Below are 144,179 nucleotides of genomic sequence, written 5' to 3' on the forward strand. Positions count from 1 at the left end.
CTACATGTCTAACTGGACGACAGGACATAGCTTCTCTTTCCTGCTTTGCATTGTGATCATGAAAGGACTTTCCTTGTTCACAGGACAGCCTAAGTAGAACCAATAATGCATCTGTGAGATTGTGACTTGAGGTTCAGCCATGTGCTGGGGACCAAGATGTCCCCAGTTTTCCTGATGATGGGATTTCCTAGGTCATGTGCAGTGTCAAGAAAATGCAGCTTCACAATGTTTTTAAAGTCACTTCAGGCCAGCAGCAGCCTTGGTGCCTTCATACAAGGTTGAGACTGGGCTGGTACCTCCAGTCTGAAAGCTTTGGGGTTACAACACAGAGATGAATAATATGGATCAGCAGGAATCTGTGCATCTGCAGAAGCTGAAACGCTTTCTTTATGTTCACTTATCCACTCAACTTTAACCTCAATGCCTCAGATAGAGGGCACTTGTCTGTAGATGAAGCATCCCTAATACCTCTGTTAATGGTGGACATATAAGCACACCGAAAGGACTCCTAGGCCTTGTGGATCTTCAGATGATGTAACACTGGGTTTTGCCTGTATTTCTTTGTGACTTCTCAGTCAAACGAACATATCAATTTTTCATCTGTCAGGTTTCCAATATTTTTCATTGATATGAAAAGTATATATGTACAGGGCATACATGAAATCTCTGACTAAGCTTTGTCAAAGCATAACAAAAGAAACAAACTGTGTTGAAAAATATCAGTCTGAGTGAGACTGACTGTTTAGTGAGAACATACTTCTCTTTACACTTCATAGGGAAGAAAGGAACAAAGCATTTTGCTTCCTTACTTTACAGATTTTTTGATTGGACTTGATTACTTTTGTACTTTTTTACAAAAAATTATACATTTGAAAGGCAATTCAGTCTTACAATACTAGTCTGTCATTAAATCATGATATTTAGGCTTTTAGTTCTGTTCCAGCTTAGCAGTGGAAGAAACTATTTGACTTCTCTTTCTTGCTTGGCAAAACGATCGTGAAAGGAGCTCCTTTGTTCTCAGGACAGTGTAAGTAGAACTAAAAATGCATCACCTGTGAGACTTTGGGATTAACCAAAGGACAGAAATTTTGAGGTATGACAAGCAGCACTGCTTACCAGGCCTGCATTTCACATGTACTGAGTGCTCTGATTTCTTCCCATAAGTTCCTTACTGTGTGGCTTCTACAGGATGAATTCCATCACTTTGTGGTTTACTCTTATGTTGGTCATTCTCAACCATGAATGCATTTGTGAACCTCCCTGTTGTTTTATTAGCATGACTGGATCCACATGAACCCAAATCTCTGGCCTTTCCCATAATTTGCTACAAGGCCACCCTGTAAGGGCTTTCTGATTCAGCTCATGTGCAGGGAACCGACACAAGAACCATTACACAACATGTAAGGTGTATATGTATTTTTTCATGCTACTCTCCACCCATCCCAGGCATTAACCAGATATTAGGTGTGACAGAAGACATCTTGTCAGACATGGGTAAATGCGATAGACCATTCATCTTCCTTGTTGTTGCTGTAACATCTATAGCTTTCTTCTTTTTTCAGCAGTAAATGGGAGAATTTAAGTCTTAGAAACTGATTGTGTTCCTTACAGATTTCAAAAATAAACAAAGTCATGAACAACACAGCTAACATCTTTTTTTGTGTTGAAATTTAAAGAAAAAAAAAGAAAAGGAAAAAAAAAGAAAAAGAAACAAATAAAAAAAAGATAAAAAGAAAAAAATCCACTTATATCGTAGTCCGTGCCAAAAAATGTTGGCAAAAAGGCAAAAAGTCAAGAAGTCAGTACCAGAACACATCCCTGCTGGATGATGACAAGAACTAATTCAGTGCAGCAGCATCTCCATTAGCTGAAAGGACTGAGACTGTGGGTGCCATGACAGAGACCTTGAGGTTTACCCCATGTTCATCTCAGTCCCATTTCTGAGATTTTGTGGCATGGCAGCGAGTCGGACATAAACAGAGAGAATAAAAACAACCATCACCTAAGGACAAAAGTTTATTAAATAAGAGGTTAAAACCAACCTGTTTATCTGGTTGATTTTTCAGAAATATTTAAAGCTAATTGTATCATTATGAATAGAATGGTAATGTTTTTATTTGGTAATTTTTCTGGATTGCTTTTCAACTGGATGATAGGTGTATATTAAATTCAGCTTCAGTCTCAGCCCCTCCTTCCCTCCCTCCCCCCCCCAGCAAACTATCACCCTTACTTTACACGGCTTCGTGGCCTCTTGTGGTATAGCTCCCCTAACTGAGGTGACAGACCTATCTGTCCTTGCAATCTTCACCAGGCAGTCTGCTTCCATCAGTTCTCTTTCATGTATATAAATATATATGGTATGAGCCATTGATTGTGTTTTAGTCCTCATGAAGAGGCCAAATGACAGCACTCAGATCTTTTAAAATTGCATATTTTTCAGTCAACTGTGTTCAGGGCTGACAGTTAGAGGGACTTGAAATTCCAGCTTTCCTCAAAGAGATCTGCTCTCTGCTTCCCAGCCTTGGACCAGGAGCTCATTCCATCAACTAACCTTCAAGATCAAAAAGGTTCTGGTATTGAGTCTTACTGGAACTGGAAGGAGCAAGTGAAAGGCTGTGTATTGCAGGAATCCAAACTATTCAGTATGTCAACACTGTTTGAAGAGCCACGTGTGCGTCATATTCTTGTTTGCAAGCTAATTAGATTGCTTGTTTTGAAAGATGGATTAATGAATTAATCACAGGGTGTGGTAGATTTTTTTTTGGTATTCTGAGACTGATTTAATATGAAGGGGTTTATTTTTTTCCACGTATGATTCATTTCAGAACTGGAAAACACATAAAGTAGAAGTCAAAATGATAACTATGTTAAAAAATGGAAATCATAATCACTGCCATCTTTGGCACAGCAAGCTTTCTTTTATGTTATCTAAAGCTGTAGATAGTACAAGCAACCATGGAAAGAGGGAATGATATGGAAGCTTTCTAGTTAATAAATCAAAGCTGAATGGAAAAGGGTGTGGTTTTGATTACACAAAATGCCAGACAGATTTCTGGTTTGCAAATCTGAAAACAGGAGTGGTTCACATCTTGATATTTTCTCATACTGCACCATTTATGGAATTTATACTATTTTTTTCTTTATTCAAATTAATTAATTTTTGGGCAACCCCCAACGTTACAAAATTCCCTGCCCCAAATTTACAGATTCAAAGGCAGAAGGTAGCAGAGAATGGGATCTGGCCCAGCCTCTGCTCAGTCTCTGCTAGATTCTGCATAGATGGAGACACTCATTTCTGTCCAGTTCTCCAAGCTGGGTATTTATATGTGCATTTTTTGCTTATTTTCCTCTTTTTCAGCTTTCCCATTGTAGACAGCTGCCCACGTAATAGGCAGAATTCTTCACATCCTTTTCTTGGTGGCCTAACCTGCTGAGCACTGCATGGTGAGATCCTGGCACTTGGCACACAAAAAGGGAAAGAGTCCTAATGTTAGGCAATGCCAAATTGTGTGATTCTGAGCAGGACATTTTGCATGAACTGTAAACCATCTGGTCTTCAATCGCTTTGAAAATGAGAGGTGAAACCAGATTTTCAAAGATATTTACCTTAATAAATAAAGATAGATAGAAATGTCCAAGAACAGAGATAAGGCACCCTAGACACTTTCTAAAAGTTCCTGGGAAATTCCCACTTTATCAATAGGAGTTAGGCAGCTGGGCACTTATTAAAATCCCACAAATCAAACACCTTCATAAATGCAGTCTTTGTTTCTTGATCCCTTCTGTTTTCACCTTTGCTGTACAAACACTCTCTGTACAGATACAGTATTGTGCAGTTCTTTATCCAGCAAGCTGCTTTTGGTTCTTCTTCATTACTAAAGCTGAAGAAATATCAGAGACCAAAGTACAGACTTCAAACTCTCCATTACTAGTAAAGGGGACATTGTACAGGCCAAACATATGCATTAAGGCAGTGCACTGAGTCAAGGCAGAGTTTCACACCTGCTGATTAGGAAAATAAGCATTTTTCTTGAACGTTAACTAACTTTTAAATGGAAACTTTGCAGAAAAAACCCACACAGTAAGACAGTCCTAATTATATTTTGGACCACGACTATGCAAACGTCTGAAAGAGACATTATCAAACCTACTCCTAATGGAATAGATTTTATCAAACCTACTCCTCATGGAATAAGTTTCATCATAGTGAATGAATAATCTATACCACTGCTAGGTATGGATTTATTGCCATTTCTTTTCCCATTTACTTAGTTTGAAAGCAGTAACATAGGGAAAGAGCGGTCACAGTCATTCAGCAGTTGCAAAAATATCACTTATGCTTTAGTGGGCTTTATGGAGCATTCAGTGCTGCTGAGATTTATTGCATCAACTGGAAAACAAAATTGTTATTATTTTATGTTTTCAGGTGTCTGAAGGTGAAAAACACTACCTTTTAGACTTGTTGACCAGTAGAGTGATGCATTTCAAAACTCTATTAATGCTCCCATGTGAAAGTGCAGATAGCTGAATTTTTGATTTCTTTTGCTTTTTGTATGTTGGCTGGTGTATGATAGTGCTGTAATATGACCATGTGGCCAACAAGTTTATCATGTAGTCCTCAAAGAATGTAAATCAATATTGTTCCTTGAAATAAAATATGCTGCTTTTATCACAGAGCATACTGTACAGAATAGACAGTGGGATGGATTTGCTGAAAGGGACAGGGAAGGAGGGCTCTGTCACTGTCCTCAGCATCACAGCAGGCCAGGTCATATGGTGGGAGCCCCTCTGCTCACTCCTACTCTCCCTCTCCCTCCAGCCACTTCCCCACCCCCATTCAGAGTGACACCCCCAGCCCTGTGTCCCTGCCCAGGCCCTGCTCCTCTTGCTCTGTACCCTCAACCCATGTCTCTAGCAGTGAGCTGCCTGTAGCTCTGCACAACACTGAGACAGATGTCCTCCTCAAATCAATGTTCCCAGCACAGGCTGTGACTTGCACTGGGAATAGGGATTTCCCCAGGCAATGGCAACGGGAAGTGCCCTGTGTACCCAGAAGGATGGACTCTCCTGTATCCTTAGTTTTTCTGTGATGTCCTCAGAAAACTTATTTGCATTTTCAGCATTACTTCAGCTAAGACAGTCATTCATACTCATAGCAAAATTTGGGCTGAAAGGAGTTTGGAGTTCACCTGGCTAATAAGCACTGAGAACACGGTCGGGTCTGGCAGTTCCTTGTTTTTTCATGAACACGGTGCAGGACGAGGCTGTTCAAGTGGGCAAAGCAGGAGGAAGTGCAATGAGTCAAAGAATGCTCTCCCCTCCTCCTTCCAGCCTTATCAGCGGAGAGGCTCGGACAGACTTGCACACGAATCAATATGATTGGCAAAAATGTCCCCTTTATTAGAGGAAAGGCAGCTTATATGCTGCCCGTGGCACAGAGACATGTGACTCTTCCCCAGGCCACATTGGATACATAAGGAAAACATACTGTGGTGTACAGTACTAATTGGAGAACAGTAGGTGTCCATAAAACTTGTTTTCCTGACAGAACAACTCCTCCTTCACCTTGGCACAAGGCCTGCAGCCATACCAGTGGTGCAGTATCTTTTTACTGTCTGCACCCAGCCATGCCAAGGTGAAGGTCTCAGAAATGCAATAGAAATTGTTCACACAATTTCTGTCCTCCGACACAGTCTAGGATTCCCTAGACAGGGAATGAACATTGCTACACCACTAGCAAAAATAGCTCTTGTGATCAGGAGGGACAGTGTAAGAGCTGAGACTATCTTATTTTCCTCTGATTTACCTTTCTCAAGTGCTTAAGGTATGACCCATCTCTTTTCTCTCCACAAAGCCATCTGAGCTGTTTCTCAGTGGCTTCTTCACAGAGCTGAGGGTTTCAGCAATAAATAGTTCAAGGGCATTTTGAGGCTCTGAGGTCTGGAGCCTCACCCTCTGCAGCTGACACTCAGCACACTCCTCCCTAACACTTTATGGGCTGAAATCAGAAAGCAATTTTTAGGAAATCAGATTTCTCAAAACTGAGAAAAAAAAGAAAACTTCAATATTAAATGCTACTGAATGCTCACTGTTGTATTCAAAGGCATTCATGTCTGTTCGGGATAGAAAAACTGCAGGTGTCTCTTCAAAAAATGAGGCAATAAAGAGTTGGATGACTCTCAGTCAGCTCTATCACAATAGGTTCAGAAAGAGCTTCTTTATTGTATATCTGGAGATCGAGAACAGTTTTCCATCAGCATAACCGCAGAGTCTGTAATCTTTTTTGAGTCCCAGATTAAAGAAGAAAATATAAAATTAGAAAACAGAATAAGGTGAGATCTACTTCAGTGACACATTTATTTTTTTAGTCTTTCTGGCTTTAAAAAGTTTTATGATAATTAGAATCTATGTGATTCATACTTTACTGTTTTATTTTAGTACTGCTTAAGTTAATTCACACTAGAAGAATGCAAAATAGCTATTATGAGACCAGTTAAGGAACCCATTTTAATTGCCAGTACAAAAGTTACACTTAGGTGTCTACTAATGTATAATATATCAGAAGGAAGAATATCCAAGCCATCTGATGAAATTAAACCATACTAGGGAGATTTTAAATTTCCTCCTTCAATATAAACTGATCTCTAATTATCTGAACATTGATTTAGATTTAAAAAGAAGACTCTTAACAGAATTGGAAGCAACAAACCCTGATAAAACCTAATCAAGGAAATGCCTTTAATATTAAAAGACATATTTTCTAGTGTTTTATAGAATAGGCTTCATAGCAGTTTTAGTTCTAATCCTATTTGAAGACATACTGGAGTAAAGTAGTGAGTTAGTTGCCCCACTAGAGCATGTAATCCTTCACATCATACATCCAGCAACTCTGCAGGCACTAAAATAAAGGTCGAAAATTTTTTGTTTAGCCTTTGTTTATTTGCTTGCACCCACTGATGAGCACTGGCAAAGCAGAGCTCAGGTAATGCAGATACATGTGCTGCTGCAAGGGAATGCTGCTCTGTGCCAGATCATGTTTCTGCACTTAAAAGAGGTTACTGAAGTTTTTGGACTCACTTCAGCTCTTGTTGAAATCGTGGTAGGATCCCTTTGGCTGGCGCAGGGGGAATTTTACAGGTTCCTTGTCCTCCAGTGCAGCAGCCTGGATCCATGAGAGAGAGTAAATACCATTCGTCATAACTGTTTTTCTCATGAGACTTCCCTCCCCCTTTCAGGGAGAAAGAGGAAAAAAGCCTTGCTAGTTGTGCTGTTTTCTACTGGAGGTATTTTTATAAAATATTCTTCTTTAACATCAGTAAAACTCAAGATTCCTCCTTGTTGAAAATTACTGTGATGATGGAAAGCTCTTTTCTGCTTTGGTAATGCCAGTAAATGCCTTTACTCTCTCGCCTCTTTAAATAGCTTTTATTAGTATAATCTATCCTCTTCATCTTGCTTCCTACATACAAAAAAAAATATCCCATAGACAATAGTGTTCATAAGCATTTATTACATACTAGGAGTTTTAGTACTGCATTTCACACTAAGCTTTTAAAAACGTAAACAGGCATTGCCATCTTAGAAAAGATGCTGCAAACTTCCTGAGTACTACACTCCCTCCAAGAAAGCTCACTGAGCAAAACCATTGTAATTCAGATGGCAGACATATTAAAGAATTTAACTTACAGTTAATATATTAAGGTGCTTAATGAGGATTTGGCCTGAGAAAACAATAAGGCTCAATAATACTGTATGCTCACCAGCTTGAAGTTCAGCCCCACCAAATCAGACAATGTGATGTGCTGTGAGCTGAAACTGCATTCAAAAGCCTCTGAACACAAGCAGTTAGGCACCTAATCCTATTTGTCTGGAAGACATCAGTTTTGCCCATATTCATCTGAAATTATGGTCAGCGCTGCCAGTACAAAGTGAACCTTCGTTAAAAGTGACTTGTTTTATTCCCACATAATAGATACAATGTTTTACATTTCATAAATTAGTCTTTAACTTGCCTGAACTATCTCTCTTTTATAAATAGTTCAGTTCCCAGTATGAGCTGGGAATGCTCATTTCCAAATAATTTGGAAATTATAACTCATGGGCACATCAGAGGCTAATACCTCAAACAGCATGCTTTTATGCATCTTGTTTACATAGATTACTTTTTAAATATCATTGCCGTTCATTAGGCTGTATATACTATGATTAACACCCTTCTCCTCAGCAATTAAGCAATTTATCAGATGACAGACATTACTGTACAGGACCACCATAGACTGAAAAATGAGAGAAGCAAGTATCTCTGCACTAATTATTGCCAGTGATAGTCTTTCTTTCTAGAAAGATAATGAGGCAGATTTTGCTTTCAATAACACTAATGTAAATGCATAATAATTCTGGCACACACATAATGTGGTTCTTCCAGATTCACATAGTCACAGCTGGACTGCATTCATCCAGTAGAACAGATTTATTATCCGTATCTGGATCAGAACAGCTGCCCTCAGCAGTATAGCTGACTTCAAGCTTAGGGATAAAACCTCTCATCTGTGATCTGAAACACAAGTTTAGGAATTTTTTTAATTTTTTTTTCATGGCACATTATTTCTAATAGATTATTTTTTTCTAAAATAAAGTTCTATGTTTTTCACCTCCTCAGCTGATGAGAAGTGGCAAAGAAACAAGGATGCTTCTGGCAATCAGAAATCTGACTCCAGGGATAAAAGCTGAACTCATCGCCAGTTTGCTCCTAAAGTATGGAACTGCAAGAAAGCCATTTACTGGGCCAAATCACTGTTAAAATGAGATGGGCTAAATTCTGCTCACCATCATTTAGTTTATCAATAAAAATATTACCACAGGGATTCCACAATATTCCCCATGGATTTTTTTCCTTTTCTCTTTTTGACACTTAAAATTCCACTGAAATAAAAAGATGAAGCCACTCTCCTACTCTGGAAATACTTTACAAAGCAATTCCTTGTCACAGATCTATGATGAAAAATCAGTGCAGTTTTTCATTTTTATGGAGCTTTTTATGTAGTTCTTTGCAAGTTATCACTAAGAAATGAACTGGAATTATGGGTCATAATGAAAATTAAAGAGCAGCGATGTTGCAATGCAGTTTATTAAAATCTGCTTATTCCAGCAACTACTTTTCAGTGGCAGGTATGACTGCCCCATGCAAATCACTAGTCATGAGTTTCAGTGGCAGTTTGCCTATGCAAGACAAGATGAACCCAAGTGATTATAATCCCTGCTTCCGTCCTCTGCAGTAGAAATTTGCACTGTGACACACAAGACCAGATGCTGGACACTGGCTACTATAATAAAAGCTAATTTGCAGGATGGTATGGGCTGCATTAATTTTAAACGTGGCAAAACACTAACAGTTGGCCCAAGCTTGGGCCAGTGTTGTTTCATCAGCAAACTGAAAAGGGAATTAAGTCATGAGTCATACAGAAGGCTGTAGATGATAATTATTTAGATTAGTCAAAGTCACAGCCGTCTGAAGGAATATTAGAGTAACCTAAGAATGTGAAGTAAAGCAGCACGGTGACACCTGAAATTCTTTGTAGCTTAAAAAAAAAGAAGAAGAAAGAAGAGAATAAGACATTTACCTGAGAATATGGTACAACCTATGGAATAGCTTCAATAAGGAACTGAAAAAACTTCCATGGCCTCCCTCTTTCCTCTTCCCCTGCCCCCTCATCCTCCTCCAGAATACTCAAGAGTCTGCTCACTAGGAAACCTTGTAAAAATTATGGATTGCTTACATTAAATTTCTGCGTGATATGAGGTAGATAAGGGATTAAACCCCAAGCTGCTGAAATTACACTGAGTAGCAGTAAGCCCTCAGACTGTAAATTATGTTTTTCCTTAGAATTTAAATTATGTTTTTATTCAAGGAAAGAAAACACCTGTGGAGCAGCCACATTACAAAGGGCTGCAGTGGCCACTGCAGCATCCTGGGTGCAGCCTAGGCCATCAAGACAGCTCTCACTGAGCCCCTGATGGGGCCCGAGCAAAAGAATAAACTCTTGGATCCTTTCCAGGACACTAGCTGGGTATTGCATTGCTCAGGACATGTAATGATGTGGGACAAGGCACCAAATTACAAGACCAAAAAGTCTCCAGTGAGCTGGAGCTGCTCTCTGGTTTTGGCCTCCCTTTAAATCTCAGGTCCACTTCCATTTTTGCATCCCTACTCCTGTAAAAGTCAAAGACCCAGAGAGATAAGGAATAATACTAATTTCTCAAACATGTTACCAGAGACTATACTCCGTGGTGATGTTGTTAAAAGACAGTCATCCCCTACAGTTAAAAACAGTGTCTAAATTGAACTTTAACTTCTGAAACAGGCTTGTGTTTCTATAAGCCATGGTCAGAAATCTGCAACAAGTGCAGTTGCGGTGCCCCAAATACTAGTGTCAGACATGAAAAAATATTCAGAGGACACTCTGAGCTGCTGCTCTAAACAGTGCAGAGGAAGTGACACAGGCAGTGCCATGGCTCCCTCAGGGAGTTTAGACAAGCCCCTTTCTGTTTGAAGGCTGGTTACCAAAGAAGAGGTTTGGCATGGGACAAACACTTAAAACTGTCACTGGTTACCTGCAATTTTCTATCACGGAGTTTCCTCATTCATCTGCAATAAGCAATAGATTAATTGAAATAAGAAAGGTTTTTGAGACCAAGAACCAGAAATAGAGTGGTAGAAAACTATGGCAAGCACAGACAACTGCTCTAATTAAAAATCCAGCAACGAGAGAAACATCTGTAAGAAAACAAATCTTGACTAGTTTGCCCATCATGTTGCCTCTCAGAAATGGGTATAAAGTACACATTTGAATTTTTCTATCTGAGAGCCATGTAGTTTCAAGCAAGCAAATAAGGTGTTACCCAGATAGTGCAACATTCAACTGAAGACCCAGCAGCAAACAATCAGCGTAACTAAACACCCCTTTGAGAGCAGCTCTTTAGAGAGCCAGCTGAGCCACAAAAACTGCTGACATCTATGCAATTTATTGGCTTTCTTCAAATGAAGACCTCTGTATAAGGAAACGATTCAAGAGACAACTAAACTCTGCTGGAGTCATAATTAGCAAATAATAAGTTCCATTACACATACTGGTGTATATAACTCATATAATGACAGAACAAGCTCTCTTTTTCTCAAAAAACATTTTATTAACGTTACTTACAAATTTATATTTAGAAAATATTTAGGTGAAATAAATTGAAATTCAGACGTTACTGAAATACAAAACAAACAAGAATGTGCAATATCACCATAGGCATAATCTACCATAAGAAATAAAACAGTGCCTTCAAAAGAGGGATTACACTTTTGCAGAAGCTTCTGCTGTTCTGCTCTAACAGCCACTGCATTAACACAGATATCAAGATCCGCTGCAGATGTAATCAGCATAAAATCAGTACAAATATGCTGATTTATGTCATACAAGAATCTGGAGTGTAACTTCACAGAAATTTCAAATGTCATGAAAGGTAATGGCTACATTGTTATTTCAATACCCAACTAGCTTATTCATTGCCTTTGTCAGAGTGTTTATCAATGTATCCCTATTCCCAATTCTCTCTTGTCCGATGAACTGGATTCAAATTTATACTTTTTTTACCGTTATGAAGACTTCTGAAAGCTTTGACTATGAATCTTAACTGTAAAAGACAGTCTATTTAAATGATAGTGCCAAAGCGTGTAAAATGCCAGGGCAATAAACCTCTGAACATACTTTTGAAATGTTCCTTTTCTTTAGCAAGCAGAGGGCACCAAAAAAAAAAAAAAAAAAAATCCGTGGTAGATTTTAACTGTTGTTCTCTTCTTAGTTATTCTAAGAGACAATTGACTTTTCAAATTTTAATTGATTTGCAACAACTGAAATATTCTCCTAAGGCAGTAGTAACATTCCCCCATAAAAACATGGAAATCTAAACACCTGTCTTTGCCAAAGTATTATTGCAAAGACAAGAGAGCAGAAGAACCAAACTTAGGTTCATTCCTCTATTAAATGCAGTTCTTTATAAAACACTAAGTTGGATAAAAATGAGTTCTGAAAGACAGAACCATGTCAGTATAAAACTGTGTGGAAACTACCTTACAAAAGAAGAAAGTGGAATCAACAGAAGGTGTTTCAAACATCCAAGTGCACACCAGCTTTAAGACTTCTGGTTATACATCTGAGGTTTTTTAATCAGTTTTCTCATTATTTTTCTGCGAGATACACTCATTGGCTTGTTGATTCTCGGTTTCTGAGTCCCTGCTAACAAAACAAAGGAGGGATTTAAGGAAACAGCATGACAAACTCTTTATTGTTTGCAGGGGTTTTTTTCATGTTATGCTGTTCTAACAGTTGTCCAATAATAACAAATAAATCAGAAACTGTAAAATGTGTTTTGCACACCTTATTCTCACACTGTAAGATCTCCAAGGTGTTCACCTTTGGTACTGGAATCCTACTTTGCTGCTCTTTTCCTGAGCAGGCATCAAAGTCTTATCTAGCTGTCCTTATCCAGTGAAGGATAAGGAATGCAGAATGAAACTAAATACACTGCTCTCCCTAAAAAAACCCAAAAAACCCCAACCCAACAACCAAATCAAAAACCATATACAAGCAAAAAAACCCAAACTATCATTACATTTCTCTGAACAGAGGGGGAAAGACTAAAATATAACCAGTGCTTATGGCAGATCAAGAGATGAAATGTGGGTTCTGCACAAAACTCAGAGAAGCTGTAGAGTGGCCTAAGGCAGAGTTAATTCCAGAAATGCTTACAAAGGCTGCATGAAATGTTTGAGTGCAGTTCAGAAAACACTTTGGATAGAAAATCTTTGTCTTTTTGCTACTTATATACTAGCAGCAGTTCTCAATCCTTTTGCTGTCACCCCAATGCATTTGTTTTCTTTTCCAATAGAAACTTTTTTAAATTAATCAGAAACCTTTTCACTTAAAACACTATAGATGAATTTAGTGAGCAGTTGTATATTTGCACAGGGAAGGTCAACTGAACTCAACGTGAGACTCCAGAAGGTAACAAGAAAGATGCTGAGGAGGAAATTTTGGGAGTAGGACACGAGTGGCTTAAGTTGCCTGAATTATTTGCTTAATATTGCCACGCACTCCCAAGCTATAGAGATGAATATGTACAGCAGTACATTAATTAGCACTAATTATGCCCTTAACTTTGGTCTTTGGCTGTATCAACCCTTACTGAATTGTGACATTCAAAAGTTGGTGAAAAAGCTTAAAACTGATACTTGATGTTTGGCTATCCTGGTGCTCCAGTTACCAGACAGACAGCATTTCCCTATTCTTTCTTCCACAAAAAAAAAAGTGAGGAAGAAAAAACATGCAGGTGGATCTGGCTGTGCATGGGCAGGGACAGAGCATGGAGGTCAGACGCTGAAGAGGCAGTTTCCTTCCTCCTCTCTCCCTGCATGCTCCAGACTGGAGCCTGGCCCTACCACTTCACAGGTACTAATAGATGCAAATTAGATAATCACAAGCATCTCAGATAAACTTAGCATGCTATTAAAGACTCTCTTATAATACTACAATAGCAGAGACACACTCAGACTTGTCATCCACAGAAATATTATTGTCATGACTAACTGGCAAGCAATATTTTTATTTCTGAGGACAGTGCTTGGGGTGCAATCCTTGCCTCAGCCCTTGATTTCCAGAAGAATTGTCTTTCAACTTAAGCCTTCTGATTACATACCTTCAATACTAAAGTACTCCACCCTCATGTATTTCATGTTTAAAACAAAGCTACTTCTAAAGTTTTTCTTTTTTCCTTTTTTCCAAAGGCAATGTACATGCTAGATACAGTCTTAAATTCTTTTCCCATTAGTATCAATTTTTAAAATACTGTGCTGTGTCTGCTTCCTGAATCTTCCAAGGAACAACACACAATTATGCTTTTCTCTCTCTCACTTATTTTCATATTAAATGAGTTAAAGTAGAGTATTAAAACTTTCAATAGCTGGTATGAACATATGACTGCAAGTAAAAGCATAACTGTTTTGATTTACAAGCACAGCCAGCAGCTGGTTTAAATAAAACCATTAGGAAAAATCTATTATCATTCCAAGCCTTCCCCCCAAGGCCACAGAAACAGTTTACTCAGCACAATTAATGAGGCAGAAATCTTTAGTAATGGGAATAGGAAATGGAAGCTAACAGCAGGGAATCGAGGTAGGATGGTAACTTCTGAAAATACTAAGGGAAAAGGTAAATTGATTTCACAACTCACTTTAATCTTATTTTAAAAATATGCAGAATAAAAGGATATATTAATTAGTTCATGCAGGTACTGAACAGTTTAAAGACTGATTCCTTGTGGGCTCCAGTGAGTAAGTGAGCTCAGTCTTTTTGTGTGGCCTTCTCTACACTTCATTAATATATGGTGTAACCACCTCCATCGCACTGATCTTGCCAGAAGGATTTAGCATTGCATTTCAATTTTCCCTGAATGTGAAAACATCAAGTCCAAAATGCAAAAAGCATACCCTTGTAGCAAGCCAAGGCAAGTAAAAGAACACCGTGAATACTGGTTGCTGTATGTGGATTGTTTTACCTGCTTATGATTGACAAAATACAAAAAAATCTTACCTTTTCTACAGACATTGTAGCAATCCATTTCAGTAACAAAGTTATTGGCATTTCCACCACAGCCAGTGTATTTGAACTCCTTACACGATTTAGTCTTGGCATCATAGTAATAGCGAGGCACAGAAGAGGAACACAATCCTTCATCCTTAGGGCTATAGCATAGCAAGGGACCAGCTTGGGGAAAAAAAAAAAAGACAAAGAAAAACAAAAGAGAGAGGAAGAAAAATTATATAAATACAATCTCTGTGCGTGGCTTCTTAAAATGTATCCTGCAATAAATTTTGTGTCTAAACTGCTTTTTTTCCCAGTGAATTGACACGACTATTACTGAAGACTTCAGAGACTTACTACATCTAATTCCTGTGAGTTGTGAATTTGAGAAAGCAACAGATCAGCCCAGAAAACAGGATTATTGTCCCACAACTGAAATTCATCAGCTTTGCCCATTTGTGGTGCCATGCATATGATGGTTGAGATATTTACATAGTCTTATTCCATGTATATAGAAATATAACAAAAATTTCAGTGGAACAACCTCTGTAGAGAAAATAAAGGCACTATTTTGCTATGATTTTGCCAGCAAATTCTGTATGCTTTCAGTAAAAAATACAAATTCCACCGCTTTTCTCAAAAGAATCATGTTTCATTTTGCCTCAACAAAATTTTACTTTTCCTGCTGTAAATCTTTTATCAGCTCACTGGATGTGTAACAGAGAAATTAAAAATAATTCACCATTCACCTAAGAAAATGCTGACAGTCTGTCATCAGTCACAAATAACTGTCATCAAGCACTAATAAATGTTAAGCAGTGACAGCTTTGATACATTCTGGTAGATCTCTCTTCTTCCAAGATCCTATCTTGCACTGGACATTAACCTTGTGGTCATGACAATGCTTAGCTATAGTCACCTGCTCATAGTTACAACCTTTCTTATTTTAAGCTCCTATGGCGAGATAGTGAAGAATCACATCAGGCAAAACCTCTATCAGAATCTGAGCTGATGAGTGCCAAAAACCCAAGCCTCCTAATACCATCTCTCAGGCCTGAATTTTAGAAAGGCACTTCTGCTTTATACTACAGTATCAGTGCCCTGAATATGACTGCCACAATGTCTGACACATCTCCCTCAACACAGATCTCCAACCCTGTTATTTCCCTTCAGCTACACCTGTACCTTGACTCTAGAAGTCAAGAAATCAGTTGCATGTAGCCGTGGAAGTATTTAGGCCACAGCATTTTTGCTCTTTCAGTAACAGCTGAGACAAGTAACACATTAAAATTAATGTGGACAATATAAACTTTGCTTCACAGAAGTCTTCAAAATTACCACTGTATGGGTATCCAGAGGAAAATATCAAATAAAGTATCATCTTCATATCACTTTTAAATCATCTATTTTATTAAAAATTTGGAACAACCATTACTTCTTTCTGGTAGACAGTGGTCCACACAAGACTGCAGATCTCTGAAGTTGTTGCCATTTCCATAACAGCCACCGTAGATGAATTCCTCACACCTCATTGAGCTCAAGTTAAAGGCATATCTTCTTAGATAACTCCTGCAAGGTCCTCCATCAGCCTCCAACCGGCATAATTTGGGGACTTCTGCAATAAAAATAATTTCATCCTCTGTAAAATCAACCCGTCATTCTTCACAGATAGAACAACGTGGTAGTGTAGGCAAAACATTATTACACCAGCTGTAAGCAAGTCCCAGCTTGTCCCACCTGCATTCTTTAATGAAGTGGGATAAAATTTACAGGAGGAATCTGATGCATTGATTAGCCAGTAGGTGCCATATTAAATTCCAGTAATAGATAAATTCCACATGTCATTTCTGAGACAACTCATTCTGGTTTTTCTGCCTAAAATTGACATCAGCAAGAAGCAGAAACAAGCAAGAGGGACATCACTTGGACTCGATGATCTTAAAGGTCTTTTCTAACCTTAACAATTCTATGACTCTGTGACACACCGGGTGGGTTCAAAGCATCCCGCAAGCTGCGCAGCCTCCCCGGTGTCCCCGCAGATCCCCTCTAGCGCCCTGCCACCCCGGGGCGCTCTGGGGCACTGCCGGTCCCTGGACTCACTCTTGATGGTCCAGCAGTTTTTCTCGCAGTCGTCGAAGGTGAGGAAGTTGTTGGCGTTGCCGTAGCAGCCCCCGTAGGTGAACTCCTGGCAGCTCTGCGTGTGCCTGTCGTAGTACCAGCGCGGCACCAGGGCGCGGCAGGGGCCGTCGTCGGGGGGCAGCAGACAGGCGCGCTGCTTCTCTGCGGGAGATACCAGCGGCTCAGGCCACTGCCGGCACAGGCGGCCCCAGCCCCGCGCAGCCCCCCACAATGTCCCCCGCGGGGTCCCGCCGAGCGCCCGCTCCTACCTGTGAGGGAGCGCTGCGCCAGGGCGGCGCAGGCCAGCGGCAGCAGCAGCGCGGGCAGCGGCAGGCGGCGGCCCGTGTCCATGTCGCGATGGGCGGGCGGCAGCGGGGTCCCGGGAGCGAGCGGCTCTGGACGGCCCGACGGCAGCGCTTTATATGCAGCGAGGCGGCTGCCCCGGGCCACCTCCCTCCTTGCGCATGTGGTGGGAGGGGAAGGTCTGATTCAGCGGGGCAGGAGGTCCCCGCTGACCCGGCCGCCACCTGGGCGCGGCAGCTGCGCGCCTGCGTGTGCCCGGGGGGCGCGGGCAGCACCCCCTGCCCCGCCGCCGTCGGGGGGAGCAGCGAGATCAGGCGGGGGGCACCGCCGGGGCTGGCTCCGCGCCGGGCTGCACCGCCCATGGCTACGGGGAGCTGGCTGGGGTCCCCGGCGGTCTCGTCCCCCGCCCTCCTCACATTATGGGATGATGCTCAAAGAGTATTTCCTGTTAATCACGGCGAAATCCGTGACGGGTCACTTAGCGAAAGCCTTCTGTACCCGCCCCGTCGCCGTCGCCCCCCTGAGGCCGCTCCCTATTCGGAGGCTCCAGGTAGAGGGCGGTGGGTCGCCGAAAATCAAAGGCTTAGCCTGCTGCAGGTCCTGATACAGCTGGATCAAGTACAGGCTCCCTAGCGAGTGCCACTGAAGCAAACGCGCGTAATAATTTTAATACTGTTGTGTAAAACGCTGATGAATTTGAGAAAACCGAAACATCGTCAAAGGGCAGAGATTCTTGGAAAACCCACGGAGATGAATCGCTGCTTGGCCACTGCAAAGAGAGATGGATTTCAGGAAATATCATGACTTGGTTTATTCTGCAGATTTTAATCCCACTGGGTAATGGGTTGTGATCAGGGGAAGAAAGGGATGAGCAGCAAACAGCATACTTTTCCCTCTCTAATCTATTAGAGACATTACATTAATTAGTGTTTACTCCAGATAGAATTCAGTAAGAGAGATAAGAGTGGCTGCAAATTAGGCGTGCTCTCCCTAGATAACAATAAAATAATCTGATCTCCCACTGTTCTTCTCTGCTCCCTTTACAGCAACGGGCGTTTACCAAAGCCCTGCAGGCCGGCGCTGCTGCCAATGGGGTTGAGATACAGGGCCTTGGAAATCTGTGGCCTGCAGGAAAGCAGCAGAGTCCATAGGGGCTGTAAGGAGGGGGAACTTAATAGCACCCTGATTATTTCAGGAGCTGACTTTCTCTCCATGACTCCTCTGCTTTTCTTATATCATGGAGGATTACAACCTAGTTTTCTGACATAATTTTAATTTTCTTAAAGGCAAGAAAGGAGTAAATTTAATCCCTACCCCACCTACATGTCTTCTGAAAGAATATGAATGGCACCTCTTCCTCTCCTTTTTTAGCACTGTTCCTTTTTTTTTTCAGAATCTCCAGTTGCCAAAGGATAAGTGGGTGCTTTAGTGACAAGAAAATAAACCCCGGTACAGTTTGAGTCATCACCATGGGACACATCTGCCATCCTTTAGAATTTTATAGCTACCACTGTTACTAACAGGTGTCCTCATTTTTAGGGAATTTGCTCATGTTATTAGGCAGAGCAATTATATTAAAGTTTATGTCCCTCTGTCAGGAAAGAACAAACAAATAAAAAAACAGTGTACATTTTCTATTTCCAGAAGAAAGTAAAAAGTCATCCTCTAATACTGGAAACTCTCAAGTGATTTTAATATGATGGTCTTTAATATGATGTCCTAGACTGATGTGCTTTGGTTTTCATCATAATTTTTTGAGTTGCAAACAAAGTAATTGAAATACCACTTAAAATAATAGCAAAGTGAATGCTATAATGCAAACACCATTTTCCATATTTTTCATTTCCTCTGTGCACACACACATACCAATCAAAGTGTGAGCTAAAGCCACCTATCCATCAATGCTGCTTTTTAGCTTCTCCTTTGCTGTAACTCAGATTAGGTAAATATCTGTAAAAATACATGAAATACAGGAAAAGTTAACACAGCAAGTGGTAGAAAGTCCATTACTGATTGCCATCAACAGAGCTAGTCATGTCAGCAAACAGCTCTCTGGAGGCTTTCCATTACAGAGCTACAGATACCAAGTTCTTCCCACCCTAACCAGGTCAATGGTGTACCAGAACCCACCTTCAGCTCACTCCCACACCTTTGCCCACCACCACCACACCACATGCTCTCTGCCTCTCCACACCACAGTGCTTCTGTTCCTGCAACAGCCCTGGCCCCTCTAAGACTGGCTGACCAGTTCCTTCCTCCTGTTTTGACTGGCCCAGGACCAGCAGCTGGTGGAGTTTGGAGATGCAGCTGTCAGTGTAGGTTATGTGGGTGTACAAGTTGCATATCAACAACTGGGAATGGGGAGATAATAAACAGAGGGAGAAAAACTGATTTTAGTGAACTGGCTAAAATAAAAGGAATACAGACCCCAAGAGCACTATAGGAAGAGCACTGGATAAGAAAGATGTAAATCTTACATACTGCAGACAGCTGTTTACATCTGGTGAGTGGGGAGAGGAGGAGAAATGAGTGTATTTAATAGGAAAAAAAGAGGTGGAAAGAGGGAAGGGTGATTTCCTATATGGACCTTTGAATTGCTAGATAACAGAAGGCCTACAAGCCCATTTTAATGGCCTGCAGCTATGTTCTGTCTGAAGGGTCCTGAGTTGTGCCTCCAGTGGTATTGTAGAAAAGCAGCTGCTAGGATGAGAGATGCTAGGGGCTGTACAACTAGGCAGGAAGGGACCACCCTGTTCTAAAGAGCATAGTGCCCTATTTGGTATCTAGACCTCAAAGCTGTATGCAACCACAGCTGAAGAGTTTCCTAGCTCCTTCTTGAGTCTTCTGAAACCCTCACTTATCTTATGTGGAGTACTCCACTCTCAACACCTTTCCTAACTCCATGATTCCAGAGACCCTTGATGCAAGCCAGGCACAATAACTGTCTCATGCAGAGCTGCAATTCTGCTTTGCAGACACAGCTACCAACAAAAGTTGCTGTCTCTGGCATTGATGGGCTGGCTGCCTGCTGGGGCAGTTAACATGAGAGTGGTTCCTTCCCCTCTCTACCTTTTCTGTCCAGTCCCTTCGTGGTGGTAACACACAAGTATCAAGGAATGTGCCCATGTAAACCACCTGATTCTACCCTAGCTGCTGGGCAGAGTAACACAGAGCCAAAGGATGCTGGTGGCATGGACAAGCATGAGACATTGCGATGGTCAGAAGGTGGAAGAGGAGAAGGAGGTGTCGGGGAGAAAGACTTCACAGCTGGGCCAAACCCCCCAGCCGACCTCCCTACGTTTGCTCCGCAGCAGTGGTGAAGAGGGAGAGGCCGGAGAGATCAGCACAGCAGGGTCCTCCAGCTCCTGCCGCCGGTGCGGCGGCGGGACCGAACGCACAGCCTGGGGGCCGCTCCGGGACGGCCGGACCTCCCTGTGCAGGCAGGGCCCGTGTCAACGCCCCGGCAGCGGAGTCGGCCTGGACGGCGGGCTCTAATCCGGTTAGGGGGGATTAGCGTGGAGGTTTAAAGGCCGGAGCGGCACGGAGAACGGGTGCGGGCGTGCCGGAGAGGAAGCGGTCGCCGCCGACCAGCGGGGCAACTCGGACGGCAGCGTGTGAGTGAGCCCGGGGGCGGGCCGGGGGCGGCCGTCCCACCGTCCCACCGCTCCGCCACCGCCCGGGGGCTCCGGCCCCGGCGCCCTCGCTGCCCAGACGTAACCTTTTGTTGTCCCTCTCTCCCTCCCTGCGCGGTTTGACAGTGTAGACGATGCCAGCCATCAACATCGAGGACCTGAGCGAGAAGGACAAACTGAAAATGGAAGTGGAGCAGCTCCGGAAAGAAGTGAAGCTGGAGAGGCAGCCGGTGAGCGGGCGCGGAGAAAGGACTCGAAGCTGCCCTGCCGCCGAGGCGGACGCCAGGGCCGGGGCTGGGGCGGGGAGCAGCCCGTTAGTCCCTGGACGGAGGTGCGGGGGCTCATGAGGCGGCCAGGGGCACGTTGGGAGGGCGGCGGGACCGGGGGCGGCGAGGCTGTGAGAGCCGCTCCTCCGGAGAGCCCTGGATGTTTTGGGACGGCTGCGGTTTGCACCGACGGCTCCTGCCACCCGCTTTGGATCGGGGGTCGGGGACAGCGTTGTCGACACAGCACCGCTAACACCGCGTAGGTCCTTCCCAGGGTGACTGTGGAGCGGGGGGAAAGTAGCGCACCACTGCGGGAGAAGGCGCCGCGAGAGGCTGGTATGGGCGCGCCGGCCGCGGCTGTTCCCGGTGCATTTGGCACCCCTTGGCTTCCCCTCCCCGCGAGTCCCTGGAGCTCAAGGCCGGCACAAGGCAACCCTGCAAGGCGAGGGAGGAGCACGTCGCGCTGTGTTCCTCTCCTCTGTAGACAGAACGCGCTGGGACCTGTCGGTGCCAGGAGATGGGTGCTGTGCAGTGGGAAGCCCTTCCGCGGCACCGCTCCCTGCCCCGGCTTCCCTCTTCCTGCGCTATGCAGTTCCCGGGCGGAGGGCAGGAGCCAAAAGGCTGCCGGTGCGGAGCCGTGACCCACCGAGCTTTGTCCCATAGAAAAGTTGTACTTTTAGACATTTATACTGATTGTTCCTTTCCACAGGTGAAGTACTTTCCAGTTAAATGTTTGTGGTTTTCTACATTTTCTATAAATGAAAGACGTGGAACTGATCTTGCTCTGAAACTAATATTCTTTTTTTTTTCTTATTCTGCATGCCAGCAGAAGCAAACTACACCTAAATAAACACTTCTAGTTAAGACTAAAAATACATTTATATGTGGGAATCAGTGGCATTAGTCACACTAGTTACTAATCACCTGTCTAGGTGTTCAGCCCAGAAAATAAGAACGCCAGAGTTACATTTTAGCTATGAGTTAGGTATCAGTGATTGTAGGTGTTATGGTATAGTCTAAAGCTCCAGCAGTGTTGAGGACTTGATATCGAACTACTATAGATAGCAATATCATCCCTCAGAGAGTTCCCAAGCAACTGAAATTTACTCTGCAGGAGCTAAAGGTTTTTTATTATTATTATTATTATTATTATTAATAATAATAATTAATAATTCTAATAAATATTATAATAATAATAACAATACTTGTCTACATTTTCGAAATAAACCAAAAGCCTGATCACTTTAGGGAAACAGATATTTTAGATTCACCTGAAGTAAAGCACAGACTGCATGCTCAGTTTTACCAGTGCATTGTAACAGAAGTTTCACTGTGACAATGAAATCTGTATTATGGTCACCACAGTCCCCTGGTACGTGTATGGTTGGTACAGGGACAGGGAAATGCAGAAGCCACACTTTTGTTGTTACCAAAATTTTTAGCCAAAATTTTCTTGACTCCTTCCTATACCTTTACAGCACAAAAAGGAAGTGTACTTTTGAATAATTTTTGAATGAATAAAAATTTTTGAAGGTGTATTTAAGCAGGCTTTTTTTTCCTTATAAATGAGAATGATCCTGGTGATGCTGACTGAAGTAAAACAAACCCTGGTCCTGCATAGACTTTGGAGCACAACTTTACTATGGGATAAGGTGCTCCAATTTGAATGAACAGGGTTTGCAAGGTAGAGAAGAGTAAGACATACAATGGGATTTGTAGGTCCAAAGGTGGCTAGATTTTATTTTATACACTGTTTAACTGGGAATTAAGTCTGTTCTTTCTGATGGCTTAAAGCTTAATTTTACTCTGTTGTCTGTGATAGAGCAGGCAAATTCATTGGTTCTCTTGTTATAGTTCTACCTATGAAGTAAAATATAATTAACAAAGAAGGCAAAAGGCCTTAAATTAGAAATACTAATCATCTAGTGGCCTGGCCAACAGCTGGTTCCTGCTGCTGACGCTGCACAGCTGTGCCGCTGCAGGGACTGTGGGTAGGAAGGGAGGAGGTGGGGACAGAGCATGTCCTCAGGCATGTCAGGTGTTCGAGCATCTAAGGACAGTTTCTGCTGACACAGGGAAAAGAAGCAAGAGGGGTGTGTGGATAAAGAACGTCTGGAGCTGGTGAGATTCCCTTGTGGACTCTCATGCTCCCCAGATACTGTTACTGCATGTTCTCTTGTCTTAGTGAACAAAAACTGAACACATTTCTTCTCCACGGGCAGGTTCTGTGCAGGCTTACCTACATCAGTGCTAGTTTGCTATGAATGCCACGCATAGTGTTATGTGTATTATGTTCTCTCATAACAAAATAGACTATTCTGTTAACTATTGTTCAAAATAACCCCGGGTAACCTGTAAGTATATTGTCTTTCCCAGTCAGGTCTTTACTGTCACTCAAGATGCATCGTTGCTCTAATAGAACCACAAAGTAAGAATTTGTATTACCACTGAAAAATCACTGCTGAATGTTTTGTTTGGGAAAAACACGTAAAGACATAAATACTTTAAAGCTGAATTGAAAGTTACTGACCCTGAAACCATTGACACTAAGTCATGCCAATGCTGAGGAAGAGTGTGATCTGTAGCTTAATAAAACTACGTTGGATAACTAAGTTTATGTAAACTTAAATGCAAGTTTGTGTACGCAGCAGTTGCTGTTACAAGTGGCATATACATTCCCAGAGAAACTCACATGTTCTGTGAATATCAGGCTGTGAAAAAAGAGGAAAGAAGGTGAGTCTGCATGTGCTTAGTGCTTGCTCTGTGGTCAGATGTTTTATGCTTGGCGGGAAGGTAAATAAGAAAGATGTGAATTCACGGATTTCTTCCTCTGATGTTCATTAGCTCCGGTCATAACACAGCTTCTTCTCTGTCCTTTCCCTCGAGGTGTCCAAGTGCTCCGAAGAGATCAAGAACTACATCGAGGAGCGGTCGGGCGAGGACCCGCTGGTGAAGGGGGTTCCGGAGGACAAGAATCCCTTCAAGGAGAAGGGAGGCTGTGTCATCGCTTAGAAGAACGGCCCCTGCGCCTGCCCCCGGAGCAGACATTGCTCCTATACCCCTACGGAGTCACTAGCGTGTCCCTACCGCCACCGGTCCGTGTTGAACGAGCACAGGAGCGGATTTCTTGTTATTTTCTATTTCTCCTTACAAAAATACAGAAACCCACCCGAAAGCTGCCGAGATCCGCGCAGGCCGCTCAGCAGGGCCGGCTGTGCCCTGCTCCCCGGAGGGCCCGGCTCCTGTCGCTGCGCGGGGCCCTTTCGCCACCCGCTTGTCGGTCGCTTCATGGCTGTTCGTTGGCATTAAAGAAAACCTGCCTGTAACCCGAGACCTACCGTGGCTTGCTGCGGGGAAGAGAGGAGCGGGAGGAGGGAGGGGACGGGACGGGGCGGGGCAGGGCAGGGCAGGGGCTGCCGGGGTGACCCGGGCCAGCTGGTCGGGCACGGCGGCTGCCCTCGCCCTTGGCTCTTGGAGCGGGACAGGCTTTGGCAGCCCTCGGCCTTGCCTTTGGAGTGGGACCGGGCGCGGCGGCCATGGCGCTGCGGGGCGGCGGGCGCTGGGCGCGCTTGGGCTCGGCCCTGCGCGGCCGCAGCTCGGGGCCAAGGGACGGCGGTGACACCCCGCAGCACCGCGACCTGCGGGCGGCCCTCAGAAAGGTACGGGGGGGACATTCGGGTAGCGGCGGGCCCGGGGGACACCCGTCCGCGCCACCCTGCGCGGGGAGAGCGAGCCAGGGCAAGGGCAGTGAGTGGCCCAGAACGGCTCCAGGTGTGCTTAGATAAGTAACTTTTCGCTGCCAGTGCCAGAAACTGAACAGCGTGTCCCCTGGTCCCCTGCAACCCGCAGGGTTGCACAGCCCTTCCCGGCGTGTGCTGCCCCGGTCCAGCGGGGCGAGCCGTGCCGGCCGGCCCCGGATGCCGCCGGTCACTGAGCCAGCTCTAGACGGGAGTGATGGAAGGCTCCTGCGAAACTAGATCATAAGTCCAGAGGAAGCGAGGCACTTCTGGTAAGGTAATGTGCAAATTGAGTGTCAATCTGCAACTAACGGTAGTGCTGGTGACCTCTGTGCATTCCCATCAGCGAGGTCAGTGTCACCTGTAGAACATCCTGGTAGGATTAAGAGCACCTGCCAAAGCCAGAGAATCAGCCGCTGTGACGGCAAGGAGCCCTGGTGTGGTGCACACTGCGAGGCCGGGGCAGCAGTTTGTCGGAGACATCCACCTTTGAACTATGAACGAATGAGAAAAGTGCAGAAGTTCAGTAACTGCAGCAATGAGTAAACAGCATTTTTGTGGCAACCACAGAGGACCAAAGAGTGAGTTCAGAGGAAGGCGTTAAGGAGTGTAAGGACTTGTCCCAGACTTGTAACCCTAACCCTTACCTGTAGGTAAGTTTGCAAATTCTATCTGGTAGTGCAGTGCTCTGCTGTAGCTTTTTAAAAAACAGTATGCTCTGAATTGCCAGATATTGACTCTTTTTTATGTGGGTTTGGAGCTGTGCTGTTCTATCTTTAATAGATGCTTTTAAAAATTACTTGAAGAATCTTACATTTCTATGGATAAATTTAACTTTTTCCCAATTTTGCCTCTTCCCCAGTTCACTGTTTACAAAAGATAGTGGAGTTACTTCTAAGTTATGTGATGTTTACCTCAGGTTTGTGTTGCTTCAAGCATTAACTTTCACACTTCCAGTGTTAAAATATCCCCAAAGCAATTTAAATAATTGTGTTTTCTGTCACTAAGATGAGGCCTGTTTTCACTGAGCTTTAGGACCTGTGAGTTCATTTTCTGTGTTAAAAAAAAAGACGAAAGAAACCTGAGGAATAAGAGATCCATGACCAGTCAGTTTCTTAGTAAATTAGTTTCATTAGTCTAAATTCCTGGACCCTTTGCAAAGCAGAAATAAGATGCCAGAGAAAGAATCACTAGAAGAAGCTGGAAATGAATCCTCCTCTCTCACCTGGATTGAGAGTGCAGAATTTTGTAGCTAATACCATCGTGTCAAATTTGTGCTGATCCCATCTGGAAGGAGCCTTCATGTATCTGTGTAACTGGATATCTGCAGAGCTTTTTGCCCAGTGACCTTGTTCCATGCACACCGCTCCCCATCACCTGCCCGGGCACTACAAGTGCATTGATGAAAAATCAGTGTCCTGAAACACAGAGGACAAAGCCAGATATTGTGAAGACAGTGATTGGGAAGATTTTAAAAGTCCTGCTTCTTTGTCATGGATAGGTTAAGGCACACATTATATTGTATTTCAAGTGTTCATGGCTGTTTGTTTACTTAGAGATGAGATGAAGTGCAGGGAGTAGTAGCTCTATAGTGTCTGCTGGTGCAGTGTTTGCTGTTCTGCTGTGTGACACAGTGTGTTTTTTTTTTTTACAAAAACTTTCCCCTCCCTTGTTTCTATGCCCCCCACACCTGTTGAAGCGCAGCTAACAACATGCTCTACCTTGCTGGATTCAGTGCCCGTAATTGCATCATGGGCTAAGAAGGAATGTAGTGCTACATTTATTGCATAGAACTTTATGATGAATATATTGTAGAAGAAATCACAGTAGGCAACATAAACCTGATTTTTTTCGTTGTCCTCTATTTTAAAAAATATTTAGGTCACATTTATTTTAGATTTGATCTGATCATATAGGAAAAAAAGAAAAATCACTAGTTCATGTCAAATCCAGTCTGATGTTGTTCACCTAAAGCTTCTAGGAATCAGTGTTTGTTCTGGCTTAAGTTAAGCCTGTCCCTGATGACTTTAGGATAAACTAAAAAGTAAAGTCTTTGGGAGACAAAGACCACTCATGGTCTGCACCACATTTTAAATATTGTTATGCAAGCTGGGGCAGTTTTCCACTAGCTAAATCCTAATGCCACTACCAGAGAAATCTGAGAAATTAGCAGCGCAATTCCACGAGTGAGAATTGTTATTTTTTTTGTCTCCATTTATTTTGGTTTTTAGTATATTAAGTTAACGTATTTTAAATTATCTATAATTTTCCAATTGTTCTGAGCAGGATGAGGAAGAGACTCTTATAATTCCAGGGGGCTGTTTTTAGCAAGGGTATTGAAATGACTCTGTGAGTGGTTTCCTTTACAACTTTATAGGTCACCACCCTTCCTCTTGGAAATCGAAAATGTGACTTTTCCTTAACTCGTTGGACAATGCTTGCAGTGTTCTGGCATCCCACAACTTGTTGCAATAATTAAATTACAGTATAGCTGATTTGAAGGAAAAAGGTTTAACCTACTCTGGATATGTATGCATAACGATATTCCTGTACATACAGGATGTATACATGCTATTCATTTTTCTTTTTCTCTGGCATTAGTGACATTGAGAAATTGGTAAATTTGGTTCATATTTTTCTGGAGTGCCATGTAATATGAGTGACGTTTCATTTTATGCCTAGTGGTGACTGGTTCTAGTTACACTGTGTCGTGTGTCTGTAGGATGAGGATTTCCCCCCTTGACAATGAAACTCCACCAAAGGACATCTATACCTTATTTGCACTCTTGGCTTGTATGTCATGAGTTTCTGTTTATTCATATATGTATTTTTACAAGAATTAATGTCCTTTCATATTAGTGTATAAATGATCCAAATTAAATATTAACATTTGCTTTAGCTTTCTGGTAAAATTACTCTAAATTCTCTGTCAAAATAATATGACTCTTTTTGACCACCTGGAAAATACTGAACGGTGACCACTATTACCACTGGAGCACCTTGGATGGAGTTGGTTTATTTATCTTTGTAACAAACCATAAACCACTGTCACAGAACAGAAAAGTAATAAGTTGCTGATATTATAGTTAAAAGTTAAAAGTTAGTGTCTCACTGAGTTGGGGGGGAGAAAAGACACAACTGAATCTGAAAAATACTGGCACCTGTAGTTTTAAAACCTAATTTATCATGTACCTGAGGTAAAAGTTTCAGGAAAAAAACAGGTGAATGTGACATTGATAAGGCTTACAGAGTCTGTACTGAGTGCCCTTCTCTCCCTTCTGTCTAAGGGAAGCAAATGTATTCCCAGATTCTGGGGTATTTGAAATAGCCTTTGTCATCTTGTGACTGATAGAAAGACCATATAGACATTTAGGGGCTAATTGTCTTGCTGGTGTCAAGAATTTTGGTACCAATTTAACAGAGAGGAAATCTTTATAATTGAATTTTGTTGTTATTGGAAGAGGCAGCTGGGATATACCACTGTAATGTACCATCCAGTACCTCCACCAGTGCCCTACCAAGAATTGCTTTTAAATCAGTGTAGAGGAGTAAGAGGGAAAAAAAGAGCTTCAGAATATTCAAGCAAGATCTGTAAAAAGCTTTTTCTGATAGTAGGACAAATGTTAGTTAGTGTATGAATGCTTCATTCTGTGGCAAAAATGCAGTAAAGACAATTTTGTAAGCAATGTTCCTATTTGTTACTTGGTGTCAGAGTATTGCATACATCTGAGATTGCAGTTGTTGTGTCCAAACACTGGATTTTTTTCCTGCCCTGTATTAATGTTAGAACAGATTTCCACTGCATTGAGTTAGACTTTCTGTGCCTAAGGGATATTTTTGTGCCTCAGGTCTAGTTATTATATTGCTTTATCATATGACTGAGCAAACATCTGGGCTTAAACAGGTTTTGCCATGGCAGTTCAGATGTAATGGTGTGAGCCATAGTGAGATAACTTTTGTTCCTACAGGGAGGTAATCCAGAGCCAGGAGGACCCAAATCCCAACATCCCAGCATCTGGTAGACATTACACTGTACCACAACTCAGCATCTATGTGTTGAAAAGTATGAGTTGCAGGAGCAAAAAAACCCGTCACTTGCTCAGTTTCGTACGGCTTTCACAACTTGATATAAGTAGCCTGGATACTATACAAGCATATTTGTATAGTATATTATAGTATACTATAGTATACGAGTAGCCAGAGCTCCCAGTCATCCAAAAGGCTTGTCCAACCAACATCAGTGCCTAGGCTGGTCTTTCATTTTCTTAGTATGATGATGATGATGTGTGCCCTCTGCTTCTTCAGTGGAGCTCCCAGATGTGCCAGCTCCCAGATCTGTGCCAACAAATACACACAGGGTGGAGGGGAGCACATGCTTCTGCACTCCTGGCAGACCTGTAGGATTTTAAGCTTTCAGTAAGTGTTGGCAAAAACTTTGTGGTTGATTCAGGGTTTGAATTTTCTGGTTTCCTGAAATAAAATCTGTAACCAGATGTATGGGATCAAAAGACAATCAGTATTTGATTTTCTGAACCAGTTATCAGCTTTGCTTTATGCATTAGGTATGCTGCAAGGAACTGTGTTGCAGTGAAAGGGAAGAAACACAATGATTTAAACAGAAGTATGTCCAGTTACTGCCAAGTGAATAGACCAGGCAAAATTACAGAATAAAGTGCAGGCTTTTTTCCATGAAAAAATTAGATTTTGTAAAAATAGATGAGGACAGGTATGTTTTATTATACAATGAGAAGCTGCCAACTTCTATGTTATAGAGGTTTTTGTTCCACTATTTTTTTTCCTCTATTTTTTTTTCCTCTGAGAAGTGGAAAACTTAATTTAGTAACAGTTTGTTCCTGTATCTGCTGATCACTGCAGTCTTTGGTACCCAGTGCTGTAGCAGATTTCATGATTACTTTGTTGCCTGTGGCACAGCTTTATTGAAGATACAAAAGAATTGTGGTGCTCTAATTAAACAGTTTTAAATACAGCTTTCTATTTCAGACTTATATTTTTCAGCTATTAGGAAAAATTTCAAGTTTTTTTCCCCCCTTATATAAGACTAGTGAATATTGGTTTAAAATCCTCTGGAAGCATCTCTGTAAGCTCAGCTCTGGCCACAGCTATGTGCAGTGGCAGTGGAGAAACCCAGATGTGAGCCAGGCCTGTTCACCCTCACTTTGCAGCAATGAACAAAGAAGTAGAAGTATCCTAAAGATACCAAAAGCACTAGATGATGTATTATCTGCCCCTTTGAACTGGCTTTATAGTGCTAAGCTGGAATTACATTTTTCCTGAATGTCTCAAGCTTATGTAACACCCATAGTGAAAGGGAAAAGGGGAAACGATCAGAAATATCTGTGTATTTACAAGTAAATGTGCACACATGCACAGAGTAGATTGAGGAGGGGTTATTTGTAACCTGACGTAGTTGATATGTCTTTTTGTTTATTCTGTCAAGTGCTTAGTACATTTACAAGCAAAATAAAAGATCAGCAATGCAGTCCATGGAAAAGGAGCATGATGAGCCTAAGTGTCTGCCATGGAGACCACGCTCAGTCAGGTACTTCTGTGTGGTCCTAACTTTATCTTTCTGTAATCCCACCAAAGCAAGGGGACTGGCAATGTGTTTAAATGGGGTAGGTGGAACCATTATTTTGTTTGATGTTTAAGATTTTTTAGGTATGGAATTAAAAAAAAAAAAAAGCTTAAAAAGCTCAAGTCAAAATTACTTCATTTTTGTTCTTTATTTTAATTGTCTGCATATTCTGCTTTTAGGACTTGTTTTTCCTGCCACATGTTTTTCACAGGGTCATGAAACAGATGTCTGCTCTTAAATTGAACTTTTTCAGTTCAACCCAATATCATTGTGGAAAACACTTTCTTGGCTTGTTTTCCAGCAACAGTCCAATGATAGGTCAGAGTATAGAAGTTTCTGTATCATCACTGAGACCTAGTCCCAAATCCCATACTGCAGTAGGACAAATTCTTCATTGACAACTCTTGTAGACAGTCATTTGCCCAGGTGGTCACATCATATGTTTGGCTGGGTAGTCAACTATGAATATAGAATGAGGTGCAGAGTGTATCCAAATGCCAAATCTTCTCTGTTGTGGGCAAGAGGGAGACCTGCCTTCCTTCTGTAAAGGAGAGAGGTGTTTTGGCAGCATCTAGGACATTTGCTACATTGACAGGACCCCTTGCATAGCAGTGAGTCATATTTTACATAGATCTCCTAGGTAAGTCCTAACTAATAATAATGTATGTTTTATAAGAGAAGAATTGAGGGCTATCCCCCTTTCTTCAGTTAGTATTAAAAAAAGCCCAAATCAACACAACAGCAACCCCCCAAAAACCAAAACCAACCAAAAACCCCAACTAAACAAAAAACAAACAAAAAACCTCAAAGAAAACAATCACCAGAAAACGGTCCCGCAAAACTTCCTGGAGACCTTTGCCCAGTGGTGGTGATGCATCCTGAAAGAGGAAGCAGTAGGCTGCAACTTTGCTCTCTAGGTCATGGCAGAATTCAGACAAGAGCATAATACTGGATTTTGGTTGAAGAAGAAAGTGCTCTAAATAACTTCATATGAGCAGACAAGGTTAGTGCTGCAGGGAGCATTTTCTGGCTGCTGTGTGGTTAAATCATGTTTGTTTAATGTGGTTTTTTTTAAATTGTGGTTTTTTAAGTCACATAGTGCCTCTGTTTCTGCACCCTATGTCATCAGAGACTGAACGATTGGCTCTCCTGCTGGGGCATTGCCTGTGTCAGGTCCGGGCTTGCCACTACCATGTGGGGTGACTCAGGCACTCAGGCAGCTCCTGAATTCTGCTAGGGTCTCCTAGCATGTGTCATGGGGACTGGAAGCACAGAAGTTTGTTGCTTATTTATTTGCTTTTTACATTAAAGATCTTATTAATTGCGTCATCTTCAGTTATTATATTAATAGAGCTAAGTTTGATTACTGTAACTTGATTTAAAGGGGAAAAAATGCTGCTCCCAACATAATGTTGTACAGTTATGTCATGGAATCATCGAATGGTTTGGGTTGGAAGGGACCTTAAAGATCATCTATTTCCAACCCCCTGCCATGGGCAGTGATGCCAGTCACTAGATTATGTTGCTCAGGCCCCCATCCAACCTGGCCTTGAACATTTCCAGGGATGGAGCATCCACAACCTTTCTAGGCAGCCTGCTACAGTGCTTCATCATCCTCTGAGTAAAGAATTTCTTCCTAACATCTAATCTAATTCTGCCCCCTCAGAATCCATTTAATCTTTACATGAAATAGCTTTTGCTTGGACATTTTCTCTTGCTTTTCTAGTAAGTTAGTCTAATCTCAACTGAGGTATAAGTCAGCTTTAGTAAAAGTTTGTGATTTTTTTAAGAATTCAGTGTATTATTTTCAAGATTCATCATTTTCCTAATAGTGTGCTGAAATATGCTACTACTGCACAGTATTATAAGCTGTGGATATAAGAGGTATTGTGTGTAGAAGTGGTATGGCCTTTAATTTCTGGTTTGAATTGCATGATGGAAGGTAAACTTGCTGGTGAATAATGAAAAGAAATTTAATTGATGTAAAGGACATCTGTACATGCTCTCAGTAACCAAATTAATTCAATTACAGTTTCTACTGTTGTAGAATGCATTTATTTTAGAATGCAGTGAGAATTAAATGGCAACTGCTAATGTTTCTGGGTACCTGTAGGTACAATATCAGCACAGAATATTGAGCATTATGTGAAGGAAACCCCCCAACTGTAAATTTTTGTTACTTTTCTCATTTAAATAGTACAATAAATTTCAATAGAACATAGTCAAAACATGCAACTCTTTGGCAATCATTTGGAGGGATATTTTAATTGCTTTGTTTTAAAGAGAAATTAGAATAATCTACTATTTAAAAATTTGAATTTCTGTGTCTGTCCCCTCTATAACCCTGCCATTGCACTTCCCCATTCCCTGGCAGGAAACTACAGGTGCTGTTTTCACAACACTTTGTCAAAACTATTTTTAATGAAAACATTTTTCTTTTTCTTACCATCATTCAACAAGAAATGAGTTTGTTGGCTCTATCAGTTTCCAACTGGGCAAATATCCACCAGTGTTTTTCAAGATAATTCACAGCTGATACCACCCCTGAGGCCATTCTTTGGGAGGCTCCTCAGAGAGTAGCCTGAATTCTCATGGGGATGCAGGCTAAATCAAGGCTGCCTCCAGAACCTAGTCCTTTAGGTTTGCATTGTCACTGTTCAGATGAAGCAGCCTGAGAAAAACACCAGTCCCATACATAAGACTTACTGTGCCCTTGCTGTCAGGAAAATGACAGAGTTTCTGTTGTGATTTACTGGAACTTTATCAGCAGGTGGGAAAGTTATATCAACTTTACATCCCAAATGCCATTGAGGTTTGACTAGCTAGATCAGGTGGAAGGACTTCCTTTGTGGCTGGGAATATCTGTCAGATAGCATCAGTAGTATGCAGTGCTAAATATTTCTACTGATAGAAGTTTGACATTGTTATGGTTGGTATCCTAGTGATGCAAGTTTAGATGCTGACACCCATGATTTCCATGGGATGATAAAGCATATATAAATCAGCAGAACAGTTGCTGCATGCTACCTAAACCTCACTTCTGTATATTCTCCAAACACTGTATGTATACATTATGGTTTAAGTTAAGGTGCCTACATAATACCCGTCTGCAGTTCAAGTGCAAAATATTTCTCTGAGGGTACAGATGTGAGGAAGTTGTTAAAGCCAAGGAAAGGGACGAATCTAGTGGTTAGGAGTACAGCACTGTTTGACCCATCTTCAGCAATGTTTTAAGCACATGTTTAGTAATTACTTGTGTTCCTTCACTCATTGCTGACTTGACCTTTTGAAAATACCTCTCCCTGTTTCCGTTTGTCTTTTCTAGGAAGGGATGATAATATCCAATAATCAGCCTTGAAGAATCAGCCAGCTGAGCAGTACTGCAATTCTCCAGCAATATGGCTTGTGTTTGTATGTGTTAGTACAAGGGAAGGTGTTCCCCCAAACCCCTTATGATTATAAAATAACGTGTGATTTTTTGAAGAAGTTTGTGACTGAAGTGTAGAAGCTTCTGACAGGACCTATTTAATTCTTTGTAAAAATACAGTCCAATAGTGTTCAGTGGCTAAGAAAAAACTGTGGCTATCAGCATCTGGACTGTGCTATTAATCTTTTCTTGAGTTTAGGGGCATAAACCATTTGTGGTTTGTGCAGTGAGGTTATCTCTGGGGTTTTTTTTGTTGTGTCATGTAAAACAGATCTTTTTTTACTCAGAATGGCAAACTTTACCTGGTAATAATTCAGCTCTGTTAAATGATTTGAAAGACACAGGAGCAAGCAGGTTATAATCTGAAGAAATCATGCCTTAGTCATTTTTCTGACTTTGTTTAACTTCGAAGGTAGCTTTGTATGTAGGCTGTGAAATGCTTGGCCCCGCACCAACCATAACAAACATAAAATTCTGTTAGTACATTTACTTCATATTTTTGCCAAGATCCATCAAAACACTGGGAAAACTTTATGTATTTCATAACCTCTTTCGGGCATTTCCCTGGACATTACCTGATGAGTATTGTCAGATGTTACTACAGTCAAAAAGGTATTTCACCACCTGCAACTCAACATTGAGGGTCAGCATCTTAGGATCTGAGCATCTAGGATATCGCAATATAGAAGTGAAAGTGAGCTCTCCTAGATAGGGTTCTGGTATATTGTTACTATTGATCATGAGGCCTATGTTAATCAATATAAGAGAGGAAGAGAGATGATAAATACTGAATGACTTGAACATCTAGTATATTAATTTTTCAGAATTTGGTGAGAGAATTGAAAAAGTGATTTTTCTGTTATGAGCAACGAAGTATACTTATTTCTGTGGCCAACTGGAAGGCAGAAACCAGCCATATATGGGCTGGAGTTCTCCAAAGAATGTTCAATAAATAGATAGTTTGGAAGAAAGTTCCTCAGGGTCTCAAGAACACAGCAGTTCGGGAGGGAGAGGATTCTATTTCCAGCTCAAAAAATAGTTAGCACCACTGGGCTTGTTTATTCAGTGTGGAGAGAAGACTAAGATGAGTAAGTTCTTGAAAAAGTAAATTCTCTCTTCATGAAACAGCGTAGCAGTAAAATCATGGTCACAGGTTAAAAACATTAGCTTTTTATTGGCAACTGGTGTTTGTTTTGATAGGGTTTGTTTCAATTTGTGGCTGGCTGACACAGGTGCATGGTACACTTGGCCACATGGTAGAAGCAGCCTGTGCCAACTCCTGGTTTGGCTGGTGGATATAGGAGAGGTGGTCAGGATACATCTGACTCCTTTTGAGAGCTGTAAAAACTATATCTGCCTCACACTGGGCTGGTAGGCAGCAAAAACGCACCTGCCCATTTTGCTTCCTGCCCATGGCCAAGGAAGTGTGGAATTTCGTGGAGTGACACATCCGGCCCCTGTGCTCTTAAACCTAAAAGTGTTACTGAATGTAGGGGCTGTATCCCAGATGTGTTTTGCTCGCAACAGCTGGGTGGGAAGACAGCAGCCTGAATAGAGCAAGGACAATAGCCAGGCAGCATGGGACATTGACTTTTAGTAGGTATGCAGCAGTAGCATAGTCAAGAGTTGCCCGGGGACTAGACTTGGGAATATTACAAATTGTGGAAGGAGACTATGTTTTTCCAGTATATGTTCTGTCAGACCATAAGAAAGTCTAAACACAGACTGAACATAACTGCCCTGAACAGCATTGACTTCCTTGGGAGTGTTTCAGGTAAAGGGAGAGGAAATGAAGTCTCTCTCACTTGCCTGTCTTGGTACTGTGTGTTGTCATTGTGAACAACTCATCAACCTTTTTTGGCAACATACCTTTGAGGATAATCCAGATTTCCCTTTCTGTCACTTTCTAGGATCTATACCCAAAAAGGTAACAAATGGTGAGAGGAAACTACCATTTTCATAGGACTTGGACAGGCTTAAACCATCCCTGATGGCTTCCTGTTTTAGTAGTTGTAATTGCTAAAAGAATTATTAATATATGCTTCATTAAGTCTTTTGTAATAATTGTGGATGGGTGGACAATAAGGATATCCAACAGGAAATTAGAAAATTATTGGGCTTTCAAAATTTTTCGTGTACCTTTCTCTTTTCTTCCTAGATTACAATTTTTAGGAAAAATTAATCAAAGTTGTTTGTGTAGGAATGTCTGTGTTATTAACATCTAAAATTTATTTTTCAAATCTAGATTATCGATAAGGAGATTAATCCCTTTGTGGACAAGTGGGAAGAAGAAGGACAGTTCCCAGCACATAAAGTGTTTAAAACCCTGGGCCGGGCTGGATTTCTTGGTGTGGATAAGCCAACAGGTAAGACAGTGTATAACTCCTGAGTATTGATGCTGATGGTGATAGACTAAATACATTATCTGAATTTCCTCTTGACCCAGATAAAAACATGGGTTGGAATTTATGCAAAGTTTACTTTTATTCCTCAGTCGCGTATGTGCTGGTTGCCAACTCTGTAAATACAGAAAATAACATTGCTGAATCCTCAAGTTGTTATTCTCAAAACGTAAAAATGTTAAAACCTGCACAACTGTTATTTTAAAGTCAGTGAAATGAACACCATTTCAATTTTCGACATAAAATCTGTATAATAACTTTTCTTCTGGATCTGGACACATATGGAATAATCTAAATCTTCGTTAATGAAACCACAGTTTGAAGACATTGAAAGTGTTTTAAGATTTGGGCTATACACTTCCTGAACTTGCAACCTGTACATCACTGTAATGTGTTCTGTCTCACTGTTCAAAGAATGAGGTTAGTGTGGGTTTTAGGCCATTATACCCTAGACTGTGTTTAAAATACACTATTCCAGCCCACAATAGCCTGAACAGAACAGCCTAACATACAATAATGACAGAGCAAGTTTCATGTGTATGTATATCTATATAGATATATATATAGATATATATACGTGATGCAAAAAGTCAGGAAGTCCAGAGGAATAGGAAATATTTCTGCTCTTCAGCTACAATACATATTCCACTAGTTTTTTTATTTACATGCAATGTATATATATACTTGTTTTCTTCTTGGATGTTACTGTTACATGTTCATGTCAAAATTCCCTGTTCTTTTCCCCTCGTTTTCTTACTCATGGTCAAAAAGTCTAAAACAAAGGTAGGTTTACACAAGCAAACTTTTAGCAACTGGGGTGAATTCAGAGAAGCCTGAAGGGACAACTCTAGATAGGGTAACTAGGGTAACTCGATGGTAACTCTAGATAGTTGCCTATATGGAGCAAGTCACACAACCTTAGCTACGCCACACCACATCGTTATGTTGCTAAGGGATAGGGTTCTGTGGAACAAATTATACCTTTTTACCACCTACTTTCAGAGGAAATTTTTCCTCTTGAAATAAACTTTCATATTCTTACACATTACAATGTGGAAAGTTTTTCCCTAGTTGTTCAGCTGTTGGAGCTCAGAGAACTGTTTAGCTATGATTGTCTGACAAATCCAATTAGGTCTGAGCTGGTATTTCTTTACAGAAATGCTGACAGTTTGAGATTATACTTCAGATCTATTTAAAGGACAAATAGGATTATTGGGGGAGGGAGAAAACCTCCTCTACCTTCTGCTATAATTGTTTCATAGGCAGATTTGAATTGCATCTCAGTGGGTCTCCTTCACACTGCTAATATTCGTGTTGGTTGTAATAGTGGTGCATTATATTGTTGGCAGATTGCAGTCCTGTCTTGTTATATTCATCTTGGAACATGCAGGGACTTCAGCTGGGGTAAGGAACCTCACTGCTGAGCGTGCTGCACATAAAACATTGTAGAGATGGGAACTTTGTATAATGCTCACAAAATAGATAGGACAAGAAATAACTGGAGTTACATCTGGTGAAGAAGGGACTCATGGAGGTAAAGTTTGGCACAGAAACTTGCATGTACTGACTATACTTGTCATATTCATGTTTAAGACTTTTAACTTTGGCCTTGATGCTTGTTTCTAGCTGTTAATGTAATTTATTTGGCCTCTGCAGCTGCATTTTATAAAAGGTATAAAAAATGGATAAAATTCTCAGAAACCTGTGGTCCATCTCAATTCATCTTCTGGAGCAAGGTATTGTTGGGTACAGAAAATGCACCAACCCCTTGGAAGATGCTGTCTTTGCAGCTTTCAGTTGTGCAACAGAATGTCACCAGATCCAGCTTTGCTGTGTGTTCGTGTAATCACATCAGGTAGAACCTGAAAGTCCTGAAACTTTCTCATGATGGTGAGTGAAACAGTCAGGTGTGGGACTGTTTCAGGTGTGGCACAATCTCAACAGCATGACTTAGGCAAAGCCTGAAATTCTTTCTCTTTTACACTTCTACAAAGTACTTACACTTGATGTGTGATTAGCAGGTACTGGTAGTAGTATTAAAATAAAATTAAGAGATATGCCTTTTATGCTCTGCTCAGATGCTTCTGTTATTTAAGTGTTGTGTGCAGAGGAAGAGAGATCTTAAGAGATTTGTGGAAGCCAAGAGCAGCTGGGAGTTTTGGAGGGATGTTGTGGGAGGTCTGGAGAAGAGAGCTTAAACTGATTTGAGGAGAATAATTGCAATATAGAGCAGTGTGAGTAACAGCCTGCCCTACTTTCTCTTTTCAGCACAAACCAAATTATAATTATTATATTGCATCTCTTCAAATCCAGATCATAAAATATTCTCTTTAAAGAACACTTTTTTTTTTTTTCAGTTAACTCACTTCAGTAGCAGCTGCAATTATGAAATACAAATTTTTCTGAATTCATTTTCCAAGATAATTCTCTCAAGTATGGAAGTTTTTTTTTCCTGCAGAATTAGTTTTGAAGGTTTTTGGTTGGGCAGAAAAGGGTCACAAACCTGTTTTGCTTAGATAGAAGGAAACATCTGTTGGATTTCAGATTTGTTGAAAGTGGACTTTTTCCTGTGTAAACACCATTCCCTTTATGAACAATGAGTTGCTTTTGAGCAGGTTTTTAAAAGAATGTGCCTTACATGTATCCCTTATCATTGGAAACTTTCTCCATGTGGAGAACTGATTTGGGGCACTATTTTTATTGCAAAGGTTCCATCAACTCCCACTGTAGTCACTTGTGGGCTACAAACTTAACAGAGTTTTCCTATATATTTTTCACAGTTGTTTATGCTTCTAGTGAATATTGGCTGTGGTTCAGGATGTTAGTTGGAGGGGTTGTGTAAACACTGTGGGCAAGGTCCAAACATGCACCCATAATTGGAGAATTCTTAAGATGGTAAGCAGATTTAACTTATTACACTGTCTGGTCCATTCTCTACCAGACAAAGTGTCTTCTTGTTGAACCATTCGTCTGCTCTGTTATTTTTTACATGACTCAAAAATAGTGCATATGCTGGTTTTCCTTAGGAAAAAGTCTGTGTTCCGTTATATAGGGAGATTCTTCCTATTAGTAAAATACATGCAGAAAAGTGAAATCATTTATGCATAGAAAGTGTCTTTTTGCTCTATTACAGAATCACTCAGTCCAGCCTGAAGTATTTCATTTGAGGGGAAAAAACCAGCATCTCTATATACTTACTATTCTTCATATATATTTACTGAGTACTTATCAATAAATTATAAAATTCTGGATTATGGAGGTACTGACAATCCCAATAGTAAGGGCTGAAAATACTAGTGTACGCAGCATCAATATTTTAAGTCATCTTGGTTGTTGGCCATTGTCTGCTTTTCCAAGGGAAGTGGGCAAGATATATTCTTTGAATTATTTAATGTGCACATTAAACATGAGATGAGATATTGGAGTAAAAGCTGAAAAGATCTATGTGGTCATTTGTGATCTTACAGTTTATGAATCAAAGCCTTGGCTGTTGCTAAATTTTAGGATGTGTTGCCAAATACACAGGCTCAAAATGTACTGTTCTGTGCCTGTGTAGTCCAATGCAGATGATTAAAAGTTGATTTTATCAGCTGATGCGTAAGTACAGGAATCCCATAAAGGATGGGAGAGGAAGATTTTTAAGAGGGCAGTGTCTGCTCTCCTGCATACTCATATAGCATCACTGTGAAATGTGAGTGATAATGATGCCCACTTTGGGTATTTCATTAGTGTTTTCACTGGCAGTACTATAGGAATATTTAGCAGAATGCATTAGCAGCTAGAAATAATTATGACAGATTTGTCCAAATAGTAGCCTTTATTCATTCCTGTCAAACACTTAGCAGTGAACTTAGAAAATATGTTCTTAAATATATCAAGAAAGTCAGGAAACTGTGGTAAGACTTGTACATGGATGGGAAAGTATAATTCTGCACTACATATTTCATTCCCCTACTGCTGGGATATGTTACTTGGAGAAAGTAATAAGCAGCATGTTCTTGTCATTTGAGACAGATAAGCATCTGATGAAACAAATGCTTCAAATGATTGATTGCACTGTAATTGGAAAATGATGCTGTATCTTTCCTTAAGAAAGCCTGTCTAAGTGTCTGTGTGTGAATGTGGAAATATAGATCTAGACTACCCTCTAAGGTTAATTTTGTTGTTTTCTTCACATGTGTACATTTCTCTGGTATAGTGGGACCTTATGAGAATCACTTGGAAAGAATATGCGAGGTTATTTTTTTTCCCCTTTCCGTAATACTAAGCCTTATTATTATATGGAATGAGCAAAGGAAGGACCTGGGAGGAGCAGTGAATTCTGTCACTAGAAAGGGATTTAGTAGTTCAGGTGAAACAGTGTTTGATAGTATTTAATAGAGTAACTGAAAGTTTTTCTGGTACATCTATGGATAAAAGCGAAAAGGGATATATTTGTCAGAAGTGAATTCATTTGCCCCAAACCATTTCTGTATGGCTACAATGGACTGGCTCCAATGGCTGCGCTTGATTTAGATTTAAGCACAGTCAGCTGAACTAATTGCTTATCTCTTTTTCACTTACAAAGGAGTGCAATAGTAGTTCATAAATAATAGTTGCTCTCCAAAAGTTTGTGAGAGAAGATGTTGTGCCATGTTTTCAGACAGCAGTGAACCAGTAAATCAGCACTCTGAAATGTTTATCAGCTATCATGTATACCTGTTTTGCAATCAAGAAATAACTTTGATAGGCCTCTGAAAAACCAATAGATCAAATAAGTCACTGCTTTATTTGAATCAATTTGATGACAAAATTAGTGGTGGGTGGCAGGAGTCTGGAGACCTTGATCAGATAAGTATAAGAAATTTCAGGTGGTTATCTGACCTTTTTAATTTGGTGGATTGCATTGAAATCTCAGGAAAACAGGTTTTTGTAAGTGCACATATAAGTTCACGTGTGGTTAAGACTTTTTTTTTCCCTCCTCTGCTGTTGTGAAATGCTGACAATTCAAGTCCCAGCTAGCATCTTGCAAGTGCAGGATGAAATTCATTTGAAAATAGTAGGGAGGGGACAGTTTGCTGCATTTCACAGATCATCAGATATTTTTGATCAGACAAGGAAATGAGAACTTGAATTCATCTTTTTTTTTTTTTTTTTTCTCAGCTGTGCAGATGACTTGGAAACAGGAGCGCTTCATTCTTCATGGCTGGTTGGGAAGTGCAGTAGTACCTCTGGGAATAGCTTGTTCAGCTACCAACAGCAGTTTTGTAGAAACACCCAGCAGAGAACAGACTTACTGAAGGACAGCCAGTCTCTGTGGGAGAGATAATCTTCCTTTAAAGGTTTTGTTGATAGAGGGATCAGATTAGTTCCTGGGATTCTGTTTTTGTACTTGAGATAAGGCAAATCCTCACACTTCTGACTTGTAATGCACAGCACAGCAGTACCTCATGTGATTTAGGTATGCTTATACCATTACCTCAGGGGCAGACTTAGGAGTTTCTGAAATCTGGTACTTGTACCACTGGCAGTTACAGATTATGTCAAAATGATATTGAGAAAGAAATTTAAAATGCCTCTTTCTTGGAGGAAGTGAGAAGTATTTAACTAGAAGCAAATGCTCACCTATGTATGTGCAATGAAATCCTTGAGCTCTTGACGCACCATTCTCTCACGTCATACCTGCCGTGCCAAATTCCCTTCTGTGTATCACAGGCTTTGCACAAACTGTCAGACCTCTATAGTGTCTTGAAGCTGACTGGGAGCACTTAGACTACATTTGTAGAGAGGAGAGAGTTACAAGCAGCTGTCGCTGTTCTGTTCCCGTTCTGTACCTGTTCTGCTCTGGGTTGTGCAGGAGAGTCTGTCCTCTCTTGTACTTGATGTTCCCTCAGTTTTGTAGGAAATTGTTCGGTTTGGGGATTTTTCACAGACGTAAATCTGCTAAAAATCTGATGGTCTTGGTTTTATAATTGTGAATAAGAGAGGAATGCACACTAAAGAGAGCAGGTGAATATATTAAAGAAATATGAAATCATATAACACCTGAAAAGAATATAGGAATTGAGACCTTATCAAATAATACACACTGTTTGGGAAGTTTGCACTTGAAGAATATTATTTATTCTTTACTTTTGTGGATCGAATGGCAAGACTGCCTCTTGATAAAGCCTGGCCAATGAATTAGCTTACACTAAAATAAAATTGGTATTAAAAGTCTCTCTAATTTACACATAGCTGTCTTTTCCCATCAAGATTTTTGACATCTGTCATATGCCTGGATGGCATAATCAAAAATCTTTCTTACTACTCTTTGAGACATGTCAGTACACTGAGTGTTGTGAGCATGGGGAAATTATCTTTGTGAAGTGTAGGCCTAATTCAGTTTTACCCACTCATTTTTGCATTATGAACTGCTGGAAGTGAAGGTTGATTTCTGTCATGGGGCTGAAATGGGGAAAAATATTGTGAAACAGTCATTCTGAGGATGACATAGAAAATCTCTAAAAAGATTTTGACTTGTCAACACTTGCAGATCCCATGGGTCAAAAACCAAATTAAAAACTTTGAATGATATCTGGCTCGAAGAGAGGATTAACAAGATTGCAGTAAAAGTGTTCCTAGTTAAGTGTTTCTATCCCCAGCATTTGAGCATGATAAGAAGCTGGTGTCCAGGCTGTACAAACCTGCACATGTTTAGCTGAATAAGAAGAAATGAAAGGGGAAAAACTAGACAAGAAAGGTGTTTAGTTTTATTTCTTCTATTCTGTTCTAACATTTTTAATCCCTAGTGACCCAGTTCATGCAAAATCATAAGCATCATTAATAATCTAATCTCTGAAGATCTTACATAAGCCCTTGGTCACTCCAGCATCTGAGAGGAAGTTCAGAGGTTCCCATAACAGTAAAGTGCCTTCTCATGCAGCTGAAAAACAGGTCATGTACCTGCTCATGGCAACGGGTTTGGAACGAGGTGACCTTTATGGTCTGTTCCAACCCAAACTATTCTATGATTCTGTTTTATCCCAGAAAAGAGGACAGGCAAAGGCGTGGACCCAGTATTTGTGAGTCTGCGTGTGACAGGCAACTTGTTTATAGGATAAGTAGCGCACACAACACTGAACAGATTCATATGCTACATGGTAATAAAAAGGTGTAAAGGAGGGATAGTAATATAAGGAATTAAGTTCCTTCAGGCTTAATACTTAAATAGGGTTAGAGCTGGCCATTTATAGACTGGAACAAGTGAGTTTGGAGGTAGAGATGAAGAGAACTGAAACGTGGTTTTAATCATACTGTATTGTGGGGATAGGTATCATCATTTAACAACAAACCTGGAAGTTATCTGTAACTTATTACTTGATATGGGTCTTATGTTTATGCTGCTTTTAGACCTATTTTGATTTCATTGTCTACTCTCATGTAATACTGATATGCACATCAGAGACTGCATGGTATCTTCTACTAAGTGAAGTAGGAAGTGAGAAGATGGGTTTTATTACAAAATACTTTTAAAGTCTATTAAATTGGTCTGAGAAATATTTGGCGTCTACACTCTTTTTTGTTGGTACAGTCATGTTGAAAGTCTTTTATAGCTTCATCTGAATAATGTACTGTATAGTAGATTTGGTGTCAGTCCAAAAAAATCATCTGTATACCTTCAGTTTGTCAGTTGATTAGTAAAAACATGTGAATTGTTTTTGAAGTGGAGGTTACATTGGAGACAGGAGTGAAGGATGCTTTAAAACTTCAAAACTTGTTCCTTTGATGGGACAATCTCACCAGTGCAAGACAACTGCTTGGCTCATTTGTGGGAAGGCAAACAGGTATTTGGCACCATCATAACTTGAATTGTGCTATTTACTGTGTGCTTTGAAACCTCTGAGGATTATGAAAATTCCCTGATTATGAAAATTCAGATTCCCTGAACCAGAGGCTTAGGTGTGTGCAACTGCTCTTTCCAGAATGTAATATGTACCCCATATGGAAAAGCAATATTCTGTCCTGGATAGTACTTTATAGTGATAAGCATTATTGTATATACATTATAAATTTTTACATATATTGCAGTAAATTCTACAATAAATATATATATATATTTATAGAGAGAGGGAAGGATTTTTTGATGGTTTTTGTTCTTTTAAATCATAGAATGCCAGTTGGAAGGAACATCAAAGATCATCTGTTCACATATTTCTTGGCAAAAGCATGGGCTGGACAAGATGGCCTAGCACGTTGTTCATTTAAACTGTTAAAAGTGTCCAACATTGGGGAACTCACCACTTCCCTGGGGAGATTATTCTAATAGCTGATGGTTCTCATTGTGAAAACTTCTCCTTCTGTGTCTAATCGAAATCTCCCCGGGAGTACCTGGTACCCATTATCCCTTGTCTTTTCCCTGTGATTTCTTGTGAAAAGAGAGTCTCCATATTTGATAATTTTTGTGGCTTTTCTCTGAACCTTCTCCAGTCTGTCTACATCTGTTTTGTGTAGCAGGAACCAAAACTGAACATAATATTCCAGGTATGGCCTGACAAGCACTGACTAGAGTGGGAAAATGACTTCATTATCTCTGCTAGTGTTTCCCTTGTTGATGCAGCCCAGCGTCCTGTTGGCTTTCTTTGCTGCAGTTCACTCATACTGAGCTTGTTGTCCACTAGGACCCCCAGGTATCTTTCCACAGAACTGTTCCCCAGCCAGGTAAATCCCAGTCCTGCTTAGATAAGGTGTTTTCTCTGCAGACTATCGTCAACATGCTGGAAGGTCAGTGTAGTAGTCTTAATGGGTTTTGTTTTTCTGATCTCCTACATGTTTTGAAAGAATGGTGCAGAGAGCATCTTCTAAGTGGAAACACACACAGCATTCAGGGGAAACTGGATCGATCTCCACAGGGAATGGGTGAACAGTGCGATGTAAAATGAAGGACAGGAAAATATCAGAACTGTAAGGCTCTGTGGAACAACATCAGTCTTTGAGGGCAGAAGGTGCACTGAGCAGGGCTGGTGAATTAGATGTGCTAGGCAATTTGTGGCAGTCTTGTCTCTGCGGTGTGGTGCCAGTGAAATTTGAGCAGCTGTTTTAGTTATTTTGCAGCTGAGCTTGTTGACAGAAACATTGGGAGGAGATATGTCAGAAGCTTATTAGGGCAGATGGTGGGGAGCAGACATGGGGTTTGGGAGAAAATGGGGACGAAGCTGCAAGACAGGGTGGAGATTTTTTAACATTTTTATTCCAGGTATGTTTGGTTTTGTGCTGTCACTTGAAAGTCATGATCACCTGGAGGAAATACAGCTTCACCCTGTTTGCAGAGAGGAAATTTAAACATATGAAAAGTATGTGTCAGTAAAAAAAAAAAAAAATGAAAAAGAAGCTGAAGTAAAACTTTATTTTCTTAAAATTATTTTCCTTCAGTTCACTCAAGAAACCCTTTAAACACCTTAATTTTTTAATGCCTTTTTCAGTAATATAAAGAGATTAGAGCCTTTTTTGAATACAGAGATTTGTTAAAAAGTATCTGTTTAAGTAGTGAAGTGTAGATAAATCATGAAAAACAGAGCAATAAGGAAAGTGTTCTTCAAATCACCACAATTGTACATACATTGAAATTTAATATATTTTTCCAGTTTTACAGAGTAAGTTTTGAAGTCAGACTTCAGTGTCAGGGGTTTTTCTTGTGTGTTTTTTTTTCTTTGTTTTGTTTCTCAAGCAGAGGCATGGGAGGCCATTTGTGATAAACAAAGCACTTCTTGCAGGACAGTGGTATTTCCTGAAGAACATCCCTGTTTGTTCTCTTTGTGCCTTTCTTGGGTGGCCTAGAAGAGCTGTTTTCTCCTTCATCTCTGTTGCAATTGCTGTTGTTTCCCGTAAGACCACAAACCTGCTCTGTGGTCTTGTCTGCTCTGGGAGATCTCTTCAGTGTTGGGTAGCAGGAGTCAGGAACATGGCACAGCTCTGAAGGAGGGCAGGGACTTTTTGTGTAGGACCTTTGAAACACCGTGACCTGTGCACATGCACTTTCCTTGAGCCTGTGAGACGGGGAGAAAATGTGCACTTGCCCAGAACTTCAACCATTCACAAATCAGCTTGGCTTGTACAGCTGAATAGGGAAACAAAGAGGGAATTCATGGAGATTTTCCTTGAAGGAGTATCACAGGGGTGCATATTTGAGCTTTTCATGGCATCATTAAATGGTTTAAAATTCTCTGAAGGTGACTTTAGTCAACATTTATTCTGTTTCCTATGCTGTGTGTCAGAGGAAATGAATGAGACTGTTGTGCTCACCCTTGCTTTTTTGTTCAAGAGTGGGGGTCTCTCAGCAGAGTGGAAGGTCAGTGATTAATAAGCCTGCTGAAAGGAATTATTTTTTTCCCTTTTTTTTACATTATGTATAACCTGTGAAACTCATTCTGCAGAAATCACAAGGAGCAAAGTTTAATAGGAATCCAGAAGCTATTACATAAAAGTATAGATGGTGGTACCATCCACAGTTATGTCAGGGAGAGTAATTGTATTTCTGATCATCAGCTACTCACTTAGCAAATGAATACACCATTTCACAGCGTCTTCTACTCTGTGGCCTCTATTGGCTCACTAATTCCCCACTGAATAGCACTTACTCTGTGAGCTGGGGCCTAAGCCTGGCAAAAACAACCACAATATGTATTTCAATTTTTACAGAATCCTTTCCCAGACCAAGAAAGGAAGCTTTTAATTAGAATCATAGAATCTTTAAGTTTGGAAAAGACCTCTAGGATCATCGAGTACAACCCTTAACCCAGCACTATAAGGCTAATTTTTGCACTTCTCTCCTTCTTTGTATCTTGAAATGGTTATGATCACATTTTTTATGGATCATTACTATCCATATTTGTTTCCTAAATCTTGCCAGTTGTTTTCAGGCACCTCTGTCTACTTGTGTTTCCCACTGAGCCTCTCATCTCCTTCTTACTTTTTTCCACTCTTAAGAGGATTCAGACAGGCCCTTGTGTAACTGCTCTAACAGCTGCTATTTGCTACTTCTTCTATTTCAACTTACATGGGAAGGACTGAGGGTAATAAAAATATTTTGTGAAAAACTAATGAAAATCTGGGCATAAGGGGGGGGGAGAGGAAATAATCTTTTATAGTCAGATATTGTTGGTATTGCTAAAGAAGTTAAGGTCCTGAATACTGAGAATATTGAGGCCTTTTTAATCATCTACTTGCTATAGATTTATTCTTCAAAGCCAGTGTCATTTAAGAGAAATTTAGACAAATAGATTTTGCATTGTAGGGAAAGCTTATTAAAGATTAAATTGCATGGGTTTTGCCTCAAGCTAGTAACATGCTTCCTTTACCTGGCCTTTTGTTTGTTTTTGCTCAATAACCTTTTCGGAGTTATATTTTGGAAGATAAATAGATTATCTTACTCCTTCGACATTCTTTTATGTTTTGCTTTCCAAGTTTCTCATAGCTGATCAGTTCAGGCTAAATCCTGGTATTATAGAAGTTCTTGTTTACAAAACAAACCAAAAAGCTTCTGAATCCATTTTACTAGCTTTTGGGGCTTTGTTTGTTTGGGGTTATTTAGGTAGAATACTGAGGTATTTCCCCCCCCTTTTTTCCTAAGAGAAGTAGCATGGGAGCAATTTGCTCTTCTGTAGCTGGTGTAAAGTAGCTGTTAGTTGAGCTTGTCATTTGCAGCAAGTCAGGAAATTCTTTCCAGTGTGTCCAGATGCTTCCTGTGCACAAGGCTGGTGTCATACTTGGCACGTGATTAAAAAAAAAAATAAAAAAAAAATCTTGAGACTGCTTTTAATTTTGCTTTTAACCATGTCCTTTGGCACCATGGAGGGAAGACAGTCTGTCTTGCTGTTTGGACAGTGACACTGTGCTTGGGGTTGTTTGGAAGAATGAAAAAGTACCACGTAAAATTTAATTTTTTTTTCCCCTTTAAAAGCCTTACTTGTCTTTCTTCTCCATGTCACCTGTATGCTGTCCTTCTCGAAGTAACAGACTAATTCATACTCTACATGTCAGGTTCTACATTGCTAAAAAAATAGTTATGGCAGCTGATAATTGTAGCAATGCTACATTTCAGGGCGGGGGGGGGATTTCAGCTGATCACGATAAATGCTCTGGCCTCTTTGTATTATTCTCTTTACATGCCTCTGCATGGGAAAAGTTGTGTAAACCATATGTCTTGGTTGTGCTTGTAAAACCTGTGGCCTGGTGGACCTATAAAGGAAATAGTTATGCATTTGCCTTTGGACAGGCGTCTCCTGGACTCCCAGGCACCACACTAAAGAGATGCCCAGATAAACCAGATTCTCTCAAGAATAAAAGCAGTTTCCTATATTTTCACCTTATGTCCCTACAACACAGCATTGGGAATCCCATCCTCTGTCTCTGTACGGGCTGTAACTGGATGTCATCAGGTCCCATAGTCCCATAGGAGGATGTGGAAAGAGGAGAAAGCAAGAGGAAACAAATACCAGGAGAAAAATTCTTTACAGAGGAATCATTTCAACAGGAAATGTTCTGCTCCTTCCGGCAGAACTTCGTAACTATTTTCAAGAAACAAATTTCGTTTTATTCCAGTTTTGCATTTACTTCTTGCTACTCCAGTTTCTTCTGTTATAGAAGAGATGTGTGTTTTGATCTTTCCAAACTTTATCTATTCATCAACTTTGAGTCAGCAGCAGATCTTTAATGTACAGGAAAGGTGTTAAGGGTTCTCCTGGGTAGTATGTTTAAAACCAAAGGAACCCTAAATTTTGGAGGGGCCCACTGAATATGTTTCTGCAGACTGATCATACGAGAACTGACCTGTCCTATAGAATCACAGCATTGTGTAATCCCTAAGCAGCTCCTGGGATTTCAGGGTTGCACCTGTCCGAGATGAATCAGAATCTGGCTGTTGCACAGATTCTGTGGTGCTGCCTGCTAAACTAGGGAAGGGAGGGAAAACACCAGTTTTGTTTTAGGAAAGAGGTAAAACAGTGGAACAAAATGAATTGGCCTTTCTCAAAGGGTATTTTTTGAGCAGTTTAGCTATGTGTCTGAAACATAAAACATGTAAATATGGAGGATTATGAACATCTTCCACTTCTGATCTTGCTGAAGCTCTAATTGCCCCCAGGTTTCAGGCAAAGGACTTTGAAACAATCTAAGATTCCAAAGCAAAAATGATGAGATTATTACATAGGAGATTTTTACTATTGCATCAACTATTATCTAGACCTATAGCTTAGTGTGGTTTCTGCAAGGAAAAGTGTAAACCAAAGTGGAGAGGGAGGATGTAGGGGGAGACACATGTTGTGTTTTACCTTGTGCCTGCATGATGGGGAGTCAGGAAACATTATCAGGTCTTTTGTGCTAGTTTCAAGCTGTCTGGGGCTCATGCTGAGTGGATGTGGCTGCCCTGCATGGCTTTAAAATGTTTTGCCTGCATTTGGATGGATCTGTTTGTCCCCTGGTGTGGTGTGCATCATCTTCCACTGCTGGATTTAGTCAGGAGAAACTGGATAGACTGTGGGTATGTTGATATGACCAGTAGATTCTGGGGCTGAACCTGCCCCCTCACCTGCCACTTCAGTGAGGGCTGTAGCTAGCTTGTCTGTAATGAAAGATGGAGCAAACAGCCAGCAGAAAATTTTGATGTCCCGATGTGGAGATGAAGTGATGATGTGATGATGTGAAGGGTGGTAATCTGTAACATTGGCTACCATCATTTCCTTCCTTGTAATTTGAATGAAGACACTGATAGTGCTTAAAATTAAAAAATAGTTGATATTTTAAAATAATTTTCCCTTCATTTCACTATTTTATTTATTCAATGTATTTGTGAGCTGTGTTCTGTGCCTCCACATCCAATTTTCCACATAGGAGTACAGAATAAAGTTCAGAACACAAAAGATTGCATGAAAAGGTGGCATTGATTATACAAAATTACCATCAGAAGACAAATTATTGTACAGAGCATTCCTTTTGACATTATGAAACAGCTTTTAATATGTTTAATCTGACAACACTTAGAAATAATCAAAAGGCTTTGCAGTTTAATTTCTTGTAAGGAGGTATCCTTAAAAGTAGTTATAGAAGCATGTCAACAGTTTTGGGGGAAAGACAAGTTTAAATATAAGTTCTGCTGAATAATAATAAAGAAGAGCTTAATTGAAATCAGTAATTTCTGGTCTTAACAGAGCTTGGTGAGAAAAGGTGAAATGGAACAATATCCAAAAAATACCCAAACTCAGAGTCCCAAATATCTACTAGCTGTGAACTATGAGAGCAGCCTTGATGAGAACAGTTCTGCAGTTGGGAGTGCTGGTGAATGAGATGCTGGACACGACCTGGCAAATGTGTGCTCACAGCCTGGAAAGCCAACTGAATCCTGGACTACATCAAAAGCAGTGTGTTCAGCAGGTCAGTGGAGGTGATTCTACCTGTCTACTCTGCTCTGGTGAGACCCCACCTGGAGTGCTGCATCCAGCCCTGGGGTTCCCAGTACAGGAAAGACAGGGACCAGTTGGAGTGGGTCCAGAGGAGGAGTCACAAAGACGATCAGAGGGATGGAGCACCTCTTCCATGAGGAAAGGCTGAGAGGGATGGTGTTGTTCAGCCCGGAGAAGAGAAAGCTCCAGGGAGACCTCATTGCAGCCTTTCAGTACCTGAAGGGGGCTTATAAGAAAGATGGAGACAAGGTCTTAGTAGAATCTGTAGTGATAGGACAGGGGGGAATGGTTTTAAATTAGAAGAGGGTTGATTCAGATTAAATGCAAGATAAATGTTTTTTATAATCAAGGAGGTTGGTAAAATCCTGGAATGGGTTTCTCAGAGAGGTGGTAGATGTCCCATCCCTGGAAACATTAAAGGTCAGGTTGGACAGAGCTCTGATCTAGCTGAAGATTTCTCTACTCAGTGCAGGAGGAGTTGGACTAGATAACTTTTAAAGGTCAACCCAAACCATTCTATAATTCTAAGTAGTTAATGTCATGGACATGCAAATGTAAACAAAAGATTGCAAAGAAAAGGATTGGCATTTAATTGATGTATTTTTAAAAAAGATATAGGAAAATTAGACAGCAAATAAGAGGAAAAATCAAAACATGACATAAACACCGATTTGTCTGTGGCTAAAGTTGAAAAATATGCAGTGGACAGTGATGAGGTAAGACTTGTGTTTTGCAATTATCCCTTGTTTTGGAGCTGCACAAGCCCTTGCATGTCACCTTTTTATCTCTATTTATGCCAGGGTAATATCATCTTATTTTAAAAGAAAAAAAGAAAAAAAAAAAAGCCAAACAAACAAAAACAAAAAACCTCCCGAAGCCAGACCAAAACAACAAGAAAACCCCTAAAACAAAACAAACAAACAAAAAAAAACCACACACCAAAAAACCCAAACAACACCCCCCAAAAATAACAACAAAAAACCCAATCAACTAACCAACCCCCCCTCCCCCCCCCAAACAACAGCCCAAGAGCTACACTTACAGGGTTATTAAACTGAGATGAAAACTTTCACATGGTCATACTTTCTTTAATTTTGTCTAGAGGCCACCAGTGTAAGCAAGCCTGTGATGCTGGGTTGTTTGTAGCTGCCCACCTGCAGTCAGGAGGCTTCACAAATCGGAGCTGAAACGCAGAGATAGCAAAATCTGGACCAGAGCCAGAAACTGAGCCCTAAATTTAGAAGTCTGGATAGCTGCGATGAATGTGGGAGACAGGAGACTCCTGATCAGGATGGGTTTTGTTTGATCTCAGAAAATCTTGAGGGAGTTACTACAGTCCAAGACTTGAAAGACCACAGCAGATGAACCTTGCAGAAAAGTGCTTATCTCCAGCATCTCCCAACATCCCTGTTCAGCTTCCCATCACCCTTGCCATTGTGGTCTGTGATGTTTTGCAGTCAAAGTTGGGTTTTTTTGTTGTGAGTGTGGTTAATTTCAGAAACAAGGGGAATGTTTTTAAAACACATTAGAAAACATTCCTGCTGCTCAAACATCAGGCTGTGAAATCACTTGGCAGGGGTGGTTTTATTTCAGCTGACCCTTTAATGGTCAGCTGCAATTTTACTCATAAGCAATAAATTGCAACCGATCTGGGCATCATTTTGGATGAAAAATAGCTCAACAATATGAAGTCATTTTAAAGCACAGGGCCAGATAAAAATATTCATCTTCAACATAGGCTTTGAATTCATCATGTTTGTGAAGATGGTAAATAAAAAACAGAATCAATGCAATGTTCTTCTTTTTTGTGAGATGTGTGTTTTAATCTAGTCTCAAAAGATGAAACTCAAGGGATTATAGTTAAACTTTTTTCAAGATGATACTCTGTGAAGGCGTATCTTGTTCTTGCAAGAGTACTTGAAACACTCAGGCTGGTGACTGAGACTTGGATAATGGAACATAGTGTCACTATTTCTTGCCTGTGCCTCTTTAGCTACTATGAGGCAAATATTGCCTTTCTTTAAATAACCTCTGTGCAATATAAGGCCTGAGTGCTATTGAGCATCAATGAGAATAGGGCATATATTTACAATTTTTGTTTTTTGAAAATTGAGATTGTAATGAGAGGAAAGAAATTATGCCATAAATATTTTTCGTCTTTGTTTACTTCTTTAGGATATCTTTCCTCATTGGTTTCTGATCAAGCCTTCAAGTTGCCTTGAACCATGTAGCCAGATCAGTCAGTCTGTCTAAAGTGTTTCATTGCTGTAGACCTCTCCTGTATCTCAGAATGATTATGCTGGTGCAATGCAGAGAAAGGGAACAATGAGATAGGTGGCAAGTACTGTTCATGGTGAATTTAAAGGCAGCATCCTCACTGACTTTATTATATCCTGGATTAAAGGGCAGGAGACATCTAATGCAACTTCTGTAACCAAAGGAAGCTTCCTGAGCCACCGGTGGATATGTCGCCCAGGGGATGAGCAGATGTCACCACGCCTCCTTCCTTGTCCAGAACAGAACAGTTTTTAAAGTTTGGGCAAAGAGATACCTGTGATGAAAAAATACCAATGCTACCTGGTATGCATCAGTGGTCTTTCGAAGCAAGGGGGAGCACTGAAAGGTATTTTTATAAATCTCTTACATTATTAAGTGCTCATTTTCCTTTAATACTTTTGGATATTACTGAGCTTAGTCAGATTAATTCGAGGTCCCAAAGATAACCAGTTTCTGTGTGTTCGAGAAAGTCATTAATGGGTGAGAGGAGCAAGACAATAATGCATACCACCAAGAAAAGAAACATGGTGGTGTGAGTTGAAGTTGTTCACTCCCTTGGCCCAACACCTCTCTTAGCTGCTCCCTTGGTACCAGCTGGGGCAGCTGCATTTGGAACCACTTATCCCATGCACTGCTTCTTTCCTGGCTGCAGCCTGAGGGTCTGGAAGGGGGGAGCTGGTGATGCAGAGCCCTGAGCAGAGAACAATGAGATAGGATTTCCCTCAGCATGGTGGCAAAAGATACCACAATCTAATTCTTTTTTGTTTGCTCTTCACCAAGTAGAGTAATGATCATCACTGATGCCATAAATATTTATAGAAAAAAATTCCATCCCATCTTCCACTTTCACTGAGAATTTTTCATCCTCACTGTTTCTCTGCTTATTGTCAGGTTACTTGTTTGATTCATTTTTCACCACTCTACACTTGTGGGCTACTGTAATGTTGCACCTATTGTGAGAGGAATGATTGTGCTATTTTTGCAGGAGTACTTTTTTTACTACATATTTTTCACACAGGCAATAGAGTGTTTCTGTACTGCTTTGAGATGGTAAGTTACTATTGTTGAGTGTATTTTTTTTTTCTTTAGGATATTTTAGCAAAGGCTTCACTGGTTTGGTTTTTCGAAGGAAATCTTTATAAATCCATTTTCAGTAGCTGTGCTTTACATATTTATGCATTTATAAATATTTTACACAGCCTTAATGTGTTAAAGAAAAATCAGGGGTCAAGCAGAAGCTCACAAATCCAATTAATGAGTTCCAGTAAATGCCCTTAAAACCTTTGTGCATTGGGAGTGGAGCACAGAAACACCTCTCCTGATGCTTATTTCCACTTATTCCTTCAATATTTAATTAAGATGGCTTAGTCGCTGTAATTCTCCATCAGTTTTAAAAAAGATTTAATTTGAAACTAATTGGACTAATTCACTGACTATTAATTACCCAGATTCGCAGATGTAGAAATTGGTCCACATGAAGACAGTGGATTCAGTTTTACATCAAAGATGAAGCTCAGCCGTGGCTGAACAGACTTAATGAAATCTCTCCAGCTTTGTCTATAACCTTTTGTCATTTGCAAAGAGGAAAGATGTGAGTGGCATAACAGGCTTGATGCTGTGCTTGGAGTTTGTCCTACAAGGAGAAACTTTTCACTTTAGTGGCTTTGCCACTATAGTGGCAAGACATGTTGTATACCCTCTGTATACACATATGTGTCTCTTATTACACGTATACAAATGTGCGTGCATATGTATCTTACAGCACATCATACAATCATAGACTACCTCGAGTTCAAAGGGACCCATGAGAATCATAGGGTCCAGCGCTCTGCCCCTCTCCAGACTACCTAAAACTAAATTATGTGACTAAGAGCATCATCCAAACGTGACTATTCCAGGCTTTAAAGAAGCATTAATGAACAATTTTTATTTTGCCATGAATTTTAAAGGGTGAAATAATTGCACTGCTTGTGGAACATCGTCTTTTCTTCTGAGGCCCTTTCCTGACTGGATTTACAGGTATGGGTATCTGTGCAGGAGGTTTTATTTCTTAGAGGTTTGGTTTTTTTTCTTTTGGCTGGTAGACATACTTCTGTTAGTTGGAAATGCTGATCTGTTAATCATCAAGTGAAATTCCAGTGAAGCATTACAAACTCTTAGGCTTTGCATTCTCACTTCTGGGCAGATGGACATTACTGTAAACTTGCAATAAATGTGTCATACTGAAATTTGAAAATGTGCCAGTTTGATTGAAGTGAGGAAGTTTGCTCATGCTTTGTAACTCTTGCAGTTTCATGTAAGCATTTCTTAAGCAATCTCAAAGTGTCATGAGGAACATACACCTGAACTTCCTTGTTACTTCAGAAAAAATACAGACTCAGATCTCACTATTAGAAGAATAAAAAGTAAAATTATACTATTTTTTAAATATTTTCCAAAACAAATATGTCCATTTTTCTTGCTGGCAGCTTGGTTCTCACCTGAGACTTCAGTCTTATATCTTGCTGAATGGTTGGATGTGACTTGTTAGCAGTGGACTTATGGACATGGAAGCACTGCTGTGGTATGCTGTGCAAATCCTGCCCAGCTAGCTGTTCTCCCACAGACTGCAACCTTGCCAGGCAGCAAAGGGTGTGGATGGCAGAGCAGAGAGCCTGCTGTCTGAGAAACCACTCTGCTGCTGTGGGGCCTGGACATGCAGAAATATGGAGATTAGACTTTTCTGTTCATCATTTTGTTCAAATGGCAGCATGAACCCATCTTCTGCCTGATTAGGATCAGTACAAAAGTAACTGTGATGAGAAAATATTAGCAAGGTTTATTTCTGTGTGTTTACAATTGTTCCTGATGTGGTAGCAATAGGTATTTCCAAACAAAATACTGCAGGTGCCCTGCAGTTTCAGAGATCCTCAGCTACTGTAAATTGCAGTGATGCAGTGTGAGGGTTTGTTCTTCACACTGACATAAAGACTGTGGCTGCTTTCACGCTTGTCTCCCAGCCTCCCCTGCTGTCTCCTGAAATACATAGGAGATGAAGTGTAGCTATTTTCATGAGGATATTCATGAAGAGCTGGAGGCTGAATGACTTGAGTCTGTGGTAGGAAGGGTGACTGCATTTTCTGTCACCCTTCATATTTAGATGACAGTAAGATAACTTACTTGCAGTAAGATTAGTACTGGATCTCCATTCATTGGCTGCTTCAAATCCCAAGTAGCAATTGAGGATATTCTTAAGTGAGGTGTCTTTAGTCTGTTATCTATAATTAATGCAGTACACATTATTGACGAGGAAAGCTGTGGTTAATTTGTTTAAGAGGGTTGAAAAAACAGAGCCCTTTTCCTGGCATGTGCCATGTCTAGTGGCAATAAAAAAAAAAAAATCTTAGATCTGTTTTCAGGGGTTTTTTTTTAACTCAGCTTAATTTCTTACGATTCTTTTATTTTTCCAAAATAAAAAATACTGAATAAAGACCATTTTTTACATGCTGCTAAAGGCAGGTATTATATTTTATCTAGTCTTACTTGGTCTGTGATTTTGATTTAAAATTAATTCTTTGTAAGCTATCTTTCCATCAGCTACAGAGACATTTTTGAAAGCTCTTCATGTTTGACTGTTGGAATAACTTTGCTGTGATGCTGGACTGCTTCTGCCAGTAGAAGATCTAAGTTCAGTAAGTAGCACTGAACCGTGTTCTACTGTCAGAAGTTTACAGTTATCCTTTATGTAAGCGTGAGCAGAATTTGATCCCTTCTTTATTTTGAAAAGTTGTTTTCTTTTTCTCTTTGCTACAAGGCTGCTTTCTGCATCTGTTTACCACACGTTGCAGAGGTCATCACTGTAATTACTAGTGAAATCTCAAAAAAGAGAGAATCTATCTTTTCTGTGTTTCGGGGAATTTTCATTTACAACTGTTTGGATAAACACAAAATTAACTGCATATTTTACTAACACTGAGGACAGATTTGGAATGGAAGCTTTTAGATGGGCATGTCTTGGCCTGAAAGTTTTTGGCAAACTAATGAGGTCAGGTAAGAAGCAAAGAAAGCTCAAAGGATTGATTTGAAGGAACAATTAAAGAGCTCTATAGTTGAGCTAGGGAGTGATTAGAGGCATGTGATTACAACGTATGTGTCAAGTATAAGCAAGGAAAGGAGGAGCTGTTTAGGACAGTGGAACAAAAGGAGAAATACAACCTGAAAAACTGCCAGCAAATGGGGAGATTATGACTTGTCACCAAAAGATGGAAACCTTACTGTTAGAGACATACCAGTTGCATTAAATGGGCAGGAGAAGATATGTAACCGGGACTCAGTCTTTTGGGACTCATGGGATTCTTTAATTTCTTGGTCTTTTTTATTCAGATTTAGTGGCAAGCGAGGGACTGCTTGTCAGAGCATATCATCTGACTTCAGTTTTAATATGGGTAATTAAGTTCCATGTAGTAACCAACTGACCAAATTCAGTACTTGTGGATAAATTAGGGAACTAATTTCAGCCTGTGGTTTATGGATCTCTTTAGATCATTTCGAAGATGAATGAAAAAAGTTATGAGGATCGCAAATTTTTTTTTCCATTAAACTCAGGAAATGCTTTAAAGGTTTTCCTTTAAATAACAATGCAATAGCAATACAATGAGTAATTTCAAATCTAGTTTTCATAACTTAGTGTAGGAATGGCAGTAAGCCAAGATAAAAACAGAGTAGGTGCTATGGGCAATATTAATACTTATATCTGAAGTTTATAAGTAGGAATTCCATAAATGAATATTCTTTAATTTATATGCCGACTACTTTTACAATTATTACATTGGTAGATGTTCTTGGCTTTCTTTTTCATGTCCTCAAGTCTTCATTTTTTAATTATCTTTATGAGCATCTTTATAGATAAGAGAGATATAAATAAGTCTCTTTTCAGTGAACAGTGTCAGCGTATGAATAATGAAAAGGGAATCAGGTTGTTATTGCCAATGGGCAGTTTGTGTTCAGAGTCTTCATAATTTTTTTCAGAAAAAGTGTTTATTAAGCAATTTCAAACACATTTTTAAGTTTGCTGACTTTTAACAAACAGGCAGAAAGACCACTTCTGACTGCCAATTGTTTGCAATGCACATTTCTATCACATATAATTATTTTTAAAAAAAAGGTCTTGCTCTGTTTCTGTGTAAAAAAACCAAGACCCTGGCTCATGACATCATTTAAAGTAGTGAAAAATTTGAAGTCATTTATCATGAAACTGATGAGAAAATAATCTCAGTGGTAAACAGAATAATATAAAAAAGAAAAACATCAGTCTTCATGTTAGTCCCTCTAGACGTCTGGTTCAGTCACACTAAAGTTAGTGTATGTGATGGAAAGACTTTTAAAGTAAGTTTTGTGGAACAAACCACCAAAATTGGTGTGATTTTATCAATTTATTTTTTTTTTTGCTATTCTGTCATCTAAAAGACCCAAGAAGGATATTAAACAGATAAATCCAAAACTTCCATATAGAGTTTAGATATCAGTCAGGAGGTTTTTCATATACATCTAGTTTGATTTTGCATTATTCAAATGGTCTTTTTGTCATTAAAGAGCATGTAGCATGGGCATTAGCATTACAAAAAGGGAGTTTTAAAGTAGAAGCATGCTTTCTTGCCACAAAGGTTCTTCAAAAGCTGATAAAAATTTTATAACTTCAGGAAAAAAGAAGTATCTTTCTAAGAATTAAAATTAGGGGCTCACTGCGTTGTTTAGAGAGACAGCATAACCACTGAAGTATACTGTAGTATAATTTAAACCAATCTACCACTTTTTAGCACCAGTTATTTCATAACTCTTTCTGTTGCATCAGGCAGTTCTGATTGTGTGGCTGAGGAATGGGGAAACAAGCAGAGGCAAATTTTGCTTAGGCTGGAATAACAGCAGAGCTGCTGACAGCAGGATAGTGTGACACTCATCACAGCTCCAGGAGTCAAAAATTCTTCTCCTGCTGCCTTCTGCTTGCAGAAGAGGCAGTGGTTCATACTTACTTAGGGATAATCTGTTATCTTCAAACTAGTCTTCACAACGGGATGAAGAAAATGACAGTCTCAGCTGGTAGAAGTCCCATATGTGTTTGGGGCGGCAGTCTCTGCATGGCACCCCAAGGTTAGGTTTGTCCTGTATCTGCCCATTTCCACGGAGGCCACTCTTATACCAGACAAGGTTATGGGATGGCAGTAAAAAAAGCTGAGTCTGTTAAAGCTGAGTTACTCTGAGAAGCGGAGCTGGGTTGTGCTTCTCCAGAGTCTCCACCCAGAGTTCTTCTCTCTCTGAAGCAGCTTTCTCTTACTGTTTGCTTTTCCCAGGAGGAATCTCAAGTCAAAGCACATAACAAGTTGGTTGTGAGGATTCGTGCTGCCTTCCACCCTCTGCTTCACTGAATTAGGTTTAAAAATACAATACTTTTATTCTTAAACTTCCTTCTCCTTTGTTTTGTGCTATGCAGAGCATCATTCTCCCCAGCTGTCTGCCTTACTTCCCTGTGCACTTCCCTGAAATTGCTCCTCTATTGTGTTCCTTAATTAATTATACTATTTCTAGCTTCAGGCTTTTTTTTTCCTGCTTTGACTTCTTTGAGATTGTGGCGAAGTCCTGTAATTTGTGTATCAAGAGAGTTGTTTGTTATACTTCTGTTAGTTATCTCACAGCATCTACTTCGCCATAGAGACCATAAAAAACACAATATTAAATTTCAGGCAATGCACTTTTTCTAAATTAATTTGTTCTTCCATACCACCCTCTTCCACGCCTTTTACCAGTTTTGTAAATCCTGCTGTCATCATTAAGGGGAAAAAATATTTAATGTTTTCACTAAGTAGTAAGGCATTTTAAAAGAAAGGCCATAGTATAATACCAAGGCTTTATTGCCTCAATGGCCATTTATTTTAAAGACATAAAAAAATGCTTCTGTGCTTACGCAAGGGGACAAGAAAATGAAGGTAGATGAGTGTTTGGCCCCTCTCTTCCTTATGACATTTTCTCAGCAGGAAAGACCTTATAGCAGGTAGTACCTTGTAACTCTAAAATGAAATCTGACCATCAAGAAATGGGGATGGCAGCACAGCAGTGTGGGAAGGTGAGGACTTTTTGCTCAGCACTTGGTAGAGCACAGCACTGTGGCTGCTGTTGACAGCAGTTAAGAAACTTAGCAAGATGTCAGATCAAAAAAAAAAAAAGTCAAATGAGTGAATAGAGAAACATTAGGGATAATTAAATTCCAATATGATTATTTTTTATATAACCTTGCTGTAGCACATTCTCCATTGCTGGCAGGCTGAACAGAGAGGTCTCCTGATCCAGTGTAAAATCTGTATGAATTTGTTTTGGATTTTTCCATCTTTTCTGTGTTAGTAATCAACCAAATAATCAAATTAGCAATTCCCATTCATCTTGATAAGATATTCTGAAAGCATCCAGAATGTGGTAAAAAAGAATATAAATCTTCATTAGCATAAGGAGCCGGACTGAGTGATGCACGGCACCCAAAGCCAGGTTTGCACTGATGAGGACCTTCCAGTGAGGAAGAGATTAGGGAGCAGTTTCACCTCAAGTTAGGGTGGAAAAAAATCAACCAGAGGACAGGATTTGTCTGAAGACACATCCTAGCTCTGGAAAGTCAGCACGGAAGGAGACTCTGAGAGATGGAAAACAACTGGAAAACAAACAAAAATCATATCAAGATGTGTTGTACTCATCTTCAAATAAGAGCAACCAGTTTCTTTATGTTCTTCATTCCAATATAGTAAAGTTTGGTAGTTTTTCTTCTATTTTGCTTGAAGTTATTTAGCCCAAAGTTTTCTGGAAGTTGACAGGCTGCACACATGTTTTCAACTGCAGGGCTAGATTAAACAGAACTCCAACAGCACTAACCACTCTGACACAAAATCAGGAGCAAGCCAAATCTCGCAGAGTGAATTGCAATTAAATTGCAAGTGGGAGATATTTTCCAGTGGTAAAACATTAACCAGGGTAACCTCAGTCTGCAGCAGCAGCGCTCCCAAACATAGAAATTTCCCTAAAATGGTAAAAGTTTGGTGTTTCTTTCGTGTTTCTTTTTTTTTTCTCTTTCCATGGCAATATTTCTTGCACATAAGAAAAATCTGTACAATAGAGAAATGTATGTATTCTTTTGTATAGACCTCCTTAAAATGCAGCAAATAGTGGCAAGGTTTGGTTTGGAAGTGTAATTGTTAAGTTCTGTGTTTTAGCATGCTATTTAGGCGAGTTTGTATTTGCTGAATTTTTCATGTGTCCATACTTTATCAGTGCTACTCCAAAATTTAGAAAACAGCATTAGTCACAGTCACAATGTGAGAAGTACTTCAAACAAGAAAAAACTCTTTATTGACACTTGGTGTTGTAAGAAAAACAGAAGATCTGTAGCTCAGTCATTACAGTTACCATGTTTGCATAAATGGTAACAAAATAAATATGCTCATTTTTTCCTTTGTTTCTGGGTTGGGGTTTTTTTGAGGAGGAAGATACACATTCATTTATGTTCAATTTGTTTTATGTCTCCCAACTTGAATTGGTAAGGCTGTAGCTTAGAAGATGCTATGATCTTTTCCAGACAGAAAAACTTATCTCACTTGCCCCCTCTCTTTTTATGTTTTTTAATGGAAAGGGAATTTCAGCTTTATATTTGAGTTACATTTGTAACTTTTCATTGTTTCAATGTCATATAGCATGGTCTTAAACCTTATTACTAATTTTGAGTATTCAGTATTCAGTGAACAATGTTTTCGCCCTTTCCTCAACTATTTTAAACATAGAGTGAGAGTTGAGCATAAATTTATGTTTCCAATGTGGGCTCTCTCTCATTCTTCATGGTCCAGTATAATGATGTAGTTAGGAAAACGGAGGCACGGTCACTGCTGCTTTGCTTGCTGTTAATTGACAGTTGCCAAAATCACTCAGTTTGGGACTACCTAATGCTGAGATGCTGTAACCTGGATTAATCATAATGAGTTAGCAAATAGCTGTAGTATTTAGACTATAATAATGCAGCACCGAAAGGATGTGTGTTATATTCAGCATTGTGAAACTTATGAGTTGTAATACATTTATTATAATTTTATCTGAGACATTGTGAAGCTTCAGAATGGGTCACTGGTTGTGGCTGCTCATATATATCTCTTTGTTTCTTCTACATCTAGCTCTGGACTTTGATCATGCTTGAGCTGCTCTTGGGCAGTTTATGAAGACAGTCTCGAGTCAGTTCGAGGTTGGTGTCTCCACCAGACTAAGGATTCAGAAATGCTGACTATGTTATATTTTTCCATGGCTGTGGGATACAAGCTTTGTACTGGAGATGTGTCTTTAAGCTAGAATCATTTCAGGGCAGACATCTGCACGTCTACCACCTCTGCTGCACAATGTGGAAAGCCCACAGCATCACAGCTGCAGGTGAACTCCAAAGGTCCAGCAGCAATGGGCTCCTTGCATGGTTGGTCAAGATGATCCCTGCTGTCCCAGCCACCTCCTGTGTCATGAGCTGCCCAAAAGTGAGGAAAAAATTCAGCCCAGCACCTCTTTAGTGTGTCTCTGAAATACTGGAAAGCTTATCAGCAATCTCTTTGGAGATGTGGCTTACAAGTAACAAGGAGGTGGTGGAAAATATTTCTCTCTCTGGACAGAAAGAGTGTCTGGGAGACCACAGGGAGACAAAGGATTCACCAGCAACGTTACTGCAGTGGCTACACAGTGAGATCTCTAACCCTGATAAAAAGTGCCTATGGTAATAAAATCCTCTTTGGTTCCCTTCCTTACTGCCGTCTGTCTGCTACTCAGCAGGGTCTCATGACCTCAGAAGCTTGTGTTGTTACAGATGGATAGAGAAATGCATGTGAAAATCAGCAAATAGTTTGTGACTATTGGATGTTTAGTGTTTCTGAAATAGTGCCTCTTATGAGATGGAAAGTAATGTAACTCAAAAACATGAAAAAAAGCCTTAATATATTAACATAATTTTCTAATTGTATGTTCTGTTTCTGGAGATTCTTATACCTACTTAATGGGATTTTATTTTTTATTTCAGATGTTTCACTTACTCATTTAGAAACAATACGGACAGCACTGTAATAAATGCCTGGTATGTGATGGATGGTTGCCAAGCTGATGGTACTTCAAAAATTCTTTGCAATTAGATGGATCTAATGGAAATTCCATCGTACAAGACCAACTTAAATAGTAATAATATGTAGTTTTGACAAGAGCTTTTTCCTTTCTGAAGAGGCTACCCTTCCTTTTCCCATCATTCCTACTTTCTGTCTGCTCATAGACGCTTTGGAGAGATGCATGAAGACTCTGGAATGCCTGTCTCCTTGGGAGGTGGGTGGTGGAGAGGACTCCATCTTCTCTGGTATTTTTCTTTTGATTTGAAAGGAAGGTGTGTTATTGGCTAGATTATTGAGCCATGAAGATAATAACTCAAGTATTTGGGAATACTTCTAAGATTATTTTTCAAATACCTCCTGGAATAATTTATTAATTTCTATGAAGAAGGGTATTTTTTTCCCTTCTGTATATACAAACTTGTTTTGCCACTTTTATTTTAAAATGCAAATATTTAAAACTCAGTTTCAGGGCCATCCCATAACAATAAAATATATATGTTGATTTACTATACTTTCCCTTGCAGAATGATCCCTCTTACATGATAAAATTTAATTCCTTTGCAAATTTACTATGTGACTATGTATTCAAGATATTCTTGTCCTGAAGAACATATCTATCACTATGTAACTCTAATGTGGTGTTTTAAGAATAAGAATTTGAGATGTAATTTGTTGTATAGCTACTTATAAAAAAGCAAATGATTGTGATGAATAGTGAACCTCTGACATTCTTGGAGCTCCTGAGTGGTAGCTGACTGCATGAACATTCCTGCTTGTGTTCCTGGATGGTTTGTAAATAGCAGAGGTAGTATTCGTGACTGACAGAGGTCTGACTAGCTGCAAGTGTTTATATAGGTGCAAATGCACCTTTACCATAGACTTTAATTTGCTGTGACTAAATCTACTTTCTATTTCTGTTGAAAAAACTACATTTCAACTGTATAGTGAAAGGGTAGTTATACTGCTGGGTGCATGAACACTGAGGATCATTACTTATCGTTCAGGTAGGATTCAGATTTGGGTAAGGGGACAAGGTCTTGGCAGGGTGTTGAGGTTTTATTTTCTTAATTCATCTGTCTTCTACAGATACCTTTAACTATGTCACTGTTCCTTTTTGCCTGAGGTTATTCTCTAGGTATGTTGTGTGACACAAATAATTGTGAATTAGGCAGTTTGATGTGATTTTAATAGTAAATTATATTATAATTTTATCTGCTCTGCAGAACATTACCGTCATTCCCCCTTGGAATAAATTGTTTCTCATTGGTTTGAGGGCTGATTTGCTACTGATTTTAGAACCAAATCAATAAGAAGAAACAGATAATCCTGATCAATAATGATTTCTTGGGGCAAAGTACATAGGATGATGAAATGCTTATGGAAATAATATAATACTTTGAGTAGAAATTTTTTTGAAGAAAACAATCTTGAATAGGGAATTTGATTTCCAGTATGCTTTCCACTATACTGAAAATCCTTTCATTTGTGTCCAGTATCACATACAGGGCACACCCTCCAATGTCAACATAAATAGAAATAGTAGTGTAGTTTATTTCACATTGGAGATTGCAGTTCATATTATAATCTTTGCTCTAGTAGCTCTTTAACAAACAAGGAAGGACAATCCGCCTCATGATATGGCCTGGCTGACAAATCTGAAGGACAAGGATGCACACAGTATGATAGGTAAAAACGAGAACTAAATCAGATATTTTCAGCTCTAGAATAGGGCATAAAGTGTCTGTCCATGCTCCTTAAACCTTAAAAATCTTAACCTCCTTAAAAAGTTGTTAATTAAATATTTTCTCCATTAAATTTATCAAGAATGGAGCAAGCATGGGAACATATAAGTTTTTCTGAAATGTCCCTTTTGTTGGAGAAAAAGAAGGGGAAATGCATTGTTCTGACATTGCAAAAGATCTTTCATTTTTACCCTAGAAGCAATTCTTGATGTGAAATTTCCTTTGTGTGTCTTTTGGGGAAAAAACAAACTAACAAAAAAAAAAAAACTGAAAAAAGAATACAATTTAATGTTATAAAAATATTCAGATTTTTGCATTTTTATTTGACTTTTGTGCCCAGTTTGAGATCAAACCCACTAGCTTTCCCAGAAAATTGCAAATTTGAATTTTTTCTTAAAGAGCTTACCACACTCCAGTGCTCAGAACTTGGAATGTTCTTTTATTGCTTTGCTTCTGCTAACTCAAAGCAGTTAAACCAATCAGATTTCACAAACAATCACAAAATACAGAAGATGCTCTCCTTTGGTCTCTGCTGTACTTGGGAACAAAAACCTCTGGAGATGCTCTAGCAGCACAGTGGGCTGTCCCACAGGGTGAGGCTTTGGGAGCTGACAGAGACGAGGAGCTGTGGAACTGGCAGTCCCAGCCCTACCCATGCTGAAGGCTGCATCACGGGCAGGTGGAGATGGTACCAGCTGAAGAGAAATTTGCCAGTTAACGCTTACAAAAAAGGAATTTCCTAGTGAGAGAGGAATGTGCTTCTAGGTGCAGCACTGGTTGATAGACGTCTCTTTAATGTCTTCGCTGTGACTGTGCTAGGAATATGTTGACCTGCAACGTGGCAGGTATTCTAGGATAGCATGGCATGTTTTTCTCAGCATCTAGTCCAGATTCTCAAGGACTTAAAAACTCAGCCACTGGAAAGCCATTTGGCCCCTTAAGCCTGTGCAGATCAGAAATTCCTGTGGAAACTCCCTGCAGTGCACTTCTGTTCCAAGTTTGGTGCTACTGAACTAAAATCCCTGTGCTAGCTCCAGAGCATGTCTGAAATTCATTTCATTATTTACTGCACCCATGATGAATTCTTCTTTTCCTAATTTATTCAAAATAAGATTTTTCAGGGTTCTCTTCACATACCCACAGTTTCAATTCTCAGTTTATTGTTTCATTTGAAGATTGCAAGTTTTGGTACATGTGATGCAGTAAAATTTATGTCTTTGGGTGTGACATGTTGAGCTAAGTGGCTAAAGTTCTTCATGTAAGACCAACATGGATTTCCAACAAGCTATTTATCAACTTGGACTGGAATAAAAGATCTCGTAGAGAAGAAAATTAAACATAACTTTCAGCTGATAAATAGTCAACCTTTGTATTAAACCTTAGCATAGAAATTTCCAGAAGTAGCAAATTTAATAAATCTGTGATCCTTGAATCACTTAGTATTGCTTCTTGGTTTAATTATTTATTTATTTGGAATTCAGAAGAGACATAATTAACTCTGGATTTTTTTAATATCAACTCTATATCCTGAAGCCTTACAGAAATGAAAGTAATTCAATCCCTTAAAGAAATGAAAACAGTAAATATGATTTTTGCTAGAGGATTTGCTACAAAATGAAGTACAGTGACCCCTTTTCATCCAGCTTTTAAAAAATCCTTACCGATGTACATACTAGTATTCCGTCCTGTTATTAATCTTTTCTCTCTATTGTGCTTAAAAGAGGGAAGGTTCTTTGGGATATCTCTGTATGTTGCCTACTGATAAGTCAATTCCCATTTTCTTTCCCTTTTGACCTCTGCATTGTTGAATGTCTGTACACTACCACAGATTTCTTATAATATCTATTTTTGCATTCACACGTCAGATGCTGCTGGAAGAAAATTTGCCAGATGCAGAGTAACATGAACTTTTTGTAGGAGTTTTTGGTAGTTCAAGTGAAAGCAAGAGTCTTGAATAGGAGCACCAGCAGCACGTAAAGATGATGTACTTGCTTCATTCTTGTACAGGTGGGAGATTGATTGTTTTATTACCTGTTCAAAATGAGTAAATATGTTTAAAAGAAGATAGCTTAGCAGCTGTGCAGACATTTTCTTGGGAGGAAGAGCAAATTTTACATGTTTACAGATGTCTCACCCAGCCTGACAGCAGATATCGGTGCCTCTGAGGGTTGACTCACAGTGGTGTCAGTAGGACTGCAGTGGACATGCACGGTGTTTGAGTATGTTGATATGGTGTTTACCTGTTCATCAGAAGGGTGTCAACCTTCAAGCTGGAGAGAAGTAGTATTCACTGCTGGATAAGCCTAACTCAGAGAATAAACCTGAGTGTCCACAAGCAAAGATTAAACCAGGGGAATGTGCAACAGCTTGTAGGAATGTGTGTGTTCGATGTACATAAGGAGGTCGGCAATTGCTACTGTTTGACTGACCTCAAGCAGCGGGTAGGTTGCAGAGTTGATATTCTTGAAATCTATTCTACTGTCTGTTTATGAGCTTGTCCAAAAAAACACCCCATGAGAAGTAGCAGACTTTTCCACTGAAGCTCAGGAGGTCTGATAGTCAGCCTGTACACTTCTTGACTTCATTTTTCTGTGTGTGTTTTTTGTTTGTTTGTTTTCTTTATGCTGTGGCATTTAGTTTGACTGACATTTTCAAACATACAGTAATTGAGATCTGTACTCTTTAACCTTAAAGAAAAAAATTCTAGGGTGGTTTAACTATTTCGATTAAATTCCAGTTTCTGTGGAATTGATGTTGGGTCAGAGCTGAGGGGGAAAAATAAACTCAATTTAAAACCATACAGAAGATGCCTGAGGAGTCTGTGAGCAGTGATTGCTTAAAGTTACTCTCTGAGTTGGAGCTGACACAACAGCTGGTGTTTGGGGCTGTGTACAGTCTTGGGTTTTCTTTTTCTTTCTCATTTTCTTTTGGCTACTGCATCTTTTTGATTGTTAGTGTTTCTTGTGTTCCTTTGGGGGCATTTTATTCTATGGTGTTGTGCAACTTAGCTTTTCTTTCCCTATGACATTGTTCATACACAGTTTGGGGGGGTTGTATGTATTTTTTCAAGAGCTCTGATATCCATCTGAGTTTGAAGTTTTATGAAGATGTGATTGCTGACTCAGATGGTGTGGGGTGACACTGCATAACCCCTTAGAAAATTAAGAAAACTTACGAAGTTGGGAGGGAAGTTCTGGAAATCAGAGGGCAGCAAGTACAGCTGTTGACAAGTAGTGATTTAGAATATACTGTTCTGGCTTTCTAAAGCAGTGTCCTATTTGAACATGTCCATGCTGTCACTAGCTATGGCAAGGTCAGTGTGGTGCATTTATCTGCTCAATGGCAGGCACTGCGAAGTTCCTCTGTGGCGTTTTGTATTCTTGTTTTATCCTTACACTGTGGGGGGGAGGGAGTTTTTATCCTTACACTGTATATTCCAGTGTAGCTCTGTCTTAATCTAAAACATACAGACCTGATCACCTTACTCATACCAGTAAATTTAGTTTCTGTGGGGGCAACTGTGATGACTTCTATAGCAAGAAGGAGCAGTATACAGAATACAGAAGTATTACAGAAACGCATAATTTACATTGTTAATTGCTCAGGGATTTTACTTGTGCTGCTAACCATGGGTGTTTGAAAAGTAATGAGCAGCCAATCCATAATTTTCTTTTTCCAAGGGTAAAGGGATCACAAGTGCGGTATTACCAGCAAAATTTTGGTTAGCAGAATAAGTCCCTATCTGCCTTGGATTTTTTGGATGAACTAGTGAATATCCATGAGAGATAAACTACTGCATGTGGCTGTGATCTTTCTAGGATCAAGCAAACAAAATCATAAAGCACTATTTTTTCTGGTTTGGGATAAACTTTCAGTCACACTGGGGGAGTTTGGTTTATCTGGCTAAGGTAATCTGTTAAAAGGACCTTTCCATCTGGCACAAGGGTTTCATTTATGTGGGCAGGTTTTTTGTTTGGTTGTGTTTTTATGGTTTGTTGTGTTGTTTTGTTTTCTTTTTCATGAAAAGATTCCGTGGAAGTAGCCAAAAAATACATATGTCTTAATTTTAACAAGACTAAAGTGGAATCACGGTGTTTCTGTTACACAAAATGAGGTTTTTTTTCCTCTACACCCAGCCAGGGCAAATAACCAAGAAGGTAGGAGGTGTTTTTTGAGCTTCTTCAGCTTCAGCTTTTCAGACTGGGTTTATGGGAAATTGTATAACACAGAGAGTACACCTCTGGTAATTCTTTAAGTTCCTTTTATATAAAGAAGAGGAAAGGAATTATGGTAGGATTTCTGTACTGTCCTACCTGATGACATTTGCAGTTATGTTAATTCAGGGCTCTTTGTAGTTCCTTGGAGTTAAAATTCTTGAACTATATTTATGGCAGGTGAGTAAGGTTTGAGCAATTAAATTTTGCTTCTGTTGATTTTAAATTGTAGGCTGCGATTAAAACTGGCAATTAGATCTGTCATCCTAGTATCAGATGTAGGAGTCTCTCAGGCCTATCTTCAAAACTGGACTTTATTCATGTTTTATTTGCCTTTCTAGTCCCTAGAAATAGAAAGCACACATTTATTTGTTCTTGCACTGAGGTAGGTGCTGATGGTGGAAATAATACTTTGTGATTTTCTTTGGTGTAGATACACTTTTGAAAACTTTGGAAAGTTTATCAAGGCTCACTTACATTCTTCTGCTTCACCTTGTCTCAGCTCACTTACAGACGCTTTTCACCGCAGATAGTGTCATTCCCACTGGCAGTTACTAGATGGGGTTCAGAAGCAAATTTCAAATAGAGACACTTCTAAACTTTTACAAAATTTGGACTAGAGACTTTGAGCCTCTCTCATCATTGCGCAGAGTCATGTTTGAATAGGGAGCCTGAACAAGTGACAAGAAATGCGTTGGTCTTCATAAAAGTGAAATGATTATATGAAAGACTTCATTTGCCTTTATGAGTCCTTTTTCATAGACAGTCCTTTCTTTTGTTGTCCCAACTGATCTTCCAGCAGAGTTTATGTTTTGACATGTTGCAGCTGAAGATGTGGTACTCTTACACTTCTGTTTGTAGTTTTGGGCATCATCTATGCTCTGTGCTTATATTAATTCATAAAAGTCCTGATATCCTTAATTATCAGATTTAGTAGAATGTGCATCTGCATATTTTGAAAACAATGTTTTTTAAAACTCACTGTGTTCTCTTGGACTTCACTGCTAGTGTCACAAACTTAACATTTAGAAATTTGCTGGTCTGTATGAAGTAAGGAGCTCTTGGGGGTTGGGAGTTTTAAAATAATGTGGTGATGATTGTGATTAGTAGAAAAGCACAGAGCAAATTTAAAAGAATAGGTTAATATACTGACTATGGTGTGGTGGCTTGCCTTGTCCGGCCTCTCACTCACTCTCCCTCCTCAACAGGACAGGGGAGAAAATACAGTGGCCAGGCTTGGCTGTCCTGAAAAAGTCAGTGATACTGGTCAGCAGCTACCATCATGGCCAAAGCAGACTTGCTCGGGGAAAATTATTGCAATTTCCTGCCAATTAAAATAGATTTATGTAGTGAGAAACAAAGGCAAATTAAAACAACCTGTTCCCCTACCCTCGCCTCTAAGCTCAGCTTCAGTTCTTCATTCCTGTCTCATCTACCTCCCTCCCCACCCCAAATGGCACAGGGGCTTGGGGACAGGAGATTGCAGTCAGTCCACAGCATTTTCTCACTGCTACACTTTCCTTCTCACACTTTTTACCTCCTCCAGTGTGGGTCCTGCCTGTAGTTTGTTGTGCAGATTTTTTATTTATTTGTATTTTTATTTATTTTTATGTTCCTGTGTTCTCACTTAGGGTTTTGTAATTTAACCTGAAATCAAACAACGGATATGATATCAAATTAAGCCATTTAACAGCTGGAAGTTGTTCTATTGTCATAAAAACCACTTTGAAAATAGCAGTTGCCTTCTTCTACCTGTATTGGATTATAAAAGCATTAGACTTTCTGCCTAGCTTGTCTTTGGTCTGTTCTTTTAAGTTTCTTGTAAATTAAAAACAGTAATGTAACCAAAGAATTCTTTAAAGGTCCCTCATCTTGTTTTAAATTTAGATGAAATATTTACCCTAGAAATGTCTTGAGAGTGAATATTTATATATAGCTTTTTATTCCTTCTTTTTTTTTTTTTTTTGAGCGATCCAATGTGGAATTGATTTGGTTCCTTTCCTTATGGATGTTTCACCAAAAATTATGTTAGGCATGATGTTGACTTTTCTGAATGAAAATTTAATTGGCCTATTAGCATTGCATCATGTTACAGATACTTCCAGGAGGTGGTTTGTTGATGAGACTGGCAAACATGACCTTCCTAACAACAGTATATTCTCTTTTTGCAAGTAAGAGTTATTCCAAAAAGAGTAAGTCTCATTCCATAAAAAACCTAAACATTCATTCTGTTAAACATTCACCAGCATCACTGCAGCAGGTGGAAATAAGAACAGCCTGGTGGTTTTTTTCTCAGTTTAAGAGCTGAGTCCCACGACACGCAAGGCAGTGTGCTCAGACCGGCCCCAAAATAGCCAGCTGGAGTGCCCGGCAGTGGGGCTGCAAGAACCAGGCTGCCACCCATGTGCTGGGGAAGAAAGAAAGTTCCTTCAGTACTGGGAGCCAGCCCTGCATGCTGTTGCTGTGTGTGACATTGCTGGCAGCCTGTCTTGGAGCAGAGGTCCAGTTCTCCAAAGAGATGGGACACAACTGTGCTCAGCCATGGCATGTTACCCAAACTGCTGGGGATATAGGGGCACAGACTGCACTGATAAGTGAATCTCTATCTTGATCAAGTACTTTCGGTTCAAAAGAGGCATTCCCTGTAATTGTCCATCCAACCACTCACATTTCTCCCTGAATTTCTATCTCCTTGGCTCCTGGAGCAGACCTAATGAAAGCTTAGGTGTGGTCTGATTAATGTTTTTACCATTTGCTTCTGCCCTTCCTGCCTGCCTGCATCTGTGGATGTCTCTTGTGTTATAAAATCTTTGGATTTTATCATCTCTTTGCCTGGAAGGGTTTCCCCCTCCACCTCTGGCTCCCAAAGCTTCATTCTGCTCCTTTACTCTCATTGGTAGGAAATTCCTTCTCCCTTTGAGAGCTGGCCTTTTGCAGCATTTTGTCTTTAAAATGTACTGCTTAGTAACTAATCTCAAATAAGAGCAAGGCAAGCTGTTACATGGTAATATGTAATGAACTGTGGTATGGACAAAGAACGCCTGTAAGCCTTGTACTTGGATAAAGTGGTCCTTCTTTGGGTCAGTTTTGTACATGCAAATCAAAAAAACTAAGGTTGTGATTTGTGACATTTAAGTGAAAGACAGGAATATAACTACCTGGTAGATGAAACAAAAGATAAACCCAGTAATAACTGAAGTTTGGCAATAAAAATAATGACAGATTTAAAAAAAAATAAAAATGAATTGAAAAGCATATGTGTGGTACCAAAATTGAGGTTAGGTATTATAACTCTGCTATGGATTCATATAAAATTAGCGAAAACTGTCTCATGCCAGATATCTTTAAATACTCCTGCCTTTACATGCACATACATTCCTTACTGCTCCTCAGAGCATGTTTTTATTGATGGGGGCTTTGTAAAGGCAGGAGAATTGGATTATCTATTATATTAAACACATTCTCCTAGTGCTGGTTTTTTCCTTTCACTGCTTAAGCTCCCAGTAGGAACTTTAATTTTGTGTATATTTCTAAGAAACATTCCTTTCAGACAAAAGTCTGGAAAAGCAGCTAATTTTTAATGCTGACAATCCAGACTATTCAGAATGACCCAAGAAGAAATGCTATTTGAAAACTGAACTTATGCTTAGCCTTTTCCATTTATGTTTTCCTTTCTTTCAGCAGAAAAAGGATGCACAAAGATAGTTTCTGTGGGTTTACAAAACAGATGATAGCATGCAAAGCCCTGTGTTTATATGCATTGTGGTGTTTTGACTTTTGTTTAATGGTGCTTTTTGAAAACTTCAGAGCAGGTCAGTAGAGGGGTGAGCTCAGTGTTTGATGTCAGCGAGCAAAAACAGAAAGGGTTGATTGCCCCGTATTGTGTGTGTGAAGGGTGGGGGTTATATCTATTTATTTGACATTTTCTTAGTCAGTCTTCAAATAAGTTTAAAAAAAAAAAAGAGGGAATGTTATCTAATCAAAGCTTCTCAGTCAACTAATGACGTCAAGCAGTAACCTTCACTTTCTCACCATATTTCCTTTGGACTACGAGCTATTTAATACAACTAGAAACTACCTCATCCATCATAGCAACGTAGCCCTTTTCTGTGCTTCACTACGTGGTGAGTTTATCAGCAGTGGGCATGGAAATAAGGTGAAGAATAATTTCCTCTTTAATTGAATTTTCAGATTGGAATGTGTGTGGGGGGAGCACTGGCCTGTGCTGGGACCTGGCCAGCACCCTAGGTCGTCAGCCTCCTGCTAACGAAGAATGCTTTAATGACTGCCCAGACCAAGGGCCAGGATATGAAATGCACATGTTCATTGTATTGTAGTTGTGTCTAATCCTGGACTTTGAGCTATGACGGTAACTCAGCATACAAACACGACCTGCCTGTGGTCTTGCTCTGTGCTGACTTGAGTGCTGTGTCTGAGAAAAATGATTGCATTGCGGGGTGAGAGCCAGTGTCAGACATTTCATGGAGAAATAAAAGTACTTATTACCTTGTGGAGTGATTTGTTCGTATGACCTTACTGTTAGAAAGAATAATTTTGCCTTCCAGTGTTGTTTTCAGCAGCATGTCACTTCTTCCTGCCATTTCCAGTAAAAGTAATAAGGCTACTTAAGATATTTAGAGGTGACCTGATGTGCACACAGGTAATTGGAACAGGTGTAATTCTCAGTTTAGATATTTTAAAGAATAGTGTGGTATCACTTTTGTGAAAGGAAAGTTGATAATTATCAAATACTTAAAAATTAATAGTGAGATTGTAGTTGGCAAGTCCTTGCAGTAGCAATGCTACTTTTTTTTTTATTGCTTATGCCAGTCTAGAACATGAGAATCATAGATTTGTTTTTTCCTCAGAATATGGTGGCATGGGCTTGGACTTCTCCTATAATATTGCAGTGGCAGAAGAGCTGGGAAATATCCGCTGTGGAGGTATTCCTATGGCTGTTGGAGTGCAAGCTGGCATGGCTACTCCTGCTCTTACAAGGTAATTTTCAGAAAATTTAGTTTAGCCTAAAACCCAAATTGTTTTAGGTTTAGGCCTTAAACCCAGTCTGTATAAGAGTAGAAAAAACCAATACTGTGCAGTTGCTCTTCAGTAATGCTTGAGGAAGGAACCCACTCTTTACTTCTATCAGACAGTCTTCTTTACTTCTCTGGTTTAGGGAAGAAAATTTTTTTAATGTTAGATTATTACATATTTAAACATAAGCCTTGTTTAGTAGTAGATGATATGTTTACAAACACAAAACCTTGGTGCCACAGCCAATAGAAAATTTTTAATTCCAGAATCCCTCTGTTCAGATTTGTCTTTTTTCTTAGGCAGATATTCCCAGTGCAGTCATGCTAAGGATGCATTTAGTTGTAATCATTAGGATCAGTCTAATTCTGATTTATAGTTTACTTCCTCTTTTCCAGCTTTGAAAGGAGTCATTCTATATCCTAAAGTTGTATCAGATGCTTCCTAAATTTGCCCATTCCAGGCAATTAATCATTTTACTTTTTCTTAACTGCCATGTCAGCATTCCTTTTTTTTAGCACTTGCTGTCATTCAGGCTCCTGTACTTTCTGAACTTCTTTTGTTGTTCTTTTTTTCCTCCCTCAATGGAAGTGACAGTTACCAAATTCTTCATGTAATAGTTTCACAATCATTCTACATCATAACATCAGTTTGCAAAACTAGAGGGAGGCAACAGGCTGGTCCAACAGTTTGACCCTGGAATATGGATATGCCTAAAATTCTGGAAGATGGGAGTAGGAATGAAATTCAAACGATTATAATGAAATTGGGAATTTCTCTGCACAAAACAGATATACAAGAAGTGAAATTTTTCTCTGAAGAGCATTTTAGGGTTGGGTTATTTGTTGGTGATTTTTTTAGCTTGATTCCCTCCCTCTCCCCCCCCGAATGAAAATGTCTCTACATCTACTGTAGAGTCTGGAATGTAAGCTCTATTCCCTTGATATCCACTTATCCTTCTGCTTGGTATGTGTGACTTTGGAGGTCTCATCTATGGCAAATTTTTCCTAAAGTTTTCTTCTCCTTTGTGTAATACACCAAAAGCTTCCTGCAAGCATGGAGTTCACTATGTCTGTTGAAAAAACAGCTTAGTTGTAGTCCAATTGATAATAAAAATAGTATTTTAAAAGACTTCAGAGAATAGTACCTTGCCCTCATGGTAGCTTTTTATTTCCAGGGGTTTAAAGAAAATCTGTGAGTAAAAGAAGACATGATTTTGTTCCACTGCAGGTTTTTTTTGTCTTCTGTAGTAAAGCAGTGAAGCTATGCACATGTGCTAGTGAAATCCTAGAGGGGATGTTCTTGGAAAATAAGTGTGAAAATATTGTAAACTTGATGAAATCTGTTAACTGAATTTGTGTCTGTATTAGTGAATTTTCCACCCACTGTTAAGTCAATTCCACTATCTATTTATACAGTAAAATGTCCCACTCTTCACATGTAAAAGTGAAACTTGGTAATGAAAAGAGAAAGCTGGTTGCTACAGGAAATTTTGCCTAGGGATGGTTTCTATAAAGATATCTGTGTACTGTGGCAATTCTAGACAAGCTCAAAGAGATAATTCACATTTTGCATCTTAACTGCATTTCTATGCCTGATGCATCAGTGATGCACAAATCAAAAAGTAATATGGGAATCAACCATCATCCCCTAAAAAACCCTGGAGCACTTTGTTGGCTTACCTAACTTTGGACTTTATTCATCATTGACCCAGCATGTACTGAGTGCACCTACAAACTAACTCAGTGAATGTGATTCCTCGAATTCCCAGAATCCTCTAAGTGAAGAAGTAGGACTTCCTAAATTTGAGAACTAAATGCAGAAAGCTTTGTCAGCAGTGATTAAACCTTTGATGGACCTGGTTCAGAACATAACTTTCTGTTAGGTCTTCCAAATGCATTCAGATCTAATACTTCAGTTGCTTGCTTACAAGTAGAGTGAAGAAAGCAACTCTTAGCTGAGAAAGTGAAGGATACACATTTTTCAGACCTTATAAACAAACCTGTAGGGTGCCAAATCCAGAGTGATATCAGATCAATGTAGAGCTGCTTTATCTCAGCAGTAGGCAGTGAACTCTCCTTTTTTTTTTTTTTTCCTATCATTTATAGGAAAACAGTAAGGGTAATGATGACTATTTAGTGGGAAGAGAGTGCTTTTCTATTTCATCAACTTACCTGTCACTGATTCTTTCTCCACCCTAGACAGCAGCATACCTGGGAATTAATATCCAAAAAGTTAGTTTTACTATCTGATTTCTTGTTTGCTGTAAAGGAGAGAAGCAGCAGCTGACAATCCAAACATATAAAGGTAACTGTGTGGATCATGGAAGTGTTCTTACCTCTGTATTTTGCCATGGTTTAATTTTCCTTTTACCCTCTATTTACAAGATTGTATACCGCTGGCATTTTTGTCTTTGTTTTCATGCCGTCACAACAATGTTACTTATAAAGTGTGGAGCAAGAAAGGGTGGATCACTTTTGTGCAATGCAGTGTGTCAGAATCTCACACTTGGGACTTCTGGGTTACTCAGCATCAGCAAGGTTTACTGACTGTAGACTCGTGTGTGTATGCATACACATATGCATAGAAATATATTTTAGAGTGATGCTAAGTCTGCACAGTTAATCATGTGGGAAACTATGCTCAGGGATGTGGCCCCAGCCCAGAAAGCATGTCTGTGTTGAGCCAGAGCATGATCTCATTGCAAACAGTTTTCTAATTCTGGAGCTGTTAAACTAGGAAGAAGTGGGTATTGCATTTGTGCAAAACTGAGATTTTTCTGGGATGCGTATAAGATGGGTAGAATTTTAAAGAAATTACATGTTTCTAACACAGTAGCTAGCTTCTTGCTGAGCTGCATTGCTTTCTGCAAGGAAAGGAGACCCATGATTGTATGAAAATAGTGTTGCCAGACTTCTTTAATTGCAAAATAACTTCTTCTGTAACCTCATTTTTGGAAAGAACTGAACTGTTTTCTGGAACTTAATACAAACAAAGATATCAAACCAAAAACATTATTCTGAGAAAAGTTCTTGCTGTGAAAATCCTCAGTTGAAATACTAAAGGCTGGCAAAGTTTCAAGTGTCAGAAAGCGTTGCCAAAAATCCCCACTAGCTACTTTCATAATTTGATTTTCCATGTTGTTGGTTGGGATTTTTTTTTTTTTTCTGTCTAATGAATGTTCAGCTGGCCATACTTGATCATGTCCCAAGGAAAATTAAAAAAAAACCGAAAAAGCAAAACTACACTACATAACAGCCATGAGGACTTTGTGCAAGTATGCTGGAGACTTGCTTCTTGTATTTATTTGGGATTCCTGCAGTGATTATCAGCAGAGACAGAGCTAGGAACTGAGCTCCCTCTGTGAACTAAGTGAAAGTGTCTGCCAGCTCCCAGACTGTTCCCTGGCTGTCCTATGTCCTTTGTGCCAGGGTTGGACTGGAAGGGACAGCTTAGTCTTAGCTAGAATGGCATCACTTCTTTGAAGTACTGGGACAATATTTTACAAGGAGAACCCAGGTAACTGCAGTTTGCTTAGGCAGCCAGTGAGCCCAAGGAGATGAGTGGCAATGATGACCTGAGAAGCCTCATACCAAAGACGAGGCTGAGGAAGAACTTGACTTGTATGGATTTCTACACACAGAAAACTCATTACATGACCTGAGGAATTTTTCAGTTGCACGAGAGAGGTTCGAGAACTAGACCACAAACTCACAATTTGCACTGCAAGACAAAATCAGTGAATGTTAATTAGGACAGAATCAACCATGAAATATTTTGAATGGATGCAAGCAGCTAAATTTTGAATGGATGCAAGCAAGGGAAAATAGCATGTGTCCCTTAACGGGATTAAAACATGGCCAAGTGAATTTTTTGTGTTAAAATGCCATCAAAACTTTGCTGTTTCCTTTTTTATTTTTGTGGAGACTAGAAGGACAGCTGAGAAGAAGGACTAATGGATTTCACTGTGTGATTTAAATGCAGATGTGAAATACTAATAATTTAAATACTGATATTTGCAGAAGGTGTACATCACACGTCATAACTTTTCAGTCACCACTAAATCCTGGCAAAGAGCTGGCATGTGCAAAAGTCAAAAGATGTACAGAGAGCAGGTCCTCTGTCCTGGCTGACTGTAGACTGGTGCATAAGCATTGAGGGGAGACCCCAGGGGTTATGTTTATTTAGTTCTGGTAGCTTTCAAAGCAACAGTCATAAAGATAGATTTTGGGCATCTAGACCACACATTTCTGTGGGAGTAAGATGCCTGAATACTCATTAAAACTTGTTTGAAATTATTGTGACTGCGTTTCTGGTGAAAACTCTGAATCATAGAGTCATAGAATCACCCTTTAGAGGGTATCAATTCTCTCTTTTAGCTCTGGGACAGCTTTTACCTAGTCATAGGAAAATTGATCGTTGTATGGGTAGAGCAAAATTTGTAACTAACTTCTAAATAAAATTTACCTTCAAAAGCTTTTAAGATCCTATCTTTTTCATTATATTATTGCAGGTTTGGTTCTGATGAGTTGAAAAAACAGTTCCTTGCACCAACTATAGCTGGTGATTTTGTGGTTTGCCTGGGAATCAGTGAACCTGGAGCTGGATCTGATGTTGCAAGTAAGTTAACCTAGCAAACTGACAACTTTAGACGGCCTGTTATTTTAATAGAAAAAATCTTGTTTACCTGATCCTTTTGTTTGCCACTATCATTTGTAAGAAACGCAAAGGATAGAAAGTCTGGTGTGGTGAGGGCAAAAAGTAATATTCCAGGAGCGGTAACACATGCTTCTGATGCATCCAAAATCAATTAAATTTAATGTATTTGTCAGGTGAATCAATAGCTATAACCTTGTCTAGGCTAAATGCAGCTGTCATGCTGGCCCCAGTTTTCTCCTAGTGTTTGTCCTGCTGCTGCCTCCCCTGGTCTGTCCGGACTCACCCCTGGCCAGAGCGCTCCAGCCCCGTGTTGGTTGCACAGCTACTGTCAGGCATGCAAATTTGCACACATACATGACAGGTAACATGAACTGTTCAACTGTACTAAAACTTGCACTGCTTTAAAACAGACCTCTCCATTAAATGTGGGCAAACTGTGGAGCCACTCTGTTCTGAAAGTGATGGCATCACTTTCACAATGAGTTCCTCTTGCTCATCCCTAATTCACCACAGCCCCTTCTGTCATGCCTGAGAAGCAAAAATATCTCTGAATTGCTGATTATTTTATTTAGAGCTAATGAAGAATTTGGCATGTCAAATCTATTAGCTTTGTGATTTAGTTACTTTGCATGCATGTTTTTTCTTGTTTTAGTGCAAGAATATGTTTAAAAATATGGACAAATGAAACTTTTATTCTGAAGTGCCTGAGGCAGTAGAAAATTTGAAGAATTAAATTAAAACACATATTGTAGAAGATGTGAAAGATGTCTCTTCTGACAATGAATCATGGACTTCAAGGAAAAGGGATTGATAAGAAACCACTTTTAGAGGCTTACTTATTGAACAGAGCATGGCTAATTTGAACATATTGTGCTCTTAAAAATTCCTGAGACAATGTCTTCCTGTAGACAAGCTTGCCGAGTTTGACAGAAGTTTCTTCATCAGAGGAGTCCTATGTCTGTCTCCTTGACCCAACTCATGTCGTTGTCTCAAGACAAATAATTTTCCAGTGCTTGAGCAGTGGTGCAGCAGGTAGATTTCAAGAGAGTTAATGGGGATAATGAAATAATGGGACTAAATGATCCATTGCTGTTTTCCTTTCTAGTTAATTGAATTTGTTCATAAGAAAAATTCCATAATTTTTATAGATTTGTTTTTCATTAAAACAATCAGAAGTTTGAATTTTGCTAATGTAGGAAATACAACATCATTTATTTTAATGAATGCCTCTCTAGTTTAATTAGGTGATTATCAGAAATTTCTAACTATGAATATAATTTGTTTGATGCAGTGTTCCAGATAATAAGTAACATAAATATTCTTGTTGTTTATCATCTAGTTTAATTGGTATGATATACCTGAATTAATGCAATTACAAACAAATTTGGAATCAACTAGGATTACCTGATGAACCTATGCTGCAACTTGAAGGCAGACTGCAGGGTGAAATGACAATGCTTTCTAACCTGTCATGGAAGATCTGATTCCTGGTATAAATTCAGAAACAACTTATAGTGCTTCCAAAGAATAGTTTAATGGACAACTTAGTAATGCGTAGCACTAGCTTGTGTTCTGAGTAGCACTGTTTTGCACAAGGTAGAGAATATACTATCTTCAGGTGGCCCAGCTCTAAAGCAGACCGAGCTGTGTGAAGCTGCTCGTGGTACTTGCTTTGGTTTCTTATGCTCTTAGGATGTTTGTCTCCCTCAGATAAGTGGAGGGACATAGTGAGTTGGGGACATGCTTCCACCCTGTGAGCTGGTATATTTTATATTTAATAATGACACAGAGGAAGGTATCTCTAGCATTTTCTGCTGCCAGTTCCAAGATTACTGAAGGTGATATGAACACAGAAGAAAAAGAAAGTGTTTATCTACATGAGAACTGAAATGTGCCTTAAAATAATTTATTCAAAATTCATCAGCACAAAAAGTGCTGTGACCATTAGTCTAATACAAAATTCATGTCAGTTTTAAGAAACACCTGTCTGCTTTCAAATGTAGTTGTTGTATATTGTACATAATACAATATACATAGTACAATGACTATGTGCAACAAATCTGATACAGATTTGGCTTGAGAAGAAGAACGGTACAGTATGGTTGATATGGAATATGTGTTTAATTTCAGGATTTTTGGTACCACAAATTATACACATTTGTGTTAGTTTTAATGACTGGATTCTTGGTACCACAAATCACACACATTTGTGTTAGTTTTAACCATTTTGTCTCATCCTACCTCACTACTATTCCACAATTTATAAAATGTTTTGCGGATTATCTGTGGGGGATATACAAGAACACAGCATGGAAGACACTTCCTCTTTCTTCAAGTTCTATCTTCCAGGCAACTGTACCTAATAAGGCTGTTCATATCTACCTCTTTAACATAGATATGTTGCCCCATTTTGTCTCAGTGGAATCCAGTCCTTCTGTTTTTCTGGGTCGAGGTACTTGTACTTACCATGTTGAATTTGAAAAAAGATCTTTCCTTTCTTGCTAGGCAATATCTCAGTTGTCTGTGTTGATGATGTTTCCCAGGTTTGTGTCACCTGCAAATTTCTTTAGTGTATTCCTGTCCTTTTAAAGATCATTAATGGAAATATTCAATAAGTTTTGTCCTCATATTCAGTGAGGACCTCAACCAGTGCCCTCCCTGCACATCAGCACTTCCTCTTTTAATGTAACCTGATGCAATTTCCCCTTTTGACTAGTTCCTTATGCAAATTTCCACTTTTTTCCTAATTCTTATCTTTTCAAATTTTAATTCATAGTTACCCAGAAGTGTCAATTTTAGCTTGAGTGGTCCAACAGGATTTTTCATGTTCTGCTTTTCTCTAGAAAATCCCTTTTCATAATAAATCGGGTTGGGTTTAAGCAAGATATCACAGAAAAATTGAGTTCTCTTTTCTTTACAGAAGTATTCTGAGGCTGCACACATTGCCAAAACCAGCAACCTCTCTTTACACTAATTTCAATTTCTGTACAGTCCTTCCTGTAGCTGTTTTCCTTTGTCATCTATATCGTGAATCTCTTTGTAATCTCCTGTGGAATATTTACTTTTTGAGGTGTCTTCTGTATGCCTCAATTTTTTCCCATTCACTTTTTATTTCTGTGGCTAAAAAAGTTTTGTTTGCCACCTCAATCTTCTTTGATTTTGTTAGTTCTCATCTAAAAGATATAACTTCGTTTGACTTATCACGGTTCTTATTTCTGACCTCCAAACTGTAGCTTACTTTGATGATTAATTGTTCCTTTCCTGCAGGTCATCTCCTGTTTTTTTGAAGTGATTATTCATTCAGTTAGACTTGAAGGTATTTCTTTAAAGTTTGGTTTTTTTTTTTCCTTTGCTAATGATGCAAATTCCAGATATGTGTTCTTCGTATTTTACTTTGAGAATATGTGTTGCTTATCTTTGATTGTAACATTAACCTTAAAAGTTGGAGCCAACCTTGCCTTTAGTCAAATCTATTTAGAGCACGGCTGGACTCAAGAGAACAGTGGAAAAGAAAATTGAGGCTCAAGTATATGTGATTTGAATAGTGAAGTGACCAGCCCTGATTGCTTATATGGCACTAACTGTATCATATGCCTTTCAGTAATGCCTTGTGCTCTTTCATAGAAGCGGTTCTCACAGCATGCTCTCTAAGTTGTTGAGTTAGAAAATCTATAGAGTCAGTGGCGTGGGCTTGCAAAAATGAATTACTCACTGAAGCAGGCTTTTCCCAGAGCTGTGCTCTATCAGGGAGAATAGTTAGTCAAACATTCCAAATTATCTTCATAGCCATATCCCTGAGACTGAGTCCACTTGACTTTAGTAAGTTGTTAAGTAGGTTTTCAAAGCCTGCTGTATTTTAAAAATAAAACATATTGACTTGATCATCTTTCTTCTAATTAAAAAGAATCAACTCTTCATATGTTCATTTTTAATAGTTGTTTCTCAAGTGTTTGAAGTAAAATGTCAACCATTGAATCTGAGAGTACTTGAACATTCTCATTAGTAAGGCATTTGTTCTATAATCTGTATTTGGGTGACTAGCAGCCTGTGACGCCATGCTTGCAAGAACTATTTACATTTGTGGTAACATCACAGTGCTCATTATTCCTCTGCAGACCTTCCATGGAACCTCTATCTAATCTCTTCAGTAGCTGTTCCACAACAAAGACGTGTGTGATGTAAATTGCTGTGTATGCTGCCATCCCTGTAACACTATTTCAATAGAGTTGTATTTTTTTTCCAGCTCTTTGTGTCCTTCGCTTGTTATTTAGTCTCCATGTATATGATTGTCCAGTGTCTGTGTCCATGTATTAAGAGCGTCAGTACTTTAGATTCCTTCACTTTCTTGGACTTCATTATTATACAGATTTCATATCAAGTCTCTTGGACAGATTTGGCATAGTCCTTTCACAGACTGAATAGCTCTATGGCTGCTGTTTTTATCCACATTAGTACTATCTCTTTGCTGTTCATCATTATCTGCTTGTACATTCCTTTAGCCGTAGCTATACCCTGTACTCCTTATTTTTATACCTTATACAATTTTTTCCCATCATTTTTCCCCTGTTCCTTCATTAGCAAGACTATTTTTCAGCCATGCTTACCTCGGTCCTAGTTTGTCTTGTAAATGAAGATCAGATGCTTGGCTTTGCTTTTGGTTTGTATTTAGAGCCTTTGGAAGAACATTCATGTGCAGATTGAGTGTGTATGAAAGTATAACCAGATGACTCAAATGTGCTTCCACTTTGCTCTCTGACTCCCACTCTCCAAATCTACAGCCCCCCTCAGTAACTGGGCTCTTACAGACTTTACAGTCTCATTAGATTTATAGATGCTATTAGGGGTATGGTGGGGTTCTCTTATACATCACCAACTTATAGCTGGATATATTGGAGAGTCTTCCTCAGATGGGGTTCTAGTTGAAGAAGTTCCATTGCAGGGGGAAAAAGCCAGTTCTTTGGAAATTCTGCTGAAGTGTAAATAATAACTGATTCACTCTGGCTGTCTGTTGCAGCCAGGGCTGTGCAAACACATGGAAGAAAATAATTTTTTGCCAGTGGCTATAAATAGTAGGTGTTTAGAACTCCATCATGTACAGCCATTCATAGCATTTAGACTTAGCCTTTTGATAGTTAACCAACTTTGAACTTATTGCACCATTCTGACCAAGAACATGCAGGAAGTGCACGTAGATATATCTTTATTCATACACGGTTGTTGAGACTTATGTTTAAGTCAGGGCTCTGAAATTAAAGGCCTCCTCAGTGACTAATGTGCACAGAACCACTAATAGATCACCTCAGAGCAGAATGCTTCTGTCCCAAGTTTTTGACCACCACATTTACTTAGGGAGTTTTCTGCTTTCATCCACTGGGATGAAGACTCCACCTAAAGGAGGGTAAGAGTAGTGGTCCTGTTTCCCCGGATTGTCTTCTAAGAGTTGTCCATACTGGTTTACCTTGTGCCTGGAATGGTTAGAGGACTTGGGAGGTACGAGGGAGAACCGAATATTAGTTGTCTGTCAGAGCAAGAGAGTGACTCTGCTAGTTGTATCGGGACCAACTTATCTTCCCTTCACAAGAATAACCCTTCATTTCCTATGTTTTGAAATAGATATCAAGACAACAGCTGTGAGAAAAGGTGATGAATATGTCATAAATGGTGGTAAGATGTGGATTACGTCTGGGAGCCAAGCAGACTGGATGTGCCTGCTGGCAAACACCAGTGAAGGACCTCCCCATCGAAATAAATCTCTCATATGTCTGCCAATGAATCTACCTGGTAATAACACATCTAATTTGATTTTATTGGTGTTTTTGTATATGCCTAACACAAGAAGGAAAGGTGTTTGACTGCACCCATAAATGTTATTCTAAGTTAGGTGTCATACAAATTTGATAGTGAATTGCATTTGCACACTTCTATGAAAAAATAGAAAGGGGAAGAAAGTTAAATATTTTTCAGACTTCAGCTTGTGACTCCCAAACAATTTTACATGGAGAGCCCTTTTCACCACCAATGAATTTATAGATGCTTTTAAGATATGTTTGCATGGGAATACTTAATAACCATATGAAAATAGAAGGATAAAGAATTTAAAGATTTCAAACTTGGGAAATACCTCTCAAAATAGTTCTAATCCCATATGCCATTACCTTCCTCCCAGGAACCCATTAGCAGACTGATGCTGTTGGGGTGGGTTTACTGACCAGTTGGATTAAGTGCTAGAAGGATGCAATGCTGTGCTGTGTGGGTGGTCCTGATCTTCCTCCAATAACCATCCTCCACCACCCAGCCTGATGGGCTTGCTGAAAAGAAGTGCAAGCATACTGAGTGCTTCATGGCTGTGCTGTGCAAAGGGATCTTTTTGCCAGGGCACTATCAGTCTAAATTACAAAAATAGCCTGTGAGTTAAACGTGGGCTGGAGCAAAAGATTCAAATATCTTGGAAGTAGGGATTTGGTTTTGAAGAAGACTAATAATTTGGGTGAAGATGTGGAAGAAACACATCCTGATCCATAGGTACAAGTTTCAGTGGTACAGTCGACAGTGTCTGTTCCTGAGTAGTCTGCAGACCTTGCAGACATAATATGCTGTATGCATGAAGGACATTATTCAGAGATGATGCACTTAAGGTTGTAGTAGTGGGGATCTTTTGCAGTTTGACACCTGTTCAAAAGTTTCGAAATCTTTTTGGTAGTCATTCATTTTAATATTTAAAATATGCAATGTATTAATTTATGTAATATATAATATATTTAATACATAATTTTAAAATTAATGTTTTATATCGCATAATGTATATTATTTTACATATAAAATATTTAAGCTTATGGTATTTATGTTGATTCAGTTCGGAGTATTTTACATACAAAATATATGTCATTATTGGCATTATGGGCATTTCACATGGAACACCACCACGGCAGTGATGTGAATGTGATATGTTCAGATTAGACTGAGAACAAAACCCAGGTCTCCAGTGTTGCCAAAAGAGAATGATGAGAGCTTCCTAAGGGAATGCCTTTTAAGTGAATTTCAGTATGGAGTAAGTCGAGCAAGTGAGTTGCCCTGGGAATTAAGCAAGTTCTGAGTGGGTTGTGTTTCTACAACTTCTGCTCATTTGGGACAGGCTTTGAATGGGAGCTCACAGGAGACGGACCTGAACTGCTTCACTAGTTGTAAACTGTCCTTACCAATAAATGATCAGTGAACATATAACTCAGAGCCAGAATCTCCCTGAATTTCCAGGTAAATTCACTTATCAGATTTGTCTGCTGATAAGTGAATGAAGTCCTTCTTGTGATTTTTCATGAAAGGGTCAGAATGCAGATGCAATACTACTTCTCTGAGATCAGTCTCCCTAAAACAACAAAGCAGCTGACCCACTGTCAGTGGCAAATCAAATATGCAGAAATTGACTTACAGGTTTTCAGCTACTTTGCCTATTCCAAAAAGACACATGAATTGTTCTAACTTTAGGAAGGGGAAGTTTTTAGATCTCACAGCCACAAAGCAGACCTTCTTTACCTGCATTAAACAGATTTAGAGTAGAAAGATTGCCTGATTGAAGCTGATCTGCAGGAAGTGTAGAAGTCTTCCTAGAAACAAAAATTGCACTCCTCAAAGTGTATATTTTAATTCTTCTGTGTGATATACACATTTTTCTACAAAAGGGTAACTCTACCAAGATTGGTGATCTTTTGAAATGAAGTATTGAGACAGCTGATTGTGCTCAGTGGTGAGTCGTATCAGTGAGGTTTTTCAGGAAGCTCCATCTGTTTTGATACATCCTAAGGATGTCTGTTGGCCAAAGATTGTACTCTGTGGAGGGCAGCAGACCAAGACTTACAGGAAGTGTCTGGAGGATATCACTGAATGATGCACTTTCAAACGTCTGTGGATGTATGTGTGTCAAAGCTCCAGAACAGCTGCAATGGAGAGCCAATGTCTGACTCACTGCTGCAGTCACCAGCCTATATGTCTGGGTAATGATTGATCCATCATGCAGGGTCCATCATTTTTCATGAAAATCTAAATAATTTCATACTTCTGTGATGGGGGGGGGGGGGGGAAGAGAAAAAAATTTCAAGTCTGAAAGCAAATTATTAATTTCAGCAATTGATAGTTCATTGGAGATATGAAGTAGGGTTTGCTTTGTCTAATTTTAGATGTATACACTGTCTATTCTGAGGTGAAGCAAGTCATTGTCTAGTTTGACAGAGACTGCTGAATACATTTCTCATAAAGGGAATTTCAGTAGCAGTAGTGTGAATGCACAGTAGATATCCAAATTAGGTGAATACTCCTCATACTTACAGTTTCTTAAAAAAAAAAAAGCTGAATTTTTCATAGGAGGAAAAATAATCTAACAAGTTGTAAAATGTCTGTGTGTAAAGTATATAGATAAATGGCTTGCAGCTCTAATCTGGTAAGTATTTGTCCTCTGAGCCCTCAGATAGCACTAGAGTGGGTTGCAAGGAGGAGTTAATAAAGAGAAAAGCATCCAGGGGAAGGAAAAAGAGCACGTTTCTCAGGTTGCAATTTCAAACGTGTCTGTTTCCATTTGTAATGGCACTAAATGGTGTTAGGAGAGAGCAACTGCCTTTCTCGTGAGATAGAATATAGGAAATAAAAGAGATTGTCAGATGGCTTGAGGAGTGGGAGAAAATGAAAAATCAAAGATGTCTGGGAAGAACTTCCCAGGAAGAAACAGAGCAATCCATCTCAGTGATACTGGTGCAAGTAGCATAAATAGCTCTGTTAGAATGCTTTTAGTGAGTTGAGCACTTGGCCTTAATAAATAGAGATTTTTTTGTTATTGTGTGTGATTTATTTAATACAGACAAATTCCAGGAGTTATCTGGGCATGTACTGCTGCTGGTAATTTTTCATTTATAGTACCCCTTATGAAGAGAAGGAAGATAATTAAATGAAGTAAAGGAAGATTTTTATGCCCATATGTTGGCCAAAGAGATAATTATGTATCACTGTCTTCCAAAATGTAAAGCCTGTGCTAGCAACAGAAGGAGTATTACAGGAGGCTGATGCAGTTTGGCCTCCTTCTGTGAGAGAAACGTGAATTAATCTAAGAGCAAGTGGAACTGGTGGGGCATGACAAAGGAAGATACTGCTGGATTCATGAAACTTGAACACACAACCCAATCTGGAAGAATTACAGATAGAAATTATTAGCACATTTAGCTAGTTCAACCAAACCTGTTAGAGCTCTCCTCAACAGTTGTTGTTGTATGTGGGTCTGGGAAGAAAACAACAGGATTGATTTAGTAATATAAGAACTGGCAGCAATTGTGCTTTTTCCAGAAGCGACCTTAGTAAACCACCCACTAACAAGAGCAGTAAGTGCATCTTCATACGAGTGAGGAACAGTGATTGCATAAAACCAGCTGTCTTTAGACCAAAGACATGATCTTTGAGACTCTCAAAGAAACCAAGTAGTAATATTCCAATGGGAAACAATGTTCCAGAAATCATTTTGGCCTGTAAATGGCTCAGTATGTGGTTGTTTGCCTCTGATTTTAATACAGAAACAAACCATAAATGCTTTTGGCTGACTGGGTGCAAATTTCTGGATAATTTTCAATTCAAGAGTCAAGAATTTTTTTACAGCTGTCCTGATTTTCTTCCTGCATTGAACACATATCAAAGCAAGTATTCCTAACTCATAATCTGTTTACAGATTGGTTGGCGGGGGAAAATCTTGAGTGAAAATTGTGGATGTCTCTGTGGACCTTATTCTGAGAGCAGTCTTGGCATGTGGAAATACTGTCAGTATTTCATCTCTGTGAAGAGATGAAACTTTCCACAACCTTATTCAGTGCAGCCAGAGAGTGAATTTGAAGGAAATGACTGCCAACTGCTTCTGCCTGCAAAACCAAAGTGATTTTCACACAGCTGAAAGCCTCCTATGAGTAGAAGTTGAGATGTCTACATTAGTTCAAAATAGATGTTCTCTGAAATCCAGGAAGAATAGCAAGATACAAACCAGTACAGAGGGACCACAACAATCTGTGTGTGGTGACCAGATCCTACTGAGCCATGTTAGAGAGTAGCAGAGGATTGAAAAAGATAGAATAAAGAGAAAAATATTAACAGAATACCTCCTCATCACAAAGCTGATTAGAATACTATGTATGTGAATAGCAAAAAGGTTTGGTTTTCTGCAAAGATACACATGTTGATTTGGAAGACAGTTTTTCTACATATTGACTTGGCAGATGTAAATCAGCGGGTTTTGCTAATTATTTTGTGCCTGGTTGCTGTCCTTCTTTTACCTTTGAACCATTCTTGGCTTCCATCCTGAATAATTGCATTAGCCTCAGAGCAACAGGAAGGTAAAACCTGAAGGCAATGGAATTGCCACAAGAAAACAGTAGGTGCCTGTTAAACTCTCTTGGCATAGTGGTATAAGCCATGCTTGCATCTGAACAATAGGAAGAAAGAGCTTGAAGCTATGAAAAAACAAACAACAGGAAGGAGTTCTGCCTGGTGTGATGGGGTAGCTGAACTCTTACATAGACAGACCTGAAGGAAATGGGTTCATCTTCAACAGACCATTGCATGTGGGGCCAGAATCAGTGCAGTGTAGGGAGGTCTCTGTGGAAGCAAACCCTCCCACAAACACGTCCACATGAAAAATCAGAGGAATGAATAATGATCATTGTTCCAGAAAAAATCAGGGTGGGCTAGAAAGGGGAGAACAAATGAGGAAGAGAGGGAAGGAAGAGGATTTCCAGAGGGAGAAATTGTCTAGTTGCACCTTAAAACATAGCTCTATTTTTGTCATTATTGAATATTTCTCTACTGTTTCACAGCAGTGCAGGCACTCAGCAAATACTGCCAGATTGAATTCCAGCACTATATTACAATGCTAGATAAAAATCAAACATAAGCAAATAAATAATGCATTGTTTGAATATGTGCCTGAAGTGAGATTATGACTAGTAAACATTTATTATTTGGGGACATAATGAAAAGTGGGACCTTTACAATTCAAGTTTCTGATTTGCTGGTTAAATAAAATGGAAAAAGTCTTCGAAAGGAGATTTGGGCCATTTTACTCCAGAATACTGTTGGGTTTTTCCTAAAGGTAGGTTTCACTGTAGTCTTGGAATGTACCTTCACATCTGCAAACTTTTCTTTCTGAAAACGCTTTACTTGTTCATAGTGCTTTCATTTTTTGAGGCCTTTCTAACACCCCTTTTTCTTTAGGCATTCATGTTGCTAAAAAGATAGACAAACTGGGCATGAGATCATCGGATACAGCTCAGATCTTTTTTGAAGATGTAAAGGTCCCCAGCAAAAACCTCATTGGTGAGGAAGGAAAGGGTTTTACATATCAGATGTTGCAATTCCAAGAAGAGCGGCTGTGGGGAGTAGCCACTGGTAAGTCATCATTTGCGCTTCTGCGGCTGGGTAGGGACACAAGGGTCACTCTTCGCATGACTAACAGCACTTTCCTTTTCTTGTAAGCTGCGATGATATTTTACGATCTGTTTTTGAAATCTGTCATAGCCTAGATACAGACAACCTTCAATTTCTCTAGAAAAACCTGAAATAGAAAGCATTTTGTGAGGCATCACAGAGGCTGTTTTGTTTCCTTCTCTCGGTGCTTCTCTGCTGATAAGCAAATATGGCATCCTGTTATGTTTGCTACAAACATAGTGCAAAGGCTAACAAAATACTGGCATGAAATAGAAGGATGTTGACTTCTCCCGTAGTACAGTAAATTATGATATTTATCCTGGATTTTAGAAATTTAACTTATTGGCTGTGTAAAGAAGTGTCTCTTACAGGATGTCAGAACTTTGTTTTTGCAGATCTGTTTTACCTCTGTACAGCACCAAATTGGTACAGCACCAAATTCCTTTCCCTGAAATTATGTTTTCAGAGTTTCTGTTACTCAGAACTCAGGCAGTACTCAAATCCATGTACTTGAGTTGTATGGCTTGTGGATATTCCAGAAAACCAGATCCAAGTCTGGATGGTCCATTTTCAACCTGCAAACTTTCCCCCTATCCACAAGCATTTGCTTCTTGAAGTTAAATATAATGTGGTTCACGGTAAGAAAATTGATCCTCTTTAAATTTCAGGGTTGTCTTAATCATGTCACTGTATTTGTGCTCTTGTGCATTCCCTGTCTCTACTGTCTGTGTGTGGCTGGGAAATTTGGAATACTAAGAAGTGGTATTTTGATTCAGTGAGCAAATAAAAAATGGCTCTCTGTTTTGAGTTGATCCCAGACCAAATATTTTGGAGTTCAAATGCTTTAAAACAAAAATCTTTGGCTTGAGAGCCTGAGATAAATAGGAAGCCTGAGAGTAGTTTTAGCAAAGGACAGGAGGTTACACTTGCAAGGGATGTCACTGCAGGCTCAGGCAAGCCAGAGATGTGATCCTACCACTGGTCCTGTTTTAATCAAGGAGTATGCAGACTGCAAGGATGTGCATTGTGCATTTTTATGCTTGGTTTGAAGTCTAAATTAAACAAACCATCAGAAGCTCTGAGTTGCAGTGAGCCTCCCCAGGCAGCAGAGTAGCTCGCAGCATTAGTCATGCCCCAGGCAAAAGTGACGTGCACTAACAGCGTTGACACAGAAAGCCTGGCAGGTTAGATCACTCCTGTTAAAACCACTGACAGCTTGGTACTGTCCAGCCTTGCACAACTGCCTGGCAGTCACCGTGCTCTGCCAGGAAATGGGACACAAGATTCCAATTCTTCTTTTTCCCTAGAACAACACAGTGGAAGCAGGTGAACCCTTACCTTGGATGAGCAGCCTGGGAAGGCCAGGGAGAGGCCATCAGGGAGGAAGAGCCTTGGAGCTCACCAAGAGACCGGGATCTGCCTCCTACAGTGTGCTGGCTACTGTGTTATACCTTGCTGAGCCCCCTGCTTTTGCTTTTATCCACTCTCTGATATAAAATGCATGAAAGTACTGGGAGCAGGGACAAGACCTATGGTTTAGGCAGAGTTCCAAACTTCGGGGGTAACCATTTGTGGTAAACTAGAAACCCTTGTTTAGAAGGGAGCCCAATATTTGATCGGTGAGATTTGTTACACGACAACATCTAGCTGTTAACTTCCACTCCTGCAAATAGTTTTACCTATGTCCAACCACGAGTGTTTCGCTGAAGGCTCTCAGATGTGCAAAACAATGTATGTGCCTTCAGTAGTTTTGTGATTAGGTCTACACGTTTAATCCTCAGCGTCACTTCTTCCCCTCAGAATGATGTTTCCATTCCTTCCCAGTTCATGGCTATTCATGCAACATTGAAAACTGTCAGTCTGCTTTTAAACACTTTCCAGATCAGTCCTGGCATTCTCACTTTCACTGCTTCCTAAAACTTGGAGAAGGCAGTTGATCGCCATTCTTGTCTACCTTTCCTTTTTGGGTGTAGTTTTGTTGTGTTTGTTTTTTTTGTTGTTGTTGTGGGTGGGTTTTTTGGTTTGGTTGGTTGTTTTTTATGTATTTTTAGTTTCAAGTACCATGTGCCCCAGCCTTCTCTTTATTAATTATATTCTTTGTGGCCAGTTTCCTTCTTCACTGATTTTTTTTCTTTTAAAATGTATTTTTGGTCAAACAGATTTAAAATACAGATGGAAAACTAACTTCCTGGAATCACAAAATTTGGTCCCAGGTGTGGTCTTTCCTTCTGAGTGACACATTATCAAAGACACTGGTCAAAATCGCTGTGCTTCTTGCTTCATGGAAAGAGAAGAGGTGCCACATGTGTCTGCCATGTTGTGACACTCAGTAAATATTGTCCATTTGAGGACCTGTTGCACTGATCACAGGAAAAGAATGTTGCTATGACAAGAAAGCAAACAGTTGTTCTGTGAATTGCTTAACTTGGAGACAAAGAGGGTGTCTCAGTGTCCATGAGAGAGCAGAATGGCACTTTTCTAATTACTTCTATCTGCTCCTGCAATCTCAGTTTTACGAGCACCATTGAGTCATGGCCAGTAACCAGGACAACAGGTCTTTCTGCATGGGCAACACATGTCCTTAAGAGACAGATTGTTCAGCTTAAGAGCTCACTGGACATCTCACTAGAGAGTTGTCAGCCACAACCTAAGAAAAATATATCTATTTCCTTTTCTTTTGAGAAGAAACATAGCAAGGCAAAGTATCTTTACACTGAGAAGAAGTTTCAAGTGGAAAAATAAAAGTTGGATGGAGGTATGAGGAAAAGATTATTCTGCATTTGGCAACTTCAAGTGCTTTCACACTTCTCAGCTGTGTGGTAGATCACATATGTCCTGCATATGCTGTCAGGTAAAACCCATGGGGCTACATTTGTCTGATGATGTGGAGAACACTTTATGATGAAAAATGGAAACAAATATACAGGGGAAAAAATTCTTAGGGAAAATGGGTTTCAGTGTTGTGAATGGCATTTCTCTGTACTGGTATGACCAACAAAGTATTGTGTGCTGTTATGTTGCACAAGGCTGTTGGCCATCATGGTATTCATGATCTGCTGCATTTCATTGCTGTTTGCTGCACAGCTAGACCTTGCTATGGTAGAGCTATGTTCATAGCTCTAAATACCTGTAGTCATATCATCACAGAATAGTTTGTGTTGGAAGGGACCTTTAAAGACCATCAAGTCCAACATCTTGCACTAGACCAGGTTGCTCAGAGCCTCATCCAACCTGTCCTTGATGGGATGGGACATCCACAATTCCTCTGGGCAACCTGTTCACCACTTTCATCATAAGGATTTCTTAGACTCATAGAATGATAGAATGGCTTGAGTTGGAAGGGACCTTAAAGATCATCTGCTTCCTACTCCAATACCATTCTTCCTTATGTTCAATCTAAATTTACTCTCTTTCAGTTTAAAACCAGTGCCCCTTATTCTGTAACTACTTCTGCTAAAAAGTTGCAATCTTTCTTGCAAGCTCCCTTTATATATGGAAAGGCTGCAATAAGGTCTCCCCAGAGCCTTCACTGCTCCAGGCTGAACAACCCCTACTCTCTCAGCCTGTTCTCATGGGAGAAGTGCTCCATCTCTTTAATCTTCAGGATCCTCCTTTGGACCTGCTCCAACAGCTCCGTGTTTGCTTTGTACTGTGGGCTCCAGCTCTGGATGCAGGTGGGGTCTCAGAAGAATGGAGTAGAGGAGGAGAATCACCTCCCTTGACCTGGTAGCCATGCTGCTTTTGATGCAGCCCAGGGTAGTCCTAAGAAGATTTTCTCTGTTTATTTCTGTGTGCAAATGGTAGTTCCTGGAAAAAGCAGAAGGGCAGCTAAGGAAACAGGAGGTTGGATTAGCAGGGGCAGGAAGGAGGCAGTGAAGTGGAGAGGTGGACACTATGGGAGCAGTTTTCTCAGGACCCAGCTCTGAGCCATGATGCGTGGTGACAGCCTGAGCAGAGATGGGCCAAAGCCCTTTCATGATCTTTAGACCTTTTGCAAGCAGGACCTAAACAGTTGTTGTTCTGTCCCCTCCCATCTGGTCCTACTCCTTCCTCCTCTTTGTTGTTTCTCATCTCTTTCCCTGGTGCTGGATGCTGGGAACCACACAAGCTGTGCTAGAGCACCTTGCTCTGATACATCACCTAAAGATTGTCCTTATCCCTACCGCCTTCCTTCTGCTCTCCTAGCACTGGCATGTACAGTTTAGTTTCCCTCCCAGCAACTCAGACTCAGCTCTATGCTTTCCAGGTTTTGGTCTGGGGGCAGGGGACAAGGGGTACCTGGACACTCTTTCCTGTTTCTTTAGCATCTCTCAAGCTGAAGACCATAGAAATACAAGTGAAAAAGCTGCTGGTATTATACATGCCACAGTGTTGTGTGACATAATCCTTTGGAATAACAATATTTGTGTTCAAGAGATGTTCCTGAAAACAGAAATTTAGTTTCCTGTCCAGAAAACCAGCATTAGTGTGGCAGCATAGTGTAATAACACAGAAGAAATGAGGACATTACTGTATATGCTCTTTTGAAAAATAAGCATTGAGGCTAGTTGTATGAGAAAGAAAGGGAAAATACTTAGGAAATGACAAAAGCTGATGATTATGGAATGTGGGGACATCATGTGAAAAATGGTGCTCTGTGGAAGAGCTGGTAAATGATCATGGCACGAGGAAATTGGTGGGATGTGGAGTCTGTATATGAGAGCAGAACAGAGATGAAATTTAAATAGAGGTGATCTTGAAAGCAATGCAAAAAGGAATATGGAACCACACCAGGCTCCTGTAAGGGACTCTCATGTGAGTAACTGACAGGTAGGAAAAGGGATTTTGTAGTAGTGCAGGGCTCGGTTTTATTTTGCATTTCAGATTCAGTTTTGTGGTTTAGACTCTAAATGTAAATTGAAGTGGATATGCATATTTTGAAAAGTGAAAATGTGACCCTTCTTACACAGATGGATTTGTGAACTGTCACTGCTCCTTGCCATAGGGACATGGGTCCACATTTGCCAAACAAATTTCTCCACATATTCAGCACCTGCTCTTATCCTAGCTAAGCTGCAGGAGACTGATAGCCTAGTCCTTTACTTCAAGGCTGGCCTTGGAAAAGAAACTTCTCCCTTTTCTTCTTGTTTAAAATGGAGTGTCTTTCAGTTTGCACAAAGAGAAGCAGCAAACTAGTTCTCTTGCTTTAAAGCAGCGTCTGCCATCTCTCTAACCTGTTTTCCAGCAGTATCCTATTTTGATTCTGTTCCCATTAGAAGAACTATTTAACATTTATTAAAAGTGACTGTGAATCTTTTCCCTTCTTTTCTATGCTGGAATCCAATTACAGAATGCAGACATAATAAGCAGTAAATTTGTGTTCCTTGATCTTGGAATAGGTTTCTGCCTTCTCCCTGAAAGCTTCCTTCAATTTACATTTCCACAGCATCCCTCACTGAGCACACTACACGGTCTGCCTTCAGATTTTTTCAGGGATTGTAACAAACCCTCAGGACACAGGCAGAATGGAAAATAGGAGTTACCACAGGCTTTTGCCAAGGCCCCAAATGAGGCATTAAGGATAAAGTTTACATACTCATCATGATGTACTGCTTTCTATGACTTTCCTTCCCTTCTATCCACCTCCCTTGATTCTCCTCCAAGTTTTGGCAGTTTGGGGCTCAGGTGAGATAGATGTCTTTAAGGTACAAGGAGGGCTTTTTTTCCGAATTGAAGTTGCACCCCAACTAAGTGTGTAGAACAACTTGCTTTAGAAAATCTAATGTATTGGTTATACAATGTGAGAAAAACATCTTTTTCAACAAGAAGCTAAACAACAGATCTGGCTAAAACCATGTCTTGTTCTGTGCTTTGCTTCTTCAAGTCCTGACTCCACTGGAAACTATAATACAAGAAACTATTGACTACACCCACCAGAGGAAGGTGTTTGACCAGTCTGTCCTGCACAACCAAACCGTGCACTTCCGCCTGGCCGAGCTGGCAACCGAAGTGGAGCTCCTTCGCTCGCTGCTGCACCGTGCTGTTGGTGAGCTCCCACACCTGCCTTCCCAGATGTGCTTCTCTTCATGCAAAGAACCTCATCAGGCTAAAGCAACACAGGGAGGTGCTTTCCAGAGAGGCAGGCTCTGGCCAGTGACTCCTTTTTTATCCTCTTTTTTTTATTAGCTCTGTATGTAGAAGGAAATGACGTGACAAAATATGCTTCCATGGCTAAGCTAAAGGCAGGACGTCTGGCCCGTGAAGTGACTGACAGCTGTCTCCAGTTTTGGGGAGGAATGGGATTCACCAGTGAAGTTCTGGTGAGCAGGTTTTACAGGTAAGCAAGTGGCGAAATTTGGCCTCTTAAACGTCCTGCTGAAAGATAATCTACTTGAAAAGGGCACCAGCTCCCAGCCAGTGTGAACGGTATTGTTCTATGGAATGGGACGTCACTGATGGCTGTTGTGGATGCAAGGACACACAGCGCAATTGATTTTAGGGTGATGTGTGTCACGACACAGGTTGACTATTCCTTTGCCAAATCTTGGCTTTGTATTACAATTGTGAAGTTTGAACTATCCACAGGTTGGCTCAGATGTCAAATAAACTCAGTATTTTCCCTGATGGTCCTCTAGTATCTGCCAGACAGTAGAACAAAGGAAAAAAGGGCTAGCAGCAAGTGATTTTTTTTTTCTCATTGCTTTTTGTTTGCTTGTAGTCTTGATTATAAGGAGAGAAATAAACCAGAAGCTTTCTCCCAAAATGAATGAAAATCAGCTTTATCTTTTTCCCCACATGTGTGTGAAACTGGAGTTCCCCACTTGGCTTCTGCAGTTCTTTTTTCTGATAGCAGTCTCCACCTAGTTAGTCACACCAGATACTGTGTGAGACCTATGAGACAGGTAGTTGCTTCCAGCAAGTTGTTAGACCATTAAAATGGTACAGAGGCCTTTTTGCAAATTAATTGAAGTCCCTTCAAATTTTACTCTATATCTACTTAGAGCAAAATTCTGTCTAAGCAAACAGCTTCCTTGATAGCTTTAGGAAAATTCTGGCTGCAGTGTCTTATGTTCTGTAGATGGACCAAAATAGAACTTGAATTTTCTTGCAGTAACAGATTTACACTCAGCTCTTACATACAAAATACCTAATCAAAGGTTAGCAAAATAAGTGGTTCAGCTAGTTGAAAGTTTTGGTAAATGTATCTGTGTAAAGTGAGAGCAGAACACTCAAGAAAATCTGCAAAAAGCTTGTTTCTTCTTAGAAGGTTGAGTTACTTTTTCTATTTTTAATAGCATTTTATGAATAAGAATGCCATTGTAGTAAATCAGAGAGAACCTCAACATTTTTTGACTTGCGGATTCCTGAAATTTCCTAGTGAAGGTACAGACTGTTTTATGGTGGTGGTTTTAAGCCAGCTTTCATTATGATGGTTTTTCTTAGTTATGTTATTCACAGCCTCTATTAACAGCTAATGGTCCCTGGTGATGGACGTGTTAAAAGCTACTGCAGTAGGCACTCTGAATAAAATGAATCTCTGTCTTGAAGCACTTACTGTAAATGTTGTAGTCTGTACAGATTAATGTGTATGTGCTTATATATAGCTTTGTTTTGTCTTAAGGTTTCCTAGCCCAGCATAGCATTGCTAGCTGTGAGCAGAGGTTTTCTCTGTGGATTCCAGAGTGATTTCCAAGTACACCAGCAGTCACATTTTTCTTGAGGAGAAATCCAGAGTGTTTCCTATTGGTATACATGATCAGCTGGCTAAAGAAACGTATCTTTCTGCCTCTAACGCAAACACCTTTATAAATGAGGCTGAAGGTGGTAAGATATTTATACTCTAAACTGTTCTGTGAATCAGTACAATTCCATCATTGAGTAACCAAAGGTCCAGGAAGGGACAAGTACAGTATTACCTAAATAAACAATTACAAGTTCAAGTGAGAATCTTGTTAATCTGTAACAATAAGCAATGCAGCAACTTTCCCAAATCTGTTCTTTTCAGTACAGCAGTTTGAGTAACCATTCACGTCACTGTGATATTTCTTAAGTAGTAGCAGTATAACTGCACAGCATGACATCTAGTCCTAATGCACAAATATTTTTGTAGCATAATCCTCACAAAGTTTCCAAGGAAATGTTGGATAGTCTTTGACATGTTGGGCTCAAAGACTTCTCAAAGAACACACAGCACAATGCATGGTTAGTGCATGAAGTCTTTGAATTTTAGTTATTATTGTCGGTCAGAGATAATTAACAGAAATGGAACAAAACTGTTTGCCAGATTACTTTATTCATTTCTGTCATTTTAATCATGAATATTTTAAACCTTGTAGAACAACTGACATTTCTTAAGTGCAGTATTCTCTAGAAGGCATAAAGAGAGCTGCTTCACCATGTAGGTGCCTATACTGGGCTGATTTTATATATGTAAATGTTTATTTTCAGTTGTACGAATTCTGATAAGGAGAATGGGTTTTTAAAAAAAGTTTAGAGCCCAAATATCGAAGGGTTTCATAGAAAAATAAAAGCCAATATAAAAACGATAAAGAATGGACTTTCCAGCATATACCCTACTAGCAGGATTCTAGAGAAGGAGAGCACTAGCCTGGAGTCATGATTGTTTATTTTTCTCTCCCTTGTCTGAAAGGCCTCAAAGACATCAGGACTTGGGAAAAATCAGTTACTGAACAAACCCATCATCTATATGAAAACCCCAGTTTATGAGAGATCAGAGGGAAGAAACCTTCTAGTAGCAAGTTTATTGCAATTTTTTAGATTTAAAGAGTTTTTAAAAACTTCAGGTAGTGATCTAATAGTGATTATAATACTAATTATGTACATTTCAATTGTTATAGGAAAAACTTGTGTGGCCTTCTTAAAAGAGTTGATTTTTTTAAAAAATTAAGATTGTGACTAATGTTACTAATCACCATGTCTAACTGCTGCCAGTTCTTACAAGTTTTACTCTTGTGGGCTGTGAGGGGGAGAATGCTATCATTTCTTTACTTGCTGCATTGTGAAAGAATCAAGAAAGCAGCAGTGAAAAATATTGACTATTCATGTGAAATAGAAGTGTAAGTAGCATTGCAAATGCACACAGCTGAAGAACAAACACAGATTTCAATTTTCCCGTTATTGCAATATGAAGTTCTACCTGTAACTGAGGATAGTTAAAAAACCAAACTTCTGTACAGTTTTAAGTGGATTTTTTTATAAGTAATGCATTTCCTTCTGTTTTTGTATCCTTCACATATTTAAAAAGTAATTTGAAATATTTTATTCAGTTTATTTTGTTGTTTATAGTCTTTCATTCTTTACAAAGAATGTCTAAACTTGAGTGAGTCTAGACAATTGGGGTTTTTTAATCAGTTTTTGTCATTATAACCATTTATGGTTGTACCAAACAAAATGAAACCTATCCATCTATTTCTGCTGACAAAAACAATTTGCTTTGAAGTCTGTAGCTAATTGTTGAGATAAGGCTTAATATCAATTTCTGTCACCTGTGAAACAAAATCTGTAGTTTCAGCCTTTTTCTGCAGAGGCTTTGAGACAGACAGATGCCTGTCTACCACTTTGTTTAACTTTTATGAGTATCTTGCCAGGGAATTTAGGAGATAAAGCATGTAACACCTAGCTCTCTGATGGCAAATCAAAGCAAGCAACTGTACAGTGATGACTTTACAGCAGAGCTGCACTCCAGAGCAGGCCAAGGTGATGCCCATTCCTTCAGCTGGGTCTTCAGAATGTCCCTAAATGGAAAGAGCAGGGCCATGGGAACTAGCAGGCACAGCCTCGGGTGTCTGGGCTGTGGCAGCCTGGCCAGAGACCTGCTGCACTGGGTGGCATCAGCTCAAACTTCTCCCTGTGGATCAGAGTCTCCTTTAGATTCATTCTGCTTGATTTGGACAGCCTAGAGGCAAACTAGCTGAGTCTGAAAATTTAAGAAATCACAAAATATTAAGCTTGAGGGTGCATCAGTATATTTTGTAGAGAAAAATCTTGCCAGTAATGCAACCTAAAAACAGTAATTGTTGAGAAAAAAAGGGTAAACATTTTGTAATCAAGTGCAATTTGTGTTGAAAAGAAGCAGTGTAAAAAACGTCCTTCTGGGAAGCAGTGCTACTCTAAGCCACATAAACCTTGGTATGAATTTACCAATGGCCTCCTAACCAGGGAAGCAGAGAGCAGCACCCCTGAGGGACCACTACCATGAAGCCAGGCTACTAGGGAAAACCAGGGCTCGAGTCACCAAAACTTGCTTTCTTCCCCATGTCTGACCGGCACTGACCACTGCCAGAAAGGGGAAAGAAAATTACTGAGTTTATTTTCTCAGGAGCTTAAAGTTTAGTGAAGACACCTGCATTGAAGGTAAGTAGTGCAGCAGGCTCCTCTCAAGATGTTTGTGAACAGAAAGGGCTTTTTCAGCGCCAATGCCATATGGCTTTCCGGAGGAAAATGTACAATGGCTCCCTGAGCAGGCATGGCTTCCTGGCTGTGCGTAGTAAATGGTACTGGAACGCACAGCTGCAAACACCATCACATTTTATCAGCTTGAAGCTAGAGACAGATTTATAGTGCCATGAGCTGTGGCATGGCTGCCTGCTTTATAGGCAGCGTAATGGACATGGCTTAGCTTGTGCGAAGCAAAGGCTGAATGGCCCTCAGAACGCAGAGGGGTCAACATCAGCCAACAGAGGAATGTTAAACTGCGGACTATATTGGATTATACTACTCAGAAACACATCCAGGTTGTAAATTAGAGGGTTCCCAATCATTTGAATAACTTTGTTATCTGACAGCCTTCAAATTAGGATAGTCCAAGATTAAAGGGAGCTTGTTTTTTCTCCTTAAAGCAGTGCTTGACACATTTCTGAAGGCTATATGACATTACCTATGGAGATGGGAAACATGATTTGACAACATAGGGGGTTCTTTTTGTTCCTTTTGCTACATAACTAGAAATTATTGATAACCTGGATTGAGTGGGAATGGCTCCTTACGGTCCCTCATAAGTGTAGTTTTTTAACTCAGCTTTTAAGAACTTTTTCTTTGTCAAAAAGTTGGATTACTTTTTTAACATTTACATCTCTTGATCTGGTTGAGTAGGATAAGTCTTATACTCTATAGTGAGTGTATCAAATGCACAGCATTTCCTGAATGAGAAGAAACTCTTTGCAGGGAGTGTTTTAGAGGGATAGAACACAATAGCTGGATTTCTCTCTTTCCTCAGGCTAACTCCCACTCCCTCAGCACTCAACAAGCAGCTAGAAGTTTGGTCCCTCAGAATGACACCTTCACAAAACTGCATGGTGTATTGCAGGCTGGTTCCTAACTGTCCTTGGTCAGGGTGAAGCCATGACAGGTCGGTGCTCACCTCAGTGGGGCTGTAGTAGAGCAGGACTTGCTGCTCTGTCATGAGGCAGTAACAAGGCGATGGAGAAATCAGAAAGCAAAGTGTCACTGTGCCAGATGAAAAGATTCTAGAGGTAAAGCAATTAAGTTCTAATATTTATAGGTATTAAAATATTTATGTGCCATATTAACTATGCATTATTGATATAATATAAACTATCAAACCAAAAGCATACAATAAATAGCTGATATAAAAGCTTACTTTACTATGTCCTCTTTCCCAGCTTCCTTGCAGTTCCTGGCAGGATAGCTGGTCCCATGATTTTGTTTTCTTATTCTGAAAGCCTCTTTCCCAGAAGAGGGTTGCTAGATTAAAATCACTTGAGTCTTTTGTCATCTTGATCTGGTTAAATTAGGAGAAACCTTCCACCCTGTCTCCCCAGGAGAGAGATCACCATTAGTCACCTCTCTGTAGATTATATAAGAAATACTCCTTATCTCAATCCTACAAAAACATAATTACTAGCAACCTTGTAAAGCCACACACATGCACAAAACATATGTGAAAGGTGTTTTATTTTTTTAAAACGTGTCTTTATACATGATAACCTGACTTGTCTGTCACACACGCCACCAAAACCAGTGCCCATTTCTAACATCTTATAAACAAGCCATGTGTCCAGGACTCCTGCTGTAAATGGAGGATTCTTACTGGCATCACAGAGGAGTCCTGCTGGTGCTACAGTGAAGATGCAAAATGCTGAGCATGGGCAGGGGCTTTCTGCAGCTTGACAAAGCAGACAACACTGCAGCACTAAGAACAAGTAAGCTACCACTGTTCCAGCTCCACAGCCTTCAACAAGGCCTGTAGGAAGGTGGGGAATCTTCAGATTATTAAGTAGAGGTAGTTTAGAACTGTTTTGGTAGGTTTTTTTGTTGACGATGGTGGTTTTTAATTCTCCCCAAAGGAAAAAAGAAATTTGTGAGTAAAGTTGCTTGAGGTTGCAGTATTTTGCAATCTGGCTAGCACAGGAAACTAAGGCAATACTGTTAGGGATGACTCAGTGATGTTAATGGCAGGTTTTAAATGACTGTGATTAGATATATCAAACTGAAAGTAAATATTCTTGGAGTAGCCATTCCTTTTTAAAGCACAGCAGCTAGATCTCACATAGCCATTAGGGAGACTAGGATGCTTACTGGTTAAAAAACCTGAATGAAAATTGTACCCTCTCTGTACAATTCTCATGTACTGATTGACTCTCATTTACCACACAGTTCATCAAAATTAGGGGCTGCAACACTTTTTGCTGCTGGCCCTGGAAAAACTCCCTCCCCTCTTAAAGTTCAACTGCAGGCTTAGGCCCCTACCGCTTTGGGAGAGGACCAGCAGGGATACTGAGGGAAGTATCACAGACCACCTCCCCAGGAGGAGGCAGTGGATGAGGTGTTCTGCAGGCATCTGGAATTAGTATGACACATGTAGGTAATCTCATCGGGTTTCCCAGCAGAAAACCGTCAGAATAGCACGAACATGTCTAAATCTACTCTTTATATTTCTACAGAGACTTGAGATTGATGTCAATAGGAGGTGGGACAGATGAAACCATGCTTTCCATCATATGCAAATACATGGAAATACTTCCAAGCAAGTGAAACAGCTCCACTCTTTCTGGAAAATTAAGACAGCAAGAGCATGGCTTGTACTGCACACTGAAGGTAAACAGCCAGTACATTTTGAGTAGAAAACTTAACGGTAATTTTGTCATCAAAATGCACATCCAGGTCTTTCAGCATTACCATTCTATGTGTTCTCCAATGTCACAATTCTGTTGATACAGAGCAGCCTGAGAGAATGCAGCCTCCTGCAAGGTATTTTTCCATTTTTTCAGTACGTTACTGAAGTTTTTCAATGATCCATGCTAAGCACACAGAAAAAATGTGTTCTTTAATCAAGCTTTATCTACATTTTAGAGCATCTACGCCACCAATTAAGAAACAGAACTTCTATATAGATACAGCTACAATTTCATTAGTAGTTTAATCTAATTTCAGCAGAGCTTTGCTTTTAAGACCCATAATTAAGGCACAAATGATTCTCTGCCATGTCCAAATACTAGAACAGTGCCTTTGCTCTCAATTACAGGTACCTTCCCTATCTTTCACTTTTAGCAAGCAATCATGACAATGAGCTGTGTCATCTTTGCCAAGTTCACATCAACTCTGTCATGGATCTTTGGTGATGAGAGTAGTGGTTGATTTTTATTTCCAGAATTCCATAAACAACTCTTTAATTGTATCTGAAGGTTTTGGAGGCCTGAACTTCAGCAGCAAAGTACCATGTTTTGTGTGTAATTATTAAAGAAAAATATTAAATGTGTTAATAAGAAAATTGTGCGTAATTACTGAAACTCTTCCTAAAACAGTCATTTAAGCCAGAAGAGACAGCCTGTATTATGGATTTTAAAAAAAAAAAAATGGCCCTTAAATGCAGCACCATTTCCAAAAATTATACTGGTATTCTACAATAGAGAAGAATGTATATGAACAACACTAGCTAGAATAATACTACAAGACACTTTATTTGACACTTCATAATTAGTTATTAATGGCAACACATTATACAGTATTTCTAGAAAAGTCTTTCAAAAATTGTAGATACAACTTCAATATCTAGGAAACTTAATTTTTTTGTACATTAAACTCATTAATATAATAGCTTCAACGATTAGAAACTATTTGATGAGCCAAAGCTAAGTCTTCAAAATAAAAAAACCTTACTGTGACTGCACCTCCAAAAGGTGCATCATAATTTACTTTAATATAAAATTCAAAATACCTGCCCTTGTATTTCAGGCATCATGCAGTGTAGATCTAGGGACCATCACAAATTGAAAAGTAAACATCCTAATGGTAGAAGTTTGTGATTCAATGGAATCATTAAGTTCTGATACTTTAAATATAAAGAAAACATTTGTTCTGTGTCCATACTGATTGACCCCAATGATCAAAGGCATTTGCTTAAAAGAGATGTGTAAGCATGATTTGTCACATTTGAATTAAAAAATAAAATCCAGTTGTAAGTAACTTCTCCCCAAAATACCGTTTAAGCACACAGTTTAAGCTACTTAAACACTACCAGATCTAGCCACAAAAGTAATTTTTGGTGGTACCACTTTTACATTTGTTAGCTTCAGGCCAGCCTTTTAAAAATCCACAGATAAAACCAATTTAGAAAGATCCAAGTATTCTTCATGCTTTTGCAATCTAGAAATTACTACATGCCTGAAACTGGAGCTCTAATTTAGAGCATGGTGCAGAATGAAAAGCAGAATAAAAGAGAAAGCCTTGTAATTCTGCAATTACTTCATATTCGAAAAACCCTTGTTTTCTGTATTTTTAAAATCAATTCTAAAAACTATTTTCCCTTAAAAAAAGCCACCTACTATGCACTTTCTGTGTATTTACAAACAATCCCCCCAAAACAGGGGATGATGGGAAAAATTCTGACATATTAAGAAAACGATATATACCATTGCATTAATAGTTAATGCAATTTAAACAATTTCACCATTTTTTATCAACAGAATATGCCACTTTAGATCAATGTCTTCATTAATTAAGACTGTAGTTGAAATTACACAATGTAAACCAGAGGTACCGTGCATCACCTCAGTTTAATAATCCAGTATATTACAAAAAAAACAAACAATGAAAAGAGCATCATATAACATAATAGCTTTGTCTGGCTTCCTCTGGAGAGTGTTCTCAGTCTGCCCATAGTTGCACCTAAAAGTCCACCTGTAGAGTCGAAATCATTCTCCTACATTTAAAAAAAAACCAAGCAAACAAAGCAATAAAAAACAGGTTACTCTGAGAAAAGAAATACCCTTACAGCTCGCTAAGTGTAGTTTTCCTTGTTTTTTCAAAATTTCCAAAACTAAAATTATTTTAGAGGTAAAAATTAACCATGAAAAACTTTCACCCATTTATCCAGTGCTGTTTTTTCCCCAAGCCAAAGCAAAGTGCAAGAAAAAAAGGCATTTCTGACTTTGTAATTTTTTTGCTTCCTTCTTCTATTCTTGAATACAATTAAATATAGAACTGCCTCTTTAATAGTACTATACATTTTCTAATTGAAAATCAATAGTCATATCTGAAGTAAAAAGGCCTTGGTTGTGCCTTGAAAGTAACATATTTGCACATCTTATCTTTTTGAACAGAAATACTGTTACCAAATCAGTCACATGTTACAGTCAATAAGCTGTCAACATTTTAATAAAAATGTTCATACTAAAAACCAGGATGCTTTACATTACTAAATTCTTAATCCTGCCCTATATTTAAAGAAATTTAGTTACTACATACTTACCATTTCTGATAACATTTTATTTTGGTTTTTAACTTCTGTTCCAATTTCAATGGAAAGCTGTTGAAAAACACCAAAAAGTATGAAGCATGAGTAATCAGTTATACATAGATTAGAGAACCCAGTCTAAAATACATAACATGACTAGCATTTCCCCAGGAAAAAATGTGAAAACAGTACCTGATATTCTCAAAAAACAAAATAACATGCATAGTATTCTATCAATAACTCATAAGAAAAGATTTTTCATCAGGTGAGTCTAAAGAGTCACAGAAGGTGCTCAGTGGTCCTCTTCCAGATAATGTCATATTAGAATTATTGCATGGACTTTCAAAAATTCAAGATCTAGTCAAGCCTAAAGTAGCAATTGCCCATTTCCTGGAACAACTGTTAAAACTGCTGGCACACAGCACAAAGGACCATGAGCACCCGTTTGACTCAGTGTAGCCCGAGCTGACGCATGTAACCTGCTAAAGCGTCTCTTTTGACAAATTCCTGTTATGCTGTAAATGGGATTTTCTTTAGTGAACTTGTGTAGCCCTTCTCTGCTTTGTGTCACAGCAAGGGAGCCACAGGACCAAGAGGAAAGCTGCATAGGCCAGGGAGAGTCAGTCCTGAGATCGTGACCAGGGCCAGCAACAGCCTGGTGAGCAGCCCAAGACAGTCCAAGGTCAAGCCACAGAGTGAACCTGGGTTAGGGTTGGAATCAGGGAGACATGAGACCAGGCACAGATGGAGCTGCAACATCTCAAAGACGGGAGCCAGCCAGAAGAGTCTTGGCTTAAAAGCAGCTCTGGAATCAAACAAAGGAGAACTGACACTGATCCTAATTCTTAGCAGCTTTTCCTCTGCCACAGTTCTTAGCAGCACACTGGCCTTGAACAACCAGCTCAAGTCCTAGAATGGAGGGAAATGTGCTCCAGGCCCCCATGCTTTGGATTAGACTGAACACGTTTGGTTTTATGTGTCACAGCCTGAATCTCATTATTTGTTACTGCTGCATTTCAGTGCAATCTATAGCAAAGCAAGAGTGAAACTGATTTCACATGAGGCTTTTGGGAAGATTATCTGAAGGTTACTCCATACACTAAGATTATTATGTTGCACTAAAAGATGCAACTGCAGAAAGAGCACATGTGCTGCTCCTTGGGGCACTGCCAACTGCACTGTCAACATACATCAATTTTGAAATGTAACATACCAAGAAGAAGACAAGAAATAAAATTTGCTAACAAAGGTCAAAGCTTTTCTTTTTACCCCCTTAACTTATTCTAAATTCTTATTCTAAATCTGTTTTAGTTTCTAGTTGAGACTAAACAAATTACATTTAAGCAGCAGTATTAGCAATAGGACTTTGAATGAGTTCAGAATTTCAATGGAAAGAATTCATTAGCTTGTACTCTACATGTAGAAAGAGTACCTATTGCTAAGAATGTATTTGACAAAAGTTGTAGTTTTTAAGAACAAGAAACTGACATCATTTTAATCACAGAGCTGTCTTTCAGTTAGACTTGTTTGAAACAAGTCCTCAGTCTCTGGAAGGAATCAGAATCATTAGAACAACTTCTTCAGAGGATATCAGCATGCTGTTTCTAAGAGCAGTTTTCACATTACACATTTATAAGCAGATACAGCAGAAACTGGTGAGCTGTAGCGATAAGACCAAAAAGTAGTAGTCCATTTTCTTAAATGAAACAGGGTTACTGACCTAAACTCAAAGATTTTAGTTTCTGCAGGGATAGTAATTCATTCTGTAGGACAGTAAGCCATAAGTTACACCACAGGTGTGCTCAAGGTAGACAAAAAAGGACATCTCTAGCTTAAAAAACTAATTAAAGAAAGAATCAGTTTTACACATGAATAATTGTGCATCTTGGCTGACATTAATTATTTCTTGTATTTGTATTGGGTTTGGAAACTTTTGAAAAGTTTTGGTACTGGTGGGGGGGCTACAGGGGTGGCTTCTGTGAGAAGCTGCCAGAAGCTTCCCCAATGTCCAAAAGGGCCAATGTCAGCTGCTCCAAGACAAACTCATGACTGGTCAGGGCAGTGCCCATCAGAAACAGTGGTACCACCTCTGGGATAACATAGTTAAGAAGGGCAAAAAAACTGCACAAGACCAGTTGCATAGAGAGGAGTGAGAACATGTAGGAGAAAGATCTCTGCAGACACCAAGGCCAGAGAAGAAGAAGCAGGAGGAGGTGCTCCAGGCACCAGAGCAAAGATTTCCCCGAAGACCATGGTGCAGATCATGGTGAAGCACGCTGTCCACTTGCAGCCCATGGAGGTCCACAGTGGAGCAGAGATCCACCTGCAGCCCATGGAGGACCCTAGGCCAGAGCAGGTGGATGCCCAAAGGAGGTTGTAACCCTGTGGGAAGGCCACACTGGAGCAGGCTCCTGGCAGGACCTGTGATTCCAAGGAGAGAGGAGCCCAAGCTGGAGCAGGTGTGCTGTCAGGAGTTGTGACCCTGTGAGGGACCCACCCTGGAATAGCCTGTTCCTGAGGGACTGCATCCCATGAAAGGGACCCACATCGGAACAATTAGTGAAGGACCCACGCTGGAACAGTCAGTGCAGAACTGAAGCCCATGGAAAGGACCCATGTTAGAGAAATTCATGGAGGACTGTCTCCCATGGGAGGACTCCACACTGGAGCAGGGCAAGAGAGCGAGGAGGAAGGAGTGGCAGAGACAATGTGTGATGAACAAACTCCAACTCTCATTCCCTGTCCCCTCTGCATTGCTGAGGGGGAGGAAGTCGAGGCCAGGAAGAAGGGAGATTTGGTTTTATTTCTCCCCATCCACCTGAGGAGAGGAGTGACAGAGCAGCTTTGGTGGGCACCTGGCATCCAGCCATGGTTAACTCACCACAGTATTAAATTTATGTTTTAAAGTAAGTCTACTGCTTCACTGATTCATATAATTTAATTCAATAAATGTGACAATATCACTGTAATTAAATACATACCGATTTAATGGCACTGACTTTCGTACGCAGACTTTCTGTTAACCTGTCATTCTCTTCTTCATAAACACTGTATCCACTGCTGGTGTAGCCATAGTTACCTGCAGGTGCTCCCTCACCTGTAAACACAACAGTCTGTAGTTACAGACAGAAAACACCATTGGAACAAGCGATTTGCATGCTCCTGAGACAAGAGACTCAAATGTGTAAGTTACCTTTTCCAAATGTGAAAGTTACCTTTCAATATGCAAATAAAAGAAAAACTGAAGAATGGCTGTAATTTAGCACTATCAAATTTTTCTCCTGACAGTGTTTTCGGATGAGTTCTATGGAATCAACCCAGGCATTACACAGAGATGTGAAGGAAGCACTGAGGCCACTACATGTGGGAAACCAAACTGAAAATAGGAGAGTTGAGACCATCCTCTAACAAAGACAAATATCACTTGATTACATATTTAAAGGGAAAACCATACTCTGATCCTTACATGAGTTTCTCTACAAACAAGACCTGAGAGCAGAAGCCAGGCCTCTGAGCAGAGCATTTCTGTTTCAGTCACCATTCTGCAGTTCTATTCCCACACCTGCCTGGGCGTTTTAGGTGATGGAGATTCAGGACTGTCATCCAGACAACTGAAGGCAGCAGAGTATGCAGGGCAGAAAGGAGTGAAAGCTGCTCAGCTCCACACATTCACTTCCTCCAACCTCTAATAAAGATTTCCTACAGACAGCAGCTGGACAGCAGCATAGGCACCGGAGAATTAAAGCCACGTCCAGTCAGGACAAAAATCAGTCTTAGACCTCAAATCTAAGATTTGAAAAAAGTAAAGAGAGATCAAGACTTAGAAAGGCAAACAGAAAAGAACTACTATAAGCTTTATGACAAAGATTCCACTAGATTAATTCAACTAACAATCCATTTGTAACATTAATATATATTTATATAGCTAGCCAGAATGGCACAATAAAATTGAATGCCTTTGACTGCACTTTAAATATGCTGTAAAGATTTTTGTGTTTGTGGAGGATTTTTTCTTTTTGAGGAAAAAGGGTGAGAAGAGAGACACCAATCCCAATCACAGAGAAAACTCCATTTCAAATAATTTCATTGTGTGCTTGGCATACATAATATTAATATTTTAAAAGAGAATTACAATGCTATTTTGACAATAGATATCATTTTATGAACCCATGAAGCCATTCCTTAAATCTAAGTAATGACAATTTTTTAATTTGTACTTGTAAATTGTTACTCTACAAGTTAAGCTAATGACAGATCCTCAACAAGACTGAATCACAGAATGACAGAATATTCTCAATTCAAAGGGATACACAAGGTCATCAAAGTCCAGCTCCTGCGTCTACACAGGAAAACCCCAACAATCACACCGTGTGCCTGAGAGCATTGTCCAAACGCTTCTAGAACTGTCAGGCTTGGTGCTATGACCAGTTCCCTGGGGAGCCTGTTCCAATGTCCAGTCACCCTCTGGGTGAAAAATCTTTTCCTAAAATCCAGCCTAAACCTCCTCTAAACACAGCCTCAGACCATTCCCTCAGTCCTGTCACTGGTCATCAGAGGAGTTCAGTGCCGGCCCCTCCTCTTCTCCTCATAAGGGAGTTGTTGACTGCAATGAAATATATGTTTTCATTTCACCACACTGAGTCAAGAAGCCTTTTTTCCCCCACTTAAATCAAAAGTGCCAATGTCATATACAGAAATCTGACTAAAATTCTATCATTTAGAGAATTAGGGTTGTTCTCACTTGTGTCTGTTTTACAAGTGCATCTAACTACAGTACTTTGTGACACAATTTTGAGTGTGTCTATAAGTTAATACACCACACAGCTTCATGCCAAAACACTATGATTCTTACAGGGACTGTGACAATGCAGATATGAACAACTGCCCCAAAGCTTTTCAACAGGCATGGCTGCTTCTTTAAATGTCATAGGAAGCACAATGAAGACATTTAGCTACAGCTGTTTGTGGGAAGGGCAGAAAGTCCAGCGTGGCAGTTCTATGGACAGTCCCTCAACACTGCTCATTGACACGTAACAGGGACATGGCCATAACACAATTGCAGGCTAAAAAAGAGGTACCAGGTAGATGATGACAACAGCCTAAGTGCTGGTGCCCAGCTTCTATTTCCAGACTATTACATAAAAAATAGTTCTAAACTGACAGGTGAAATGTCAAGGTAAAGCAGAAAATTTTACTGCAGCTGATAACAGACATTTCAGTCTTCTGCTTGACCTTCCAGCAGACTTTCTTAAAAAGCAGTTTCAGGATGATTCTTAAGGCACTGTTTGCCAGAATCAACCTAAAAGAAAGCATTCTCTTTCTTCAGCGCTCCTTGCACAAACATCCATCACCTCTTCAGAAACAGCACACTGCACTGGGTGGCCTCCAATCCAATCCCTCTCAGTTCATACTCAACAGCAAGCTGTCAGTCTGACAAAGGAAAGGACTGAATATCTAAGCCCTATCAAATGCCCACTTTTTTATGATAAATATCCCAACACCTCTCTTGCTCTACTAAGAAGTGTTTCCAAGGCTTGTTTTATGTCATGAAAATACCATTGCATGACACAAATCTAAAATGTAGAAGTAAACGTAAGCTGGTGTTAGACACACTTAGTTAAGCCACGTGGCATTTACCGCCTCTAAATACTTTCTAGGAAGAAGCACCAGAACTCAGTCATAAACTTCTGGGGCATAAACATCCCCTAAGCTTAACAATGCAGTCATAGCACCCACGTGGTTGCAGAACATGACCTGGGAGTTCAAAGTTTCCTTACAGTCATCAACATGACTGCTGGCTGAAAAATGAGGCCTAAGCTGCTCAAAACACTCAGCAGGAACTCTGCAAAGATTTCTGCATTTGCACCAGATTATATTTGTAACAAATTTATAATAGTTGGGGGTGTTTGTTCCCCCCCCCCCCCCCCGCAAACATAACAGGAAAACATACAGAAGTACCAAAATAAAAAAAAACCTCCAAATTGGAAAGGACTTGACTGAAGAGTGACAAATCTGTCCATCCATGGGAACACGGCTCAAATTAACACCACGTTGGAACATCATCATCAGAGCTAAATGAGCCAAGACTGTTTACAAGAGCATGCAGTGACAGGAGAAGGGAGAATGGGTTCAAATTGAAAGACAGTAGGTTTAGATTGGATATTAAGAAAAAATTCTTTACTGTGAGGATGGTGCGGCACTGGAATAGGTTGCCCAGGGAAGCTGTGGATGCCCCATCGCTGGAGGTGTTCAAGGACAGGTTGGACGGGACTCTGAGCAACCCGTCTAGTTGAAGGTGTCCCTGCCCATGGCAGGGGGATTGGAACTAGATGATCTTTAAGGTCCATTCCAGACTAAATCATTCTATGATTCTATGATAAATACAAACCGCAGCGCTGCTCCGTAAATCCAGCTCAGCCAGAAAGAGGCAGAAGCAGGGGTGACGGCGTTTCCCCCAAAAAGCTTCCGAGCTCCGTTGCAGCCCTGCGCCCACGGGCACAGCCCCTCTCCCGCCCCACCTGCCCCAGACCCTCCCCGGGGCCGGGCCCTGCCCGTGAGGCAGCCCAGCCCGGCCCTGCAGCCGCGCTTACCCAGCCCCGCGCGCCTCATGGTTCTGCTCAGAGCCTGCCACGGGAGGAGGAGAAGGAGGCAGCCGAAGAGGAGGAAGATGAGGAGGAGGCGGCCGAAACCTCGGCGGGGCCGCAGCGGGGCTCGGCGGCGCGGCCGCGCCTCATTCACCCGCGAGCGCCACGACAGCGCCCCGCGCGCGGCACGCTGGGTGCGCGAACGGGCCGCCGGGCCGCGCGGGGGCTGCTGGGGGTTGTAGTCCCGCGCCGAGGGCTGTGACAGACAAAACCATGAGAATTCAGTGCTCAGTGGAGTTTTTCCACCTTCCTCCCTCGCTCCCACAGTGTATTTAGAAGTAACGACCACGTTGCTGCAGCATACAGCAACTAGAACTGGAAACCTGAAGATTTTATTATTATTGGATCTTCAGTTGTCTGAATGATTTAAATCTGACTTGCAAAGATCATTTCCCTTTCATTCTTTAATCCCTTGAGCTGCTTTAGCATAAATGTGTTTCACTTGCTTTCACTAAAGATGTGGATCACTACATATAGCGGTGGATTGAATTTATTTCCCAGGGTGATACCACAAGGACTAATCAGTACTCCAGTGAAAAGCAAACAACATCACAGAGCCCATTCAGAGTTTCCTATTTCAGATGTGGTGTCCACTGGTCTAAAGAAGCTGCACAGTCTTTTTCAATTACAACATGTTGCCGTATCATTAATTGCTTTCATATTTGTGTTGTGGTAGGAACTGGGACACTCAGTATTGGACCAAGACGCACTGGTATTTGTACAAGCTATATAAATACGGACCAAAGCTCCTACTTCAATGAGCTTGCAGTATGCCAGAAGTATTCATCTAGACAGCAGAGTTGCAGAAGGAAGGATACAATAACTCTGGTCAATGAGAAGGCCTATGGCCTCCTGCTGACATCCTGTTTAATTGCTGTAGGGTACCCCACGTATCTTCTTTGCAGTGCACAAAACAATAAATAAATGTAGCATTTCTTTTCTCTCCACTTGTCAAAGTGCAATTGAGTCATTAGTCTTGTCTGCCCAACTTTTGGACAGATGTTGAGAAGGTACTCGTTATTTACTTCTCAGTCACGTCTGGATGCCTATGTCTCAAACAACATTACAAAGAGGAAGTTTAGTTACTGTAGAAAATGGTCCTCTAGTTTTTTTGATATTTGATAATTTAAACAGTTTATCCAAAATTTCTACTATGGTATTAGTTACACATCCAAAACAGAAGGCCAAAGAGAAGAAATGAGCTCTGCAGAGCTGCAGAGCTGTTCACACCACCAGTGCTCAGTGTGGAGCTAATCTCCATGGGATTTTGTCTTGAACTCAGCAATTCTTACAGGAGTTTGCAAGATGCCCTCATTGATAACTTGTGACTTGATTACATCAGTTCAGGGAAATGCAGCAGTTGTTTCAAAGAAGGGGAAAGTGCTATCATCAAAGACACTCTTTGCACTAAATTCATCTGAAGTTCACAGATGGGCCCATTTCTCACCTTACCAGGGCAAAGAGGTTTCTTAAAGGATTATGCTTAGGACAGTAAAATTTAGATATTGCAAAATCTACAGAAAATGAACGGATTTTGAGAAAACCTCCCTCCTGACTTCTTCAGATTTGAAGTTAGGACCAATATCCTCATCATCACAATTTTTCAAGAAGGACTAGTGTGACAGTCTATGCAATAATTAAATAACCAGAGAGTAAAATTGAGGCTCAAGGAAGCAGTAGGAAAATGTCTTTTAGAAACAGCTGGTCTGAGTCTCTCATTGTTAGGTATAATTTTATTTACATTTTTGTCTTGATACACCATCCAAAAACTATTGCATTTGGTGGCACTGCTATATGAAGATTTGTCTTTACAGTATTTGCATATTCTTTGTCACCTTTCTTTTTTTTCCACATGACTCATCTTCCATTTTTCAGTAAATATGGATTTATACATAACAAGGTAAAATGTACATCTCCCCACTAAAACTGTAGTTATAAGTCATCATTAAGGGGCTTATTTTTCATTTTTACTCACATTTTCTATAAAATAATATCTCAATTAACCAAATGTAAGGTGTTCACAACTCAGAGTGTTTAGACATATAATCTCCTTATGATGTTGTGAAATAACATCTTGAGTCAATATGCAATTTATAAATAGCACATTGACTTCTACAGCTTCTTACAGCAAAGTGTGGAAATGATACTGACATGATTAATGTTTCAAATCCATTTTAATCATATTGAATTTATGTTTATTTCATACACTGAAAGTATCTCATAAGAAAGTTAATTTTTTAGATCTCATAGTACTACAATAATGAACTCGTGATTCCATCTAGACATAGAGATAGCTGGGTCTCATATCCCAATTTTCAAGAAAGTCAAGAGGCAAGACCCTGAAAACTACAGGCCTGTCGGTCTCACTTCAGTGCCTAATAAAGTTATGGAGAAGATTATTCTGGGAAGTATTGAAAAACACCTGAATGGCAATGCAGTCATTGGTCACAGCCTGCACAGCTTCATGAGAGGAAAGTCCTGCTTATCCAACTTGATTTCCTGATAAGACAAGGTAACCCACCTAGTTGATCAAGGGAAGCCAGTTGGTGGAATCTTTTTTAGATTTCAAAAAAGCTTTTGATACTCTTTCTCACAGTATCCCTCTGGACAAAATGTCCAGCACACAGTTTCCCTGGGGAAGTGGTCACAGCACCAAGCCTGACAGAGTTTGGACAATACTCTCAGGCACTTGGGGATGGCCCTGTGCAGGGCTAAGGGTTGGACTTGATGATCCTTGGGGGTCCCCTCCAACTCAGCATATTCTATGACTTTGCGATTCCGTGATTATTATTTACTATGTTTATGTTATATTTCCATTGATTGGTTTGTATTCATATTAATAATTTCACAGTATGAGCCTGTGAGATGAATACAATTTTTCTGTTGAGATGATTAACTGTACTCCTGTTGGCTTTCTGGCCCATTGCCTGGCAGCCCCCCACATTGAGGCCATGCCCTGAGCTCCCCAGCTTTGCAAACCAGCTGTGCATAGTCAATTAGCCAGTGTGGCTGCAGCTGTTTCGTACTATCTTCAGTTCTTCCTACCAGGAAGCCTAAATGAGTAGTCAGCAAGTGGTCAAAAATGACTGAGTCATCAATGTTTTGTTTAACAGTGACAACATACAGGAAGAAAAAGCATGTTAAAGAAATAAACAAAGATGTGTGCAGCCTGCAGCTCACCCATCCTGTCGATGCTCTTATAATCTTTTAATAGCAGCCTACTATAGGTGTGTTATTTTCAGACACCGTGCTGAGGCAATTTGTATGTCAGTCTCATTCCCCCAAACTATTAATGAACTCCTTGTTTATAAAAAAAAGGTGTCTATTATAAAAGGGGTGTTCCACATGTCTTACCAACTCTCTTACCACTGCTACCATTTTTTAGCTGTCATTACTGATTCTAATTAAATTAGATGAGTACATTTACATAGCAAACAGACCATATATTTTATTAACAGGTTACTCCATGACTCTATTGCAAAAGGAATAAAAAGGAAAAAAACAAGCAGGGAAGCCATCTGAAAAGGTCCTGTATAATCTTCCTGTATAGTCTTCCAATACATATCTGAAAGCCCATGAATCTTATTAAGATGATAATAATAATGACATGATTTTCATCAAATGATTAAATAAGTAACCAGAATGTCAGTATTCTTACATGTTTGCTAAACAGGTTTTCAGTCTTCATTATTAACTTGCTACTTTCAACAATTACAGATTATGAAAATGTCCTATCTAGTCACAGACATCATTAGCAAGTTGAAAAGCTGATATTGCATGATATTACGTTAGTATCAAATATTTCAATTGCTGTTTTGTTAAGCGGTAAGCTTCAATTATTAAGAAAAACCCACTTGCTAATTAAATCTTGATCCATTGTGCAATTAAGTAACAGCTGACAAGACATTTTAAATAAAACTAAAACATTAACCACACAGAAGCAGAGCTAGGTAACAGACTATTTTTAATTAGAATTCAGTATCTTCAAAAAGGAGTGATGCCAGAATCTTTCATCAGTATCCTTGTCACTTAACATCCTGTTTTGTTCTAATGCTATTTAGCAAATGAGAGCGCTCAAAATGCTCCTATTCCAACAAACTCAGGTCACTCAGGAGTTTACTCCCATATTCTTAAGCTGACAAAACTGATAGTGGGCTTAGGATGTTATCAGTCTTTCTCTTCCTGGTTGTATTCTCCAAACAGTGCTGTCAAGAAAACCAGATGCTGCATAAAACTACACCTTCTGTAAGACCTTAAATGACTGAAGGAGGCTGATCCCAGCCACTGCTCATTGCCACCCAGACTGTCAAGAAAAGAATTGATCATGCAATTCACCAGAGGAATACTGTGTGCAATTGTCTTTCAAGTTCTCTAATGATGACACCATATGTAAATCACTGCAAGTACCGACAGAACTGCCAGTTTCACCCATCACAATGATTCAAAACTTTATTAAATACTGTCAAAGAGAACCATAGCTGTTTCCAATCTTAATGCACTTCCGACAACTTCTTCCTGGGATAAGGTTTAGAGTCATCTCGTCTCATTGTGTTTTCCAACTACTTTCTTTTTTTTTTTAATATAATGTTCTTTTAATAAAACTGTTACCAAATATCTACCAAAATAGCCATGTTGCTGGGAATCAGAGCTTCCTCGAACATATGTAATCATATTCATCCCTGCCTAGTCATTGCAGGCCTTTCCATACACAAGTTCAAAGGATTATTAACACTTTGTAGCTACAAAGACTTCCTATCTCATAGCTTTGGATCTGCGTATGATTACAAGTTGAAAAATCAAGTAAACTCATATTAAGATTTTAAAAGTCAGTAAATATGCTTAGAGCAAAATTTCCAGTGTGCATTTATATAAAGGGTGTATTTATATAAAGTTTATATAAAGTTGTGGCTTTAACATATTCCACTTTATTTTCTTGTTTTTGATTTCAGAATCATCTCTGTTCTACAGTTATAGTAGAGGTTATCCTGAGGGAGACCTCAGGAAGCTTGATTTGTCAGGCACAGATCAGCAGTGAAGGACCAGCTGAGGGAAAGAGAAACAATATCTGCAGTTGCATCAGTAGGAAGTATCTAGAAAGAAAGTACAGTCTCTTTCACCTTTACAACACTTTTAAAATTGGTTAACAGTGAAAACGTCTTTCGTCTCATTTTTATATAAGTTATGTTTGGGAAGTATTGAGCTTTATATTAGCTCATGGGCAATGTAAGTATAATTATTATTTACTTTATTATTATTGAAAAAATCCTGTGATTCTGCTTATTCTTTCCTTTAGTTACTTTTCAGTATCATAAGCTGCTCCATATCCTGTTTAATTCTGCAGGGAACACACACAGAAATCTCTGCTGTATTTTTATAAATTTCTTGTCAGTACTGTTAAATTATATCAAAATAGAGAAGAAAGGGTATGGACAAAACTGCTGGTCTCCCTCCTAAATTTCATTACAAAGGGCTAAAATCAAAATTTACCAAAGTCATGGAGAATTTTTGTATTGACTTTGGATCAGGTTATAAATTCTTATTAAAAAACCGCCTCTGCTGATTCTTTGTATTCCAAGTAGTGTATGCTGTGTAATCTATGAATAATTCCAGTCACGATTTCTTTCTCTAATATTAAGGTACCATTTCTGATGTGAGCTTCGACGGGGTAATAATATCAGCTGAATGAATGATAAGAATTCAGAGCCATTGCAGCAGCCTGAGCATTAACAACAGTAATGTCTAAAGAGGAGGACTAATACGTTTAAAATAAAAAGTGGAAGTCAAAGTAATTTTTCATTTTAGTAGAACAAATGTATGGGATGAATGAAGCATACAGTCCCAATGGTTCATAAGATGCAATTAAATACTAATTTGATGATTTATGTTCTGTTTATGTTGAGCTTCCAGATACATGGGAAAGGTTTTCACCAGTCAAAGCAGAGATTTCAATAAAAACAGAGACTTTGAGTGCCATGACTTTCAGGGAGAGGAGCACTATTTTGCAGACCTGTATCTAGGTGGAGCGTTTTCCTACAGCGTGTTTCTCAAGACAAATGGAACAGACATCATCCTTTTTTCTTTGTCTAGCAAAACTGAAAATGTGAATCAAGATTTCTGGATGTTGGAGCTAGATTTATTCTAGCTTTGTGCTTGTCCACTGAAGAATTACTTAAAAAAATAAAAACAAACCATCATGTACTTCTTTAATTCTCTTTAGTTTTCTCATGAGTCAACAAATCAAGCACAAAACAATTTATTTGATGACTAATTAGAGAAGCTAATGCTTGAACATAAATCTGCAAAACCTTTTGCAAGCCCCTTGTTTTCCAGAAAGACCATTTTAAACAAATTACGCATCCAAAGCATATTAATAAAGACAGTTTTCTTAGGCTGTTGCACAGACTGCAGCAGCCAGGCTCATTACCTGTACTGGATGGAGCACAGTGCTAACGGGACAATGTGACTTCCTGTTCTGTGGTGGCTCATTCAGAGTTTACTTGTGTGTTTCTGCATAGCACTACACTGTGCCATAAGAATACACTTCATTTCTGTATTTGAATTATTTGCCAGATGCAGTGTAGAAACTGGGAAGAAAGCGTAACATTGTTTTTCACAAAGATGCATTAACATATTTCTAAGAAAATGCTCTTTTCACTTACTAAAAACTTGAGCACATTATCTAGCTTTTAATAAAGTCTGTAACAAAATTACGTCAATTTTTATGGCATGGAATTGAAAACTGAAGTAATTATGAAGTAGAAAGGATCATTATTTTTCAGAATAAAAAGTTCCATGTTCTCTTCATGGTTTGCTATAAATGTAGATAAAAGCAAGCTAAGGGTATGTTTTATGCTACACCACGTAAAAAGATTCCATCTCCCACAGCCCATTCACCAACAGAAGTACTTTTGCTTGAAAGTACCATGAAAAGTCATTGTCACTTGTACGTCAAAAAAATACATTATATATGAGTTAGAATTAAATTACAGTCTACACATTTATGCTACCACAACAATCCATCTATTGTATGGATGCAAACTCTACTTGGAAACCCATAATTGGACAATAACCACAATCCTCTGTCCCTTTAGGGAAAATGTTTGGTAAAATGTCTGGAGAACTGCCTATAGTTAAAAGGTTTTTACCCCGTTTAACCCCAGTTCAAGTGCACCAAACCCACATCCTGTTGTGGATGGCTTGAGATCCACTAGCCCATATCCAGTGGTGGATTGTTCCTTGGTTCAAGGTCCACCAGCTATTGCTTTGTTGTGTATTGGGTCCTGGCTTACAGCTCAAAGCTCACCAGACAGCTTTTATGTCTTTTATCTCTGAGTGCTGGCCTTAGCCTAGTGAAACTCCATACCCTGCTCTTCGACTTGTGACACTTTTTGCTTCCCTTTTATGTTTTGCTAAAGAGACCTTATTCAGTTTATCCATCCTAGACAGCACCATTTTATATCCCTGCTGCTCAATGACCACTATCTTCTTGAATAATTACCACCTGTAGTTCTACATAGCCAAGTAAAGATGGGTTGGTATTTTAAAATCCTTTTACAAAGGAAATAAAAATATTTAGCTGAACCCTCTTATCCAAATCTCTTCCCTGAAATCCTGAATGAGGGGAAAGGGTCAGGTTGGTGGTTTCCAGACAGCAACTTTTCCCAGAATGGTTCGGGAAGGATGGAGAGGACACTATACACAAGTAAACTCTACTTAGAGTGATGCTTCTGACTTGAATCCATGTGCTAATTACTTATACTTCAGTTGGAAACTCGTGAAATTAAAATGCAAGTGTTAGCTTACTACAGCAATACTCAGTGTCCATATACTCCTCTGATGTAAAAGAAGATGTAGACAAGATATCTGAATTTCATATCCATGAATCTTCATTTATAAAGATAATTTTTCTTTAAACATGGTTATTAGGATTACCTAATTTATTAAAAATTAAAACTGTTGTTCAATCTGTCTGTCTTTTAAGTTATATATTCCATATGTATGTAAAAGTTATGCTTTAGTAATTACTAAATTAAACATTCTCCCAGTGCCCTAGTCAGCATCCCTATTTCCTGACAGGATACATGATCATGGATCTGGTTTCTAAAGTTCCTCTGATGTCTTCCTGCTGAACAGTGTCAGCGTTATAAGCTCTAGACCACATTCCTCCTTCATAGATCACCACTGACCACAGGGATGATTCTGGCCACATGATCCTGTTTTACAAAGTGCAGTTTTCTGTATCTTGGCAAACCATAACCAGCTACAGCGTGACTGACTGTATATTAATCATAGAATATCCTGAGATGGAAGGGTCCCACAAGGATCATCAAATCTAGCTCCTGGCCCTACACAGGACAGACCCAAGAATCACACCATGTACCTGAAAACATTGTCCAAACGCGTTGTACAAATTGCTTCAGGCTTTTTCCAGAGACTACACTTCTTAAGAAATTAGTAATGGAAAGAAGTCTGGAAAGGATAGCAAAACCAGACAGCAAATAAGGCAGGTCTGAGGCACCTGGCTCTCATGCCTGGCATTTACTTGGCATATCCTGTGCCAGATTTCAGGCAGGAGAGGTACTGGAGCCACTGCTAGTGTGCAGTTGATTTGATGTGAGTCTAACATATCCAGCATGCGCCATGTGTGTGCAAGTTCAACATGCTTGTGCACGTGGCACTGGGTCTGTCACTCTGGGGTCTGACTCATGGTGTTTATGAATCATAGGAAACACAAAATATTCTGGGCCAAGTCTCCAAGGAAAATCTTGGTGACCTCCCAGGAGAGCAGGTTTGTGCCTCCTAACATCATGGCACATGAGAAGTGCGGTTCAGTATGGGCTCATATACTGCTGCCTGGAGAAAGAGCAGCATTTCCTCAACACTCCTGCAGCACACAGTGCAGATGCCAGCTCAGAAAGTGTGCCAAGAAAGTGACATGCAGGATGGGGAGGGAGCATGATTGGATTCTAAAATTTCAAAATAAATTCTAGAATGGAGCCAAATCTGTAACATCTCTGTTCCTCTTTTTCCCTGTCACTAAAATGTTAATTTTTTGCCAAGGATTTTAAGAAGCTTATTTAATCATTTTTACTAATATGCTCTAATGCCTTGAAATGTGGCTTAGGAAAGAAAAGTATTATTCAAAGTCAGTGGAAGAAGAATGACCACTATTTGCATTACAGTAGAATCAAATTACCTGATCCATCATATAGATTATATAGGGAAACATGACTCCTCCCTCAGAATCAGTGGGAGAGGAATGATCAATTTTTTGCATTACAATAGAGTCAGATGACATGGTCTATCTTGTAGGTTGTACACAAAGGCATGACACCTCTCCCAGGTGCCTTATAACTCTTCTGATTCCTGTAGTATCTATTACATTACTGTGAGCATTACATTTATGCCACATTTTAGCAATGAGGAAGATATTGGAAGGAAAAATAAACAGGAGCACAAACTTAATAAAAATACATTAATGTAATATAATACATAATTTAGAATAAAGTAGAAATTTTTTTTATTATAAATAATGTATACCTTGATAAAAGAAGCTTATATGTCTTGATGCTGCAAAATCATGTTCACCCATACCACCAAACAGCTATATACAAAGAGCTTTTGAACGAGGCTGTTCAAGGTTATGTTTTATTGTGGACTAAATACAAAATCTCTGTGTGCACTTACAGTGTTGGTAATGAGAATCTGATCTAGGAATCACATAATTCATGGAGTAAAAGTCCATTTTAGGAATTATAAAGAAATATTTGATACCTATCACCCTTTAACAGATTCATAATAAGAACTTCTAAAAATTTAGACAGTTAAGAATAGGCAGATTTACACTATTGTATACTATCAATCAATTTTGTCAAAGCTTTCTCCTGACCTTCCATGCACCCTTCAACCAGTGATTGTCACAGGGGAAATTTATCTCTCCCTTAGGGCACTACTGGGGGGAGGAAAGCAGCCAGTAGTATTCAGAAGGATCCCTGCACCCTGATACACCCACTGGTACAGGTGCTGGGATGAGTGTACCCGCTGCCCCCGCTTTTGCCAGTCAGCTCATCCTGAGAGAAACAAGGAGGAAGAGAGAGGGAAGGAAGGAACAAGGGAGGGACCTTGACAGATGCCTGAGGTGTAGTCAGCTCCAAGCTTTCCTGTGAGCAATGAAGGCAATGTTATCTTTCTCTCCTGTTTTTTCTCTGTAGCCTAAAAAGCTTAAGAACTTGCAAAACAGCTCTTCCTCCACTGGTGAGTTATAAGGGGTTTTTTTACTAGTCAGAAATATCTGACAGGATACTTGTGGGAATTTAACCTTAATAGGGCCATAACCTTTTCAAATTTGATAGCAATTAGCTAGTGCTTGTGTTCAAATGGATTCAGGGACTGAAGACAGATATCTTCCCAGTAGCTGGGCAAGACCCCTCTCCCGGAGAAGTAGGGGCGAAGAAGGGAGAGAGACCTCCTTAGACTGGAAGAAAATATGTGGAGAACCAGAAATTACTTAAAGCCTTCTGCATGATCAGTACAAAAGCATATGCTGTGTATGAGATGTTTTAAGGGAGATGAGATGTTCAACTGTCCCTGCCTGGCAGACTTCTCATAAAATTCTTGCTGTACACTCACATATGACACAAGGGATGTGAATATTGTAGGCAGCTGAAAATGAGATTATGTTCCTTTGTGAGTCACTTTTGCCAAGAGGTTCATTAAAGTTGTTATATCTTAATTTTGAGGTTCTTCATTGAACTGTGTTGTGCAAAACTGGTTTTCAGGAATACCCTATGTGAACTTTGATAGAAATAAATTCTAGCTGAGGCTTTTAAAATAGTCCAACTCTTTGCCTTCAGTCTTTTAGGAGCTTATATTTCCTAAAATTTTGGAGAATATTAACTTGAAGTCAAATAAAAGTGTTTACATAAAATGTGAACCATCAGCAAAACAATTAAACCTCTTACTGGTAGGCTGTATTGCACTAACAGTTAAGATCTTATTTCATGGAATACTAATGAGGCTTTTAAATGATGTTTAATGAATATGAAAAGATTATTTTCTTTCCACAGCTGAATTATTAGCAGGTTTGTATTATGTTGCAGGATATCAATATCATTTTTACTTCAGTAATGCCTTTCTAACCTCAATTAGCAGGAGAACAGAAGCTACGCTCTGAATCTTTCACTGAAATGCAGTTGTCAGCTATGTAAATGACTTTATAAATGTGTCTGGAAAATGGAAATGGTTTATGCAAATTAACCCAAACCACAGTGTGCAAGATAGGAAGTATAAGAAATAACTCAGTGGTGTTGGGAAGGATCATTGGCCTCCACCGGAATGGAAAATCATCACTTGGAGACTCAGCTGTGTTCTACCAGAGGGGGGAAAAGAGAACTAGCTAACATTTTCAGGAGTACCAGAGTAGGAGAAGGACATCTCTCCTACTCATCCCTTTTCCTTGTAAAAGTATTTTTTTCATTCTCAGAGTGTTTCCTCTCATGTAAAATGAAGCATGATTTTAAATATATGCTGATGACCTGGAAAAACCCTACTACAAGTGGAAATATATTTAAAATTAAGACATTAATGTTTCATACTCCTTACTGGCTCTTAAAAAGATTTGGAAAGAAATATAAGAATCTTGGAAACCATTCACTTTGAATTATTTCAGAGCTGATAGTCTGGCAACAAGAAATATAAATCTATTTCTTTCCTTTACAAGTCCTGAATATTTGCTAGTATTTGGTATTTTATCCATTATACTAAAGACTTAGCATGAGCGCCTGCTCTAAATTTGCTTTAGTCATTGACTATTAATGTTTCACATACTGGCATGTGAGACATTATTACTCAATGCCTTCAGTAGGTTTAACTCAGTGAAATCTGCAGTTGCTGCTCCTTGGACAGTTTTTATTTTACCTGTGTTTATACAACTCTGGTGGAATTTCTGACCAAAGCAGTATTAAGGGATGTATTATTACGGATCTTAAAGAAAGCAGAATTTAGATCCTGAAATGAGAATGAATAGCTCAAAGAGGATCATAAAGAGGATCTGAAAGAGGACCAGAAAGCTGTCTAATGTGAAACAGATTCAGATGCCAAGCGTTAGTACATATACAATAGTACAGATAAAAAATACACCTTCCTCAACTTCCTCAACTTCCTCAACAGCCGTATTTTATTTCTGTAAGGAATAGTGATTCTGTCCTAGATGCTTTTTTGAGAGATTTACTGATTCTTTTAAACTATTGATTTAAAAAAGCTGATAACCTTTTCTTGGACGAATTAGAGTTTCTGTCAAGCTAAATGAAAACAGCAAAGCATAGCTATTTTAGAAGTTAATTTTACATGGGCAATTACAGTGGCAATGCTAGGCCAGTGCCACTTAATAAGCTATTATTATTTGTAAAAGTATTTTTAACTTTTAACTTTGTTTGCATTTTGTTTGCAAATTGCCAGTTCACTATTACAAATGTGTCATGTTGATGCATTCTTTGTCTTCAACATGGAAAGTTCTCAGATGAACTGAGAGAGCTTCAAATACTATCCATGCAACTGAAATACAGATCACTTATGGATAAAGTAAAAGTGAAGACTGACAGCTTCCCAGAAGAAATCAACTTCACAATTAATCTACAAGGCTTGTAGGGGATAATCTGGTGTGATATGCTCCACTGTGTGATGTGAACCTTCACTTCTAACAGCTGTGTGAAGAGGAGTTGGTATTTATAGTCTGTAATGGGAATACATGTAGTTTGAGGAGCATAGGCATTGTGTTTTCTTTAATCTTCATCTTGCTGTCTTGTCTCTCAGCTAAAAAATATATAAGATCAATAATACAAAGATAAAACAGCAGGAGGGGTCAGCAAAGCAGCTAAATTAGAGGACTGACAATAAGACAGTGGATAGTATTTATATATCTGGGTCGGAGAGAGCATTACACAGCAATGAATAATCACTACAAGATTCTCGGATACCTGTTTTCCATATCCATGTTTGGTCATAATTAAAGGCAATGTTTACGATGATACTTACAAAGTCCCATGGCCTGTCAGACACATGTACCGTGCAGCCCATGTGAGAGATGGTGCTGCTTGGAATGAGTGTGCTGTTCAGAGTGGAGTAGCAGGAGGGGCTGACCTGTGGAGGCAAAGCGTGTGCTGTACAGTTGTGAAGAAACACGGCATCTAGGAAACAGAGGAGAAAGGAACCATCCATTTTCAGGAGGTTCTTTAATCCTTTGGCATTTAGTTTTATCAGGTACTTCATTTTATGGTCAAATCTACTTCTTCTTCCCAGAATAATTTTTCTGTCCCTGAAAATAATGCCATCTCTGAACTACTGACTTTTAGTTCTAGGAGTCTGGAAAATTTTCAGTCTCCACATTCTACCAAAATATTTCTGAACTTTGTTTTAACTAGAAAACCATCTGTTAAATTTCTGAAGATGAGATCATCATATTTTACTTTGTACTGATACCATAAAATCAGAGAGCCTTTCCAAGGGGTCTAAGATTCCAAGTTAATGACATAAGGTTTAAAAAGTTCGGTTGGCATGTAAGCAACGACCCTGAGCAGAATTGAAACAATAGAATGTAATATTTTTATTTGGTTTTCATGCTTTGTAGCAATGATTATCCTGTTTTACATTGCTGGAGACCAGAAACAACTAATGATTTCAGCTATGGTTAAATCATTCCTCTGTAGTAAGGGACATGTCAGCTGTATTTTGGACTGTGCTCTACATTTACCTTCTGGGAAAAGATTTTGGAGATTGATAGTTTAGCAGATGTTGCAAATAGCAGACTGGAAACTGAAGCTACACCGTCGTGAACTAGGTGCAGTACAACTGTTATTGTTCATTAGCACAACTTACTCAGCAGTATGGATTAAGTTAGCTGACACTTAAAAGTCAGAATTAGATGGTTTACTTGACAATTTAAGTAGACAGACAAATCTGCAAATGAAAAACTTATTTGGCAGCAATTTCTTACGGCATCAGGAAATAACACTGACTGTAGGGTAGAAGAGTTCTTCAAAGTGAATAAATAAATATGCCTTAATATACAATTCTTTTGCATGTAGTTAGTTCTATTTTGTGCTTTTATTAAACTATGTCAGTTTATCATTTATAATGGCACATTGATGGGGAAAATCAGACTGTTAGGCTGCTCATTTGTTATACAGCACGAAATTAGAGAACCTTTTATTTCAGTTGACAAATTTGGATCTTTTATAACATGTGTATAGTATCCTAGCACAGATGTGTCTGTTACACCTCACGTAAATAATTGTTTAATTGCCATTTGCTAACTCACAGATATCCACAGATCTTGAAGATCCACATGGTCAGTGGAAGTGTTAGGAGGGAAAAACTTGCTAAAAACTTACAATCGCATGTGCCTCCTATGAAATAAACTGGCAGAATCGATACAGTACCCCAGTCCAAAGGGCAAGGGATAAGGTGGAGTGTCCTGTGGTTGTGTAGTCACTGACTGCCTGATCACACTCAGTAAGGGCTATGTGCTCAGTAAGTCATGAGTTTGTAGGTCTTTGAATTTGCACAAATACAGTGCTGTGTCCCTTGTGCTATCACAAACAATTAGAAAATGATAACGAAGTACTGCAGAATGACCCACGCAAAGTAGAAGACAGTGATACTGAACCCAGCACCAGCAACAGGAGTGCAACGACAGCTGCACAGGAACTGCAAAGGAGATTTTGGGAGCAATTTCTGTGCACAGAACAACAGGGCTGCTTGTATTCCCATACCTGTGCTCTGTACACTCAGCAATATGCAAGCTGACAAATGCATGTCTATATGTCCAGCAGGTTGAAAGTATTTATGAGGCTGTTGTCAAGTCACTTACAACAAACTAATGGATATAATTTAGTTTTACAATTACATTTAAAGTGAGGAAAAAACTCCAAACTGGTAGCTGCATAAGTAGTTATTAGATTCTATTCCTAATACTCTGATGTAGTTTTATAAATGATTAAGAGAGAATTAACAAAAACTATGAAAAATCCCTTTGAGGTCAGTATTCCATAAGGAAAAGGCAATAATATTTGTGTTTATGAAAATGAGCACCTAAAAGAAGATGTATTTGCCTATGGAGAGTTGAAAGGATGTGGAACCACAAATGTACTACAGAGTCCTAAAAAAACTACAGACATAAGTAATTAGAAAATTAGATTGAAGAAGTAGCCTAGACAGAAAGTTAATCTTTTCATCTATGCGGAATAAGGATTTTTTTACTGTTACTTGATCTAAAAGCAAATATATTGTTTTCTCTATTAATATGCAATATCTTACTACTGTAAATTTTGGAGACATGAATAGATGTATGGTTAAAGTCAGCTAAATACTGATTTTCTGTGTTCATTTTTGTTGTCTGGCTTTTCAGTCCCATAGATTTAAGAATCATAGCTGGTTTATTACTTATATCTGCTTAAGGCTGCAAACTCTCTGCTGTGGTTTACAGAACTACTGCAATATGCTTCTTGGTGTCAGTGTTCCACATGCAAGGGCAATGAATCTGTAGTGAAACAATCTCAGAATATATGGAGAACATAGAAGAACATATGTATTTCATATATATTTGAATATCTAAATAAGTGTTTAGGATTTTTTTTTTTTTTTGGTCAAGACACTGCTTTTCTCAACAGAAAATGTAAATGAAATCTTATTTCTCTAGGGTTCACCATTCTGGAAGCCTTTTTCAAATATTTTGTAAAGTGTTAAATGTCTGTTCAGAGTGATCAAGTTTACTCCAGAGAGGATTGCTTATGCATTATCACACATTAAATGAGTGTCCAAGTCTTCAGATGCTTGGAAGGATGGAGCTGCTATAGGCTGAATTTGTTTAGCTTCAGTAGGTTGAATTGGTTTAGCTTAGTAGCTTCATAAGGCAGATTGCAGCTGTGTCTGGATCATCTTGCTGTCCTAACATTTTCATTCACGGTGTGCGAGTGATGCAAGAAACGCTGGTATTTCTGCTTTCTGGGTGGAAAATAAAAAACTTAAATTTTAATCAGGGATATTAAAAAAGTATGTGTACCTCTGAAAAAGGGTTTTAGGCAACATTTAGCCTTCAAATCCCAAATTTCAATCCTAAGGACCTCTCCACAGCTACTGTCTAATAATACACATAAACTCATAAACCCCTTGGTCTTCTAGACTCTGAAGTCCTCCTACTCAGCCCCAGAAGCATTTCTGCTTGGACAAGGCTGACCTCCTCAGCATCTTTCAATTTAGAGGTATTCTGACTTTTAATAAGCTGAATAAAAAATATGGAGTGATCATTATGGAGACAGTAGATTTCAGTGATGAATAAATGAGTTGCTAGAAGGGTGAAATCTTAGCCACACTGAAGAAGTCCCCTAGATTTAGAAGTCCTCTCATATATTCTTCATTCCAGTTTGGGGTATATACCAATAACACACTGTGATAAAAAAATTGGGCTGTCTAAGGGCTTGAGAGCTCACTTTAAAAAATGCTTTGAAGAGTATACATAACAATACCGCAAAGTTGGAATGAAAAAAAATCCTAATTAGGATCAAGGACGCTATATCTTTTCACAAAGTCAGAAATATTATACTCCACAAAATTAATCCGTGTTTCTGTCAGACACTGAAAGTGAATAATGTTTCACTAATTTGGCTGAATCCACCAGTTCTTTCCACTTCCTTCTAACTAAATAATTCATTTCAGATTTGACAGATTTCTATATCATGATCTTGAACATCTTCCAAAACTTGTTGGTAGATAATAAATTTTAAGTCAAGTCTGACTCAGAAGTTTTTTTCTCTGATAAATATTCGTACCTCTGAGTAAGAGGAGTTCTGAAGGTATGACATTTGTGAAGAAAAAATAGAGAAAATAGCTATAAAAATCAGTCTTCATGGCTGTTTACAGTAACTATATGTTAAAAGCATCTGCTGTTTAGGCTACCATGTGGGTAGTCTTCATTTTCAAATCAGGTGTCTTATTTTCAGAAACAGAATGACATTGAAAAACCTTTTAGATATAATGCTTTTGTTTTCTGTCAGATGACTGACTGTAAATCGATGATACTATTACAGAAACATCCTCATGTAAATTTAAAATGTTGTAGAGATACCAGGTGGGAATAGGAGCCGATTTTTATCTTTAAAGAAAAAAGTATTATTTTTTAATTTAATTCAAATGAGAACGCGTTAAATATATTGCAGCTGTTGGGAGTTTGGGATTTTGACTGTGTGTGCTTTGTCAATCTATGAAATAGCCTGTGCTTTTCCTTTGAGTATTATGGTCCATGTTTACAATTACTGAGTTTATTTACTTTCTAATGAATGTGCTAATGACTTCCAAGGTGGGGACTATTAGCAAGTAATTAGGAGCTAGCAGCAAGTAAATTAAACAGATGTAAAGAGGCACAAGGCTTCTCATTTACTTAGAACAGTAGCTCTACATAGGAGAGATGCAAGGCTAGAAGAAGAACTCACAAGAAATAATTTTGTGTAAATCTGGAAATGCTAAGTTTGCTCTGTTGCCAAACTTCTGTTTGGCTTCCTTAACAGCTCTGAATAGAGGTGTATTCCCTTTCAGCTTTATCCGTTCTGTGGTCATAGACTGCTATGTTGTGGTTCTGGTGACTGTGTTATTACTGCACTTTTTTTGCGACAGGAATATGACCGTGTCCTAGTGTTTAAAACTGAGACACCTGGTTGTAGGTGGAGGTTTTCAGGGTTGAAGGTAAAGCCTTAACCCAATTTTGGTTTGGTTTTCTGTTTTCTTTTCCCCCTGGGTGTACTGCTTCCCTCTCTACTAGCAGAAAACAGCATAGCATATAGGATAAATGAGTTATTGCCAAATGTCATAACTTGCAGTCTGGACTAGGTTCATCTGAATACTAGCTGGTGGCAATTTTGACTCTAGAGTCTGTTGTAAATAAAATTCATACAAAATCTTGACCCACATTTTTAGCACTCACAAAGTTCTGTTATAGCCTGATCTGAAAAGTGGTTTATGGCTTTGTAACCTAATTAATGTCTAAGAAGTGTGTTGGTGGAATATTATTGACATTATCTGGTACGTGGATGCATATGGATCTATGGATGCAGTAAGCTAAGGCACATAATGTTCAAATTACTAGTTCAGGCCTGTTTAAAATGTCAGAGGGAAAAATAGAATCAAACCCAGATATACAGAGTCCCATCTTTTACCAAATAAGCTGAATTATCTGTCTTTAGGGAAGAAAGAGGACCCTCAAAACACATACTTTTTCTGGATTGCTTAAGCATAAAATGTACTGTCTTTAATTAAACTGAAATGTTTTAATTTTTTATGCTTTCGTATCTTAAGATTTCAATAAAAACAGTGAAGGTGAATAGTGAATATAGGGTGAACAGTTCAACTAAAAGCTTCCTAATAAGTCTTAATTTAGGATATTCTGTTACCTACTCCCAAAGCCTTTCTCTGTTCTTTTTACCACTTAGCTGAAATCTTTCCTTTCTTATCCTTTACTAGATACTAATAAAAAATAAAATGTGGCTCAGAAACGTACACTCCATGAAAATTCAAGCACTGTAAGTCAAATGTGCCTTCAGCAAGCAAAGAAGAGATCTGATTTCCTTTGCTCTGATCAACAATGGCTGTCAATTCACTGTGGTTTGGAGCCTAATTAGATGATCGTTAGTTGCTTAATGTTTTAAAGGAAAGTTAGTGATACATAAGAGAAGCTTCTGTTGCTGCTGGTCTCAAAACCCATGAGTAATCTTCAAGATTAGCAGTGGGAGCATGGCTGAGTCAGCTCTTTGTAATATCTATAAACCTATTAGCAAAGCAAGAAGCTGATGAGTTACTCTGGAGTGAACTCAAGGGGAAAGTGATTTTCTCTGTCATTAGTCAAAACAGAGCAATAAATGTAGCCTTACTTTGATTTGGTGTCCCTCATAGACTGCAGGTTTTCGCTGTCCTCTGTCATCCTCTCCTTCAACATCTGCTCTGTGCTTGCGCCACCAGCCAGCCATCAGCTAGAATACTCATAGTCTCTGACTCTTGCTAAAGCTGAGAGCAATTATAATGCATTGGATAATTTGGCAAGGCAGAAGGAACTAAAACAAAGGTAACTTAAGGCTAGGGGAAGTCCACCAGGTGTGACAGAAGCTTGTCTTGGATGGAGGAAAGGAAGGATTAGAGGAGTAGTATCACTGCTCCAAGAAGAAAATGGTTCTTAAGCCATCCTTGAATACAGACTAGTGTAGGGTAAGCGTTCCCACAGTGACATTTAAGAAAGCAGAACAGAGTATATCTGAAAGAGAGACATTTTTTTTTTATCCCTTTCCTCATTTTGGAGACAGAGATGCATAAGGGTTTCCAGAACTAAGACAGAGGAAGAAAATGAGTTGAGATCAAACAACTGAGACCTTATGTAATGCTTGACCTTTTTACCTTGTTTCTAAGTAAGTCGTAATCATAGTCTGACTTATGAAAAACAAACCTACTTGAAACAGAAAATAGCTGAATTATGGGGTTTGGAAATGTCAAAAATTATATATTTGATGACCTCAAAACATTTCTTTCAATGTTTTTATTATTTTACTAGGATTAAATACCTTTTGCAAAGTACATCAGCTTTGGTGGATACCTTTTCCATTATAAAAATACTTAAAATTGGAAATAAATAGATCGCTTTTTTAAAACGTCTCTGAGCATATCAGAGCATGTTATACATGTGAAGAACCATGTGTGGTTTTTTGCTAGAGAGATCATAACCAAACACAGCTATGTTACAGCATCCAAATCCTTCTACTTGAAATCAGTATGTATTTAGATCAGCTGATTTATGATTCATGGCTAGACTTCATGAACAAAGATTTGAGAAGGGCTCTACCCACATTTGCTACAAGCACACTGGTGGCTAATAAGGTCAATACAAGATAGACATGTCCAACTGCAAAAGGCACAGCAGAAAGACTCCTTAGGTGGTAAAATCTGCAAGACACGATTCTTTCTGCGTTGTCTTTTCTCCTCGAGAGTGATCCTGCGTGTGTTCTCAAAGGAAGCAGCGGTGTTGTAGATGGTGCGTCTCCAGACCTCCCGACTGGAGGCCAGAGTAGACCAGTTAAGTTGATCAATAAGGCCAAGGCTGAGATGTTGTTTCAGGGAGTCCTTATATCTCCTCTTCGGGGCTCCTCTCTTACGGCAGCCAGTGGCAAGTTCACCATAAAGCAAGATCTTAGGGGGGCGGTGGTCCTTCATCCTTGAGACGTGCCCTGTCCAACGCAGCTGTGTTCTCAGCAACATGACCTCAATACTTGTGACTGCTGCTTGTTCTAGAACAGATGTATTGGTCACATAATCTGAGCAGTGGATATTTAGGATTGTAGCTGATTTATGTACTGTGCTGAAAATAAACTGTTTTAGCATCCTCCCTGTAAATTTTTGGTAGGTACAAAGCTGGCTTGTGTATCAGTATTGGACAGTATGGCCTGTTGGTGAACTTGCAGATCTGGTAAATAGAATGTTTTTATTTGTCTGAAGAATGGTATGTACTAGCCTACTGTGCTCATGTAAAGGAAGTCATTTTCTGCATCTCCATAGTCATTCTTTAGTAGTACTTCTGTCAACTGTAAATGTAAAGGATTATTCTGTTTCTTCTGTTGTAATTTCTTCTCTGCAAGCATCAACTGAAAATTATAATTAAAGAATTCCTACTGCAAAAGATATTAATTTTTATAATATTTATGTTCTGTCAAATATAGAAAAGTCTAACTGTGAAGATTTTTACAATTAAGACAATTCAGTCCACCCAGTATCAGAAACTACAAATCTAAACTCAAGACTTCCCACAGGCTCATATGAGAGCAGAACTTCATTGGGTTGTACTTATCTACTCCTTACTAACCCTCTTGGAGACAACTCTCTACTTGGGGAAATAAATTCTTGCTTGGCTATCAGCATGGATTGTGATACATTCTGGTTTTCCCATTCTGTTTTCCCCGTCTATTCTGAAGCATGGATTGCTGTAAATCATTATCTGGGCTTTCTAGCCCTCTAAAGGTGCCTTTCTTGAAACCTATATGAAGAAAAATTTTTCATTTTACTTACCACTCCGTAATACATGTAACCTCATGTATTGTTGATTGTGCTCTCAACATCTCTTTCGTCTGAACTGCACTTTCCCAGAGATCACTCTCAGGTTGATTCTGGCAGCTGTGAGAAAAAGGAGAGAAGTTCAAACACTGAAACAGTTCAAAAGTCAAAACATTGTGGAAAGGCAATTATAAACGATTATTTGCAGAGTTCATGATCGCACTGTGGCCAGCAATGTGAAAAAGTTACTGAAGTTAATAGTTTCCTCCAAACTATACGAGTAAACAATTTGAACATCTCTGGGAAACAGTCCTTTGTGGCTGTCTGTTTCAATGAGCTTTCAAAACAATGGCCCAAATCTCTATTTCAGACACCAGAAAGTCCTCAGCTTTACTGCCAATTGAGAAAAATCCAATAACATCAGCATAAAACACCCTTGAAATTCTTTGCTGGCTGACAAACTGTTAGTGTCTATTTAGAGTTAAAACACCTGGACTGTTTTGGTTTGTTTTTTAAATGCAATAAATAAATAAATAACTGAATAAAAATAAATAACTAAATAAAAATAAATAACTATATAATAAATAAATAACAAAAATATGTAAGCGCTCAGCATCTTGGCAAGCTAGGCCCATCAGAATCAAAAGATGAAAAGGGGATGGGCAGGGAAGACCAATGCAGTCATGCAGCAGAATAAATACCCCATAGATAGGATTTATACTTCAGAACTGTGTGCACACCAAATTCTTTAACTGTATGTGTTCACTGTCAATGAAAGTCATAGCAGTATTTCTTTCTGATTCTAGGATTGCTTTTTATGGATGTAAGCAATGTAAGCAAGGCTAGCAGAGGCCACGTAGAGAGCATAATTTTTACATAGCTGCCATAGACATAAATACCAGTTCTGATTGCCATGTGACCAAGAGCAGCACAGGCTATGAATCTCATACAAATGCAGTGGGTTCTCTTGTTGGCGTGTGGGAGCTTTGTCCTTATCACGATCTAGAAGGATATCCAGCGTCACTCTGCTAATGGCTAAAAAAAGTCTGATTCTCACCTTACTTTACTTATTCAACTCTTTCTTGAATTTGAACAACTGTCTTCTTCTTAGCTATGCTGAATTTGAACAGCTGTTTTCTTCTTAGCTGCACTGTGGAACAACAAAATAGATGTGATGCCAAAGTTAAAGACTAACTGAAGTAGTCTGTTTATACTGGAGCACTGATGTATTTGTAAACTTAGCAGAACACATTAAATAGGCAGCTGTAGTCCAAAATACTCTTTTTCAGTCACATCCTGAAGAAGCTGTTTCTAAATCATCATGGAATGATGTGCAATGACACCTTCACTAGACCAGATTGCTCAGAGCAAGTTGTCCTCAAACACTTCTGGGGATGGGGCATCTACATCTTGTCTAGGCAACCTTTTCCAGTGTCCCACCATCCTCACAGTGAATAATTTCTTCCTAAAATCTTATCTAAATCTACTCTCTTTCAGTGTAAAGTCATTCCCATTTGTTCTACCACTACATACCCTTGTAATAAGTTCCTGATCAGTTAATAATAAAGACATGATCATTCACCTCATCAGTTATGTGCTACAGGTGTCAGGATAGTGGGGTTTGTGATCTTGTTTGACGCTTTCTGACATGTACCAGCTGAGTCATCTTAGCAATTATAAGCCAAAAAAGAGAACTCAATGTCTCAAGGGAAATCACTCAAAAGAAAATTGGTATTTTAATTTTACACTTCTTACGAAATAGTAGATGTTTATATAAAGATTCCTTACAGAAATTTAAGCAAATAAATATCTGAAATGTTCCACAAATAAGAGCGAAGATTACAGGATTTCAGTTGCATGTGAGCAAATGATTTCCATGCACATAATGACTACCTTAACAAATAGGCACTTGAGCATGTAAGTGATAATTTTATATGGTAATGTCATGTTATCTACCAAATCATGTATCTTACATGAGTAAGCGATTTTTGTGAGGAAGATTTGTGCCTAGAGCCTTTTCTCAGTCTTCTCTCAGCTCATGGGAGAAGGTGATTCAGCTCATGTCACTGGCTGCTTGGTGTTCTCTGCAGCTTTTGCCCATTTGATTCAATTTGCCTGTTTTTGAAATGCAGATTTTCACCAGCATTTTATGAATTAGATAATGATGTTCCCATCTTCCAGTATTTTCTCTAGCAGTTTTTTAAAAGGGTTTATTTTTACTTTTGTTAGGAAGTAGAAAAAAAGCAGAAGGGAGAGTCAGAGGTGGAGGTTCTAGATTGCACTGAGGAGTGAGGGCTCCCTGTAGGAGCCAGGGCTTTCTGTAGGGGCCTGCTGTCTCCACTCAGAACAGCATTACCCTCCTAACTCTGCATCTACCTTGTATTCCTGCTTTCTTAAATGCCCTTTTCCAGCCTAGCTTTTAGTTGTGAGCAATGATAGCTTCAATGTATATTTTGCTTAAAGAGCTCTTGCTCTAGCATTCCATTACACATGGACTGTCTAGATGCTCTGGAAAATACTAATCCATGTCATGTATCCCTTGCACACAATAAAATACAGGCTCTTAGTCATGAAACAGATTAAAAGTTGATCTGTACTGCAGTTTTTTCATTTGAAGAAAAAAATTAAGAATGTTAATTTCAATGTTTCTCAAAACACAAAGTTTCAAATGAAAACAAGTCAAGTAACAAACTCTTTAATGTGTAATAACACATAGAAAGCAGGAGGAAAGTAGGAGGCGGGCAGGTATAGTGGTGACTGCTATTCAGTGAAGGAACATCTGATGGTGGGCAGTAGAAGCTAACTTCCACACTTTTAAACCTTTTCTTTCATAATGGGCCAAATCCACAACCTTCATTCAAAGAGCAGAATTAACTGTGTTCTTATGTTGTTGTACTTCAGCTCTGCAGAGAGGACATGGGGGTCCCAGCGGACAACATGCTGTCTATGAGCCAGAAGTGCTCTTGTGGACAAGGAGGCCAATATTTTCCTGGGGTGCATTAGGGAGAGCATTGCCAGCAGGTCAAGGGAGGTGATCCTGCCACTCAGCCCTAGTGAGGCTGCACCTGAAGTGCTGTGTCCAGTTCTGGGCTCCTCAATACAAGACAGATATCGAGCTCCTGGATAGGGTCCAGCAGAGGGCAACAAAGATATTAAGGGACTGAAGCATTTATCTTACAAGGATGGGCTGAGGGAGGGAGGCCTGTTCAGCCTCAAGAAGAGACAACTGAAAGAGGAACACATGAATAAATATCTAAAGGCTCTTCTCAGCGGTGCCAAGTAATAGGAAAAAAGGCAACAGACAGAAACTGATGGACAGGAAGTTCCACCTGCATATGAGGAAGAATTTCTTTACTGTGTGGGTGACCAAGCACTGGAACAGATTGTCCAGAAAGGTTGTGGAGTCTCCCTCACTGGAAATGTTCAAGAACTATCTGGATGCAATTCTGTGCAACGTGGTCTAGGATGACCCTGCTTGCACAGGGAGGTTGAACCAGATGATCCATTCTTCTTTTCCATCTTTAAGGGAAAGCCTGCTATAGTTTGACAACTGCTTCTCATCTTAAACAACTACAAATTTATGAAGTGTCTAACTTTAGTCTCAAGTCAGATAGGCCCTGAGACTCATCAAAGCAGATGCAATTAGCTTGTCCTTTAAGTAGCTTATACATGTATTTTTTAAGAATAGTTTCTGGGATATGCTTGCAGAAACTCAGTCAGTGGTGAATTAAGACCCTACTACAGTTTTGTAAGCCATAGGAAAGAACAGGATGAAAGCAGACCCCAAAAGACAGGTCTCACAGAGGGTTAACTATTTCCCTCACAAAGACTACCATCCCTTCAATGCTGAAACAAAATACATGCAAATCAGATGTGAAGTAAAATCAAGGTCAGTAACACGGACTAACTTGTTTCAGTGTACAGCCAATTACCAGTTTATGCCTGTTCCATCCGAAAGTGGCTAAACAGAGAATCTCATCAACAAAGCAATGGGGGTGGGAAAAAAAATCACAGATTTATCATTCTAAAGGCTGTAAACTGAGATGCCATCAAATCCAGAGAGGAGATAGTCAATGCTAATACATGGTGTGAGGAGACCACACCATGCTCTTCATCTTCTTTCTCTTATTAATGAATTGGCTGTGAACATTTTCTCCATATGTTCAGGCTGCCTGCAAATGCTGCCCCAGGATCTTGACCTGTCTTATGAAATATTGCCTTGTGATGGTATTGAAAATATGGCTGTTGTGAACAGTTATCCAAGATATAAGGGTTTAGCAGGTACCATGGTCTCTCAGGTGGTAGATTTACCTTGAATCTTACTGTATTCATTACTGGTGCTATAATCCCTTCCCCATGATGCAGTCTTCCCTTTCAGGTTTCAAATGCTATAATGAGATTATGAGTATTGTTTCCAAACTTAATTGGTTTAATTTAATTAGTTTTTCATTAGCTCTGGATCAGGACCTTGCTGCAGTACTGACTTTGCTATCTTTCATTTAATTATATTTAATGCAATCTCTTTGTTTCCCCAGGGGCTAAATAAAGATGCAACCAAAGATTCAAAATGAATACAGAGGGCTACTGTCTACCCTGTGTTTTCAAGTAGGTCTAGAAGAACCAGGCTTAAAGCATGCATTACATCTTCTGTTTAGCTCCCCGTCTCTCCACAGTACTGCATGACCCCAATCTGGCAGCAGGAAACCAACCCAATTTAGTATGAAGAAACAGTTCTTTCTCTCTGTACAGCTAATAACCTGGTTTTGTATCTGATTTGTTTGTCCTACATTCTTTTGCACCTGGTCTGTCTACATTCAAATGCTTGTTTTAACTGAAGACTTGAGTTTTCTTTGAAACATCTGTGTGAGACGTTGTACTGAGCACCTCTGCAGAGCATGTGGATGTTAAGTCCCATTTCCATATTTATGTGCTGTAATTCTTAGTTTTCTAACAATACTTGTCAGAATAGTCCAATTTACCTGTTTTCTTTCCATTCTGGAGAGCAAGTAGAGTTCTACCATTCCACTGAGATCCTATGTTTACCACCAATGCTGTGGCTTCATTTCACATACAAAAAAAGGTAGTTTTCATGCCCTGGGGGCTATCCTACTGTTTCCTAGGATACTTTTCACAGAAGCCTGGGAATGCCTCTTCCACAAAAGTAGTATTGCTGATTGCCTACAGGTAGGGTGAAAAGGGCAGAAAGCAACTGGTTTGAGCTGGAGACCAAGGGAAAACAGTATAAGGAGCAAAACTGACAGAACCTGGTGCTGTGATGATTTGCACCCATTCCTCCTTCCATATCTGCTTATGAGAGCAGCACCAGCTCCTGTTTGCCAATTTTTACTGCACAGATACACGCAGACACACACTACAACAGAAGAGTCCTAAATGGCAAGGCAAAGCATGTGTTCAAGTTTGACTGCTGGGCATGTTGCAGCAGGAAATCACTGTGAATGAAGCTCAATTTTCAAGAGTGAACAAATTAGCATTTCCTCAAGATCATAGAGTGTCTACAAGCATGAGAGGTATAAAGACTAACAGGGAATGTGACTGGAGTTGAAGAGAGACTAGAGATCCTCTGTTCTTGCTGGCCCAGATGCTCAGAGGAGAGTTGAATTCCTCTTGCTTTGAGGAGAACTTGGCTTTCTAATAAATCTCACATCACTGTCCTCTTTTTTTGCAAGTGGCTTTTGTTTAGTAGTAAATGCCAGCAAGGGATTAGGTGAGAGTCTGGTTACAACCCCTCTCATACAGAAGAATTACATATTCCTCTGGATGTTTCTGTACTAGTACCAGGACCTTTTGCATAAGCCTTAATTAGTATAACCTCATAATAGCATATGTCACCCAGAAATGCCAAAGTGTTTAATAGACTTAGCTATATAATTGTGTTGTGATGTGCTCTAGGGATTTATTGTAATTAAAGCTGATGAAGAATGTTCCAATGAAATTATTTTCTATTGGATTATGCATATTCTGCAGCATCACAATGTTTTCTTTTACTTTACCCCAGGAACCCAGGGAGCCTTGAGGGAGAAGGCTGCTAGAGCCAACCTTGAGCATTCAAGACATAGCCCTTCTCCAAAGTAAAAAGTCTAAAGTGGAAGCTCAAGAGGACTTGAACAAGACTGCACATTTTCTTGGCTTTATGGAAGGCAGAATCTCCAGGAATGTCATTTTGAATGGCTGAAATAAATCTTTTCAAGTCTCATTCTGTGATGACAATTTACAACAATCTTTCTGATTAACAACTCTTCTTATTTGCTTTTCTTCTTCTGGAATTTCAGGCTTGTTTATTCCAACCAGCCCTCCTCCATTCCTAATACACAGATGAGTGGAGTAATTATCAATGTTTTTAGCTTTTCCAAAATCTCCTGGGAAACATAGGACATAGCCAGCAATAAAGACCAGCAGCCGTTATCATTGCTTTCTGTTATGATAGGCATACAACCCCTGCCACTGTCATTTTTAAAAGGCTGCCTCCTTTTTGTGATGTGCTTAGAAAACTTTTCTACTGGGCTTTATAGTAGGAATGGGGACTTTCAATTTGCTAATAGGTCACTTAAATGTGCAATTTTTTTAGAAACCCAGAGTCTGAGTGTATGGAATCACACCATGTTCCTTCTACAAAATGATATTGTGTAATCCTTGCTTTCTTCAGCTTCAATAGGGTCACTCATGACCTTACATCAGCTCTCAGAGCACATTGTACTACTCTGTGGTAACTAATAGGACTTGTACTACTTATGACACGTAAAGCCACTAATTTCTACCAAAAGAGAGGAACATTTATGCATTTGAAAGCCACTGTGCTTGGATGTACTTTAATTATGCTTTATATTTTTCAACATCAGCTTCTCACTAATGTGTCAATTTAAAAATATTAATTATCATGGTTTTATTTAAGACCTATAGCAAGCCAAAGCTATAGTTGATTATTCTCAGCTGTCTGGGAGCAGCTCCAATGCTTATAAAGAGTCAGAACAGCAAGCCCTATTTATAGTCATCAATTCAAAATAAATACAGAATAAGAAGGAATTATGACTTTGAGAACTGCTGCTTTTAAAACTATCTAGGGAAGCATAACTTAATGTTCAAGTGATAAGGTAGACTCATGAATATAATGTATGCTATACGGCTGAGCTAAAGTTAGTACTTGTTTAAAAAGATTGCTACTTTTGGAGAGAAAAATTGCCTAAGACAGGCAACATATTTAATTATTTTATAATTTAATTCTTTTATAATGTTTGTAACTCAATCCTCTTTGTCACTGTCTTTTCTTTAAAGACTTTTATGCCATCATAGGAAAACTTTCACTGTCTTGTATCTGAGAAAAGCCTTTACAAGTGAAGGAATTTTGATAAGGAATTATAGAGGCAATAATCAGTCATCCCAGGGAAGCAATCATGCTTAAATATATGCTGAATTTTAAGTGTTAATTGGATCAGGATGAAAAGTAGTGCATGGAGAGACTTTGGAATGAACAAAGGAATTCCTAACCTCCTCATACTGTTTGTACTGTAAGACTAAGTCACAGCCTAATTCTCCCAATCCAGACATAGAAAAAGAAATACTGGTGGAACTTTCCTCTTTGAGCATTACATGGCACAAAACGTTAGAACTCCTCCACCAGCAGGGGTATGGAATACACATTTGGCTCAGGTTTCCACAAAGCTCTAGAAACTGCATAAGAAGTTGCAGTCAAAGCAAAGCACTGTGAACAAAAGGATTCATAAGGGCAAAGCCTGCTTAGTGGTATAAATCATTTAAAACTGGTGGAGTATGTCATAATGTATTTAGTGAATAGGTTGTCTCATTGAAATATACTTTGGAGTACTGACTGCAGCATTGCTACAGGAATATATTGCCATTAGACTGACGACTAAAAGTGAAATTAACTTAGAAAATTATGTTTGGCTGTTAAAGAGCAGGATCCATATGAGGAAGGAGTAGTAGATTGTCAGAATTACCTTTGCAGTTATATTAAATGTCAGTTTATGCAAAGAGACACTTATACAATGTAACAAGGTAAATTGAATTTTATTCATGGATAAGCTTCAGGATAAGATTTTTTTAATAGCAGTTTATTCAGCTTAGGTATTTGGAAGACATCTCTTTATCAGGCTGTAGGGTCTTTGATGTTTCAATACACATAACTAAAGTTATGGGTTTTTTCTTACAACCGAAAGTACCTCCATGTTTATTTTGCTTTTAGAATTTCTAATAGCAATTAGAACTGTTCAAGGGTTTTCCCTTCTTCTTGAGATGCAGATCAGAATTTCCACCCTGTCTTGGCTCTCTTTTTGTTTGTGTTTTTTTGTTTGTTTGTGTTTTCTTGGGTTTTTGTTTGTTTTTGTTTGTTTGTTTGTTTTAATTTTTTATTTTATTTTATTGTGAAAGGTAACAAGAGTAGTTTGGATCTCTCCCAGGAAGGTAGTTTGCATGTTTATGAGAACTCAGGTAGAGCTGAGGATGTCCTCTTAGTAAATAATGTAACTGTGCATGGCTGTAGAGAAGAGGAAGGCAGATGGACTTGAATCAAACATTATTGTGTTATGCATAGGATCAAACACCAAGATCCTTGAGCTCTGAAACTAGCAATGTTTGTTTGAATGAAAGTTCATCTTGCTTAACTTTAGATACAACACTTGCCATCTAAGCTAATCATGCTAAACTCAATTTACAGTCAAAGAATACAATTAGGCACAACTGGGCCATGTTTCAAGTGAATTTTTTTGGCACCTACTGTGAGATGAGAAAAGTTGAGCCTGCCACTCAAGTGAGGAAGTTGGACTCCCCTTCCTAGTGTTTTTTGGGCTCAGATGAATGTAGTCCAATGAATCACAACCTCATTCCCAAGTTAAAGCTCTAATTAATGACTCACTGAAACAGTGACTGTCCTGTCTCAGGCTGGTGCCCTCTGCAGTTCTGTAAGAGTGTGCCTGAAAAGCCTGATGTCTTGAGGACAGGCTATCAGCAGAACAGCCCACCATGCTGTGACAAGTGTGATGAGGGAGAGGGATATTCTGAATCTCCCTGGTGTTTGCCTTGAGACTGATGAGCTACATACGAGTAGCACTCTGCCAGCTTTGTGAGACATTTGCACAGGTTGTAGTCTGAGCACATCAACAGGATGTCAGGAGATTCATTGGACCAAGAATGAAGGCTCTGACAACAGTCAAATGCATACTATAAGTGTAAGTCTGTGCTCTTGACTGAAAAATTTAAGCTCTGAAATACTTTCCTTCACCTTTCCTGAGACATCTTAGGCAGCTTTGTCATGCATTGATTATTATTTAATTCAGTTTTATTTTACTTTGCAGCCTATTAATGCCTTAGTTTATTACAAGGCTGTCCTTGGTGTATTGTTATAACTGCTTTGCCATCACCTGTATATGATATGAACTTCTACTTCGTTTACTTTTCATTAGGAGGACAGTTTTTGCTTATTTTAGATATACAAGTGTTGGGCATTTGATGAGACAATGAAGAAAACTTGGAATAGAATATAATGAGATGCATGATGGTCTTTAATTTGTCTGGCAGTCTTGGTATGTCAATTTAAAGCTTTGTTTTATTATAAGATCCCAGCAGAACACTGCAACCTTCTATGTAACATCAGTCTTAGGACGAATCAGCATTAATTCCTTTCTATATTAGCACACCTACTGAAAAAATATGTGATAGATTTGATCTCATTTAAGATTGAATGATGTTTCCAAGTAACTTGTGATTGTTTGTCATGGTTTAAGCCCAGCTAGAAATGAAGCACCAGATGCTTCCTCAAATCCCCCCAGGCCCCACTCCAATTGAATGGGGAGGGGAATCAAAGTAAAACTTCTAAGTTGAGTTAAGAACAGCTTAATTATTGAAAATAAATTAAAATACAGTAAAAATGGTAAATTATAATAATAATGATTAAAAAAAGAGAAAGAAAGCAAGTGATGAACAATACAATTGCTCACCAGCTGCTGATTGATGCCAGATTCCTGAACCTGGATCAGTTCCCCTTCTGGGTAACTCTCCCCCGTTTATATACTGGGCATGATGTTCTATGGTGTGAAATATCCTTTTGGTCAGTTTGAGTCATGTGTCCCCACTATGATCCCTCCAAGTTTCTTTTGTGAACCTCCTCACTGGCAGAGCATCAGAAAAGAAAGAAGTCCTTGACTTAGAAAATGCAACTTAGCAATAAAACAAAGCATCAGTGTATTATCAATACCATTCTCATTCCAAATCCATAACACAGCACTGTAACAGCTACTGAGAAAAATTAACTCTACCCTAGCTGAAATCAGGACACCATTACAGACTTTTTATTCTCTTCTCTATCAAAATAAATACATGAATAATTAGTTGAGATGAAACAACTAAAATTAATGGTTTTCCCTCTGGGAAGAGACTGAAAAGGCAAGCACCTGGTATAGGTGGATTTAAGTACTGTAGGATGTGAATAGGTATTTATATGAATGCATAAGAACCTATATGGAATATAAAAGTAGTCATTTTTGTTTATCAGGGGCTAATTTCTTTTATGAAAGAGAAAACCCCTGTAAGGATTAAGGAAGGATGGGGAGACAATGCCACTCTCATCTTTAGAAAGCACAGATTATGGGCTGTGAGTACATATTAATAACAGTGAGTTTAAGGTATACTTCAGTGAAAAGAAGGATGTATTTTCAGAATTTCTATTGTAAGTGCCAGTTCTTGCTGGATAGAAAAAAATTCTGGCAGACTTAT

The 144,179-nt window shown here is 39.3% G+C and overlaps 4 protein-coding genes and 1 long non-coding RNA gene across 8 annotated transcripts; 3 read left to right on the plus strand and 2 right to left on the minus strand.

Annotated features, from left to right (window-relative positions):
* Window positions 1–11,241: 11,241 nt before the first annotated feature.
* Window positions 11,242–17,124, minus strand: TFPI2 (tissue factor pathway inhibitor 2). 2 transcript variants are annotated; one of them, XM_027639441.1, is made up of 5 exons: window positions 17,012–17,124; window positions 16,725–16,904; window positions 16,060–16,239; window positions 14,634–14,807; window positions 11,242–12,278 (listed from the first exon to the last, which is right to left on the minus strand). In XM_027639441.1, the coding sequence occupies exons 1-5, from the start codon at window positions 17,091–17,093 to the stop codon at window positions 12,178–12,180; spliced, it is 717 nt and encodes a 238-aa protein (XP_027495242.1). In that variant the 5' UTR covers window positions 17,094–17,124; the 3' UTR covers window positions 11,242–12,177. The 2 variants fall into 2 exon arrangements, with proteins under 2 accessions (XP_027495242.1, XP_027495241.1); XM_027639440.1 differs by having other exon boundaries at window positions 11,242–12,281.
* A 3,385-nt stretch (window positions 17,125–20,509) lies between these two features.
* LOC113945182 (guanine nucleotide-binding protein G(I)/G(S)/G(O) subunit gamma-11) lies at window positions 20,510–24,269 on the plus strand. Of its 2 annotated transcripts, XM_027639069.1 has the most exons (3): window positions 20,510–20,659; window positions 20,804–20,907; window positions 23,830–24,269. In XM_027639069.1, the coding sequence occupies exons 2-3, from the start codon at window positions 20,812–20,814 to the stop codon at window positions 23,953–23,955; spliced, it is 222 nt and encodes a 73-aa protein (XP_027494870.1). In that variant the 5' UTR covers window positions 20,510–20,659; window positions 20,804–20,811; the 3' UTR covers window positions 23,956–24,269. The 2 variants fall into 2 exon arrangements, with proteins under 2 accessions (XP_027494870.1, XP_027494869.1); XM_027639068.1 differs by having other exon boundaries at window positions 20,514–20,907.
* A 195-nt stretch (window positions 24,270–24,464) lies between these two features.
* LOC113945180 (probable acyl-CoA dehydrogenase 6) lies at window positions 24,465–103,746 on the plus strand. 2 transcript variants are annotated; one of them, XR_003526978.1, is made up of 10 exons: window positions 24,465–24,602; window positions 35,949–36,069; window positions 73,757–73,886; window positions 78,433–78,539; window positions 84,192–84,359; window positions 89,811–89,984; window positions 95,887–96,048; window positions 96,189–96,339; window positions 102,926–103,079; window positions 103,507–103,746. XR_003526978.1 is itself a non-coding variant. In XM_027639066.1 (9 exons), exons 1-9 carry the CDS (start codon window positions 24,480–24,482, stop codon window positions 103,014–103,016), a joined length of 1,227 nt encoding a protein of 408 aa, XP_027494867.1. In that variant the 5' UTR covers window positions 24,465–24,479; the 3' UTR covers window positions 103,017–103,746. The 2 variants fall into 2 exon arrangements, 1 of the variants encoding a protein (XP_027494867.1); XM_027639066.1 differs by having other exon boundaries at window positions 102,926–103,746.
* Window positions 43,795–54,786, plus strand: LOC113945183. Its single transcript, XR_003526980.1, has 3 exons — window positions 43,795–43,910; window positions 54,245–54,387; window positions 54,559–54,786. It is a non-coding gene; the product is annotated as an uncharacterized LOC113945183 (long non-coding RNA).
* Window positions 103,747–103,923: 177 nt separating the features above from the next.
* Window positions 103,924–112,469, minus strand: BET1 (Bet1 golgi vesicular membrane trafficking protein). The gene is made up of 4 exons (XM_027639067.1): window positions 112,308–112,469; window positions 108,699–108,814; window positions 105,733–105,789; window positions 103,924–105,183 (listed from the first exon to the last, which is right to left on the minus strand). Exons 1-4 carry the CDS (start codon window positions 112,324–112,326, stop codon window positions 105,028–105,030), a joined length of 348 nt encoding a protein of 115 aa, XP_027494868.1. The 5' UTR covers window positions 112,327–112,469; the 3' UTR covers window positions 103,924–105,027.
* Window positions 112,470–144,179: the final 31,710 nt, after the last annotated feature.

Source organism: Corapipo altera, unplaced genomic scaffold, assembly GCF_003945725.1.
Source record: "Corapipo altera isolate COAL_440 unplaced genomic scaffold, ASM394572v1 44, whole genome shotgun sequence".
NCBI lineage: Eukaryota > Metazoa > Chordata > Aves > Passeriformes > Pipridae > Corapipo > Corapipo altera.

What these genes read in the sequence shown, in the direction of transcription:
- TFPI2 (XM_027639440.1), bottom strand. Translation starts at nt 17,093, where the DNA reads ATGGACACGGGCCGCCGCCTGCCGCTGCCCGCGCTGCTGCTGCCGCTG. An exon ending in CCACTGTCTACCAGAAAGAA is followed by an intron (nt 14,808 to 16,059) that starts GTAATGGTTGTT and finishes TTTTTCCCCAAG; the next exon opens with CTGGTCCCTTGCTATGCTAT. An exon ending in CTACAATGTCTGTAGAAAAG is followed by an intron (nt 12,282 to 14,633) that starts GTAAGATTTTTT and finishes TTGTTTTGTTAG; the next exon opens with CAGGGACTCAGAAACCGAGA.
- LOC113945182 (XM_027639069.1), top strand. Translation starts at nt 20,812, where the DNA reads ATGCCAGCCATCAACATCGAGGACCTGAGCGAGAAGGACAAACTGAAA. An exon ending in TGAAGCTGGAGAGGCAGCCG is followed by an intron (nt 20,908 to 23,829) that starts GTGAGCGGGCGC and finishes CTTTCCCTCGAG; the next exon opens with GTGTCCAAGTGCTCCGAAGA.
- LOC113945180 (XM_027639066.1), top strand. Translation starts at nt 24,480, where the DNA reads ATGGCGCTGCGGGGCGGCGGGCGCTGGGCGCGCTTGGGCTCGGCCCTG. An exon ending in TGGTGTGGATAAGCCAACAG is followed by an intron (nt 36,070 to 73,756) that starts GTAAGACAGTGT and finishes TTTTTTCCTCAG; the next exon opens with AATATGGTGGCATGGGCTTG. An exon ending in CTGGTGAGCAGGTTTTACAG is followed by an intron (nt 96,340 to 102,925) that starts GTAAGCAAGTGG and finishes ATATTTCTACAG; the next exon opens with AGACTTGAGATTGATGTCAA.
- BET1 (XM_027639067.1), bottom strand. An exon ending in AAGTCAGTGCCATTAAATCG is followed by an intron (nt 105,790 to 108,698) that starts GTATGTATTTAA and finishes GTTTTTCAACAG; the next exon opens with CTTTCCATTGAAATTGGAAC. An exon ending in ATAAAATGTTATCAGAAATG is followed by an intron (nt 105,184 to 105,732) that starts GTAAGTATGTAG and finishes TTTTAAATGTAG; the next exon opens with GAGAATGATTTCGACTCTAC.